At 38.1% G+C, this 144,179-nt stretch overlaps 9 protein-coding genes across 14 annotated transcripts in view; 6 read left to right on the forward strand and 3 right to left on the reverse strand.

Moving 5' to 3' along the window:
* The window catches only part of LOC134805226 (uncharacterized protein C1orf131), a 1,513-nt gene extending 1,333 nt beyond the window's left edge, over positions 1-180 (reverse strand). Inside the window, exon 1 of the mRNA XM_063778534.1 lies at positions 1-180. This exon is cut by the window's left edge and continues 153 nt beyond it. Within this exon, the coding sequence (XP_063634604.1) occupies positions 1-106 (106 nt within the window). The 5' untranslated portion in view covers positions 107-180.
* Positions 181-2,576: 2,396 nt separating this feature from the next.
* On the forward strand, positions 2,577-25,583 carry LOC134804280 (histone-lysine N-methyltransferase SMYD3). Its single transcript, XM_063777275.1, has 10 exons — positions 2,577-3,030; positions 4,838-4,922; positions 6,574-6,733; positions 11,580-11,707; positions 12,000-12,176; positions 12,517-12,616; positions 14,043-14,286; positions 14,806-14,915; positions 24,406-24,565; positions 25,267-25,583. Exons 1-10 carry the CDS (start codon positions 2,903-2,905, stop codon positions 25,481-25,483), a joined length of 1,509 nt encoding a protein of 502 aa, XP_063633345.1. The 5' UTR covers positions 2,577-2,902; the 3' UTR covers positions 25,484-25,583.
* On the reverse strand, positions 18,091-24,304 carry LOC134804282 (uncharacterized). Of its 6 annotated transcripts, none has more exons than XM_063777279.1 (4): positions 22,646-23,874; positions 22,383-22,478; positions 18,831-18,901; positions 18,091-18,392 (listed from the first exon to the last, which is right to left on the reverse strand). In XM_063777279.1, the coding sequence occupies exons 1-4, from the start codon at positions 22,682-22,684 to the stop codon at positions 18,200-18,202; spliced, it is 399 nt and encodes a 132-aa protein (XP_063633349.1). In that variant the 5' UTR covers positions 22,685-23,874; the 3' UTR covers positions 18,091-18,199. The 6 variants fall into 6 exon arrangements, 4 of the variants coding, with proteins under 4 accessions (XP_063633349.1, XP_063633348.1, XP_063633347.1 ...); XM_063777278.1 differs by having other exon boundaries at positions 22,359-22,478; positions 22,646-23,873; XR_010146101.1 differs by having other exon boundaries at positions 18,091-18,901; positions 20,580-22,478; positions 22,646-23,889.
* A 12,184-nt stretch (positions 25,584-37,767) lies between the features above and the next one.
* On the forward strand, positions 37,768-39,463 carry LOC134805031 (uncharacterized). The gene is made up of 3 exons (XM_063778321.1): positions 37,768-37,900; positions 38,532-38,684; positions 39,263-39,463. The coding sequence occupies exons 1-3, from the start codon at positions 37,808-37,810 to the stop codon at positions 39,461-39,463; spliced, it is 447 nt and encodes a 148-aa protein (XP_063634391.1). The 5' UTR covers positions 37,768-37,807.
* A 2,767-nt stretch (positions 39,464-42,230) lies between these two features.
* LOC134805032 (uncharacterized) lies at positions 42,231-47,740 on the forward strand. The gene is made up of 3 exons (XM_063778322.1): positions 42,231-42,305; positions 44,307-44,417; positions 45,742-47,740. The coding sequence occupies exon 3, from the start codon at positions 45,751-45,753 to the stop codon at positions 47,512-47,514; it is 1,764 nt and encodes a 587-aa protein (XP_063634392.1). The 5' UTR covers positions 42,231-42,305; positions 44,307-44,417; positions 45,742-45,750; the 3' UTR covers positions 47,515-47,740.
* A 3,875-nt stretch (positions 47,741-51,615) lies between these two features.
* On the reverse strand, positions 51,616-54,447 carry LOC134804402 (uncharacterized). The gene has a single exon (XM_063777433.1). The coding sequence runs from the start codon at positions 54,189-54,191 to the stop codon at positions 53,595-53,597; it is 597 nt and encodes a 198-aa protein (XP_063633503.1). The 5' UTR covers positions 54,192-54,447; the 3' UTR covers positions 51,616-53,594.
* Positions 54,448-84,041: 29,594 nt separating this feature from the next.
* Positions 84,042-103,693, forward strand: LOC134804275 (uncharacterized). Its single transcript, XM_063777264.1, has 16 exons — positions 84,042-84,304; positions 84,534-85,053; positions 87,498-87,657; positions 92,367-92,547; positions 93,069-93,122; positions 93,227-93,304; positions 93,515-93,941; positions 94,898-95,044; positions 95,262-95,305; positions 97,916-98,189; positions 98,676-98,847; positions 100,087-100,267; positions 101,280-101,354; positions 101,469-101,528; positions 102,165-102,224; positions 102,785-103,693. Exons 1-16 carry the CDS (start codon positions 84,271-84,273, stop codon positions 102,940-102,942), a joined length of 2,625 nt encoding a protein of 874 aa, XP_063633334.1. The 5' UTR covers positions 84,042-84,270; the 3' UTR covers positions 102,943-103,693.
* A 14,118-nt stretch (positions 103,694-117,811) lies between these two features.
* LOC134804300 (protein obstructor-E-like) lies at positions 117,812-128,731 on the forward strand. The gene is made up of 5 exons (XM_063777310.1): positions 117,812-117,964; positions 124,965-125,159; positions 127,271-127,474; positions 127,884-128,097; positions 128,605-128,731. The coding sequence occupies exons 1-5, from the start codon at positions 117,922-117,924 to the stop codon at positions 128,660-128,662; spliced, it is 714 nt and encodes a 237-aa protein (XP_063633380.1). The 5' UTR covers positions 117,812-117,921; the 3' UTR covers positions 128,663-128,731.
* A 14,151-nt stretch (positions 128,732-142,882) lies between these two features.
* LOC134804312 (protein obstructor-E-like) overlaps positions 142,883-144,179 on the forward strand; it is a 16,685-nt gene continuing 15,388 nt past the window's right edge. The window contains exon 1 of the mRNA XM_063777324.1: positions 142,883-143,001. Coding sequence (XP_063633394.1) covers positions 142,956-143,001 — 46 coding nt within the window. The 5' untranslated portion in view covers positions 142,883-142,955. The remainder of the gene's footprint in view (positions 143,002-144,179) is intronic.

Here is a 144,179-nt window from a genome sequence, read left to right on the forward strand (position 1 = left end):
CTTCTGCTTGCTTCTTTTTTGGTTTATGCGCTTCAAACTTGACAAATTGAAAATTGTTCTCTGCATTTTTGAGGGCTAAAGCTGCTTTCGTAAGTACAAGGGACATGATTATAGAAGTTCTACGATATTTATAAAACTTAACCAAAACCGAACAACAACGTGACAAGGGTGGCAGTGACAGTGACAGTTGAACCAATCCATAGACAAAACGTGTTTTTATTTTTTGTTTTACTTGTAGGTTTTAACATTGTTGAAAAAAGGCTGAAGCGACAATAAATTGGTCCTAAATAGCTTATATTTTTTTTACTACTTAAGCCTAAGACCATATTTTCAGTATGCCACAAAAAATCGATTGAAATTTACTTACTTCTTCTTCTTAAATCTTATAAACAAAAGATTACCAAAATTAAACAAATGATTCTTTGGATTTGTGTATTAAAACCTAAATAAAACAAAAATAATAAGTTCACGGACCTAGAGAGTAAACCGGATAGTGTACATTAGCCAAAAAGTGTGTCCACATGAGAAGTCAAGGTGGGCCGTTGCATCTCTTTCTAATTAGGGTGACCATAAGTCATATGTATGTGGGATATTAGGATAACATTGAATATATAGTTTGGCCAGGATCTTTTCTTATTCGTGCATAGTTGGATGCTGTTAAGCAATAATGTGTCAACCCACATTAATTTTTCAATAAGATGTCAACTCAAAAAATTGACGCTTATAGTTGACATTTTATTGCAAAATGGATGTGGGATGACTCATTTTTGCTAAACACCATCCAGTTATATTAGTTGTAAAAAATCATACTGTCTTTTCGCTGTACTAGTATTATGGCCTAAAAAGGGATGGATACAGTTTTTTTTTCTCTTCTGTACAACGCTTCACACAACCTTAGGTACTTAATTTAGTTGTTCTAAAAACTGTTATTAATAGGCGTAGATGCTAGACCACGAACATGGTCGATCCTCAGGAAGGTGGTCCGCCGTAACGTCTGTCAAGAATACAGGTATGAGTGAGAGAGATAGAGAGACAGATATGCTGACAGAACCAGAGGGTCTACCGCAAACCGCGTTCGACGTGTCGCCCCTCGGTCACACTTACGTACGAAAGCGCTACAAAGAGGCAACACGTCGAAAGCGGCTCGGGGTAGGCTCTCAGGACACCCCCACTGTCCTGAGAGCTTTTTACAGTCTTTGCCGCGTTAGGTCCCAGGCCCTTCATAGCAAGCACTAGCCGCCCCTTTCTCAGCACCCATCATATAGACTGCCGCTTAAAATATCTGGCCACCCTAGGCCCGGGCCTACTCGGCCTTAGGGCAAATCCGCCACTGCCACAGGGTCGCGTGGGACCGCTACGCCCGTTTGCTATAGTTTTTATCTAGGACGACGCTTGTCACTGGAGCATAGACACCGAAGTTTGCATCGTTTGACGAGCATCTTTCTCTGTCTCTGTAATTACTCCTTTATAGGAGTAAAAGAGAAAGATGCCCGCAATTTGCGAACCTCGGTGTTCACGGTGGTAGGCCATCTGCGCGAAAAGAGAAGAGTCGTGAAATGTAAAGAAACTAGTGATGTGCCGTTCCCAGTAAATTTTCCAAAGAGGGTAAATTCCCAGTAACGTTTCTGGTAACGTCCCAAAAGTCAGTAAATTACCATAAAGTTCTATTTTTCTTTTATTATCAATGTGTTTTTTATTATTATAACAATGTATAAATGTGTCTGTAATGTTTAAGGACTTTGGATTTCAATTTTGGCAATTATTTATCCTGTATTAGCTCTCATTTCACCAATTTAAACATGCCGAAATAAAAACATACCTATTCATATAAACTTACTTTTAAGTACGTAATAAGAATTGTGTAACACTGATTCTCATCGTGCCGACATCATGGTCACCCTAATGAGTTTGACAATGTTGACTTGTATTTTTATCGCAAAATGTAATAATTGTGGCTTCCTTGTGAAACACTATTCCACAATTAGAAATTCTTTCACTCCTACAACCTTTAACGCAACATTTATTCACCATTTTTAAGAAATTTTTCATTCACGTGTTTTGATAACATGTCATCACACGTTAGGGATACCAATTAATATTCAAAGTTACTACAATGTCTACCATATCAAAATTAATGTTTTTTTTTTGTTGTGCACATGCTTGGTTAAATCAGTTAATAATATTGACATCATAATTATTTACAAATTTCTTAAAAGATATCAGAACCTTACTCTAAATATAGCACTTAAATAATATAAGAAGGTATTTCATTTTAGTAGTATATTGATAGAAATACTACCACAATGGTATATTTTTAACATTGGCAACATGTGCGAGTGAGACACCGCGACCCACCTTTGCTATCTCAAGTGGACCGTTTTCTTTAGTCTGGTAAGAACGTCTTTCTGACTCGGTGATAAGGTTAAATTTAGTATGGCAAAAAAAGTGACAGTTCACTCCATCTTATAACTTCATGAATAAGTTTTACTACTCGAAGTATCGATTACTCGTTTTATAATCGATAGCGACAGATCAAAATAGTGACCAATGTTTGACATATGTCACTGTCAATAAGACCATGCCCGTGATGCCCGAACTGAAATAAATATCGCTGAATATACGTGCGAGATAATTGTGTATATGTAATCTATTAATAGGACGGTTTTTGTTTGTTTTTCGCTTTGATGTTTCTCGCGCCGGCAGCGGTCGTATCCACACTAAAAATAATGTAACCGATGTACGAATGAACTATATTTGTGAAGCAGGTAGTCGCCAGCTAATATTTTCGGCTTTAGTACGGTGCGCTGAAATATAACGTAACATTCCTTCAACATTCACTTTCGTCGGCTTACGCTGTCGTCTAGCAAGTTTAAATATTAAGCAAATCTAATAAGTTGACAATATGAAGAATAAATTTAGGAATACAGACTCTAACATTAAGGCGGGTGATCTTCTTTTAACGGAACAGCCGTTCGCGTTCGTTTTGATGTCTAAAGAAAAGGGTATTCGCTGTGATAACTGCTTGGAAAAGTAAGTACATTCATTAATATGTACCTATTTAATAATTAGATTTATTTGTTTAACATTGGAACTTGACTTACAAGTAAATAAATTGGCTTTTGCAGTTGACCTAGCAAAAATTACAGTACAGTTAAGTGTAGCATAGGTTGTATTGAACTTCAGTGCACAAAAAATCCTTGTTTTTTTAACATCAATAATTTATTTGCTATATGTGGATCATTATCAACATAGATATTGAAATAATTAGAACAGATTGTCATGATATTCAAGTATAAATTTTAATTTGGGGGTACTTTAATTCTGAAGCATGTACCAAGTTTTTTCTTTTTCTTAATGTTTTTTTTTTGTATTTGTGATACACTATGAATAAAGCGTCTCTAAATTTTTCATTTAAAGATGATTTTACACACAATCTCAGAAGTACACCTGTTTCATTACATACTAGGTTAATCAAGTAGACACATGCTTTGGTCACTGAATGTCATGTATGGAGGTAGTTAGAAATGTTCATGTGAAGGCCTCCAAAGTAGGGTAATACTTTCTGTTATGTTACATGTGATGATCCCAGAAGTTGATGACAGCAAAAATATAATTGGTGCGTAAAAAGTTTCCAATTTGCATTGCAATTGTGTTCTGCAATTTTCTATAACTTAACTTTAACTTGTAACAATTATGATTATAATACTTTCTCTCTTAAAATGGTTGACATCAATTTTCTTATTGATTATAATATACCTAACCACTTGTACTTGTACATCTATTTATTATTTCCTTGTTGATTTATGGAAGGAAGTTAAAATATCATCACCATTAACTACATCTTTACTAAATAGAATTAAGCTATAGTTTCAATAATCATAAACTCAAAATCAGGAATACGGCGTGAACTATTCACTAATCATAGTTTTATAAAAATTTAAATTTAATTTGTTGAATTACTATACATTCTTCATCCACTATCTATAGGATAATTGGTATTCAAAGAGTTAATATCTAACTTTCCTAATAATTTAAAAGCAATGCAATGAAACAGCAATTGTTGAGATGATATTCATTCTACAGTCATGTAATTTTTTTTTCTATATTAAGTGTCCACTGAATTATATTATTTTTTTTCTCTTCCAATCCTATGAGTTTGTCTTAACATTATTTTACAAGTTGTTTATATAGCTTTTTACCAGTTAGTTTTAAAGGTCATTTTCAACACACTGGACACATTTACATCACACACAAAGATGGCTTATTAAAGATGAATAAAATATCCTACACTCACAAGAGAATGTGTAACCATTCTCAAATCAAAAGATGTACAGTCAGCAGCAGAAGTTGCTAAGCGGGCGAGATGTTCAAAATTACCATGTCACACACATGACAAGATCATTTTAAACACCTGGTCCGCTTAGCAACTTCTGCTGCTGACTGTATGTAATTTTCCATTGAGGTACGAAAATTCCATACGTTTTCGTAATTCATAGAAAGATTTTAAGGACATATGGTGAAATCGCGCTTATATTCTACAGAATAAGAAACTAACTATTCACTAAATTTTATCTCTAACTATTCACAAAAACAACAAAATAGAAATCGGCTATTATAAAAATGCTAAGGAGCCGAATTTTTTCTTATGAATGTTATTACTTATTATGAAATCATGTCAGACCAAAAATCGACTTCCTAACATTTTCATATCTGTTGAAAGATTAGCATACTAAAATTACGCAACAGTATAGTAGGACGATCTTTAATCAATTGTCATTTCGTGTTTTGCGCCCCTGGCATTGACAAAACACGGTTGTGACAAAACGTCTCGTTTCAGGGGCAAGGTGCTCAAATGCTCGGGATGCCAGTTCGTGCACTACTGCGGCCGAGCGTGCCAGAGGGATGCGTGGAACGACCACAAGGTATGGCGGGAATCCGGCCGCGGTCGTGACATAGGCCTTTCTGTACTAACAGCTACCTAAGTAACCATTAGTGGGCCTTCTCGCGTTACACTAAGGCCTAATTAACTCTGGCAACTTTACACACACTTGATTAATGATCTCATCGCCTATATCTTCCTTAGATCTTGAGATCTAGACAAAATGTATTATATAGTACAGAATGACGGTAAACGGTCACGCCAGTCTATAATCGTTTGTGACCTAGTGTCAGACCGAAACCGGATTTTATGCCGAAACCGAAACCGGAGGTTTGGTTTTGCTCTAGTTTCCGCAAAAACGGAACCATCGGTCATAACATGATTTTTACGAAACCGAAGCTTCGGTGATTCGGTCCGACACTAATAACTACATCGACGTCACAAGCGCAATACCGACCCTTCAAAAATATGCAAGGAAAAAGCTCGTGAGTAGAAATAACAAAAATTTTGAAAAAAAAGTATAGTGTACACTGTACAACATGAAATAAAAATACCTAAGTTTTCGGTTTTTAGAATTTTACTACAGAACCCAAAGAACTTTGCTGCCCTGGTATCAGTCGGAAAATCGAGTTAACCAATACAAAACCAGATCAGTGCAACATAAAAATAGCCGGGGGCATGGAAATGGCACTGAGCCATGACTACCTGGTTGAGTAACAATCTGTCTACTCTATTCACTCCACATTTTGTCTGTAGTCCTAGTATAACTTGACACCATATCTCGAACAGAGTATACGCCACCAGGGTTCTAACTTATGATGGATTGGATACTTGTGGAGTAAGAGTAAGGTGTCGTCGACGGATGACGTACGGCGCGCGATACGACGTGATAATATTAAATGAATATCGTTTTTGAATGTTATGACTATGAGTTTACGTCATTGGACTATTATTATGCTGCCAAATTAAATTGTTTTTCTTTAGTATCGTATGTGTATCATAGTGTGCCTTCAGTACAGCTTAAACGAAGGCCAACGATAGAGAACTGAGCTCCAGATTTGACGTCAATATATTATTATGTTCAGCTAAAATTAATAGTTTCAGAGAAATCGAATTTACATTAATAAGTATATACACAAAAACAAATTTCAGTCAAATCTGGTTCATTATGTAATATAGCAGATTCTGGTTTCCAGACCGTTATTTTGTAAGGGCATTTTTCTTAATACTTTTTGTACATAATAATAAAGTTTAAAAAGTTATATATCCGGACGGTTCACCAAGAATCAGTATAGGTACCTATATCCTGATCCCTAGAAGTCCGGCCGTACCGATTTAAAAAATATTTTTTTGTTAGTTGGTCCCAGTGTCATCAGGTCAGGTTTCATGTTAAGATCCTGGAAAATTCGAGAAAAGGCTTCAACTATTGGGATGTGAATGCTATTTTGAATGAAACTTAACCTAAAAATAAATTCTTTGAAAGCGACATTTGGTGAAGTTCGTCCGCTGATGAAGACCATAAAATCGTGGCTGAATTGGCATGCCGATCTTTTTTGGTTAAAAGTTATTAGCAATCTGTTAAAAACGTAGCTTTTGTCACCTAAGCCCCAAAAAAGAAATCTATTCACACCTCATTTATCAAAATTGGCTCAGAAGATTCGTGTAATTTCTGATTTCGATTTGTATATTTCCAGTGGGAATGTGCGAATCTCAAGAGAGTGGCGCCTAAAGTGGTCCCCGATGCGGCCCGGATGCTGGCGAAGATCATCAACCGGCTCTCCAGGGGCGACGGCCATTCTTATAGGTCTTTCTATTCCGCCACTGGCTTCAGGATGTGGAAGGATCTCATGTCACGTAAGTTGCATATAAATCATTTAAAACAGTTTCGTTACTTAGATACTGACAACGCACAGCCTAAACCTAGCAGGAGATCTAAGGTCCCGTTTTCTAAGGGGACCTTGCATTTTGGAGACAAAGCAAACCGCTTGGAACAGGTGTTCCTGGGGGTGACCTGAGCTGATTAAGCCCGGTTGCCAAGAGGTTCCCCCCAGTAGGTGGGCAGGGGAGGGGGGGTAAAAGTTCCTCCGGCGCGCCTTACTCTAAGCTTTATATCTGCATACATCTCGCAACTATATCAAGTTTGGTGTCTTTTTCGTGTAATTCGAGGATGAAGAATTCAGTTCTGTGACTAAATTTTCACTCACCCATACAAAAAATTCGAAAAATTCAAATATCAAAAAAAATCTTTAGATTTTTTTTACGAAAATCCTCTACAAAATGTATACTATGAGGATTTGCTCTAGAAAAAAAATACCTGGGAATAGCCCAGTTCTCCTACTATACAGAATAGTAAACTTGTCAAACATTTTTTTTCATAACTCTGTTAAAAAAAATGTTTTGTGTCACGCGGCGTACTTGCATTGTAAGAGTGGTATGCAACGTTTAGGATTTTTAAGTATGTTTAGATGATTTCTGATAAGTTGTTATTCTTCTGGTGGTAGATTACATTAATAAATTACTTCTGGACGTGATATATATACAAATATAAATTAAATATATAAATAAATATGTTGGGAAAACTTTCGCTAATAGAGTTAAGTATTATAAATGTGATAAAATTAACATAGGAGATGTTTGACAAAAAATGCGGGTTAAAATAAGATATTATATTGTTCGTAATTGCCATTACATGCCCATGGGACTGTGCATTTTAGGTTTTTATTAACGCAGTTGCACCTTCCTGCGCATTTTGTTTTGCAGCGGCAACGAATAAGCTCTAAACAAGCAGCAGCCGCCGCAGGTAGGCTTGTCCATATGGGCTCCCAATAACCTTGTTGTTTGGACCAGCCCCAGTCAGCAGGGCATGGTGGCTGTTGCTGAGGGGCTATAATCTGTCCCCAAACATAGACCAAATCGCGCCGTGCGCCAAAAACCGCCGTGTCGCCGAAATAATTTTCAACCAGGTTGACAAGGTGCAGAAAACCCTAGAGGAAAAGCAAACCGCTCTATGTGCGTTCCTTGATGTTGAAGGTGCTTTCGACAATACGCCCACAGAGACCATACTCAATGGTATGAAATCAAAGGGAGTAGACGAAACCACCAGATGGGTACATAGCATGCTCTCAAACAGAGTAGCCACTCTGACCATCAATACTATATATAGAGCATGAATTTTATACCACTAAAGGGTGCCTACAAGGAGGCGTTTTATCCCCACTATTATGGACCCTAGCAGTGGACCAACTTCTTGCAATCATGTCAGGCCAAGACTTTGATACACAAGGATATGCCGACGACCTTGTAGTCATCGTCAAAGGCCCTTGCCTCAACACAATATCCAACCTAATGCAAGGAGCTCTAAACACAATATTCAAATGGTGTAGAGAAAATGACTTGTCCATTAATCCGAGCAAGACTGTAATAGCCATTTAACCATTCACAAGGAAACGGAAGCTCGATAAACTCACAAAACCAAGACTTAATGGACAAATAATACCGTTGTCGGCAGAGGTCAAGTATCTAGGGGTCACCTTTGACCAAAAGTTAACTTGGAACCCTCACCTGAGAAACATTATACAAAAAGTGAAAATGGCCATGTGGTCATGCTGTCGAATGGCAGGAGCAAGATGGGGCTTAAGATCCAAATTGCTATGTGGTTATACACAGCGGTAGTGAGGCCAATTGTCACCTACGCCTCCGCAGTCTGGTGTAACAAAACCAGCCAAAAGACAGCAATAGACACTCTAAACAGCCTGCAACGCACGGCTTGTTTAACAGTAACAGGCGCCTACTCCTCGACACCGGGAGCGGCCCTAGATGCACTGCTGGACATCATACCACTCCACTTGCAGGTGCAAAAGGAGGCCAAGCAGTGCGTCTACAGAATATGCACGCTAAATAGGCCAAAATGGCGCTCTCAGGCATTAACCAATCTAAAGGCCTGGGTTTTTGCGAATAGAGCCCTTAGCATGCCCACTGATGACGCTCACACCGAATGTCATCTCACCAAACTGTACACAGTAGAAATACCTCCTAGAGACAAATGGATCAACAACCAAATGTACGTCGAAGAGGGAAGCCACATCTGGTATACAGATGCTTCCAAGAAAGGCAATGATGTAGGATGTGGGATCTATGGTGAGAGATCTAAGCTCAGAGCTAGCGTCAGCATGGGCACATTGGCCTCAATTTTCCAGGCAGAAGTCTTCGCCGTCAACAAATGTGCGGAGATCAACCTGGATAGAAACCTAAGACACCAGCTTATCTACATCAACTCAGACAGCCAGGCTGCTCCGCTGGCACTAGAATCCCTTGAGTCAAACTCAAAACTAGTCCAGAACTGTAAAACAAACCTAAATGCACTGGTTTACTCCCAACAAAGTTACACTTAGATGGGTACCAGGGCACTCCGATATTAACGGAAACGAAGAAGCGGACGAACTTACTAGAAAGGGCGCAGACACACCCCTGGTCGGCCCAGAACCCTTCTGTGGAAGCACAAAACGAGATGCATATTCTCTGCTCAGCAACTTAGAAAAAACGAGAGCAATCGATTGGTGGAAGTTCGTTAAAGGACAAGAACACTCGAAAGCTCTGATCAAAGGGTTCAGCAGCAAAACTGCTAAGGAGCTTTTAAGACTCAAAAGGCACAAAACCTGCGCGGTGACCAGAATACTGACTGGACACTGCAAGTTGAACAAACATATATGTTTCAAATTGGCAAGAAACAAGATGCGACATGCAGGTTCTGTCAGGAGTCAGAGGAGACTGCAATGCAGATTATCTGTTCTTGTGGACTACTAATGTCAAAAAGAAGTACCTACCTAGGGCGACACGTAGTGCAACCCTATGAGGTACAAAACATTACGGCCCAAAGAATCTGGAACTTTCTGGATGCAACGGGCATTAGTAATGAACTTAAAGGGCCGTCACAATAGATCAATGCTGGTCAATGCGACACTCAAAGGCCCACAACACCACAATAATAATAATAATGTCCCGCGGGAGCAGCTTTTGGCGAGCTGACGGTGAGTGACGACACCGCGGACCCCTATTCCAGAGGGCCCTGTCATCTGGCCCTCGCCTCTGTGCTTGCCTTGATTGGCCGGCCAGAATGGAGTCACAAGAGCGGGACCTATGCTCCAGGTTGGAAGTGTAAAATGTCATAACGCCGGCGGCCTGCTTAACGGATTACCAGGATCTGGCTACCGCAGACTCACCTCTCGACAACCTCACAGCCACTCCAAAGCTGCCCTGTTGTCGCACTGTGCGTGCGGCCATTGCGGGGCCCACTCAATGAGTTGGCGAGTCACCACCTGTCATTTACAATTTTGAGACTGATTGTCACGGCAGGTGTCCGCTAGTCTTTCCCATAGCCCATTATCCAGTCCATCCAACTTTCAAATCTATAGCCCATGACCTTAGTTCCCATCGCAGCACAAAAGTGCTGCACTGTAATAGTCTTTGCACCTGGCGGGGACCATCTCCGGATGTATCACATTGTGCGTTCGGGGATAGTATCCACCACATGTATCCCTTGCTTTTAGATTAACGTGCCTTAAAGGGCATCTGCGCTGTTGGCTTCGTCCCCACGTACGCCTCCCAAAGGTCCAGGACCCCATAGTCCCGAGATATGGAAAAGACATGCAAATAATAATGTTAATTTTATCACATTTATAATACTTAACTCTGTTGGCGAAAGTTTTCCCAACATCTTTATTTATATATTTAATTTATATTTGTATATATATCACTTCGAGAAGTAATTTATTAATGTAATCTACAACCAGAAGAATAACAACTTATCAGAAATCATCTAAACATACTTAAAAATCCTAAACGCTGCATACCGCTCTTACAATGCAGGTACGCCGCGCGACACAAAACATTTTTTTTAACAGAGTTATGAAAAAAAATGTTTGACAAGTTTACTATTCTGTATAGTAGGATAACTGGGCTATTCACAGGTATTTTTTTTGTAGAGCAAATCCTCATAGTTTAAATTTTTTAGAGGATTTACGAAAAAAAAAATTTAAAGTTTTTTTTTGAATTTTGAATTTCTCGATTTTTTTGTATGGGTGAGTGAAAATTTAGTCACAGAACTGAATTCTTCATCCTCGAATTACACGAAAAAGACACCAAACTTGATATAGTTGCGAGATGTATGCAGATATAAAGCTTAGAGTAAGGCGCGCCGGAGGAACTTTTACCCCCCCTCCCCTGCCCACCTGCTGGGGGGAACCTCTTGGCAACCGGGCTTAATCAGCTCAGATCACCCCCAGGAACACCTGTTCCAAGCGGTTTGCTTTGTCTCCAAAATGCAAGGTGGTGGACCTTAGATCTCCTGCTAAACCGTATTAAAGCAGTCCTGGACGCGAAGATCGTCTACCGGGTCGCCAGGGGCGACGGCCATTCTTATTGTTCTATTCTTCCACTGGCTTCAGGATGTGGAAGGATCTTATGTCGCGTAAGTCTCATATAAAACAGTTTCCGTCACGTAGGTACTGACAACGCACAGCCTAAACCGTACTACCGTATGTACCTTATCACTGTGCAAAAAAAATCGTGTCCTAGAACAGAAAAGTGGCACTTTGATCCCTCCTAGCAGGGTAGAAATGTGGCACTTTGATCCCTCCTAGTAGCCCAAAAAGGCAAAACCCTATTTCGAATAGGTGATGTGAAAAAATATGTTCTGTTCCAGATTATTCCGACCTGAAAGCCGATAAGAAACGGATGGATCACTTTTCGTCACTATGCGTTGTGCTGTTCGAGTTTCTGAAGGACATATCCCTTCCTAACACCGTTGAACTTATGGGCATATACGGCAGAGTAAGTTACAGTGTCTATTTAATAACTTTTTCGAAATTAGAAGCTTTTCCTACTCCTATTTTGTCAAAAAAAATTAAATTTTGATGTCAAAATGATGTCATTTTGTTATCATTCGCCCGTGCGTCTCTCTCGCGGAGTAGAAGCGAAACGCACGCGCAAATTATATCATTTTGATATCAATATTGGCCGACAAGGCCTCTATCCAATTATCTTTGTTAATGTTACTGACTGTACATTTATTGAAAACTATGTGAGGTATGCTATAAAGAGTATTGTATGGTATTGTCCGCAGATGGTAATAAACAGCTTCACCATCCTGGACACCGACATGAACTCGATAGGCACGGGCGTGTATCTGGCGTCGTCTATAGTGGACCATAGTTGCAACCCTAACGCGGTGGCCACTTTCGACGGCAAAACTATTAACCTGCGAGCGCTCACCGACTTACCGTGTTTGGACTGGGACCAGGTAATACAGGATACCATTTTGTATAATATATGTCCTTGCTATACATATAATAGTTACATATTTGCTGTGACTTATTTTTAAAAGTGTTTTTCCATAAAAATACACGTTAAGATTGTTTACCCTTTTTCTAATGCTAAAAAATCAGAAAGTCTTGCCAAGGACGGCTTCAGCCGACAGCTTCGCCAATGCAATAGGGACTTACGCGGGACTCCGTAAAGTTCAATTTCGCTTAAATAATCGCGATCGCCCGGCATCCGGGGCACGGCATATTACTTCGCCGTCTGGCGTTCAAAAGTTTAATTTACTTTTGATAATTTTCAACCTAAGCTCTTATTTTCAGATCCGCATTTCGTACATCGACCTAATGTATACACCGTACGAGCGACAAACGGACCTACTGGAGAACTATTACTTCCTTTGCCAGTGTGAGAGGTGCTTGGGTAAATAGCTTTATATGTGCTGTGTTTTTTTTTTTTTTTTTTGAGATATGGCAGCCTCGTGATGTGCTATGTTACGCTGTATGACACTACTGTACTGTGACAATCAATATGAAAGTCGTTAGAGACCTCATACTATTGTCACTGTGACAAAGTACAAAATGCTTCGTTCATAAGCTCGCCAATTTTCTATGAAAAATACTTACCCCCCTATTTCATAAAACTTTACGGGCCTGATTTAGTTAAATTATGTTTTATCCCTTCCTTGCAAATACATTGGTTAAAGTGACAGATAAGGACAAACGATTATTAGCTAATTGACGTTTGAAGCGCGTTTATGAATAAGGGGGTTAGAATGCAGCATGTTATTGTTTGCTTGTTTTGTATTTCCTTACAAATACTTTTAATTTTATGTAAATTTAATTTATTTATTTTATATGAAGAACAGTTATTTTATATAAGTAGGTAGTTTATTTATTTATATGTAACCGATGGTTTCACTGAACAAGTTTTAACTTAGAATGCTAAATAATTAAAAAAAAACTGTCATTGTATGTACTTGTCCATGCTATTAGCCGACAATTCGTATAGGTACTAGGTACTTATTGCAAATATGCCTACAATTATAATCTAGTATATTATCTAGATTAAAAATCAGTTTAGAGGGTTGAACATATCATGTAAAACACCTTGTATATATGCCCTGTACTTGTAGCATAGCTTTCAACGTGACCTTGCCTTCAGGCTGCCTTTCCACTGAGGTGGAGCTGAGCGTAGATGAGAGACATCTCTTCTCCACTTCGCTGGATTAAACAAATGATATTGGTTCCCCGCACGTCTCCCTCATCTCCGCTCATCTCCGTCTCAGTTGAAAGTCAGCTTAAATAATGTGTAGAGGTAGAGGTAAACCATTTTTAAACTGCACGTCTTTATAACGGTCGCCTCACGGCCAAAAGTATGCACTTATGTTTGAGATGCCTCATAAGATCAGTACATAACTGATCTGTCTGTCTGTGGTCTGACTTAGGACGTATCAGTTGTGCAAGTTGCGAAAACTTTCCAAATAATAAGAGATAATCTGAGAAATTTCTGGAAAATTTTACTGCTAATAACGGATATTTCCATCATGCAAGTCGTAAATGACGTTTCCTGAATTAAAGTGTATTTAAATTTTTCAAAAAGTATTACCATGTGATTATTTTTGAGACTAAGTATAAATTTTCACTACAGATGTAGTGCGTAATTGTTTTCCATCGTATTTTTTCAGAAAGGTCATATTTGTCATATCAGTCAAACTCAGTACCTTTTGCGCTTAGACTTACTGAAATAGCAAGACACGTTCGTGCGTTTCCGTGAAACTACAAAGGAAAACAATTATGTACTACATCTGTACATTACATACATACTACAATTATAATTTTCCTTCCAGACGAAACCCAAGTGCGTACGGTGCACGCGGCTAAATGCCTAAACACAGAGTGCAAGAACACAGTGAACATTCCGTGGAAGGACTGCCCTTTAGTGAGGAAGGCTGACAGTAAACACGTGAACGGGGACAGTGTGAACGGGGACAGTGTGAACGGAGACAGTGACGGGGATACTGTGAACGGAGACAGTAACGGGGATACTGTGAACGGTGAAAATAGGGTGGAAGAGTTGCCTGATGTTATAAGGTAAGTTGAAGTGTTATTTATAGAGATGCAACGGATAGTGTTTGGCCGGATACCGGATGTTCGGCCTGACCATCGGCCGAATATTCGGTATCCGGCCGCCTAATATTCGGCCGGCGGAACTATACCTACTTTTCGGTTCTTCAGGTGCGCATTGTGTAGATTTTGACCTGTTTCGTTGTGAACGTTCGCGCGGACTTATTTCTAGGTACGAAAGGTGGAAGTGAGTGGAATGTACCTCTAAATTGTTTTAACATAATAAACGAGTAGGTACTATTATGATCGTGACTGTTTCTTAAATCCAATTTGTTTACTCTTCCAAAGTTACTATCCGGTATCCGGCCGGATAGTAGGTCACTATCCGGTATCCGACCGGATGTTAAAATAACGGTCGGATAGGCCGGATACCGGATAGTAAACGAATATCCGGTGCATCTCTAGTTATTTATTTGTTTCATATGCCGACAAAAAAAATCTACGGAAGTAATTTACAGTAAAAATTACCTTAATTTTTTTTTCAAGGTGTGACGAATGTGGGACCAAATACACGGATAAGCACGTGGAGGACTTCCAACGGGCTATGGACATAACTGAAGAACATCTGAAGGTCATGAAGGACGCTTCAGTGGCTTGTATCCTTTGCGAAAATCTTATTTTATATACTTTAGCTTCTGCCTGCGTCTTCATCAGCGTTGGATGATGATGGTGATTCACAAAGGCTATCCTATGTCTTTACTCGGGCCTCACTATCTCCGTACCAAATGTTATCTCAATCAGCTGCGGTCTAAGCGTTAAGAGCCTTAGGGGTTTCCTCCCATAAGTCGACGCGGAATCGGCAAAATCCGACAGGAAAATCCTTTATATCTGCGCAATAAGAGCGAAAACGTCGACGTTCGGCTCGGCTCGCATCGGCCGGCGCCTGCCCAACTAACAATTTGAGGCAAAATTTAGGTTTATCCCAACTCACAATTTGAGGCAAAATTTAGGTTTATACGACCAAATTTTATGGTCGTATAAACGTCGTAAGTATATACGTTTATACGACGCGATTTGGGCGCAGCTTATTCGACTTAAAGTCGTAAAAATGTTGAGTATTGGTCGTGATAATACCTATTTAGTTGCATAGTCGTCGTATATGCGTCGCCGATTCGACACTTCGTCGTATAAATAGTAACTACTACGACGCTTATTCGACTTAAGGAAGAGTAGTGGTGATAAATACGATATTTATACGACTTTAAGTTGAGTTATCGTCGCTCAAAGGTCGTATAAATAGCTTATTTCTCAACGCAAGTTCCGCGTCGCCTTGTGTCAAAAATGACACCATATTAACAGCAAGTGGTATGAATTTGTATCTTTGAAAGAAGGTATATATAAGTAGTCATTTTTTTTAAGTTGGTGGTTTATGAAATAGGAGACAAAAGTGTATATAATATCTGTAAACTACTGCGCAGTTAAATTTACTGATGATTGCTATATAAGTTTATAACTAATTGTTGATGCGCTTTTAAAATTCTTACTTATTTAATTATTTTGATTAACAAATTATTAAGCAGATGCCTTATGCGACAGTTATACAACTTGAGGTTCTATAATCTATACATTTGAATTGGAATGGTCGCCATAGCTTTTAAAAAGTTGTATAAAAGTTTATGTTACCACATCTATTCGACTGTTGGTTAAATAGCGGTAGTATAATAGCACTTTTGCTACTTAAATACGGATAGCGGTCGCCAAAATAACAGTTAGTCGACTGTCCTATAAAGAACACTTTTACGACATGTAAGAAACTAATAGTAGTTTAAAAGTCGCATAATGGACCACAAAATTGTCGTGACTACGACATTATTACGACCATAATAATGAGGACCTCTATGCGACCAACTGTCGTGTAAGAAAGTTTTATAGGACTCGTCGTGATACCTACTATACGACTGTCGTATAAAATGGTAGAATAAACGTTTATTCGACCTTGCTATACGACAATAAGTTTACCGACTATTAGTTGTATAAAATGGTAGAATAAACGTTTATTCGACCTTGCTATACGACTATAAGTTTCACCGACTATTTAGTTGTATAAAATGGTAGAATAAACATTTATTCGACCTTGGTACACGACAATAAGTTTATCCGACTATTTAGTTGCATAATGCACCATTAGTCAAAATGACGACTGTTATGCTACCTTTATAGTACTTCGAGTCGTATAGCTACTTGTTATACGACTAAATTGTTTGTTGGGTGTGGACGCGTCGACGACTTATTCGTTCTTATTGCGCGGACATAAAACTCTTTCCTATCGGATTTTGCCGAATGCGCGTCGATATATCTGGGGAGACCCTTAAGAGGTAACATACAGACAGAGTTACTTTCGCATGTATAACATTAGTAGGGATCTTATTGTTATCGGGGGCTCTTGCGGATGGATACACTTACACCATAGGGATACATTAGTAGAGATTGTAAGTTGTACGACAAACATCTTTATTAGCCAACTTTCTAAAATTATACGAGTATTTGCTATTCAAACTTCAAACTTCAACATTTATTCAGCAAATAGGCCACAAGGGCACTTTTACACGTCAACATTGAATTTACATACAAGCAAAAATAATAACAATACATCAACAATTTTATAAAATACAACTGCAACTACCAATTCAAACTAACGTATTACAATGACTTAGAGATGTATATGGTCTCTTAATGTCGAATTACATAAAAAACTATAATAATAATAAAATAAAATAAAAAATAATACAGATACAAAAACACAAAAAAAAATCTATAATATTTAGAGGTGTAAATGTCTCTAGGTGTCAGAACTATAAGATTATATAGTTTATCAAATTATCCTTAGAGATGTATAGGGTCTCCAAGAGTCAAAATCCTGTATAATTAACACATTCATCAGAGAAAAGAAACATGCGAGAGCAGAGCCTCTACCATCAGTTTTAACATTGACATAACGCTCACGTCTACGTAATTTACTTTCTGTACATCTCGCTTCCACTATTGCTCGCATATGCGAGTACGAGCGAGATGCATAGAAAGTAAGTTACGTAAACGTGAGCGTTATGTCAATGTCAAAACTGGTGGTAGCCGTTGTCCAGCGTGGAGGTAATGGCGGCCAAATAAAAGCAGGGAATATACTACATTAGGTTTAATGTTAAGCAGAAGGCTGATTGGAAAAAGTGATTTTATATAAATCTAAGTCGGTCCTTATATAGCTACGTACAGCGCCACACTACTGATTAGTTATGAACTATTACATCTACTGACATACCTAAACTAAGTTGTTGAGTAATTATGCTAGTACATAAGAGTTTCGGTAGATGTCACCTTATTTACATATTATGGAACTGTGGTGCTGTCTACTGGTGATTTATGTCTAATATCTAAGAAGTTTGAGAGCCCTAACCTAGATGGCGTAGGCAAGTAGGTATTATATTGGCTAATGCCTATTTATCTATTCCCTGTTAAGATAGGTCTTAACATTTTGCCACCCCTTGAAATAGTTAATGTTTTATGAGTAACATTAGGTATTTCAAGAATAGGCCTTATATATATATATATATTTACCTATTAGTAAGGATGGGCAGAGTTTTTTGTTATGAGCTATAGTTAGGTAATTACTTATATTTAAATTAGAGCTGTGCCCATTCTTATAAATGAAACAACGTTAGGACATGTTTTTTATTTTAAATAGGGAGTAGGTATTCTTATTATGTAATTATATACTAGGTAAGTAAGGTATAGGTACTTAATCATACTTATTACTTAATTATAATTATTTAAACAATAACATTAGGTTCGTAGGTATTAACTACTTATATAACTTGGCCCGAAGTAGGTAAAGGACAAATGTTATTGAATGCGCGTTGGATGTCTCCTCTGGCGGTTCGGATGATGGCTACCCTGGTGATGCCATCCCGGCCCGGCTGCGTCGCGACGATCTTGCCCAGCCTCCACCGGCAGGGTGGCAGGCGCTCTTCTCGCACCAGGACGACGGTGCCGACTGCGAGGCTTGGGCCGCGCGCGCTCCTCCACTTCGTGCGCTCCTGCAGCGTTCCGATGTAGTCACGTGACCAGCGCCGCCAGAAGTCCTGGGTGATTTGTTGCAAAAGTTGATAGTGAGTTAATCGGTTTTTTGGTACATTGTTATAATCTTCATCAGGAAGTGAATTTGGTGCTTTTCCAATTAAAAAGTGAGCTGGCGTGAGGACAGGATAGTCAGGATTTGAAGTAGGTAAGGGACACAATGGCCTAGAATTGACTATCGATTCTACCTGATTTAGGATAGTTACAAATTGTTCATAAGTTAACAGAGATAACCCTAACACTCTTTTTAAATGATATTTGGTAAGTTTTATACTAGATTCCCATAGTGACCCCATATGAGGTGTATAGACAGGAATAAAACTCCATTTTATGCCCTCGTCTGCGCAATGAGATGCTAGTTCGCTCGAGCTGTCCTGTAGATATTTTTGCAAATCTTTCAGTTCGTTACTAGCCCCATGAAAAGTTGTTGAATTGTCACTCACCAACTCCTTCGGTTTACCTCTCCTGGCGATGAACCGTCGCAGTGCCGCCAGGAAGTTGGCTGACTCGAGCCCTGTAATTAATTCGAGATGAATTGCCTTTGTTGCAAAACAAATAAATACTGCAATATAGCACTTATAGACCTTGTAACCACGTCCTGTCCTATCTCTAATGTTATAAGGTCCTCCATAATCGATACCCGTGATAGCAAAGGGGGGGGATGGGTTAACCCTCGAGGGGGGTAAGTCTCCCATTATAGGGTTAGTAGTCTTTGGATTTGCTCTAAAACACGGAACGCATTTATTTACAATTTTTGAAGCTAACATTCTACCTTTAGTTGGCCAGATGCGCTCGCGAATAGTTGATAGTAATAACTGAGGGCCAGCGTGCAGAGTACGTATGTGTGCGTTTTCCATCAGTATTTTGGTAAACGTGTGTTCGTGACTTAGTATTAAAGGGTGCTTTTTTTCATATGCATAATGCGAAAGACCGATTCGTCCGCCTACGCGAATGAGTCCGTCCTTCATGAATGGGTGTAAAGATAATATTTTGGATTTGTTAAGAACCGGTTTGTTATTTTGCAACAATTTATATTCGTGTGGAAATGATTCCATTTGTGAATGTCTGATTAATGTGTGATCCGATTTTTTTAATTCTTCTACGGACAATGGTCCTGATAGTTTTTTATTTGGATTAATTGTTCGTGTTTTATTTTTTGTGTTATATATAAATCGAAGTATGTATGCTAATACATGAATAAGTGTTTTATCACTAGACCACCTGTGAAAAAGGTATTGTATCGTGTCGTTAGATTCTGTGTTAATAGCCAAGGTGAGTGTTATGTCTACGTCGCTCTCGGCCTCGGGTATGTGATCCAGTGACTTAGAATCGTGGGTTGGCCATGTGTCAGAACTCTGGCTTAACCACACGGGCCCGGACCACCATAACTGGTTGGTTTCCAGCTTGCCTGGTGCTACCCCTCGGGACAAAAGGTCGGCGGGGTTCTCCTCCGAGCGGACCCAGGACCAGTCTTGCTTGTTTGTAAGTGATAATATTTTTGTGACTCTGTTACTAACAAAACAAGTTAATTTAATGTTACTATTTTTAATCCAACACAAAGTTATTTTTGAATCTGACCACAGGTTGATTCCGGAAAGGTCACATTTTAATGCTCGTTTTACTTTGTCTACATGTGTTGCGAGAAGTAAACTGGAACAAAGTTCCAAATTTGGAACAGTTTGGGATTTAATTGGTGTGATTTTTGATTTTGAATAAAGTAGGTGAACTTGGACGTTTCCTACCCTATCGCTCGATCGTATATAAATGGCAGCGCCATAGGCTTTAATACTGCTGTCACAAAATCCATGAATTTGTATCGTTACATAATTAGGTATGACTGTACATCTCGAAATTTTTAATTGGTTTAATAAAAACAAGTCTCGATAGAATGTGTTCCATTCTTGGATCAAGTCTTGTGTTAATTCGGTATCCCAATCTAATTGAGCCTTAAATAATTTTTGGATAAATATTTTGGCTACTACAATGACTGGTCCTGTCAGGCCTAGGGGGTCAAAAATGGACGAAATTACCCCTAGTACCTTTCTTTTGGTGATTGGGTGTGAAATTTGGTTTTCTTTAATGGTATACATAAGCTCATCTGAGTCACTAGACCACGCTAAACCCAGGACCTTATGTGTTTTATCTCCAAATTCGGTGGTAGATGTGTTTTGGTGTGTATGTGTTTCGCTCACCCGTTTTATGATGGCTTCGGAGTTGGACTTCCATTTCCGCAGCGTGAAGTTGGCTCCTCGCAGGATCTCGTTCACCTGTGATGCAGTTTCGGCTACCTGATTCTCGTCGTCACCGCCGGCGATAAAATCGTCCATGTAGAACTGGTTCGCTATGGCCTCTGCAGCTGCTGGAAATGTGTGTTGGTTCTCGTTTGACAATTGTAACAAACATCTGGTTGCAATATGTGGTGCTGACTTTAAGCCGAAACTTAATGTAGTCAGCATATAAATTTGGAGTCGTTGGTGAGTATTTTCACGCCAAAATATGCATTGTAGGTATTGTTGATTTGGTTTTAAATAAATACATCTGTACATTTTTTGTATGTCAGCGTTAATAACATATTGGTACTTTCGGAACCGTAGAAGTATATTTATAAGTTCGTCCTGTATTATTGAGCCTTTGTATTGGATATCATTCAATGAAACGCCGTTATCGGTCCTGCATGAGCAGTCAAAAACAATACGAATCGGGGTAGAGGGGGAGTCGCGAAAAATAGCCTGGTGGGGTAGAAAATTACATGGGCCATCATAATTATCTCGTAATTTAATCATATGGCCAGCTTGTTCGAACTCGCGCATGAAATTCACATATTTATCTTTAAATTCGGGGTTCCGCTCGAACTTAGTCTCTAACGTTTTGAACCTCCGGTATGCTATGTGCCTAGATTGACCTAGCTTGGTAGGTGGCTGCTTTAATGGAAGTTCAATTTCAAAATTACCTTCAGAGTTGTGAGTGTGGGTTTTCATAAATATATCCTCACATTGTTTTTCATCATAAGGTAAATTTGGTGCGGAACCCTCCTCTATTTCCCAAAACTTTTTTAATTGGGTTTCAACTGTAATTTTACATTGAATAGCAGAATCGGATTTTTTATGTACGGGACCCGTAACTAACCACCCCAGGCGTGAGCGTCTCAGAACCGGTAATCCAGGCCCGAGCGAGTATTTGCCGGTGAGAAGTAAATCGAAAAATATTTCGCCACCGATCAGCAAATCTACAGCTTGAGCTAAGTTAAATTCGTCATCTGCTAATTTATAACGCGGCGGAATGTGCCAACGTTGCACGTTTGGTATTTCAATATTGGTTGTACAAACAGTAGGCGAAATAAAACAGGACAAATTAGTCGTAAAGGTTCCGTCTAAGGAATGCAATGTTATGTCACACGATTCTAGGACAGTAGACACTTTTTCATTGAAACCTATGACATTTAAGGCATGTTGTTGTTTAGGTAATTGTAACTTTTTTACCGCGTTTTGGGTAATAAAGTTTTCTTGCGAGCCATTGTCTAAAAATGCCTTCATTTTATGCACATTGTTATGCTTATCCCTAACAAGCACTTGGGCTGTTGTGAGGAAAACTGACCTATTTCGAGTATTGTTTGCTTGTTTTCCGATCAGGGTGTTATTAGACAAGGCGGTCTCGATTTGACTAGAACTCGGTTGTTCGTCGGTTAATGTTGAGATTGGTAATCGCGTTGGTGCGGGGTTACTACCTATATGAGTGTTGGTATTTGGTTTGTGTAGTAACGTATGATGCTTGCCCTTGCATACTCGACATGTACTGGCCCTGCAGTTTGTTAAGACATGCGTCGCGGACAAACAATTAAAGCATAATCGTAATTTATTCACGGCTCGGATTCGCGCGATCACGTTTAATGCACTAAACTTTGGACACTGGTTAATGTAATGCGTACTCGAACAATATGGACACTGGTTAGGTTTAAATTGTTTGGAGGTTACCTTAATAGGTTCGGACGTGGTTACCATGGCCTTCTTGGAAGTGCTGGGTGCGTCCGATGGTACTGCTGGGCTGGTCGCTTCCAGCCGGTCAGCTCGGTTCTTTAGGAAGGTTTTGAAGTCCTGCAACGAAGGCAATTTTCTCAAATCAACACTATTTTCCCACTTAGATTGCAGTCGACTGTCTAACTTTTTAACTAGTAAGTGAATAATTGCGAGATCCCAATTTTCGGTAGGTACATTTAATGAACGCAAGGATCTCAAATGTTTGGAAATATTATCGCACAGACCTCTAAGACCTGAAGGAGTTGACGGTACGGGTTCCACATCGAACAAGGCTCGCATGTGGTTGGAAACTAAACGTTTAGGATTATTATAACGTTCACAAAGCATCTGCCACGCGAGCGTGTACCCTTCCTCGGAGAAATCGAGCGAACTAATTACCTCAAGTGCGCCGTCTCGTAAACAACTGCGTAGGTATTTATATTTTACAATAGGTGCCAGGCTAGCTTGATTGACTAGGGCATCAAATGTGTCTCGGAACTGCAGCCACTGTGTTAGGTCTCCATCGAAGCTAGGGAGGCTAATTTCGGGATACTTTATCGACTCACCGAGGGGCTGTTGCTGTGGAGCTTGCGGACTATGGTCATTTGGTATTGATTCGTTATCTATTTTCGCCAGCAGCTTGCCCTTAGCGCTGAGTCGGTAAAATGTGTTCTCGAAAGACTCACGTTCGGCCTCTTGGGCCTCAATGTCGCCTTCCTCGCTGCACAGTGTCTCGATCCGGTCCTGTATCTCAGAGAAATCATTGTATAACTTTGGTAATTGATCTATTCTTAAACTTATGTCTACAATTATTTCGGCCGTCAATGCACTTGAGTCGATTTTTTCTATAAATTTCTTAAATACAGTTAGTTTTCGCTTATAGACACCTCGTTTATTTTTTAACTGCCTAATTTCTAACTCTTCTAGGGTTCTTTTGGAAATTTCTGTTTCGTTAGCCATGATTAAGAACGATTACAATTTACAATTGGTAGGGTGATTAAACGATTACAGTTGAATTTGGTAGGGAAATTTGGTAAATAGGTTAGGAATTGCCAGCTCACTTGCCTTCTCGGTTGAAGCTCGTGCGCGTGGTGATTGCCCTCGCTTGGGCACTCCTTCTGCCTCTGGTGTGGTACCACCCACGTGGTCCCTTTGGTAGTTGCGGTCGTCGTTCCCTGCGCGGGCTGCGGTGCCACGCACGTGGTCCCGCTTTGGTGGCTCGGTCGGCGCCTTCGCTCAGGCTGCTCGATCGAGAGGTGTGGTCGCCTCCTAGTCACCTCTCCAGCTTCTTCAGGTCGGCGGAGCCCCACGCGGTTGCAACCTACGTGGTAACGTTGCTCTCCCGGCCTAAATCAGGATACGCGGCGATTCCTCGATGTACTGGGTTGCAAATGCTACTAAATTTACCAGCGATTCGCTGTATAGTACTTGAATTAACCGCGATTTAAACTAGGGGTCACCATTATGTCCAGCGTGGAGGTAATGGCGGCCAAATAAAAGCAGGGAATATACTACATTAGGTTTAATGTTAAGCAGAAGGCTGATTGGAAAAAGTGATTTTATATAAATCTAAGTCGGTCCTTATATAGCTACGTACAGCGCCACACTACTGATTAGTTATGAACTATTACATCTACTGACATACCTAAACTAAGTTGTTGAGTAATTATGCTAGTACATAAGAGTTTCGGTAGATGTCACCTTATTTACATATTATGGAACTGTGGTGCTGTCTACTGGTGATTTATGTCTAATATCTAAGAAGTTTGAGAGCCCTAACCTAGATGGCGTAGGCAAGTAGGTATTATATTGGCTAATGCCTATTTATCTATTCCCTGTTAAGATAGGTCTTAACAGCCGTACAGAATGAGGCGTCTCACTGTAATTAAACTCAAAAATAAAGTTACTAGGTATAATAGCTCGTGTTAGCTTAAACAGACCAGTCTCCACAAACAGCACCCGTTCACGAGTATGACGCGTATTCGTTCCCATAACTCTTATCCAGACGTGGACATATGCCAGTACTGCCTGTCGCGGCAAGGCGCGCTGCACCCGCTGAACGTGCTGCGCGCGCAGACGCTCGACCACGCGTTCGACGCGCTCGTGCTCGTGCGCCTGTGGGAGCGCGCGCAGGACATCGCCGAGCTGCTGCTGCCGTGCTTCCGGTATGTGTATAGTCAGGGCCGTCTTAAACTACACTGGGGCCCTTGGCCACATAAGAATTTTGGGGTCCCTTTCGCAAAGTAAAGAAAGCGAATTAAACTAACATTTTTCTACTATGACCTTCTATTTATTATGTGTAATCAAATATACTGTTACTGTCTGTCCTTCGGGGCCCCCTGAGGATGGGGGCCCTGGGCAAGGGCCCCGTGTGCCCTTATAGTAAAGACGGTACTGTGTATAGTCTATTTTACTTGTGGTGAGTCATGTAATTTCTGTAGTATAATTACTGCTACATTCGCTTTCATACAAAAGCGCCGACATACATTAGGATTTCTGCAGGAAAAATTATGCAGCTCACCACCAGGCGTGGCCCACTCCGCGATTTCGTCGCGTCGCGTCGCTACAAGTAGGTGCCTACATGCGGCCCACGCCAAATTTGGTGTCTAGCAGTAGTAGTTGCCGCGCACCACTACGGAATGGACGCCTGCTCGCGCTTGCTCCACCTAGCGATCATATCTGTCGTAATAAACGCGTTTTGTTAGAAAGTGAACCTTCTGTACCTACCTATTACTATTATTTATTCTGTATCACAACTCACAAAATTACGCTCGTCTGGCTTCAACCTAAAAGTAGTTACATAAATATAATACTCGTCACAACTTTTTAAACTACATTAAATCAGTCATCTCACATTTCCTTACAGATTTTACTACGGCGAACGACACCCCCTCCTAGGAATCCTTCACCTCAAGTACGGTAAGATTCTCCTATACAAGATGTGGATACCAAAAGCGTTAGAACACTTCAAGAACGCTGAGAAAATACTAAAGATAACCCACGGCGATAAGCACCCGCTGTATAGAGAACAACTGATGCCTATTATGAGACAGGCCATGGTGGAATCGAGCTACGGAAATTAAATTAATTAATAATGGTGTTTCATTTGAGTTTCATACAGTATTTTTTGATATGATCACAAACCACGACGTAGGTATTAGTGCTATAAAACGATTCTGAAAGATTGTTTAAATTAGTCTTGCAATATTTAGGCCTAAATGGGTACAAACTTTTGCAATGTAAATAACGCAACAATTTTTGTCCTAATGTAATATTGAGGCGAATCAGGAGGTATTCTGAGCAATTGACAATAAAATTACACAAACGTACATAGTTCAATTAGATCTTTTCGAATTTTGAAAAACTAACGCAGTAGAATCACCCATCACAATTAATGAATCGGTTATGTAGCTTAATTTCTAAAATCAAATTTCCTAAGTACGAAATTCCTAAAGACAGAACATCGAAAATCAAAATGTTTAGTGTACGAAATTCCTAAAGATGCATGTCCTAATACACTTTTGATCGAACGATCTCATTTATATAATCAGTATTCCTTTGTACAAAATGCCTAAGGACAATACTTTGAAAGTCAATATGTCTAGTGCTCAAAATAGCTACGTTCAAAAAGCCTAATGACAATATATTGAAAATCAAAATTTCCGAGAACATTTCCTTCTTACCCTGAGTTGACGGAGCCCCGCTACGCGGGGCTGTTATTTCTGGGCGGTTTGCCTTTCGGGCATCTGAAGCTACCTAACGGACCTAACCTACCTACCTATTGATTTAGTTTAGTGTGACGTCCGTGAAAACAGTACACTTTGGGGGGAAAAGCGTAGGTAGGTTAGGTTCGTTACGTAGCTTCAGATGCCCGAAGGGCAAACCGCCCAGAAATAGGGGCTCCGTCTAGTTAAGTTGTAAAGGAAATGTTTTTTTTAAAGAAAGTTTCGTACGTTACGCTCTTTAAGCTAGGTCAGCTAAACGTAGGACAAATGTCGTTAGAAATTTCGCAATTTATACATTTTAAACTTTGGTCAACTGGACGTAGGAAAAAAGGTCGTTAGTATTTTCGTGCACTAGCAGTATTGTACTTTAGACATTTGAAAAATAGGTTGATTAACCGTACAGTAGGGCATGCGTCATTAGGAATTTCGTAGGTACATTAGACATTTTGATTTTCGATGTTCTAAGCTGTCTTTAGGAATTTCGTACTTAGGAAATTTGATTTTAGAAATTATGCTACATATATAACCAATGAATCACATGTTAAAAGTGATGTAACTCATGTGGGGTCCCTTTGCTTGACATAAAGTATTAAGTCATGAATTCATGATGTATATTATCATATTATGTCATATTATCGTTAGTCCTAAAACTGAAACCGTTAACTTTTCAGGATTTTCGTAAGGATATTTATATCCTATAGATAGGTTAGGTTAGGTTTGTTTTATGGCAATCCTGAAAAGTTACGCGTTTCTGAACTAAACAAATTATGATTAACGAAAATGCGGACAAACAATACATTATGACTTAAAAATTTTTGGGAAACTCAACTCATGTACAGTCAGCAGCAGAAGTTGCTAAGCGGGCCAGGTGTTCAAAATGATCTTGACGCGACTTTATTGTTAAGAGAATAAGAGCGTGTCAAGGTAATTTTGAACACCTCGCCCGCTTAGCAACTTTTGCTGCTGACTGTACCTACATCAATTATAATGTATTTTAGTGATAATGTCGATATTAAATAGACGAGATAACCTATCATTATAAAGTGAGGACGTTAAGCACAAATAATTCCGTGCATAGACGGGGGGTCAATGCACGGAATTCTTGTTGCTATCTCTATCCCACGCGCATAAATTATATTGCTGTCCCGTTCGCACAGTGGCATTGACCGTGGGCGGGACAGCAATACATATATTTACGCGCGTGCGATAGTGATGGAACAGGTGAGTCAATGTACAATGCTTTGCGTCCTTACTTAGGTTGTAAAATAGGGGCCTATTTGAAATATCGGAAGTCACCATGGCTCTTCATTATCGTTTCTATTTAATAAACCATGAGTTTTACGCGGCCTTAAACGCTAACGACTGCGTCAACTCAAACGCAGTGAGTGCATCTCGCTTGCACCAATGTCAGTATGAGGGTGATGCATTGTTAGTTAGTTTACGTAGCGAATATGTCAGTATCAAACTCGTGGTAAGGTTAAAGGCAGAAGTTGAAGATAGCTGCTAGATATTGTAAACATTTTTAATGTATAGTCTGGCTAACAATTGATGTCTAGAAAAAGGCGTACAACTCATAATTACATTAATTACTATACTTTCCGCGCCTGCATTTCCGAATCTGCCATTTTTCGTGACACTGTTTGCTGGCCAAACTATATTGATTCTAATGTCAGCATCAAATAGAAAGTGGCGGCCAAAGTGACCAAATATATCGAAACACACCTTTAACATAGAAATAATAAAAATATGTTCCTATATTTGATGCTGACTGTACCTTATACAGGTAGTTTCACGAAAGCTGGCGCGAATGGAATGAACGAAACTTTGAAGCGTCATATTTATACACATAGATATTTTCATTCTCTCATTCGTTCCATTCGTGCCAGTTCTTGTAAATAGACCTGTACATAATGTTAGAGTGGGACCAAGAAAAGTATGCAGCGATTTTGATAGCCCACGCAGTGCAAGTGTTATTTTAAACGTCAAATTTCTACGAAATTCTGACGTATAAACAACACTTGCACTGCGTGGGCTTTCAAAATCGCTGCAGACTTTTCTTGGTCTAACTTTAACACCATATGATTTAAAGATAAGATGAATCAAGTGAAATGGTGATGTGATGATGATGATGATCATAATATCAAGTGACGAAAAAAATTTATTAGGTTTAGGTGTAACAATTTTGTGATATCGTTCCTATGGAATTATATTTCTGTGAGTTGCAATTTCAAATCGAGACTCTGAAATTTATACACTTACCTTATGTTGTCATATGAAAGAATAAAGCGGGCCACTCACACACCTGCCGCAGGGGCAATACCGGTCGCACGGCGGTCGGAGCAATTTTAGGCTGTTTTCGACACACTAGCCTGCCACTCAGTGTGTAAGTGATAGTCCCGCTGAACGCACGTCGACGAGAATGGCTCCTGTGTTATCAAAGCACCAAAGGATTGGTATCGCCTTGGCACTATCTGTGCTACCGAAAAAAAAAAGAGAAGATATTGGGTGAAGAACTGGTTGCAGAAAAGAGGCAAATTGTGCCACATGAACATAGTGAAAGAATTGGAAGTAGAGTTAGTAGAGGATCTAACAAACTTTTTACGATTTTTTTTTGTCCCACATGTGGGGCCGGCCTTTATATACATCTATTATCCGTGTCCAAATTTCACGTTCTTTATTCATTGTGACAAGTGACCTCCGTTTGGTTCGGTAGTCGCCACTGAACTGACTGGAATTGCCCCAATCGTACTACACATGTAACAACCTAGCAGGGCGGTAGATACAATCGGGCGGGAGCTAGGAAGGTCTTGCGCCCCTGCCGCCCTGCTGCAGGCCCAATCTAAAAATTGCCCCTGCTTCTCTACACACATCACAATTAAGGGTCCAATTCCAATATTGCCCCTGCGGCAGGTGTGTGAGTGGCCCGCTTAAGGAAAATAAAGTAAGTTTACATTTTTGGTTTGTGAACGCCATTACAAAAAGTTGTGAACTAAAATAAATCAATCTAATATTCTAAACTAAACCTTCACGGGACCTTCATATAATAAAATGTTTGTTGTTGTTCTACACTTCTACAATATGGGCATTTCTATTTAAACTTGTACCAATTTTTTTTGTGTTATAATTGGGAAATTTTATATTATTATATTTCTACTCAGAATCACGAGCTTTTTCCATTTTTACTGAGAAAAAACGTGTCCCCAAAATGTTTGGTCCGTTTGGTTACGGTTTTCAACACAACCTTCTATGACTGTAACAAAACAGCAATAAAAATTTGTATGAAATTTTGGGGACACTTTTTCTTGGATCGAAAAAGCTGCAAATTCTGAGTGGAAATAATCTAAAAATTCAAAAATCTAAAATGCAAGTTAGGGGTACAACTTTAAATAGAAATGCCCCAATACATAAGCAATTTTGAAACTTGATCAATTAAAGTATATAATATAAGGTTATTGTTTAATTTGTTTTTCACCTCAGCAGCTCGAACAAGGGTACTTTGCTTCTTAAAAACAGTGAGCAAAATCGCATTTTGCTCACTGTTTTTAAGAAGCAAAGTACCCTCACTCCCTAAGTCATTTTGTCTCACTCAGTGAGCAAAATCGCATTTTGCTCACTGAGTGAGACAAGTTAATGAGTGAGCAAAATCGCATTTTGCTCACTGAGTGAGACAAAATGTCATTCAAGTTATCTTTATAGTCAAATGTCATTTCAACATGCGGGGTCTAATACAAGTTCGATATACTTGGGTTCTATTATCTCTGTCCCTCTAGGTATGTTCTCACTGCTTAGGGTGAAAAATTTTGTGTACTACACGAGATCAAAGTTATTTACATCTCGTGCGCTTTTGAATCCCTTACTACGCTCAAGATTCTAAATTAGATTAGAAATTATAGAATCTTTCGCTTGCACGGGACTCAAAATAAGCACTCGAAGAAATATCAAACTTTGATCTCTTGTTGTACAAATAACTATATAAGGTCATGAGGCTGTGTGCAAGGATAATTAAATTAATGAAATAACGGCGTTGTTTTCTTTCAAGCCTGATTAACCCCTATAATATCGTGGCGTGGCGTTAAATAACTGTTGGACAGAAAAATAAAGCACATCGATCTTTATCCAATGTGTATTGCGTCTCACATTTTGCTTAATGAAAGAGTGAGACGCAATGACATTAGACAAAGAAATTGGCCTTCCAAGAGTATATACACTCGGTCCATCCCACTTTGTCAGTAACACGCGAAATTCAAATTTTAATTCGAAGGGTAAAAACGGGACATTACTAAGACTTCACTGTCCGTCTCTCCGTCGGTCACCAGGCTGTATCTCATGAACCGTGATAACTAGACAGTTGAAATTTTCACAGATGATGTATTTCTGTTGCCGCAATAGCAACAAATACTAAAAAAGCACGGAACCCTCGGTGGGTGAGTCCGACTCGCACTTGTCCGGTTTTTATTTAAATTTGCCGCCTTTTTCTACTGACGGAATTGGCTTGCCAAACTTTAAAATCTTTTTTTAATAAAAAAAATATGCGCTGTAAGAGATAACCCGTCGCGCCTACTTTTTTTTAAATTTGTCGCTTTTGGCGGATTAATCGAATATATTTATTATTAATAATCGATAGAAACCATAAATATAGATGGTCGAGCAAATCTTTTTTTTTTTTTTTTCTCTTTATTTTTAGAGCTTGTCACCGAGGTGAACATGTCGCTCCATAAAAAAACCACAAATTAACACATTCTTACATCTAACTTATTCTACATACTAAAGCCTTTCGTACAAGCTGCAATAGCGCCATGGCGGAGTCCGACAGAGGAGCAGCCAGAACGCTATTGCAGCCCCCGACATCAAACATAGTATTATGGCTTGAAAAAGCAAGTTGTATCCGAGCAGCTTCATTCCGGACACATTCCATTATAACGTGGTACACGTCTTCTAATATATCACATTCATCACAATTAGGAGAAGGAACTTTCTTCATTAAATAACCGAATTGATTCAATGGGATATGTCCAGAACGTAGTCTCATCATCAATACAATGTCACTTCTATTAAGAAAACAATCAATCCACGGTGTCATTAGAGGATGAGGTTGGATCGTCTTGTACCAAATACCTTTTTCTGTTGATCTCTTATCAAAGTATTCTTTCCATAAAGTATAGGTTCTCTGTTTGGCTAAAATAATACAATCCGTATAAAAAGGTAAGGTATTACATTCTACTCCACCATGACAAGCCAGCCTGGCTATGGAATCCACTACTTCATTACCGGCTATACCTACATGAGATGGAATCCATTGCAGAATTATGGTCTTATCTTGCGATTGTAATTTATCAATGATATTTAAAATGGAATAGGCAACCGGGAGACATCGAGTTTTCGTGGTACACCGAGCAATATGCTGCAGAGCACTTTTAGAATCTGACAGAATGACTATGTGATTGCAATCTAGGGATTGGATGTAGGATAAGGCCTCAGCAATGGCAACCAACTCGGCGTGCATAATAGACATATCATATTTTATATGTAATTTAACCGATACGTTCGATTGAGGGTCATAAATCGCAGCACCTAAGGATTTTTTTTCCTTAGAACCGTCGGTATATATGCAATAAAATCCAGAGTAATTGGTACGTAAAAATGTGTTACAAGAAGTTCTTAGGGAAACTTTGTCATACTCGCGCTTAGATTTGTTAATAGAAGTAATGTTTAACTTAATAGATTTAGAAATATCTATATGATTTACCCATTGGTCCAAAGTAAACATTTCCAATACTTTACTGGAATACATAGTTATTAACTTATACATATTATGAATGGTAAGAAGAAGAGGTTTTTTATTTCGCAAAGTGTCTCGAACTTGTAAATTATTATTTAATCCATCTAAGAGTTTGATAGTTGTGTTATCTTCAAAAGATCTAGATTTTAGCCAAAACTTGGATGCCAAATAGATGCGACGAATGTGCAACGGTTGTACACACAATTCACATTCCATTACGTGTATAGGAGTAGACTTAATAAAACCGCCGATATTCCTCAATGACTGATTTTGAATTTTATCGAGTTTGTACAAATGAGAATCGCAACTATCATCGTAAAGAAAAGACGCGTAATCTATTCGACTACGAATTACAGCAAAGTATAATCTTCGGAGATGTTTTGGATGGACACCCCATCCCGGTCCAACTAGAATTTTTATAACATTGGAATATTTCTGAATCTTTTGAGCCAATTCGTTAATATGTTTTTCCCACCTAAGAGATCGATCCAACCACATTCCTAGATACTTAACACACTCGACTAACTCTATTTTTTTATCATTAATTTTGATGCTTACAGGTTTTCTATTAATACCTTTTTTAAACACACATAGCTTAGTTTTAGATGTAGATATTTCAAGACCGAGATTATTCAAACATTTGTTAAAAACATTAAGGGACTTTTGTAATACATCCTCGGCCTCCTCTATAGATTTCTTTGTAACATATAAAATATAATCATCTGCATATTGTGAAAAGTAAACATCTGTAATTGATTTTTGAATATGCATAGTATAAACATTAAAAAGCAATGGCGAAGTAGGATCTCCCTGAGCCAACCCGCGACCAGTTGATCTTCGTAACATAGATGCATCAGTTTGTATTGTGAGGTATCTTTCCTTTAAGAAATTCCATAGATATCGACAAATATGATGTCCAACTCGTAGCCTGTCAAGTATTTCAATTAAAATGGGAACATTTACATTATTATATGCATTCTCAATATCTATGAAACTCCCCAAAGTGATCATATTTTTTGAAAATCCGGTCTGAATCCGACTAACTAAGCTACTTAAATTATCCAAAGATGATCGACACTTTCTAAAACCAACAGTTTCTTCGGCAAACATACATCTTTTTTCTATGAACCATTCCACCCTCCTATTTATCATAGAATGAAATATTTTACACACACATGAAATTAAAGAGATTGGTCGAAGAGCAGAATCAGAGGAGGGGTCTCTTCCGGGTTTAGGTATCGGGACTACACTAATTTCTCTCCACTGAGTAGGGACAAAACCTATGGAGTAGAAATTATTATACAATGATAGTAATAAGAGTTTTCCTTTCTCAGGTAGATTTTTAATCATAGAAAATGCTATTCCATCATGACCCGGAGCAGTATCTTTTGGTTTAATGCAAGAATCTAATTCATGTAATGTAAAAGGTACGTCTATAACCGTGCCACCCGACTCAATCACTGGCGTCGGCGGAGATACATAATCTGGCGTGAGAGAACAAAGAAGATTATGAGCTTTTTCTACACTAACATGAGGCCGAGAAGACCTATAGCCCTTTACCCATTTCATCCGAGACCAAACTTCAGAGGCTGATGAGGACTCGCTTATGGAGTTGCAAAATTGTTGCCAATTTTCATTTTTACGAGTTCTAATAAGTATCTGAGTGTCTCTTATCTTAGCCTGAAGTTCCTCAAGATTTTGTGGTGTAGGATTTCGTCTGAACAATGAGAGAGCTAAACGTCTTGCGGCAACGGCTTTGGATAAAGTCTGGTTCCAGTACGGTTTTGGTTGGAATTTTTTTGCTGGCTTATTGTTAGTTTTAATATATGGTATGAAAAGATCAGCAGCTTCATTTATAGTAAGTTAAAAAACAATTATATGATTCTTGAGGAGCTTCAGGAAAAGACAAATCAGCAAACTTATTTTCTAAATACATTCTGTACTCATTCCATTGAGCCTCTTTATAGTTTCTCTTTGGTACAGAGTTAACACAAGAATTTAAATATGTAGAAATCTTTATAATAAGGTGATCGCTTCCTAGTGATTCTTTCATAACGTTCCAATTAAATGCAAAATAAATATCAGAAGATACTATAGAAATATCTGGAGACGACTCCTGTAACATTCCATTGACTAGGCGCACTCTTGTGTGAGTTGTGTGGCTGTGATCATTAAGAGAAACTAGATTACAGTCTACAAGAGAATCATATATTTGAGTGCCGCGAGTATCCGTTTTATATGACCAGTTGGTGTGATGGCCATTAAAGTCGCCCATGATAATCACGTTATGTTGCACGATTGAAAAAATAAAATCCCAATCACTCTGCTGAGTCACTACAGAAGACGGACAGTAAACTGAAATCACGTTTTTAATTTGATCACAATTAAACACTTTAACGTAAACAACTTCTACACCAGGATTAGGGTGTTGAACACGACAATGCTCAGACTTGATCGATTTATGCGTAAGGATTGCAACACCACCATATCCATCCGATCTGTCCGCCCTATATATATTATAATTACTAATGCGAAAATAACAGTCGGAATCTAACCATGTTTCACTAAGTGCCGCTATATGGATCTTCTCCTGAATAAGTAGATTTTCAAACGATGGTAACTTTGGTCTAATACTCTGTGCGTTCCATTGCAACATGTTAAGTCTGCACTGTTTTAAGTTACTAGCCATCTGTGGCGTTAAAAAAGGATTTTAAGCAGGACATGTCAAGTATATTCTTCATAACAAAAGATAAAAGCCATTCTAATCCAGTTTGAACCCCTAATTTTAATTTTTCAACAATCGTCAAGTTTTTTATGAATATGATATCTTTTAACTTATCAATTAGTGAACTAAATTTAAGTTTATTTTCACTTACTTCCTTGGGTTTAGTCGTTATTTCTGGTAGAACGTCACTATCATCAGTTTCCATACTTGATAAGTTATTATCAGATATACTGTCATCTTTTTCTCTCACTTCCTGCTTCCTGCGTTTAGGTTTAGTACGGCTTGCCTTTTTAGATGGAGTAAACGAGACATTATTTTTACCTGGGGCATCACTATGAACTACAGCTTGGGTCGTCACTACTTTTGCATATGCTGGTTCGATTACCGCAGGCTCCACTGTTGATGTTTCAGCCACTGAAGACGTCTCAGTTGTCCTAAGCGTCGGGGGAAAGTTTTCCTGATACATTGATGCCGCCGGGGCTGGCGGGCTGCTAGAACCTGGTTCATATTTATTCAACGCCTTTTTATATGTACAATTAAATTCAGCCATAATCTTCCTTATGTTTCTTTCTTTTTGGTAGAGCGGACAAATTTTGTCTAAAGCCATGTGATTCCCTGAGCAATTACGACATGTGAATACAGTTGTTTCGCAATTTGAATGTTGGCCTCCACACTTAGGACAAGTACATTTTTTGGAACACGTTTTCTTTGTATGACCATACCGCCAGCAATTGGCACATTGTGATACAGGAAATAAGTATGGTTCAACCTTAACTCGCATTTCATGTATATAAACGTAAGGTGGTAATATAGGGCCTTTGAAACATACACGTACGGTCTCACTGTCCTTCCATCCTGATTCATCTGAACTTTTTCTGCTTAATCTTTTTACTGAAACTATTTCTACTCCACACATCATACTCTCTATCATATCTTTTTCACTTAAATCTAAATCCACATCTTTAATAATGCCATAAGAAACACCAACCTCGTATGTTTTTTGGCACCGCCAGCCCAACTCCTCATGCATAGCAACCTTGGACATAAGCCGCTCAGCGCTGGTTTCATTATCAAATTGGACAAGCACTTTATATGAATTAACGTACCTGACTCTAATGATACCTAAAATATCATGACTTTTTAATAGCTTCGCTAGCGCAAATTGTTTCGGCAGCTTATCTTTGCAAGTAATGCTTATTTCTGTGCCCACGGATAAGTCTGGGTTAAACACATAACGGCGTTTTGGATTTTTGGTAACTAATGTCCATTCATCGTCCTTCCTCTTGGTTGCATAGGAATGATCTGTCGTAATAATTGTCTCAGTACTAACCTTAGGAAACTGTCTTGCCTTAAGCTTACCCTTGACTTTAGGTGACCTTAGGTCAACTGATGGGTTCGGTTCACCATTATCAGTCGTCATTTCCTCTAACTCGCAGTCCATATCACGTTGTGTTAAGTCTATGGAATCATTTTGTAGGATTGTCTCGGAGCTATTTACGTGATTTGTAGCTTCATTTGCGCCATCATCTCCATTGTGGGACATTGGTTTCGGATCCCGACTGTATCAGTCGGGACCGCTTCAAATTTATGAAAAACCAGAAGATTAATAATTTATGAGTATTTTAAAACACAAATAACTGAAAGACACGCGTTAATTGAATATAAAATTAATAATTTTACACAAGAGTTTTCAAAACACGTCTTGCCGCCATAAAAGTATTTTTTTTTTCGAGCAAATCTTGTCAGTAGAAAAAGGCGCGAAATTCAAATTTTCTATGAGACGATATCCCTTCGCGCCTACATTTTTCAAATTTGCCGCCTTTTTCTACTGACAAGATCTGCTTGACCAAGTATATGTCTGTTTATGTCATGAATCTATATAGTATTTAACTGGATCAGGCATGAGGGGTAGGGGGAAATGACCGAACAGGATAGTCTTATGTATCTTTCAGTAAGACTAGCAGAGAAAGCGCTATTATAGTTTGTTCTTGTCAGTCTCACATTTTTTTATTCCCACCGTAAATTTAGTATGGATTATGGTGGCCAATAAATAAATTCGACCTGTGGCATTGCGTATGTTTTGTCCAAGGCCCCAACGTTGTCAGTTCTCTTTGACGGCGCAGCAACTAGTATCATTTCTCTCTCCTCGCTCTTTTAAAAATGCCGTTTGTCAAAAAAGGACAACCATACTGTTGACAAGATGGACTACAAATCAAGGTGTTATCGTTTTAGGTGGAACCAGTGGCCTATTTTATAAAGCTACAAGTTACAATTTACAAGCGGAAGTCTCGTTCTAACACATAGGGTTAGAAAGAGGCTTCCGCTTGTAAATTGTAACTTGTAGCTTTATAAAATAGGCCACAGGTTGTGTATGTGTGCGTAAAAGCGTATATGTGTGCTCTTTTAGGGATGTGAAAAGTCGATTTTAATCATGTCATATATCGATAAACGCTACACTGCGGAACGAAATAGCGATTAATTGAAGCTTCAATATCTTCGTTAAACATAAACATAATTGAAATGCTAATGGATAATGAATATATTATAATAATATAATAAAATAATTCAATTATTGCGGAACACATATTTTAGTAGGTATTTATGTATTTTAATTAAATATCTGAACTTTTCCTTGGTTCCCTGCTGGGGCGTGACGATAAAATTGTGATCTGATAACCACAAACCACAATAAAGAATAAAAGCGTTTTTGTTCATTTTAGGGATCGTTAAACCTTTGAAGTAAAATTAAAATTGCAAGAAATGTCGATAGTTTATCCATATGACTTTATCGACATGGCTACAGCAAGGAGGGCCACATTGTTAATCGTACACTAAACAAAAGTGGTAACAGTGACAGCTTGCTTAGACGTAATCTTTAAGTATATTATATCTATGGTTTTGTCCCTCACGGACGCACGCGTGTCGTCTATAGGATCCTACGGTCTATGGTTTATGTTATCTGTTTAGTTTACCTTATCTGGGTTTCTGTCGTATCTGTGCTACGTCGTCCCGCACTAAAATAAGATTTTATTTATTTACAAATTTGCTCAAATAGTAAATAAGATACTTCGTACATCCAATAGTCTATTTTTTAAATGTAGTCGTGCTTTAGTTAGTAAATCCGGCATCAACCTTTGGGTTGCCGCTCCTCAAACAAATCATTTTTGTTGGCCAAACCATGGCTCGAACGAAAATAACACGGCGCACATACAAATTGAAACAGCAGCAAACAGAAAATACCCCGAGAACAGCAGAGAGCTCGCTGGCAGAGGTATAATATAAATTTTCTAAAAAATATATGCCTAGTTACTGTGTTTTTAGTATGTACATGTAAGTAGGTACATAAACTTCCCTCGCTATCTTTATTTTTTTGTATCGTTTAGCAACATAATCATTCTTTATCGTATTTATATATACGTTCATACCTAAATAAATAACATTTTTATTTATTTATTTTATTTTTATATTGCTACTATCAGATTGTTAGGAATTTTTGAATTATTCAAGGTATAAATTTATGCCACCATGTTCTTTGTTTCAGGTAAATATAAGATTTTGTTATTTCACTTATTGTATTGCATGTGGTGTTTGTTTATTTACCTACCCATTTGAAATATTCAGGGATGCAAATCAGGGCATCATGGATTTCAATTTTAATGTTTACTTGCAACCAAAGACATTGTAAGTAGCAGTACATGTTTTTGCTGTTGACAAGTCAAGCATGGACTCGCGCGCGAGTCCATGCTTGAAGTCGCGCGCCAGAACGCAATGCATGCTAGACCGTCAGGGGTTACCAAACTAAATCTACATAACATCTTTCATTGGTATAGAAAATGAAAAGAGGTGTAGAACTGTATCTGCTAAAGGTCTGCCATTGTAAATATTGATTTTTATGCTTGCAGGAGCCACCGCAAGAGTCGTCAACCAGTGAACCACAATATTGCCCCCTGATCCAGGCTAAAACACCAGAGGTGCCACCAGCACTGGCTGCCCCAACTGAAATATTGCCAACAACAGAAGTGCTGGAACCGGAGAAGGAAATTCTTTCCAAATTTGTATGCCTGGTAAGTTTTACCCTTATTCATAAAACTTTGCAATCTCTTACAAACCACTCTAGAATTTTATCTCTTTCTAACAAATGGAAATATCAAAATGATGGATAGAGACAAGTATTTTGATATGCCTGTGACACTAGGTCAGCAATAATGAGTGTATAAATGAAATTCTTATTTCCACCATTACACAGAGGCTGGCAGTCAGGCGTCTAAACCTGGTGGCGGGTTTCAATCCCAGCTTCTGCTATGCTATATCGATTAATGATTTAGGATGAAATTTTAGACGGCACTCAGTCTTGTACAAATTTGTGTCTGTGTCAATTGTTGAATGAATGAATGAGATTACTTTAATCCAGAAAATATTTCCATATGAGATTAAAACTAATTACATAATAAAATATATGATTAAATTAAATTAAGACATATACAAACACAATAATTAAATATAAATTAAAAACATGTCAAATAAGGACCTGCATCTCGGTTCACCCAGACACCGATACAACAGGCAATACAATGTTGAAATAGTTAGGATCACCAATGTTAGATTTTTTTAACTTACCTATTTTTTTTTTCAGAATACATCAACTATCGAGTGCCAGGAAGATGCTTCTACTATAAAAGTGCAAGAGAGTGTCGCAGTTGTTGAAGCATCCTCTGCAATAACTACCAAACCACAAGAAAATTCCTTGGACAAGAATGACGACAGCTTAGAATTGGTAAGTGTTAAATTAGCCGAGTTTTACCAATCTGTACTCAACGAACTACGAGTAGAATAACTACCTATAGAAAGCTGACTAGAGCTCAGAAATGACTCCAAGGGCTTTGTGCCGAAAGCGCTCCAACTGTACCATCCATCACCCACATTGTTAACTGTACATCGGTGGACCTTATGCCTTTTGTAGTAAAGTGCACCGATGTACAGCTAGGAGTGTTGCTGTTTGTACAGGGCATGGTTCGACAACGACAAATATTGTAATGCCATGCCAGGTTTGATTTTATTGTAACCAGTGAAAACTTTTATTGACCAATCATAATTTTTTTTTTAATTGCTGTATATTGTGAGTAGCCCAGTCCACACATTTCCTCGCGCACAAAACTGCCAGTGTAGACGTGCCTCGCCCGTGGCAATGCGGCCGAGGCACGTCTGACACTGGTTGTTTTGTTTGGTCGTTCTGACACTGGTAGCCATAAGTGGCTATCTCCAATCGCGAGAGATGCAAAATATTTAAAATGAACCATTTTTATTGACTATTTAATTTAACAGATTGTACGCCCTAAACATAACGCCACTATCTTTGTAAAAGTTTATGAAGCAGATAGTTTTATTATGTAATTTTATTTATGGTCTAAGATCCCACATATATGGTCTACCTTCACCAATACGTCTGACGGATGAAACTTATATTTTATGAAAGAAAATATGTTCCAGAACATAAATGAATAGGGTTGCCTAAAGAAAAATGGTCAAGGCTATTTTTAATAAATTTTTGAAAAAAAAAAATATATTTCGTCAAATTTCACCGATTTGTCTTACGAACGAAATAAGTTTCAATGGAAAGTATACAACTTGTACAACATAAATCAACTAGGTTGCCTATCTTTTTCCGGTCACTATTATGTGGTTGCCGTGGTTAAAGAGGTGATTTTATATCGATAATTGCACTCATCTGTCTGAGGCTTGAATTATACATCAAAATGATGGTAATTTTATTGCAAATACAACGGTATAGGGTTGCCAGGCTTTTAAATAAAATAAGAAGGGAAGACTTTTAGCGATAACTCATAAACGGCTTAACTGATGAAGTTTGTTTTAATTTTATTTGAATGAGTTTTTTTAGGCACTATTTGCGTGATTTTTTTCATATTTTTTGGACAGATGGTTCAAAAGTTAGAAGGAAAAACCTTATTTTTTTTTTTCTTTCTAAACGATTATTTCCGAAATGATTCACTTTATCAAAAAATGTTGTTTATAGACCCCTATTCATTTTGAATGGTCTATCCAACGACATTCCGCACTAGTGATCCAAAAGACTCGAGCCTTTGGAGCTCTATTTTTTAGGGCTCGCCTCATCTGTTGACGCCTAAAAGGCTAAAAGCCTATTTAGCTCTTTAGCCCCCGAGCCCAGTTCTATTTAAGAGCCTAGACTCTTGGGGCTAATAACCTTATTAAGCCCCTAAAAAAAAGCCTATAGCTCTTTAGCCCCAAGCCTTAATAAGGTTATTAGCCCCAAGAGTATAGGATCTTAAATAGAACTAGGCTCGGGGGCTAAATAGCTAAATAGGCTTTTAGCCTTTTAGGCGTCAAGAAATGAGGCGAGCCCTAAAAAAAGAGCTAAAAGGCTCGAGTCCTTTGGATCACTATTCCGCACACTATAAGGTTGAAACGGTAAAAAAATTGTCACGCATTTTGTTTCTTTCAAAGCGATTATTTCCGAAAATATTCACTTTTACCAAAAAATGTTCTTGTAAAACCCCTATTCATTTTGAAAGACCTATCCAACGACATCCCACACCATAGGGTTGAAACGAAAAAAAAAATTCTCACATACATTTTGTTTCTTTCGAAGCGATTTTTTTCTAAAATATTATAGTGTGGGGTGCGATGCGAACCGGTCAAGTGCGAGTCGGACTCGCGTTCCAAGGGTTCCGTACATAAGTCCGACTCACGCTTGACTGCACATTTCTAATAGGTTTTCCCGTCATCTATAGGTAAAGAACTATTTTGTGTATTTTTTTCGAAATTTTAGACCCAGTAGTTTTGGAGATAAAGGGGGGGGGGGGGGGGGGATGGTCGGACAGACAGACAGACGCACGAGTGATCCTATAAGGGTTCCGTTTTTTCCTGTTGAGGTACGGAACCCTAAAAATAAGGTTTTTCCATCTAACTTTTGAAAAAATATGAAAAAAATCATCAAAATAGTGCCTAAAAAACTCGTTCAAATAAAATTAAAACAAACTTGATCAGTTAAGCCGTTTATGAGTTATCGCTAAAAGTCTTCCCTTCTTATTTTATTTAAAAGCCTGGCAACCCTTATTTGTGACCGGGTTTTCGCAGGCAACCCTATACCATTGTATTTGCAATAAAATTACCATCATTTTGATGTATAATTCAAGCGTCAGACAGATGAGTGCAATTATCGATATAAAATCACCTCTTTAAACACGGCAACCACATAATAGTGACCGGAAAAAGATAGGCAACCTAGTTTATTTATGTTGTACAAGTTGTATACTTTCCATTGAAACTTATTTCGTTCGTCAGACAAATCGGTGAAATTTGACGAAAAAAAATTTATTTCAACAATTTTTTTTAAAATAGCCTTGACCATATTTCTTTAGGCAACCCTATTTATTTATGTTCTAGAACATATTTTCTTTCATATTTTCATAGTTTCATCCGTCAGACAGATTGGTGAAGGTCGACCATACATATATGTGGGATCTCCTACTATTAGTTATTAAATTTTGATTATTTTTACTGCTGTTTATTTACCGTTTAATCTTTTATTTACGTATTATTCGTATTTTTTTTTCATGCTTGTCCTTCAGAAGTCGCCAATACTTGGATGCAGGCAAAGAACGTCCACCAGTCGCGTGAAACTTAACAACAGTAACAATGTTAGTAATAATTCATGAAACATTAAAGCTTAACACTAAAGGCAAAAAAGATACATTGATTGAGTATGTGTAAAATCTAAGACAATTTCGTGCTTCGAATTTGACAACTAAACGAAATGGCGCTGTATAGCTGCTCTGCTCTATACATTTTGCGGTAACTCGGACTGTCAAAAGTGGACTTGACAATTCAGTGACCACAACACATATAGTGCAGTACAGCGCCATCTGTTTTGGATGTCAAACTAAGGGGCACGTTTTTTCTTAGACTTTACCTCTCTATTACAATCAATTCTTTGCTAAAGGTTAACATTAAAGCTTTTTCTAACACATAAAAGTGAAAATGGCATTTATATTAAACTTGTCAAAAGCATTACACGACACGACTGATGCCTTTCCCACCATATTCATAAAACTTACCAAACCTCTGTTAAATGTGGTATCTTTCTAACATACGCAAATGTCTAAATGAGAGATAGCGACACACGATTAGACAACGGCATTTTAGATTTGACAGACATCTATGAATAAGAGCGTTTTCACATTGTCCGATCCGATATCGGACGTTGGAAGAAGTAAAATGTAATGGCTCATCTACACGATGGCCCAACCTATTGGTCCAATATGTTGGGCCAACTTCCAGAGGGGGTAGTGGTGTCGGTTGGCTTATGGCGCGCGGGATGGCGATGAGTTGGCCGCGGTGTCGGTTTTTCGGCCGTACATCAAAGGGATTGGGCAAGCGATGGCGGTACGCATCTACACGTGGCCCAATCCACAGTGCGTGCTCGAACGCGGTCGGGTGCGGACGTTTGTGCTCAGTATCAATTTTCGTATTTTTTTTAAATTAAAATGACGAGTACGTGGCCTCGTTATGGAAGTAATGAAGGAATAGGAAATTTACGCAGACAGTACATTTACAATTTAAATAAATAAATATAACAATACATACTTATAGTTAAATAAATGAATATTAGATACATATCTAACTATATATAGTAAGTACCTAAATTGCACAATTTGCACAGCTATGTTGGTAAGCTAGTAACAAAATGAAATAAAAATTATAATATGCTCTAAAATAATTTAAGCAAATTATAAGGTAACATGAAATTAAGAAAGATATTTAATTAATTTAATTCTTTAAAAAAATCTATCATTTATTTATTTTCGGGAAGTAGGTATCATCAAAAAACTTTTGCAGCTTCTACGACATTTTTTTAAATTACTTGATGATATTTAATGGTACGTGGCGTATCTTAGATAAATTGCTGCAACGGCTAATGCTTCCACGTCCATCTTGGAAACCGGTTAGATCACAACTGAATGTCGCCATCGTGTACTGTGGATGCGTTCCAACCACCACAAGGTCATCTCGCTGGCGCAGCGCTGGGCCATCGTGTAATTCGTGTAGAGGAGCCATAAGAAATAAGTGTTTCTCTGTAAATAAGTGTACGATAGATAACGCAAAAAGGCGGACTTAATGCCAATCACACTCTCCTGCAGCTGTTTTTGTCATAGGCACCTTCCGACATCCGATATCGGAAAGGCGCTTCCGATAAATTCAGCCATTTCGGAGCCCCCCGTCAGTTGTCGGACCAATAATATTTGTTTGTGTGCGTATGTGTAGGCATAATGCTTGTTGTAGTGTGCGTGACCGCTAAAGACGGCGGCCTGACTGACGCGAATGTAGGATCCTACATCCGATATCGGATCGGTCGGACAATGTGAAAACATCTAACACCGCTATAGTATTATACCTACTAACTTTACTCTTTGGCTATAGTAGTCGCAGTACCAAGTGGCTACTGAAGTTATAATGAAAGAGATAGCAATATGATTATATGACTTGAGTCAATTGGTATTGCAGGCATTGCAGCTAGTATTCAGTGTCCACATTAAATTTACTTTCACATTTGGTCTTTATTTCATGGTTAGTAGGTTAGTAAGACACTTGATACTCACTGGAAAACGAATCTTATTGACATTGCCCCTGAAAATGTTCAGGACTGGTCAATATCGGGCACCCAAGGCGCAGCCGGCGGAGCGCAACCCGGCAGTAACTTAGTGGACGACTCTCACAGCATATCGCGGGACTCACCACTAAACCTGGCATGGGTAAGATATGATACAGTTTTAACCTTTCATATCGGTTGTGCTGACTGACAAAGTGGATGACTAAAAATTCGGCCATAACGAGCAGCTTCAACAGGAGCACTTGTTGGTGGACTGACGCAGCCATGTCGAGCAATTTTATTGTCAAGCGGACCCTGGGCTCCCATGAGCCGTAGCAAAATGCCAGGATAACGCGAGGAAGACGATAGTTGGTGCCACTTTATACGTAAAAGTACTACACGCAATACTACCGTAGTATCGTTTAACACTTTCATTGCCAGGCCAAAATCAAGTCCATCGTTGAATGCCGGCGTAAATACAAACATCTATATAAGACTCCCCCGTGGAGTCCAAACGCGCACTCGATCAATAAACAACGCTACACGCCAAGAACTCCGCTGTGGAGTTCATTTATTTCTATGCCGTATGCCGGCGACTCCTCTAGGGAGTCCAGGGCTGTCACAAAGGACAAAATTGCCAACGTCATGCATTGTTAGTTTGCAAAGTGACCATAAATACATATTACGCAGGTATGTCGGATACCTACCTACTCTAAACATTTTTTTTTTAAGATTAAAAAAATAACGGTCGATTTTGCCGTTCCATCAATTATTTCAGTAATCTCTAAAAAATATTAAAATAACATTTCAGAGAATAAAATTTAATATTCCATTGTTAACGTTACGGTGAAGAATATGAGGCAAATATGCCAGCTTTTAAGCTTTTAAATTGTTTTCCTAAAAATCGCACGATTTTTCTAATCCTAAAAAACGAGGTATAGTGACGACCCTGAAAAATCGTAAGTTTCGTAAGAACTCGCTAGGGGAGTCGGATGGCATGGCCTTTAGTCATCTATAAATGTATAGTACGAACTCCCCTCGGGAGTCGTGTGGCATGTGAACAAAGTTTTTGAGAACTCCCTAGTGGAGTTCTTGGCAGTGAAAGTGTTAATTTATATATACAGTCAGCGGTGTTCAAAATGGTCACAGGTTGTCATTATCTCATGGACACTGCTCCATGTATCGCGCTCCACGTAGGTAGGTTAAAAGTTTTATTTGTTAAATTTTATTTATGTTGTTTTGCACTAACACTAAATTTATTTAGTAGTATAAACTTGTTACTAACATAATATGGGACTAGTCCTGAAATAAATATTATTCATTCATTCATTCATTATCTTATATTACTTACATACCTTTTTCAACGTGTTGCCACCTTAAGTACTTTTGCCACTGACAGTTAAATTTGACGGCAAAAATGTTAGCGAAGAAGAAATCGAATATGGGTTCTTTAGTTAGAGCTGAATTAAATAAACATATCTTTTCAGGATTCGTCTATGAAAGAAAACTGTCAACAGCAAGCAAACGCTCCCAACTTCCGGCCGATTACTCCCGACAACCTGCTCATTCCTGTGGACGAGATTTTATCTCCCGCAACACAGAAACAAATCAGGACCACCATACGGGCCCTTTTCCCCAACGGCCCGCCGCCTCCGCCGCCCGTCCGGCCCATGAGGAGGCCCAAGAAAGGTGACCTGCCCTACATTGTGAACTGCAATAAGAGGACGCGAGTCCCTTCGCCTAAGGGTCTCAATGTCTTCACAGGCGACAAATATGGCATCACCAGCAGCACCAACTGTGACGAAGACGAACAGTGTACCCTAGCGAAAAAAGCTCGCCGAGGCCCCTACCGCAGCGCCAGCATCTCCAAATCCACATTTAATCGGCAAACCAATGAGATCGTTGATCGACTAAAATTATACGAAAAAATTGATAGACTAGTCGGCAGAACTCCCATGGAACAACCCGTCGGATACATGAAGCGCTCGTTCAGCCCCCTGCCCAGCACCTCCACTGACAATGAGACGATTATGAAAAATGATAAACACTTTAGTGAATGCTTGAACTGTGATAATTTTGATATTGATGAAGACGAGGAATTACCTGAGGTTATATGGGACACAGATAATGTTAAAAAGGAGAAAGATCGAAAAGGTTTATCCTCACCATTAGATAATAAATATATAGACAAAGAAAATAATAATTATACTGATAGTTTCATGATAGAAATAAATGAAGATATGAATGAAGATATGGATAACAATAATAATGATGTGATTGCCATAGATGACGACTTCTGTGAAATCCAATTTGATAAATTCATGCCAAAGGAAAAAATACTCGATTACTCGGACTACGAACCCAAAAAAGAACCATTGGAAAAAAAGTTGGCATATTCTCCGCCAACTTTTTTTCCAATATTCCAGCATTCAAAACCTTCGAACAACCTTCGGGCAACGTCTTCCACTGACGTTATTTGTGTCGGTGATACGCGCACCACTAATTCCACCATCTCCACGCAAGCATCTGCTAATTCAGTCAGTGTGCTTCGTGCGAGTAATAAAAATGAAACCGCTACTGATACGAAACATTCTGATCTAGTCATTGAAGTACCAGACGTTCTAGAACCCATAAACATGTCACGACACGACCCCGCTAGACCCCCGGCGTGGAACGAGGAAGTCCAGTTTGTCTGTGAAGAGAGGATAGAGAGACCAAATAAGTTGACTGTAGAAAACATGCCCGACGTACAGATCGTCTCTCACGCTCCCGCCAGCCCACAAAACGGCTCAAAAGCTATATTAACAACAGCAATAAACGAGCTGCAGCAGTTCCTCACTTGCCTCAACGAGACTTATAGCCGGCGGAAAACGAAAAAGAAAAACAATAGGGCAAAATCGAAAGAAAACTTGGCCGTTCCTTGTAATACCGAAAATGCTTTAGCTATCAATGATGAGAACACGGCACCTATTATTGAAAACGCATCAAATGTTAACAATGAAAACGCAGCACCTTCAGTGAACCAAGCGCAGTCTGACACTGGTAGTTTGAATGGCACAGCCGACTCGCCACCAGGGAAGCGGCTCGGTGAATGCCCAATTTGCCTGGACAACTTACAGAGGGGCTCGATAGCTTCCACTAACTGTGGTCACGTCTTCTGCCTGGAGTGCATTAAGCAGTCGTTGAAGTCCAGTGGCAAGCGGTGTCCGACATGCCGGAAACAACTCAAAGGTGTTGGTTACCACCAAGTGTTTCTGTAATTTTAATGTTTTAGCTTTGTCGCAAGCATTCCATGTGATTTCATACAGTTTACATGTTGTACCTAATTAAGAACATATCTGTACTGTACCTAAGACTGACTCAAGCTACTTCTTTTAAATTTATGCTGCTACCTACATAATTACTAGATGTTTAGGTTTTTTCCTGAAACGCAATTCTCTATTCAGTAAGACCTCTTGTCCAGTAGCCTCAAGGCTAGGATCATTTAAATTTCATACTTTATAGTCAGATATGAGATATGAGAATTTTCTATTTTTCATCACTAACGTTTTGAAAAATGTGTTCTTTTCTCATTTCGTCAACGCAATAAAAACAAGAAATTGTCATGGTTGAATACAAGTATGGTGTCTATTCACCCACTGTATGGTTGTTAAACTAAGAACTTGGAATTAAGTTGTTCAAGGATAGAGTGCAATGGCCATTGATAGACTTTATGGTTTCAAAATGGTCATCCTACTACGTTGACAATCGTACCGCACGTAATCCTATATGTGTAATTATGTAGTGCAGTGTTTTTCAAACTTTTTCATAACGCGACCCCCTTAGTACGAACTAAATCATTCACTTATTTGCTGATTTAAGGCTGGCAGAGACTTTGCGACCTCCCAGGGGTCCCGACCCACAGTTTGAAAAACACTGATGTTAGTGCATAGGAATAATTTACGTAGCCTTGGGTCACAGTCTAACTAAAGCATGAATAATTATTATTAGATATGTTTTCCATTGATGTACGTAAGTTCATAATTCATAATAGTTGAATATTTGTACTTATCTAAACAGGAGATAAACGCTACAAATCGCAGCATTTTACTAAAAGTTGATGTTAGATTGCCTCTTTCTGTGTGTTTTGAACGGCAATGGTCGTTGAGTACTGATTAGTTAGTAATAATTAATAAAGAATGGTCTGAAGTGAGATTGTTTCTACAATGTAGAGGAATGGTGTTTGGGAGGTTGGTGTGGATGGGAGGATTCAAATGGTTTAGCTAATTAATCTATGGTACTATAAACTTGCTCAACATTGCTTACCGTGCCTAACATTGCCTAAAGGGTAATTATATATTCAAATGTTATAGTACCTAGTTTAACACACTATATTGATAACATACTAAATTACCTATCAAATACGAACCATGCATTTTTTCCAAGACTACAATAGTGGAAAAAAAGGCGATCATTATTAAGAAATAGATATACATAGCCATAGCCATTTGCCAGAAAATCACTGTTTTTAAGCCAACTAAATTCTTATGGAAATTCTGGTCAGTTATAATTTTAATAAGTCCACAATAATTATCTCTTACAAAGCTCAGCTTGATACCTATAGTTATGGCAATGTATTATCTTTAGTTGAGAGAGTATGCTGGCCCAATATTACAGGGTTCTATGTCTCACTTTTATCGACCTGAAATTTGAACATTGTCATAGTGACATTAATTCGAATTTCAACTATCTTGAAAATGTAACATAGAACTTTGTAATATTGAGCCAGCGATTTGGCATGGTAGGCAACATTGAGGAAGTTTACGGAACTCGGGTCTCTTATTAAATGTGTCATTAAATATTGTCGTAATCGATATGTGATTTAATCTATGAATGGTGTAATTTATCATGTAAATATGTTCACTAATACATGTGTTACGCATGTTTGTCAGGCTGTATATGGCTTTCCTATATAAATAGGAAATATTTGTACGTGTAGTGTATAACATTACAGTATTATTAGCAAATATTCAATTTCCAATAACTAGAAGCATAAAGCATTACTGTCTCCCTTGCTCCATGCTCTTGTCCACTATTATAAGAGTCCGTCTAAGCTAACTCTGCACGTACAGTCACCAGCAATAGTTGCTAAGCGGGCCAGGTGTTCAAAATGATCTTGACGCGACTTTATTGTTAAGAGAATAAGAGCGCGTCAAGGTAATCTTGAACACCTCGCCCGCTTAGCAACTTCTGTTGCTGTCTGTATTTGACACAATGTTTAAATCGCTAGTAAGATTTGAGACATACTAGAATTTTGGCGTGGTCATCCAGCCTTAATAGGTTTTTGAACTGAAGGCGTGCATTATGACTATTATAAGGGCAATGTTGAGGAAAACGTTACCCTTGTGTTTCTAGTTATATAAGAAATTATTTATTACGTTTTAAAATAACTTCCATTATGCCATACTGTATTAAAAATATATGCAGAGGGCACTTATTCGTTTATAATTATTTTAGTTAATATTTTCATTTTGTATGTAATGTCGGCTGTATACCCTCGTCGAGAGCATCTCAGCGCCGCTTCGATCCAATCGGAGCGAGACTAGAAGGGAGCAGAATGTACACATTCGTTCTCGGCCTGTCTCGGGGTCTCTCGACGAGTGTGTACAGCCCACATCAGAAATTACGAATTTAGACATTTTGAATATCATTAGACAACTGTCCGATTGAAGGCAGGGAGTCTCACGGAAGACTTGAGGAGACTTATTTTCAAAAGGACTTATTTCTCTATGAACTCCATACAAAAATAAGCCCTTTAGAAAAGACACTCCTCACTTGTCCCCATTTCCCCATTAAAAAACTTGCTCACCCGCTTATCGTCGCCGTCGGACAGCTGTCTTTTGTATTATTTTAGGTTTTAATTTAATGTGGATAATTCCAGTATTATTTTTTTATTTAAACTAATTTTATAACTAACACGGGACTTAATCGCGTAAAACTTACGTTTATGTATGGCCTGACGTTTCGAACGTGACGTTACGTTCGTGGTCACAGGCAGACAGCAGGCAGACAGGCAGGGAGTCTGTCTGTGACCACGAACGTAAAGTCACGTTCGAAACGTCAGGCCATAAAATATAAACGAAAGTTTTACGCGATTTAGTCCCGTGTTAGTTATAAAAGTATTATTTTTGGAATTGATAAAAGATTAAGCACAAAGACTCGCGAATACGATTGTATAATCATTTATGAATAATAGTTCCCAAGTGGATGATTCTAATTAGCACCAGTATTTTAACCTTTTCGCCGCCCGTCAACGAAGTAGGTACTTATAGTTGTTTTTTTTTTAGCATTAGAAATAAGGTAAACAAACTTGATGTGTCTTTTAATTGAAAAACAGGTTTTAAAAATAAGTTACGGCAAATATGTAACAATTATGAATCTAATACGATCATTTATATTCTTCTGCTTTCATAAGTAATAGTTACTGATTTTTAAAACGCGTTTTTCGATTAAAAGACATGTCAAGATCGCTTACCTTCATTCTAATGCAAAAAAAAACGAACTATCAAAGTGTCATTAACGCATTGTCAAAAATTGCACGTGAACAAACCTGAACAAAACCACGACATGATATTAAGTATTGTATTTTCTCGGAAACGTTCGTATTTGTCATGCTACTTCAGTCAACCTCAGTACTTTTTGTACCGAGACTGACTGAAATAGGAATACACGTTCGTACGTTTCCGTGAAAATACGATGGAAAATAATGATTATGCTCTACATCTGTAAATGATTTAAATCCACTATCTCCTTTATGCTTGATCTTTGTATCAATCTTTATTTAAGTTTCTTATTTTTTATTTTTTTTGGTAAATAATTCAAATGAGACCAAATATTTAATTATTGAGTAATATATTTATTACATGTTGTTATTGTTTAATTTGAATTAAGTAAGACTCACACAACAAACGCAATGAAGGTATTGCACACTTTCAGTGCCAAGCGCTCCATTTCCAATACAAAATGAACACACATACATGTTCTTGGCAGTGAATGTGTTAAAACTGCTAAACTAAATTTTATCAGGTATTCCGCAACTTGCTAATCTGTATTTATAATTACTTGACCACTATTCGACCAATCTAATTGTCTGTCACTGAAAGCCTTAGTTATTTTAACTTAGTTGTGAGCCCAGTACAGAGGGTGATGTAACTAATAAAAATCTACTGTTGGGGTTCAGTTATGTACAACACAAATAATATAAAGGCCTGTCTCCATATTGCGCGGCAAACTATCGAATATTGGCTCGCGAGCCAACGCGATCTGATCGATTTGGCTCGCGAGCCAACGCGATCTGTTCGATTTGGCTCGCGAGCTAACCCGGTATCCATTGCGCGCGCGGCTGCCTCGCGAGCCAATGTTCGATAGTTTGCCGCGCAATATGGAGACAGGCCTTAATGTATTCTAGAAGCAAAATACTTAATTTCCACTGGCACAGTCAGCATTACATATATTTATAAGAATTTAACTGTTCCAAAATTATAGAAGTCTTTACCTCTTCTACAGTCTAAGCAAGCAGTGACATTTTTGTTGACATCATGTTTATGACGCTGACTGTACTTAAAACTAATAAATACTCGATTTTTGGAAGATTCTAGATTTAATTAACAATATGATTAGTTGATTACAATTCAAATTATAGCATATTCAATAACATGGCAAAATACCGTAACTATATTTTAGAACGTTTTTGACCCCACCATTATTAATATTATTATACTATGATTATCTAGCTTTAATTTAAATATTTTAAAATGTACAAGAACAAGATTTTAGAAAATCCACCAGTACCTAAGAAACCTAAGATGTGTTTTATTTATGTTATAATTATTGATTACAATGATTACAGAACAAAAATATTACAATGATTACATAAATACATAATAAATAAATGGGATTAAAATATAATATACTTTTCAATTATAGCCTAATAAGGTAATAAGGGCCACTTGCATCATTCACTAACCCGGTGTTAACTGGTTAAACCTGGAGTTACCATGGTTACCAGAACATTTTGACACTGGGTTAACGGTTTAACCGGTTAACCCCGGGTTAGTGGGATGGTACAAGTGGCGCTAAGTAAAAACCTCATTTAAACAACATAAGTCATTGATCATTTTAGCATAGGTACCTACAGTCAAAGAATTTAATTTCCTACCCATTTTGTACTCTGTCACAGTGACAATAGTATGAGGTCTCTAACGACTTTCATATTGATTGTCACTGTGACAAAGTACAAAGGGTCGGAAATTAAATTCTTTGACTGTACGAAATAACTTTTGAAAATTACTCAGACAAAACGGATAAAAAGTTTTTTGGATAATAAATACCGGTATTTTACCATTAACAAAAGAAGTATTCACTGTATCTTTTAGTTTGATCTAAATCACCCCAATGAACAAATTAACAGCAGTCAGTAATAAGAAATGTTCCTGTTGAATCTGAGTAGGTAGACTTTACAACCCCATTCAGGTATAGAATAGGGATTATACAAGAGATGAAATAGAAACCCCTCTCTAAACATGAGAAGATCGGAATGAAAGAGATTTTACCTACTTAATATAATATTGTCGATTAAAGATACAAATTCTTATTATTTATGGCTGCTATCGTCCTAATTTGCTCAACTAGCTAACTCTAAAAGCTATTTCAATAGTCTTGGTGATTACAATATAAAATCATAAATGACAGTATAACCATTTAACCACCATAGAATTTTTCATTGAGGGTGCGCGTGTCACCGGCAGTACGAAGTTTCATCTTATTTATCAGAATGCGGCGAAATCAGGCTGATTTTCTATGTCTTATATATCAGTCTACGGTAGTTAAAAGGTAAAAAGACACTGAAGTTAACACGCTTTGTAGATGGCCCTTAATGGAAGGACTTATAACTGTCACAAAAAGTGTATTTGTGACATTCTCAACTAAAAGGTACCACATTGTTGGTTGTCGATAAAGTTGATTTCAAATTGAATGCCTTATAATCAGGCTTTAAAGAGTGACCCAGGATAACATAACCCATGGCAATGAGTGACAAGAAAAAGTTGATTCACCCATATGTCAGTGACATGCTGCATCAAACATCATATAATTTATTGATTACATTTACACTATAGATAGGTAAACCTTTTTCCTTGACCCCTGTTGAGGGTGATGTTAAATTCCCCACTTAAAATTTAAAAATATTTACTAAGACTGCATTACTTTTTGCACCATCCCTTTACTCATGATCAGAGATGTATTTCTTAACAAAAAAGTAGACGTGAATCTACTTATTTTGCAATGTAGGACTACAATTTATCTACTTATTGCTGCTAGTTGCACTAAAATTACCATCTGAATGCAAGTGCTCAATGGATGCTGAAAGCTGTTCTAAACTTTGGACCAACTGGGTCATCTTAAATCTGGAGGTAGATTTGTCAAAACTGTCCTCTGTTGGCTTCTCCACGTCGGCGCAGAGGCGGAAGTGCAGCCGCGCCAAGTGCTCCTGCTGGTCTCTGATATTGATCATCTGTTCCATGCTGCAGCCAGCACTGAATGCGCTCAGTTTTCCAGAGTGAAAATCATCTAGCAAACCAAGAAGTGCTTTCTCCATATGTTTTACATCTGGCGCTTCTTTGGGTATGTGTTTCGGCCTGTTACTGTAGTTGGAGCGCATCAGGTCCCGATGGAGTCGCCTCTCGTTCACAATCGATACCTTTGTTGAATCATTGATACTGTTCCCTGTGCTCGCGAACGCCTGCCCCGGGGTCCGCGAGGTGAGGCTGGCGGCGCCGCTTGACATCTTGTTGCTGGTCACGGGCGACGTGGCGGACTGCGTGATCTTCGCCTCATCTTCCTCGCCCTCATTCTGCATCAGTTGTTGTGTTTCGTTAGCTTCCTCGACATCAACACTCATGTAGACTACAGGATATAGTAGGTTTCGGCACTTGAATAACTGTAAACCACTCTTAATTTAATAAGCTTTAAGATAAATGACATATTATAAAACTATACATTTTTGACACTAAATACATTTTCTTTATGCTCATCATTATTGTAGAACAAAATCAAGGTGAAAGACCCTTTTTTTTTGTGAGATAGGCTTTTGCTGCCAGGGCACTTTGCCAACGTCAAGTTTTTTGAGGTTAAACTAAGGGCGCACCTACAATTTAGCCCACAATTTAGGATTTAGAAAATGATATATTTAACATAGCATAAATAATATTTAATTAAAGCCTGACAACAGTTTATTTAACCCTGAGATAGTGTCGCAAAGAGAATATAATCACTACGTTTTAAGAGACGGGACTTCCATACTAGCGACTTGATTGGTCTGTGTATATGTTTGGTTATCCAATCATTACCAACATGTACGACAAAGAACTGTCAACGAACAATAGTACCAACATAACATACTTAAATAGTGTAGTATGCTACACGCTTGCGAATTTTATCGATAAATTGGGGAGGGTTGAAACATGGGCCCCTGTCAACAAATTTCGTACTCGAAATCAGGTTAGAATCGAGTCCACATTTAAGTCGTATGTTATATATAGTGTTCTTTGAGTGGACTAATACGTGGTTGGACTTAAATGTGAACACGACTTTTATTTGTTAAAATAAAAATATGTAAAATGATTTTTTTTTATAATTTAATACAATTAATTTAAAATACATCCTGACGGTTCACAGGTAACCATAAAGTAATAAGTAAAGAAAGAGAAGTAACTCCATAGTCACACTCACATGTTTGTAAGGTTCTATATAAAAATCCAAAGAATCATTTTAAATGTATGTTTGTTTTAACAGATTAAAATTCATATTAACTTAACTAATTTCGTTGTGGATATATGACAGTTTGATTTGGACCTAAAATTAATAATTGTCATTGATCTGACGTTTATGTAGCTGTCAAGTTGATGGGTTATTGGGCGGTATGGTTGGTGAGAGAGGAATTGTCTGATTATTGATATTGACTAGTGTTATATTTCAGTAAGTGGGATTTGTTTTGAACGTAATGCCGCCTTTTCGTTCACGCTCACCATCCTCGTCAAAGAAAGTGAAACGTAAACATAAAAGCAAACGGAGCCACCGCCGTACAAGCAAGAATGGAACACGTGCGGTACGAGAAGGTGCTGACAATTGCAAACGATCTCCTACGAAGAGGCTAGCTACGCCAAAGAGACGTGACCACTCTCGTAGTCGATCAAAGCACGGCAATCGAAAACACAGAGAAAGTAGGCACAGTCTTTCACAATCACCGGTTCGAACATATGAAGCGAGAAATAAACGTCCGCAAGCGTCGCTTAGTAGCGAGGGCACCCCGAAACTCCACCGCGCGCGTAGTAGAGAGTCACGGCGAGATAATGAATGCCAACGGCGGCGCATGAGGCAGTTACGACGAGATGACAGCTCCGAGCGAAGGCGGAGTCGTAGCAGGGAAACTCGTCAAGATGTTAGCTTAAACAACCAAAAGCGGCACAGCAGGGACTCGCGCCGCAATAGTAGTCCAGTGTATGAGAGGCGGCGTAGCAGAGAGCCGCAACGAGATGACAGTCTAGAGCAGGAGCAACGGCGCAGTAGGGAGAGACATCGAGGTGGTAAAACTAATTATAGGCAACGCAGCCCGGAGCCACAGAGAGCGACAAGTTCTCCGCAGCCGGAGCTGTTGCCAGGACAATCAGCTGTTACAAGGTCATGTGAAACTTTTATTAGTAGTAAAGAATTGCATGGAATTATTAAGACTATTGGGTCATCTAAAAAGCCAACTTTTCAAAACAATGTTGTACCAACTTTTGATCCGTCACTACCAGGTCATCGTATTGATCTGTGGATAAATAAAGTAAATCAGTGTGCATCTATCTATGGATGGGACAATTTGCAAACAATTCACTTTTCTCTACAAAAGTTAGCGGGCAATGCGAAAACCTGGTATGACAGCCTTCCAGCAATGTTGTCAACATGGAGTGAATGGCAGGAAAAACTACTTTCAGCTTTTCCTTTTGAGCAAAATTATGGTAAATTATTAGATGACATGTTAAGGCGGAAATATAGGCTAGGTGAATCAGTTGAAAACTACTTTTATGAAAAAGTTTCTCTTCTCAATCAATGTCAGATATCTGGTAAAAATGCGGTTGACTGCATTATATATGGCTTAACAGATAGAACTTTAAGAACTGCAGCCCAGTCTTTACGCTGCAAAGACCCAGATCAGCTATTTGAATTTTTAGCAAGTAGTAAAGACTTTTATGCCAACCCAGTAAAAACAAATGATTTAAAGACAAAACCAAATAGTGACACTTTAACAAAAACATCTCAAATATGTTTTAACTGCCGTGAAAGGGGCCATGTTTCTTCTAACTGTCCCAAACCTATCATAAAATGTACAAAGTGTAACAGGGTGGGGCACAAAACAGAAAACTGTTATACTAAGGTTGCACAGGAAAAACCTAATTCTGTAAATGTAATATGTAACAACGGGGGTAGTGATAAAAAGTATTATAAAGAAATCAAGATTAATAATAAAAAATACAATGCTTTTGTTGATCTTGGAACTGCTGTTACCATAATTAGGTTGAGTGATGCAATTTTATTAGGGAATCCAGTGCCAACCCCTATTAAAGCGATCAATGCTTATGGAAACTCAACAGTTCCCGTTGCGGGTGGACTGGTTGTGGAAATTTTAATTGATGATGTTGTGGGCAGTGTCGAAGCATTAGTTGTTGAAGATAAGTACACAAATGCGCCGATATTGGTTGGGCAGGATTTTACTGAGCAGTCTCATATAATTATTGTGAAAAAAATAAACAGCTAAATTTTTATTCAATTAATAATGTATTACCTGCTATAAGTAGTGAAAACACTGACTATAATATACGGTTAAAGGCAAGCGAAGATAAAAAGATAATTGGACAATGCTTACTTGAGGTGTTTACCGAACCGAAATATGTGGGTAACCTATACATTTCATCTGCGGCTATTGGCATTATAGGTAGTGAAATTATTATACAAGAGGGCATTTACTCATTCGACAATGAGGGCCAGAGTTGTTTACCAGTGCTGCAGGGAGGTAGTATTCCAGCTTATTTAGAACGGGGTACCGTGGTAGCTCGAGCAAAACAATATGTAGAGGCGCCAAGTTGCATGCGAGTTACACGAAGTAATTCAGTAATCCCTCTGAATATTAATGATATTAAAATTGAAACTACCTTAGATGAAGAACATAAGAGTCGTCTAGTAACGCTCCTCAATACATATAGGGATTGTTTTTCTATGAACTTGCTTGAACTGGGTTGTGTCAAGGATACAGAGATGAAAATTGAACTAAGCGATAAAAGACCAGTAGTTTATGCTCCATATCGACTATCACACACCGAAAGGCAAGTGGTAAGAGATATGGTTGGTGAGTTGATTGACGCAGGCATTGTTCAAGAATCTGTATCCGACTATGCAAGCCCAGTTCTATTAGTAAAAAAGAAGAACGGAAAATATAGATTATGTGTGGATTATAGGGCTTTGAATAACAAGACCATTAAGGAGCGCTATCCGATGCCAATCACAGAGGATCAAATTAGTAGGCTTGCAGATAAGAAATATTTTACAGCGTTGGATCTTGCGAGCGGGTATTATCAGATCCCAATATCACTAGATTGTCGTCACCTTAGTGCATTTGTCACCCCGGACGGCCAGTATGAATTTACTCGCATGCCGTTCGGGCTGGCAAATGCTCCCGCGGTGTTCCAGCGAATGATTAATCGTGTGTTGGGACCTGTCAGGTTTAGTGATGCCATCACATACATGGACGACGTACTCATTGCATCAACTACCATCGATGAAGGCCTTGACAAACTGAGCAACATACTAGAGATATTTAAGAATGCAGGGTTAACCCTCAACTTAGAGAAGTGTCTATTCTTATCCGATAAAATAGATTATCTTGGGTATGAGATCTCATCCCATGGAGTACGTCCAGGCCAAAAGAAGATTCAATCGGTAATAGATTTTCCCCAGCCGAAGAACCAGCATCAAGTTCGGCAATTTTATGGACTTGTAAGTTATTTCCGTAAATTTATAAAGAACTTCGCAAGCATAGCCCACCCTCTTGCATTATTGCTAAAGAAAAACACCCCATTTGCTTGGACAGAAAAACAAGCAGAAGCTTTTACTATTTTAAAGGACAGATTAAGTGACAGACCAATATTAACAATTTATGACCCTAATGCAAAATTCACAGAAGTGCACACTGATGCGAGTAAGCATGGCCTTGCAGGAATTCTTCTGCAGAAAAAAGACGATTCAGAACCGTTGCGTGTAGTCGCCTATTACAGCCGCCAGACTGCACCTGAAGAAAAAAATTTCCATGCATACGAGTTAGAAACTTTAGCAGTAGTAGAGTCTCTAAAAAAATTTCGTGTGTATGTCCTCGGAACTCCTTTCAAAATTGTTACGGACTGCCGGGCTTTAAGAACAACGCTCGTTAAACGCGATCTTATTCCGAGAATTGCCCGGTGGTGGTTACAGCTCCAGGAGTTTCAATATGAGATCGAGTACCGACCTGGTACCCAGATGAACCACGTAGATGCTCTCAGTCGCAATATAGGCGCTCCTTTGCCAGTGGAAGATAGTGCGTCACGTAATGAGTTCTTTCCAAACGTAATGCACATAGAAGTAGATAACTGGTTACTGACGTTACAGCTGGGTGACGAAGAGTTGTGTCGCATTAGAAGGATTTTAAATACGAAAGACAGCGAAGAAGAAATAAAGTCCATTAAAAGTAGTTACGTTATTAGAAATAATCAGCTCTATAGGTATGTTGATGACCATCAGAAGGAATTGCGCTGGGTAGTACCTAAGGGCGCAAGGTGGCAGATATGCAAACTGAACCATGATGACATAGGGCATTTCGCTTTTGAGAAAACATTCGATCGTATTAAGAAAACTTACTGGTTCCCACACATGAGGCATTTCATAAAAAAATATGTTAAAGCTTGCTTGAACTGTGCATACCATAATGACAATGCCCATGCTAAGGAGGGATATTTAAATCCAATAGAGAAGGTCACAAAGCCCTTCCACACTTTGCATATCGACCACCTTGGTCCATTCGTAAGAAGCAAAAGTGGCAATGCGTATCTTTTGGTCATTGTCGACGCATTTACTAAATATGCGTTCGTAAAACCGGTTAGAGATACAAAAACCCGAAATGTAATTAAGATCCTCGATGACATATTTTATACATTTCGGATCCCAAATCGAATAATATGCGATAGAGGCAGTAGTTTTACATCGAACGGTTTCAAAGAATTTTGCCAAAGCAAACAAATAAAGGTCGTCTATAATGCAGTAGCCTGTCCGAGGTCCAACGGACAGGTGGAGCGCTATAACAGAACGGTTCTCAAGGCGTTAAGTACTCAAAACCACGGATTAGACGAAAGGACCTGGGATTCCTCGGTGGGAATAATTCAATGGGGTATGAATAATACCTTGCAGAAATCAATTGGCAAGACTCCAGCTGAAGTTATGTTTGGAACTACGATGAATTGTGAGATAAGCAGTCAATTCGACTCTATTTTAGAAGTGACTCAATCGAATGATAACGTTGACGAGATTCGCAAAAAAGCTGCTGAAAATATTGAAAACAGTCAATTACGACAAAAGAAATATTATGATAGTAGTCGAAAACCGGCAACTTCTTACAATGAAGGCGACCTAATAAAGATAACTAAAGTTAGTTATGACAACGATGGTAAGAGTAAAAAGTTGGTAGAAAAGTACATAGGACCATTTAAAGTTATAAAAGTGTTAGGAAATGATCGTTACCAGGTATCTGACATAGAGGGTTTTAAAAGAAAGAATAAAAGAAAATATAAAACTACTATTTCCGCTGATAGAATGCAGCCATGGATACATCTGGCAGCATTAGACTTGCATAAGGAGTCATAATAATATTGAAGAATATTGAATATTGTTTAAGAAGAATATTGTTGATAGTTGAGAAACTTTTAGTTTGAATAATAAGGAGGAGGAATATAATTTGTTATATTATAAATTACTTGTTACTTGATTGCACAAAAAAAAAATGTGACATGTTAATCTTGTGATACTAGCATGTCCTTATATGTTATAAGATAAGTTGATAATATGCCTGAGATAATAAGACTGAAAGAGTCCTTCCCTGAGGACCTCTTTGCATAATATATGAGACTGATCTTTTAAAGTTGAATAACATTTGAAAGTAAAATAATAACTATTGTAAAAAAAATAAATCAAAGCAAAACATTGTGATAATTTAAAATAAAATAAATAAATTTATTTAATTGTTTGCTTTTTTTATATTCACTGAATAGGTATATTTCTCTCTGCACCAATTGTAGATGTCTGTTTGGCCCTATGGTTGACTGGTAGAGAATGCCATTTGGCATTAAGTCCGCCATTTGTACATTTTTGTATATACTTTGTGCAATAAAGTATAAATAAATAAATAAATAATTGGTTTAAAATAATAGTTAATAATAATAATAAGTAGAAGTCAACAGATGGTATAAATAGGCTAAACGTTTATGCTACGGATACTGTGGCATGTTTAAGCTGCGGATACTGCAGCGTATGTATATTTAGGCTGCGGATACTGCGGCATGATAGAGTTATAAACACTGTGAAACAGTTCAAGCTGCGGATCCTGCGGCATGTTAGCGCTGCGGAAACTGCGGCATGCTAACGCTGCGGACACTGCGGCATGTTAGTTGCGCGGATACTGCGGTATAATAGCGCGGCGGATACTGCGGCATAGATTTAAAAACTGTTGAAAAGGAAAACAGTAACCTGATTTTTGTTCTTGTACCTTTAGCCAAGTGTAAGGTGGCGTGTGTGAGGACATCACACGCGTCAGGATGGACGAGTGTAAGGTTCTATATAAAAATCCAAAGAATCATTTTAAATGTATGTTTGTTTTAACAGATTAAAATTCATATTAACTTAACTAATTTCGTTGTGGATATATGACAGTTTGATTTGGACCTAAAATTAATAATTGTCATTGATCTGACGTTTATGTAGCTGTCAAGTTGATGGGTTTTTGGGCGGTATGGTTGGTGAGAGAGGAATTGTCTGATTATTGATATTGACTAGTGTTATATGTTTGACTAATCAAAGCATAGATGGCATTACTAGACACTCATGAAAAATAATATTGATGAATTCGCCACATTGTTTCACTTAAATAACCCAATTCTTAATATTTATAAATTTGAAACTTAATCGTACAAAATTATCACTTTATAACACCTAAAATTGGAAAACAATTTAAGGCAATTTTTACCAGTCGGCTACTTGAATCAGCTTGAATTGATGGAACCTTTTTTGTAAGTTAAATGACTAAATAACGAACGTCGTATTCCGGTAGATGGCGCGTGCGCAAGGTGCACACCAGTGCGTGCCAGTGGATGCTAAACAAAGTTGCCATATTGACGAAAAAAAAGAGAAACCTAAAATTTATATACAGGCATGGATTCCGATTAAAAATAAATATTGCTAAAAAAACTACATTTTTATACTTCAAACTTCTTTTTTACAGTTCCAAAACATACAACATACAATAAATGACTTGACACCGTTCATCTACGCTTGAAAATCACAACGGCGACAATTAATTTTATGTGGATGGAAGTGTTTAAATTTCTCAGCTTATGTTGCCTACATTACAAATTTCAAATCTGGAAAGTCTATTTGAACATTTCATTAGGTACTAGAGCCTGTGTGGAAGGAGAAGAGTCGTAGGGTTTTCGCATAGACTCTGCATAATTGAAGAATTTTAGCTATATAAATCAACCATTACAGTATTTTGAACAAATTATTTAGCTCTACTCATTAATTATACAAAACTAGACTAGAACATGAACTAGACTAAAGGAATATTTTTATTTATTATTTGTTTCATTGAAATGGCAACCTGACACTACACTAACTCGAATAATGAGTAGGTACACAATGCAACGACAGGACAGGATGCGACGTTGTCTAGTCAGTGGTTTGGCGGTCATTGCGATTTGGCAACGCCGCGTGGTTCAGAATTTCAGATACACACAAATTTATTATCAAGATTGTGTTCGCATGTTCGCATAACGTTCCGTTTCAAATTCTTATTATGACCACGGTAAAATAAATTAAGTATATCTTAGCTAATATAAATAACAACAACGTATTAATGTATTTCTAATAAAATGTTCTACAAAAAATATACTTAGTTTTTAGGCTGTTGCTAGAATGGACGCATGTATTTAAATTACAAATTATGTTCACTAGGGAGCCAACTGCGTAAATAGAAACTGAGGGGCTACCGCGAAAACCGGTATTCGCAAATTGCGGGGATCTTTCTCTTTATCTCCAATGAAGGCGTAATAAGAGTGACAGAGAAAAATGCCCGCAATTTGCGAACTTCGATTTTCGCGGTTACAGCCCTGAGGGGCTACCGCGAAAACCGAAATTCGCAAATTGCGGGGATCTTACTCTTTTACTCCAATGAAGGCGTAATTAGAGTGACAGAGAAAAATGCCCGCAATTGACGATTTTCGGTATTGGCGGTAGCCCTACTGTACCAAGTACGGGTTGTAATTCTATTAAAACAGTACCCCTACTTCGGGGTGTTGTTATAATGCTGCTTCTTAAAAAACGACTGGAAATTTTAGGCATGTATTTTAAAACTCAAACATTATAGTAGATTTATATTTAAAAAGTATTTTTGGACATTATTTTTTTATTTGATCCATTAACATGTGCAATTAAGAAGCAGAAACATTAATGACATGACAGATATATTTAGGGAGACTAAAAAAATCAATGGCAGCACTAAAAATAAACTGTCAGAGGGCCTACCGCGAACCACGTTCGACGTGTTGCCTCTCTGTCGCTGTAAATTCGTACTTAAGTGTGACAGGGAGGCAACATGACGTACGTGGGTCGCGATAGGCCCTCGGGACCATGGCGTCGACGGCCGCCTACCGCGTAGCGTCTGTTTATGTTTATAACATCATTATGAACTTTTTTAATTTCATGTGTTAAATTTAGTTCGGTTCGGTATTTGATATTATTCGAAATGTAGTTCACAATAGGTACTGAATTCCTGTGGATTCCTGAAGTACCATCAGAATTAAACTAAAGCAGGTCAAATAAACCTGAGGAGAGGGTGTTTGCCAATCAATGATGAATATTGCCTGCAATGGATTAATAATATGCATCAGGTAAGTTTATTAAAGGTTATTTAATGTAAACTACTGAAACATTTTAACATATTCAACGCTCTTCTATACATATAACTTTTTATTTTAACCTCTTGTCAATCCCGAACTAACGACCGTGAACACGGTAAGGTATATAAACTTGAGTGGTGCTTTGACATTATTTACTGTCGAAAATAATGAAGCAAATCACTCATGGCTGGTTTTACTTTAGTGAACGGAATTTATTGGTTATGTAATCTATTGGTTGCTCAGTTATTGGTAATAAAAGTATAATTATTCTGTAACTATAAGTTTTCCAGTTCTTAATTTCAAACCATGTAAGATAATCCTCAGTAACATTTTACTGAATCTATGTAAGTTGTTAATATAATCTAGTTTTACCAACAGAAAGGTCTTAATGTAAGGTTGTTTTAATTTTTTTGAAAAGTAACAATTTTTAGGAAATACAGATGTAGTTCTAAACACTCAAGTTACGGACTTTATTTTGAAAACATAATGATTTTTATGATGAATGCTTGCTTTCCTTGCAAAAATGTAGTAAAAATTAGGGACCATTACCGGTATCCGGTATAACTAATAATAAAATATCACATAGCATTCACTGTATTTTATTTTTATTTTAGAATAGTATTTAGGTAAGGATACTGATTGATAAGATAGCTAAATTAAATGCAAAAATATAGTGAATAGAATCAGGAATCAAAAATATACATAAACAACCGTGATACCGAAATTGAATACCCGTTCATTTGTATGAAAAATATACTGGTATTCGGTCCCTGGTCAGAATAAAATATTTTTGTATGCAACAAAAATAAACAAACAAATTTTTTTTGATTTCAGGTGCTCCCATTCTAGCTCCTATCACCCGAAAAGCGAACAATTGGAAATATTTTTTAAATTTAGAAGGGGACACATGTCGTTAAACATCGTACGCCTGCTAACCAATGGATAGAGTTACTACTGGTCAATGTACTATATCTGACTGAGCTGGAACGAGGCCAAGATGGATGCTCAAGACAGAAAAGCGTGGAAGGATGTTGTGGAGGCCCTACACACCTCCGGGTTGCCGTTGAACAATCAACAACAACAATGTATTATATCTGAAAAAATTAAGTGACAAAATATAATTTATATGGAATAAGAGGAGAAACATGAAATTGTCAATTCCTGCTTCAATGGATGCAGATCGATGCAATGAACAATTTTTAATTAGTTATTAATACCCATTAATAAATTTTATCCTTATTTCAATCCATGCTTTATTTTTGTCTACCCACCTTCATTATATTTGCTGAATTGCCACAACTGTGTTCTGTGTTCAGTGATAGTTGACAACAGGATCCTATTTGCTGTAACTATAATTTGTAATATGTGGCTTTCCAGCACAAAAGGGTCCTTATGGTTAAAGTACAATAAGGTCCTTTCCATCTGAAATTCCATATGAAATTCTGATAAAAAGGTCCTTATTGTACAAATGTACATGAACCATAAGGACCCTTCTCTGATGGAAAGCCTCATTTATACTCTGGTACACCAACATTGTCAATAGAAAAAGGCAGCAAATTTAAAAAATGTATGCGTTTATTTACTGACAAGGGGGTTGTGTTTGTAGTTTAAAAAGTATTCTTTGTAATTTAAAATTTTAATTTCTTGTAAGTGTGTTGGCGTAGGCTGTAAAAATATGAAATAAACAGAATAAGCCTAAATAAAGTTTTACATGAAAAGCCATAGCGTTACGAGTATGTATTCTAGTTTCTGACGTTAGCACCAAGAGGGGAGTTTAAATTTTAAGTCAACGCATTCAAAACATAAGTTTGGTTGTGTCAAATATTTCATACAAAACCCAACTAAAGTAAGGGAGTTTTTTTCGAAACTAAAGTGAAGGAAAATGAGGTTGGTGTCCAGGGGACAACTGCAATTTTAAGTTTGTATCTCAACATATCTCAATGATAGATAAATATCTAGATTCTATTTGTAATAAGTATTATTCGTTGCATCACTAAGAAAAATCTATAAATCAGGAACAACTAATATTAACTATTTGAGAGAAACATATTACATACCTATCGGTAAGTATATCCTAGGTCCAAGGACTTCTTGTTTTAATATGATATATGAGCACAAATTAACATAAGATTATTATTGCTTTCATTTCGGTAAAACATACTTTTGAGTATTATCGTAGGTATGTCTTTTGTATCTCATTGAGATACAAAATGTAATGTATAGTGGCAGATACCATGGTATCTCCCACTATACATTACACTGTAGAACAAACGCTCTCACATTATAAATACATGGCGTTAAATACAATTTTTTTTATTAATTATGTTTTTTTACATATACTTATAGGATGTTTTTGATTTTTTTATAATTTTTAATATGTAGGGGTCTCTTCAGAGACATTTATGGATGTAACAATGTTTACTTCATGAATTGTATGATACATTAAAAAAAAATTTATATGTAAAAATATATTTATTTTATTTTACATTATACGGATAATGTAAAATAAAATAAAAAAAGTGCCACCGGAGCTGGGTCTCGAACCCGAGTACTCAGAATTGCAAGTCAAATACTCAAACCTCTCGACCAAAACTGAAGTGGCGCAGACGTCAAAATATTAAATCAATTCTTAGATATGGTTACTTGACGGTGTAATTCATTGCTACCTCACTAGATGTCACTATTATTTATTGATAACAACGCGATCTAAAAATAACGCGAAGACATTCGAGGTACCGGCGAAGATAACGCGATTTACGTAAGCCATGTAGCAATGTACTGAGTTACTTTTCTTCGTTACTTCTTTATTCTATGCAGGTAACAGAGGAAAATGTGTGTTCACCTGCTTAAATGATTATTTTGATATATTATATTCTTGAATAATAAAATTAAGTCTTCCATTACAACTTATTTGCGCCACTGCCTGCATCTGAAAACATTTAATAATTAAAACAGACACACATACATTTTCTTATATTTTAGGTTAAAATCTTAAATAATAGGGAATATTACGCAAAACTTTGCGTAGGTAGCGCCACTACCACTATCTGTCACAATCTGGGGGTCTACCGCGAAACAAGAAAATCGACATTCCGTTCTCTAACCTCTCTATCACTCTTGCATATTCGAGCGATAAAGAGGCAGACAACCAAATCTCGATCCTCGCGCCCACCGGTAGGCCCTTGTTAACAAACCGCCTTGTTGCATCAGTGTCATAATTTATAGTCTGTGAGAACTTGTCAAAAAACAGTTTAAGGCAGAGTATGTATAAGTTAGTCTATGAATTTTCTAGAGTCGGTAGTGCTGCACTCTGGCGGCAGAACATTGCAGTAATATCCCCTATTACTAGATTCCAAAAATACATAATATAATGTCCATTCCATTAATATACAGATGATAGATAATTTTCCACTAAAAATATTCGGATAAATAATTATAGTCATGTTGTATGCAAGTTACCAGGAAATTCACTCATTTTATTTTATTTACTATTTACATTGATAAAAAATTAGGCTGCAGTCGATATCGATACTTCCTATCGATACTTGTAGTACATCCCTAGTTCACAATGAAAGTGGATATGAAATATCAAATTTTCGATGTGTTTATAGCCTGCTACACCAAAATAAGGCTAAAAGTATCTAAAGCAATACTTACCGGTCTTCATCTAATGGATATTTCGCCATAAACTTCCTTTTTTTACGATTTTCGCGAGTGTATCAATTTCCACATATTTCGCACTGAAACAACTTAGTTTTCGGTGGCATTTAAACAAAATCTATAGACTCACTGTATGTTCTTATCACGTTTGACTGTTTTGGAAAATAACGAAGGCTTTTAAAAAAGAAATTGCAAGAAATACGAAAGTAAAACCTACGAACCGCCATGACAAGCAACAAAGCAATGTGGCTGACAGTTGACATGACAGATGAATAGCACTGACGTTTTATTTTGTTTTTTTGGCTATGGCTAGGTCACTATAGTCCATACAAAACCTTTTTTTGTTCCTAGTTGCGTCAGCCTGTAGTGTCGCTGCAAACAGCTTACGTATGGCAATAATGTGCGTACGTCATGTATAGTCGGGGTAGTGGGCATTGGCTTCATGTTGATACTCGTATAATGTCAGAAACATTGCTTACAGTAAATTCGGTTCATTCAATTTACCTATTCGTCAAAATGTGATTCTAAATATTCAATATTAATATATTCTTCGTTTTCTGACTCTGACGAAGTCTGATTTTCATCAGATGTTGTGTCGCTTTCAACCACCAACCTCGATTATAAAACGTTCAGTTTCCAATTCGATTATAGGATTTTTATCGTCGATCTACATAAACCTTAAATGAAATATTAAAGTTTAAACCAAACAACTAACCAGTTCAATAAAACCGCACTATAAAATGTCAATACCGGTCATGTCATCCAGGCGGTTTTGTATTTGGTTGGTTAACCAATAAATGTACTATCTATCCGAAAATTTACGAATTCAAAAAAAAATTAAAAAAAAAAAACAGTGAAGTACACATGGTCTAATAAAACATGGTCTTCCATTCCCAGAGTGACACGGGCCTACGTCACAATAACATTGCCACTTTATTTCGGCTACAAATATAATGACCACCAAAAAATACTTTGGTACCCTAAATAAAAAAATCATGCTTACCAAAAAAAATTACTGAACACCAAAAAAATAAGGCCTTAAAATACAAAAGTACCACCACTTTAATTACGACTGCACTTCAAATTGTATTCAAATACCAAATATATTGAATGATCACCAAAAATCATTAATGATCACCAAATCTTGAAGACCAAATTAATGCGATATTTTCACCTAAATAAACCACTATGATTACCAAAAAATGTATACATATTACCAAATAAAGTAAACTGATGCCAAAATGACTAGCCCCTCCCGCTCAACCCCCCGTAGCCCGCACCGCATACCTACCTAACCTAATCTACTTTTCTAGTAGCATTTAGTTATGCTACTAGAAAAGTAAGTTAAACTGCTATCAGTTACGTGGGTTAGGTTAGGTTAGCACTGCGACCCTTACAGAAACGAAATGGTACTAGAAAAGTAGGTTAGGTTAAGTTTCAACTGCTACCCATACAGATACGAAACGCTACTAGAAAAGTGAGTTAGGTTAGGTTTGAACTGCGACCCTTACAGAAAAGAAATGCTACTAGAAAAGTGGGTTAGGTTAGGTTTGAACTGCGACCCATACAGAAACGAAATGCTACTAGAAAAGTGGGTTAGGTTAGGTTTGAACTGCGACCCTTGCAGAAAAGAAATGCTACTAGAAAAGTGGGTTAGGTTAGGTTTGAACTGCGACCCTTACAGAAACAAAATGCTACTAGAAAAGTGGGTTAGGTTAGGTTAGAACTGCGACTGTTATAGAAATAAAATGCTACTAGAAAAAGATGACGAAGTGGATTAATTAATTTAATAGGATAACGATATATTAAATGTTTGCACATTTTTAATTAAAATGTGGTTACAATTTTTGTGATCATTTACTATTTTTGCGTTTACAATAATTATTTTGGAGCCATTTGCTTTAATAGGATAGCAAGAATTAAAAATTTGGTTATCATTTTACATTAAAATGGAGTTCTAATTTTGGTGGTCATTTACTATTTTTGGGTTTACAATGATTATTTTGGTGTCATTTTCTTTAATAGGATAGCAAGATGTAAACATTTGGTTATCATTTCACATTAAAATGGGGTTTGAAATTTGGTAATCATTGACTATTTTTGGGTTAATAATGATTAGTTTGGTGTCATTTCCTTTAAAAGGATAGTAAAATGTAATAAAATTGGTAATCATTTCACATTAAAATGGTGTTATAATTTTGGTGATCATTCATGATTTTAGGGTGGTAAAATAGATTTTTTTGGTATTAAATTTTACTAAATCTGGTGATCAGTTAAATAGCAGCCCTTTATTTCAACATAACATGTTACATGGGTACATTATACCTATGGTTAATAAGTTAAAATATTTCTTTATAATCTTAAGGGCCCAACGTTTTCTGTTCTCTTTCACGGCGCAGCAACTAGTATCATTTCTCTCTCCTCGCTCTTTTAAAAATGCCGTTTGTCAAAAAAGGACAACCATACTGTTGACAAGATGGACTTCAAATCAAGTGTTGCCTTTTTTGATGCGCCCAGGCTGTGTATGTGTGGGTAAAAGCGTATATGTGTGCTCTTTTAGGGATGTGAAAAGTCGATTTTAATCATATTATATAGCGATAAACGCTACACAGCGGAACGAAATAGCGATTAATTGAAGCTTCAATATCTTCGTTAAACATAAACATAATTGAAATGCTAATGGATAATTAATATATTATAATGTAATAAAATAATTCAATTATTGCGGAACACATATTTTAGTAGGTATTTATGTATTTTAATGAAATATCTGAACTTTCCCTTGGTTTCCTGCTGGGGCGTGACGATAAAATTGTGATCTGATAACCACAATAAAGAATAAAAGCGTTTTTGTTAATTTTAGGTATCGTTAAACCTTTGAAGTAAAATTAAAATTGCAAGAAATGTCGATAGTTTATCGATATGACTTTATCGACATGGCTACAGCAAGGTGGGCCTCATTGTTAATCGTACACTAAACAAAAGTGGCAACAGTGACAGCTCGCTGAGACGGGATCTCTATATATTAAATCTATGATGTCAACAACCAACTTCAAAACATTGTTTATTGGAATCAGCGAAATGCTATACATGGAAGTATTCTGTCCGCTCAATTATGACTCAACGCAAACTACCCCGCGATAGGCGGTACTTACAAACTGCTCGATTGGCAATCTCAGTACCACCGAGATGACAGTCAGTGACAAATGGCTAAATTGATTTATAAAAACAACGTTTTTTTGTTATTAAAAATATATTCATGTGTCGTGAAGTGGTGCAGAAGTTATTTTAGTTCATATCAAGGACAGTGGAATCACTTTTCACTTGTAGTAAACAGATAACTTCAGTAGAATTTGGAAAAAACATGACGATTTGTTTTCAATACTACCGTGCTAAGCTAAAACGTAACAACTGCATACGACTTTCATAACAACATACGACTTTTTAAATTGCGAGGATAATAGGGATGGTGTTATGCTAAATGAAGTAGACTATTTTATTAACTTGTGTTTGGTTTAGGTATTTTCTATATAATTATAAATGTAGTAATAAATTCCTTCTTACAGATTTGTATTTTCCTTTTTTATTTCATGAGATGTAGCTATAAAAAAACTACCTAGTTATTTCAAATTAATAATCAAATTTGGTATTGTCATTTTACATTACTTTCCATTCAGATTCCCACAAGATGCTATTCGCAGAGAACTATGGAAAAAAGCTGTCCAATTAGAGAGACATGAAATTGAGTGGATGCCTGGCAAGATATCTAGAATATGTTCTATTCATGAGATATAACCCGTGAGATAATCATACCCGGTCTCCTATATGTAGATACATTTTTCCTATCATGCTTTCACTGAATTAGTTTAACAAATACACACATTATCTAAAAATGTTGATCATTTGAATCCACCCTCTACTGTCACATATATGTAGGTTCTCTCTCAAGCCATTTCCGTCAGTAGAAAAGAGCGGCAAACATATTAACTCACATTATAGACGGGTCTAACGCGAATTATATTCAATTACCTTGATTTACCGACGTAAATCAGTTTCGTTTCGTATAATGTGAGTTAATATGTGTTCAAAACGCGAAAGTTTAAAATATTATAAGAGCGGCAAATGGCAAATTTAGAAAATGTAAGCGCGCGAACGGCTGTGGTCCTATACAAAATTTTAATTTTGCACCTTTTTCTACTGCCAAACTTGCTTGACTGGCTATATACATATAAAATATTCTGAACTGAAAGTGGGGATTTATTGTGACTCCGCCTGTTCAAATATTTTTGACCCGATTCGTGTACCCATGTAAATTTTGCAGACTGTATAGCCAGTCCGATTTCTAAGATCAAGTTCGCCATACATTTACTATGGCGTACTTGATCTTAGAAAAACGGACAGACTATACCTGAACGTGACTTCGCACTGCCATGCAGATTGATAATAAAATATACAAAATACTTATTATAGCGGAATACATTTATACAACAATGATATATTTACTTATGTTGAGTTAGTCTGTCATGTCATAACAACATTTTAACTAGTTATCTTTTAATCTGCATTAAATTATTATACGTGAATTATTTGACTGGTTCTTCACTGTATGGCATAAACCTATCCCTGTCCAAGTCATATTCTAATCAAATATGACCCGCGAACTCTCAGCGGCCAGTACGTACAGCAAGAAGGTTATTAGCGGATTAATGTCGCTGATTGGTAGTTATTGACATTATATGCATTTCATCTACACTTAGCTATGTACCATTAGTGTAATAAAGATGACTCTTATTTTGTTTACCAGCTTTGATTACAGGCTCTGTAAACGCGTCGTCTTACTTGAATGTAGGCGTAATTGTGTATGTGTGCTAATTTGGCCCGAGAATTTGAACGGTAATGTTCCTAAAGGCGGTATCCATGGTTATACAGGGTGCAATCTTTTACGTGATACAAAAATAGTGTATCTAGTTCCGCTCATGCTGGAGAATATAATGCATTTATTCAATTGTTTAAATTAGTCTTATTTAAAACTTCATATTTTTCTAACAAATAATTTAATCACAAACTCAAAGTATGGACACCCTACATTCTATGACAATGACACTTCACGAGTTTTATCAATTATCTTATCACTGTTATTGATGATTGATAAGTTCCGTACCTAATTACCGATTCGAAGAAAGCCTTATCAATTTGAATAATTTTCTCTTAAGAAATCTTGGAGGGACTAGCGTTACCCAGTTTCCGCTGGGGACAGCGACATCTAGCGTTTAACAAACAAATCTGTCACCTAAATGGATTCACGTAGAGAAAGACATTTTTTTACGTAAATCAGTTTTTCAGCGTCAAAATTTCACATCATGGGACCATCGGTCGTTCTCGATTACACACAAAAGTTACCGATAATGCCTGATTGCATTACACGGCCAAGTTATCAACATTTGCGAGTGGCTCTACATTACCGTGTTGTGATTGTACTTCTACATAAAGACTGTTAATAATAAACGAAGTAAGTAGACAAAATTTATTTACCAAATGAAAACTAGTTTACTTCAAACGTATTTTAATAACTGTTCAAAATGTCCACCACCTTCCTGCTGGCATAACTCCGCACGCCGTCTTAAATTGTCTCTAAGTTTGCGAAGTACATACTCCTTGGCTCTCACAACATCAAACGCCTGTATAATTTTTTGGCGAAGCTCTGCGACAGTATGCGATTCTCGCTCGTAAACTTGCCTTTTAATCTCACCCCATAAAAAGAAGTCTAGTGGGGTGAGATCAGGGCTACGAGGTGGCCAAGCGATGGGGCCCTTGCGTCCAATCCATCGGTCGGGGAACTCCTGATTTAAGTAGTTTCGAACCCGTAGTGAAAAGTGTGCAGGAGCTCCGTCTTGCTGAAAGTGTAAGTTTTCTAGATTTTCATCAGGAACTCCCATCAATAATCTTGGTAAAACGTTTCTTAGCAGATCCTCGTATTTAGTTGTGGGTTCACAATCAAACCACTGTGTATGGTTCATAAACTGTATTTAAATTAATATCTTTACAACTTCTGAGATATAACTAATAAGATAAACGTAAATAATTTGCATTGAACAAAAGTGAATTTTCTAACAGTTAAAACTGACATGTCGACATTAAGTATAATATTCTATGGCAAAGAAACGGCCAGTGCGGGTTGGAACCTCTGTGGTTCCTACAATACTCCCCCCCTAGACCGTGGCTACGGTCGATAATATTCTTGCAGGTGAGCAGGAAATCGAACATGCCGTCCACTCCGTGTCCTTTGCGCTAGGTCCTGGCCTGATGACGTTTGATCATCTGCACCATGATTTGAATCAGAGCTATCTGAAGCTGTTTCGTCGCCTGTACGCGCAGGTGATGAGAAAGGTGCGCAATCATCTCTAGCTAAATACGCTGGTTTCAATCGGTCGATTGTAACCTTAATTGTTTTTCCGTTAACTTCAATATCGAAGGTTTTAACTCCGTGGCGCAATACCTTGAACGGTCCTTGGTATGGTCACAGTACACTAAGAACAGTAGTGAATCTAAGGCCGCTCGGCAAGTTATTTGCCTACTCTTGCGTTGGCGCTTAGGGTTGTCACTTTTATTTTTAGTTAAATATTATTTGCACATTATGAGTAGCACTACGTTTCTATTTATTATAATATAATGAAATGTTCTATCAATTCATAAATGAAGTATAAATAAAACGCTTTTTAAATATTAATATTAGGAAATGGCAGTTATTAAAAAAATTATAAATTCGATACAGAAAAAAATCCTCCGGTTTCTGCATGTTCGGAACGCTTTATTGTTACCGGTTAAAGTAAAGTAAATTCTCATCCTTACGTATAAATTTAGTAAAAAGGTTTTAGGGAAGCATGGGCAAGTAGGTATTATGAAGAATGACAAGTCCGGGTTTGAGGAGTCGTTATTGAGACACTATATTTTTTTTCTACTGTACGACTGTAATTTTTGAATTAAGACTTCTTATACCAAACTGCAAATGGGTATTTTTAATGTACGGGCTCCCAACTCAACTATAATATTCATTTCGATACAGTTTAGTCAACTATAATGAAAATGACCAATTACAGCTCGCCGCGGTCAAGAGGGCGAAACAAAACCATAGCTCAAATTAATTATTAATTTTAGGTTGTATAGTAGAAACAATTGGGTAATAAATCAGAAACGCGCATGTGACACCCTTAATATAGCAACATCCATAGACTACGAAAACCACTTAGTGTTGCTTGTTAGTCTCCATAGGCTACGGTGGCCAAAATCGGGAAAACAACTGTCTAAAAATTAAATTTAGCGCGGAGCAAGTACCAGGGCCTCATGAGTTACGAGAAGGTGTCATTGACCAACCAACGCGGCGGCCGGGGCGCGTACCAGTATTATGAAGGTATCGCGGCTGCTCCCGTATCTTAGCTGTATACAGTGTATACTTTTGGTTTGGTTCGTTTGTATGATTCTACTAGTTTAAAGTATTATTTTTGTTGATTCGTAGAAAAAGTATTGTATACAATAGTGATATAATCAAGCTTTTCAATGTAGTACCTTACTTATACTATTGCCTCTGTTCATAGTCATGATCAAGAAAATTAAGGCGTACCGTCAGAGCAGACAAATGCGAGCGGGCGGGTAGCGTACTCGAATGCGCGCGATCACAGTCGCGGTACGGCCTAGAGATGGGTAACTCAGGAGTGATAGATAAAAAAGATATATATCTTTCTCGTTTCATGAATCACTCTTCTTGTCTTTACGAATCCGAATGTATCAGTATATCCGTACCGCTCACTCCCTCGGCAACGATTTACTAAAGTGAAAGCGATGACTCGGTCGCGCGTCAACCGAAGTAACACGAACGAGCGACAGCGGTCGTTCAGGCGGATTCGGACGCGTCATTCGCTATTCCGCGGGAACGAAAAGTAGATAGTATAGTATTTCTCGCTCGCGCAGGATGCAATGCAAATTGCAATGATGAGTTATTAATTCGGTTAATGAGTTAAATTGCATTGCATTTAATAAAATGTAAACAAAAAGCAATAAGGTATTTTATTAGGCAAATATATTCTTGCGCATGACAATACGAACCAAATAAAGCTTCCTTGTGAATGTACTAATCTATATCCATCATGATACAAAATGAAAATGAAAATGTCGCCACGTTATAATAACAATTCTGTCTCTCTCTCGTTCATAATATGACGCAAAGTCAGTAAGTGTCGATACAGTTACGAGCGGGACAACTGATACACACGGATATAAAGATATAAAAGAGTGATACATATCCCAGTGGTAAAAAGATATATATCAATCTTTTCCCTTTACTGACACATTTCGCCCATCTCTAGTACGGCCCACACTGCCGCCACCGTATTCCCCCGTATATTATGCTAATGTGTGCGTGGCAGCGCGTGCGTACACGGCGCCCGGCGCGCACGCACACATTCAAGCCGGCAGCGGCACATTTCTATGAAGATTCACTACTGTTCTTATACTGTGGTATGGTGCTTCCAGAGATCGTCGTTCCGGACCTTGACGCAGAAATACATATGCAGAATCCTTCAAGTCTTTCGGAATGTAAAAGGGACGGTTGGAGCTCGTGTGCCATGATGTTGGCTGCGGAGAAAGTTGGCTCATGTGCTTTCGAAGGCGACTGGCAAAATCGGAGATGTCTACTACTGGCTCTGGAGAAGATGAAGAGAAGAACTGACCTGGTAATGTAAGTGGTTCGCCATATAGCAGTTCAGCAGGAGAGCTACTCAGATCTTCTTTTCATGCGCTTCTAATGCCCAGTAGCACTAAGGGAAGCGCTTCTGTCCACTGAGTTGTAGCGTGACACATAATGGCGGCCTTAAGTTGTCTATGGAGCCTTTCCACGAGACCGTTAGCAGCCGGATGGTAAGCTGTGGTGGTTAAATGGGTCGAACCCATGAGTGCTGAGATTTTTTTGAACAGTTGTGACTCAAATTGACGTCCGCGGTCTGTAGTTATTCGTTCTGGACAGCCGAATCGTGCAATCCAGCCTCCAACGAAGGCCGCGGCGCAGGTGTCTGCTGTGATGTCTTGTAATGGGTAAGCTTCAGGCCAACGAGTGAAGCGGTCAACGATTGTTAGACAATACCTGAAACCTGATGACAGTGGTAAAGGGCCCACAATGTCGATATGTACGTGGCGAAAGCGTGCTGACGGAAGGCTAAATTCTGCCAAGGGTGCATTAGTGTGTCTTGTGACCTTGCTACGCTGACATTGTTGGCATTCTTTTGCCCACTGCATACAATCTTTTTTAATGCCAGGCCACACAAACCTTTGGGTCAGTAAGCGACTAGTTGCCTTTGCTCCAGGATGGCTAAGGTTATGAAGTGAATCGAAGATTTGTCGGCGGAATGCTAATGTAACAAATGGTCTTGGTTTCGATGTAGAAACATCACAGTAAATTTGTGCACCTGAGACTGGGGCTGTAATCTTTTGTAGCTGGAGTGAAGATCCACCTTGTAGAAGCTCCGACAGTTCAGTGTCGCTAGTCTGGGCTTCCGCGAGGGCTTGATAATCTAAGAATTTTGTAACCTCCTCGATTCTCGAGAGAGCGTCAGCCACTATGTTATCCTTCCCAGACACAAATCGGATATCTGTCGAAAATTGGGATATAAAATCGAAATACCTGAATTGTCTCGGTGAGCACTTATCGCGGTTTGTCATGAAGGCAAACGTTAGTGGTTTGTGATCAGTTAGGATTGTGAATGAGCGAGCTTCTACCATATATCGGAAATACTTGATGGCTTCATATATCGCGAGTAACTCTCGATCGTATGGGCTATATTTTTGTTGAGCCGAATTTAGCTTCTTGGAGAAGAAAGCCAACGGTTCCCAGGATCCGTTTTTGCGTTGTTGAAGTACAGCTCCAATGGCGACATCTGATGCATCCGTTTGTAAAGCCAGTTCTGCGTCAGAGTCTGGGTGGGCCAATAAAGTAGCCTTTGACAGATGTGACTTACTCAGTTGGAATGTCTCACGCAGTGCTGGGGTCCAAACAATAGGTGTTGATGCTTTCGGATCTCCAGCGAGCAAGGCAGTAAGTGGTGCCAATATTTTAGCTGCTCCTGGAACAAACCGCCTATAGAAATTAAGCATACCCAAATACCTTCGTAATTCCTTAACGGTTTGCGGCGCTGGGAAGTCGTTAATAGCTTGCACCTTCGACTCCAATGGACTTATGCCCTGTGCTGAGACGCGATATCCTAGAAAGGTTACTTCAGATTGACCAAAGACACACTTCGAAGTGTTGATCAAAACACCGTAGTCTTGAAGTCGTCTGAAGAGCTGACTCAGATGTTCTTTGTGCTCGATTTCTGAGGATGAGGAGATCAAAATGTCGTCTAGGTAACCGTAGGCAAAGTCGAATCCGCGAAGGAGTTCATCCATGAACCTTTGGAATGTTTGGGCTGCGTTACGTAATCCAAAAGTCATAAAGGGAAATTCGAACATTCCGAAAGGTGTCGTTATCGATGTTTTGGGAATATCCGGTCCATATACGCGTATTTGATTGTAGGCCTTGATTAGGTCTATGGTGGAAAATATGTTTTTGCCTGCTAGCATATAAGCGAAATCTTGTATGTGACGAACAGGGTACTGGTCGGGTATAGTTCGAGCATTAAGCGCCCTATAGTCTCCACAAGGTCTCCACCCATTGTTTTTCTTGCGCACCAGGTGTAAAGGTGACGACCATGGACTCTCTGATCTGCGAGCTGTGCCGTTCTGCAGCATGTCATCGAATTCTTTTTTAGCAATCTTTAAGCGCTCAGGATCCAGACGTCGAGGGCGGCTGGAGACCGGGGGTCCAGGTGTTGTCCTTATATGATGCACTGTATCGTGCTTAGGGGCACCTAGTTTACCGGCGGGGCGAGTGATATCCGGGAAGTCACGTAGAAGTAGCGTATACGTGGAGTCGTTAGTCAAGGTCGTGCGAATCGACGATATAGTTTCAGCCGCGCTGACTTGCTGTGCGTCAGTAAAGAGAGAAGTAGTTTTGTCAATAAGCTTTTGATTGCGGCAGTCGACGAGCAAATTGTAAAAGATCAAAAAATCAACGCCAATAATAGGCTTCGAGACATCGGCTACTGTAAATCGCCATTCAAAAATTCGTCGCAGGCCGAAATCGAGGTGTAAAGTAATATAACCATACGTTGCGATTACTGTACTGTTGGCGGCGTATAATTCATAATCAGTCTTCTTTCGACGTTCGTTGACAAGTAAACGCGGAAATACGCACAGGTCTGAACCCGTGTCGATTAGATATTGGGTCTTTGTTGCACGATCTGTCATGAATAGACGGCCTGACGAAATGGGGCAGACGTTTTCGGCCACTATTGCCTGCCCTGGATGTTTCCCGACTTGAATGTACATGGCTCCACGCAGTTTGTTGCCTTAGAACCAAAATGATAGTGGTACCAGCAAACAGTGAATCCTTCAGGAACGTCACGGCGAGTATATGCAGAGCGTTGGCGAGATTTCGATCGAGACGCGTTTCGGTTCTGAGATTGGTAGAGTCGAGTCTGTTGTCTACCTCGGCGTTGCGTATTGTCCTCGCTGAGTAAAGCTTCCACTTGCTGTGCTAGCTGGTCAACGCGTCGACCTAATTCTGATACGGCACCCGTCGGTTCCGCTGATGTGCTGGCTACGTGCCTCGAACTTGGTGCCAGTTCTTGGATTCGGTCGGCTAACTCTGCTATATCATCGAGTGGAAGTCTTGGTTGCGACGCCACAATAGTTTGTACATTATTGGGTAAACGGCCAGACCAAACTTGACGTAAGAAGTCATCAGGAACTGATGGTCCAGCTAAACTTCGTAAATGCCTCAGGAATTGTGTGGGCTTGCGATCGCCGAGTTCTTCATGTAGCATCAGTTGTCTAATTTTTTGCTCCTGAGAGACTGACAATCGTCTAATTAATTCAGTCTTCAGTTTATCATACTTATTTGATTCGGGTGGTGATAAGATTATATCCTTAACTTCAATCGCAAACTGGGGGTTGAGATTTCCAATTACATGATAGAATTTAGTTGTATCGCTGGTGATTCCGGATATAGTAAACTGACTTTCGAGTTGTGCGAACCATACCGCCGGCTCTTCGGGCCAAAACGGAGGAACACGTATGCCGACTCGGAAAACGCCGGTCGTTGGAAATGCACTGGTTGATGGTGGATTCTCTGCTAGCACTGCCGGAGGTACCGTCTCATCACTATTGTTGTCGTTATCGTTCGACATCGTTCTTGTGTTTTTAGTCGCGGTCACCAATGTGGGTTCACAATCAAACCACTGTGTATGGTTCATAAACTGTATTTAAATTAATATCTTTACAACTTCTGAGATATAACTAATAAGATAAACGTAAATAATTTGCATTGAACAAAAGTGAATTTTCTAACAGTTAAAACTGACATGTCGACATTAAGTATAATATTCTATGGCAAAGAAACGGCCAGTGCGGGTTGGAACCTCTGTGGTTCCTACATAGTGTACCTTCAATAAAATGCGGCCCTATTACGCAGTTATTTAGAATGCCTGCCCACACATTAAGCGAAAAGCGAGTTTGGAATGCATCTCTGCGTGTGACATGTGGGTTTACATCACTCCACCAGTGTTCATTGTGGACGTTGAACAATCCTATTCTTGTAAAGGTCGCTTCATCTGACCACAAGATGTTGAGATGTAAGTGACCTAGTAGCCATTGGCAAAACTGTGACCTTTTGCCGTAATCCGCGAGAACAATATCCTGTACACGCTGAAAGTGGAAGGGATAAAAAAATGGGATGTTCCAAATCGAGCCGCGGCTTGCCTTGTGCTGGCTTGTGGGTGGCGGTGAAAGTACTCCAGTACTCGAGTACGGAACGGTTCCGCGTACCGTGCTCGTCGTCCTCTGCCTCGGGCATGTTCTGGGACCGTAAACTGGCCATAAGTCCTTAAATTATGGACAGTACTGTTTATAAGACGACGTGTCGGGATTGGAAGTTCCGGATATTTTTCATCAACATCAACATCAACATCAACATTTATTAAGCAAATAGGCCACAAGGGCACTTTTACACGTCATCATTGAATTTACATAATTACAAGCAAAAATAATAACATCAACAATTTTATAAAATAAAACTAACAATTCAATCTAACGTATTACAATTACTAAGAGATGTATATGGTCTCTTAATGTCTAATTACATAAAAAATACAGATACAAAACACAAAAAAAAAATCTATAATATTTAGAGGTGTAAATGTCTCTAGGTGTCAGAACTATAAGATTATATAGTTTATCAAGTTATCCTTAGAGATGTATAGGGTCTCCAAGAGTCAATATCCTGTATAATTAATACATTCATTAAGAGAAAAGAAACATACGAGAGCAGAATGAGGCGTCTCACTGTAATTAATTAATAAAAATAAAGTTACTAAGTATAATAGCTTGTGTTAGCTTAAACAGACCAGTCTCCACAAACAGCACCCGTTCACGAGTATGACGCGTATCTCAGCCATCGCCTCCCTCAACCTTCATTCGGGAAAGTGGCGACCCGATCAACGACGCCACCGTAAGCAAAGACTTTTAAGCGAGCATGACATGTTCAAGCTACCGGCCTATAATAATATTAAAATAGTAATAACATGTAGCTGTAAGACACGGCATTTTGTGCTCGTATGTTACATAAAAAGACAGTATAGCTTCACATAATTACTAGCCTAAGTTGCCTTAGAGATGTAAAGGTCTCTAAGTGTCAGAAACATTAAAAATATAGGTATGTACAATCAAAAATAAAAATAAAATATATAAATAAATACTTAGAGATGTATAAGGTCTCCAAGTGTCCAAAACTAAAATTAAATTAAACAATTTAATCAAGCGAGAACATCATTGTCTCATGTGTCAATTCTACTGGACACTAGCATATTTAATTCACAATGTAAAAAAAAAAAAAACAATATTTATTTAGCTCTTATTATACTAATGAAATCAAGCTACCTGCTTAAAGGCATCTCTATCGTTTATAAAATCATTTACAGTGTAGTACGCCTTACTTAACATCATGGAACAATATCTGAGTTTGCACCGTACTATGGGTCGTAAAATAAAACGACACCATATCCGAACGCTCAATATGCGTAAAAGGATAGGGAGGAGGCATTTTTAAAACTTGGTAAATTTTTTGAGTTAGATGATTATTTTGACAAGTCATGTCACGTCGACAGTTGTCGAAATTACTTGTTTTAAATTATTATGGTACCTATCACTCTAGAGTATTTACTGTAGAACTAATACTAAACTTTTTGTTCATTTGTAAAGAAGTAGGATGACCATTCATATGGAAAAAAAGAGGATATCTTGCAACTGAAATTAAAACTGAATAAAGCAAGTTAGCAATCGAGACCTTTGTAAGACCTCTTAGTTGTGGGAAGAAGTATATGAAACACTAATTTTGTATCACGTAAAAGATTGCACCCTGTATATGATCGCAGTTAAAATGTAACTGTGAGATCCTCGTATTTCAACCCGTACAAGATTAGAACCTTTTTCATGTAATGTCATTGAGTTTTTCTTTATTGATTTAAATGCCATCTAAATGAGTGGCCATCTAAACCTTACGGTCACGTGATCGCCTACGCTGTCTCGAGTTTATCATTTTTTCTCCACCTCAAAAAGTGCCCACCGCCGCTAAAGAAGTTTTCACTTCAAAAATTAAACTAATAAAAACGATTATCGTTCCAAAAACTTCTTTTTGAACTGTACAGTAAATAAAATTATTAAAATAAAAATTTGGTTACTGATGAAGTTAAAGTGACGTCACAAAGTTTGTGACTCCCCTCTCCCCCTTGTCACAACATGTCACATTTTCTTGACCCCCTCCCCCCCCCCCCCCCCCCCCTAAACGTGTGATGAAATTAATGGATGACCCCTTACCTATTAAACTTACTAGAATAATCTTTGATTTAATTTACGTTCTGAACTAAAAACTTCGCGGGACCCCGTGACATGACAAAAAACGCTGGCTGATTTCGCCTATTTTGACATTGACAAGCATTCAGAAAAAGAACATTCCACTTCATTCAAATCAGTCTGGCTTGTCATTTATTTCATTATCCTGCTGTTGAAATGCAGATTGATTTTATTTTATAAATTGTATACAAAATTATGAGTAGCAATTGTAATGTGCGAAGCTTGATGGGCTTCCAAACGACGGAGGCCGAGCCGTCCGCCTCCGCAAACGCGGACATAGCCAGTGACATAGAAACCTTGTGCATACCTACTGGGAAGGCGTTGACCACATTCCTACGGCGGAAGCGGAATGGGGCTAGACTTGTGGATATATTGTCGCATCTGAGGAAGAAGATCTGTGATACGCATACGGAGCAATTGGACCACAATGTTGCTACGTGTTTGGATGCGGGGACCGCTTATGGATTTTTGGAGAGGAAGGGTTCGTCGTTTTGTATGACTCGGGCTATGGACCAGGGTAGAGACGCACCTAGAGGGGACCCGAATGACCCCAGGGAAATGCAATCGGAGCCGTCTGATAGGTGCCGGCGCCGCCGCCGCCGCAGACGTCGTTCGTGTTGCTGTCGCAGGCGCCGATATCGACGCCGCCGCCGACGTTAAAATAACGTTTGTTTTGTTTTTGTTGTGATGTTTTTGTGTTGTGCTGTTTTTGTATTGTGATGTTTTTGTTTTGTTATGTTTTTATATTGTAATGTTTTTGTTGTAATAAAATCTATCTTAAATTTGTTTTTATAGCCTTGGGAAGCTAGGTAGCCTACCGTCTATGCGTGCTATAGGCTTAGTTCCCAATTCGCCGCATTCTTATTTCGTCGGATTGTGACGTACTTATTTACTTAAGTAAATCCGGCGAAACAAGAATCCGGCTAATCGGAAACTAACCGTCCGTACCTCAAAAATTGTTAATGAGTTTGACAATGTTGTCTTGTATTTTTATCGCAAAATCTAATAGTTGTGGCTTCCTTGTGAAACAATATTCCACAATAGGGAATATTAGGCAAAGCTCTACGTAGGTGGCGTAACTAGTACACATACAGTAAACAAATATAAGAAGGTATTTAATTTCAGTAGTATATTGATTATTATACTCATATTATACTACTCTTTAGTAGCTAACACACTATCGCACCGCACCAAGGTCATTGTGGGACGCACCCATAAGTAAGAGGGAGACAGCGATATCTCTTTCTCCCTCTTACTTATGGGTGCGTCCCACAACGACCTTGGTGCGGTGCGATAGTGTGTTAGCTACTTTTGGTTCCACCTTACGGCCCCAGTACACAATGAGCCATTGCCGGCCACTCCAAGGGACGCAGCCATGCGGTAGAATGAGATAGCAATATCACTTGCTCCCTCTAACGCATAAATGCGTCCCTTGGAATGGCCGGCGATGGCCCATTGTGTACTGGGTGGGGCCTTTATATTTTATAATAAGTTCATGGAAAAACTTCATTCATTTTCAATTTGGAGCGAGCCTTTGATTTGATTCGGCCCAACTCAGCTCCGTTGCAAGCAATTATTAGGGTTGGCACCACTTGACTTCCTTTTGCGTGCACGACCACAGATAAGATAATCACTTGAATTTTGACAACCCTAAATAGCCGAAAGGGATAGTGCCATATATTAGAAAGGGATAGCATGATTCGACCCTGAACCGCTGTCAAACTTCGGTTTTGTAGGAAGTTTCCTTTCTGTACGAATTGTACGAAAGTACTATTATTTATTCTGTGATATCGTTATCGTTTTCATTCGTTTCAATATGGTTTCATTTCAACACAACACAATCGGAAACTATATTTTTTTCATTGTATATGTTTAAAACAATATTAAGTCTGCATTAAAACTAGAATTTATCAATAACTATATTATTGTGATAGATATGCGCTATCTTGTTCAGTATAATTTTCATTTGTTAGGTCACAATCAAAGAACACTCATGACGTTGTGATTAATTTAGTTATTTACTTCGTTTTGGTACGTTGTAAATGAGTAACGAGCAAAAAAGCAGTCATAGTTTAATTTGAATGCAAGTGTTCTCAAAATATGGAATATCACACCAAGAGAACGTCTCAAAACGGTAAGGAAACATTCACAAACAAATGGTATACTAAGGTCAGGTATCAGACCTATAATAGACTAGCCATGAGTACATTTATGACTAAATTTCTAATTGATATTGAATTTGTCATGGTCCTGTGTAATGATAGTTGATTTTCTTAGTTGATTTTGGTCAAATAGGGTTTGTCACATGCTTGCATTTCTTGTAATTTATCAACAAATGAAAAAACTTTTATTTATGTTTACAGTGCCAAAAGTGATAAAGGTTGTTAATTTGAAGCGATTCTTGCCAGACACACCACTAGAGGTAACACCTAAATTAAGAAGAACTTGGCATAAGCCGGTTTTACATACATCATCAAATGCTGATGCAAGTAAGGACAAGGTTCATGTCCAAAACTGTGCAGTTGATATAGACAAAGTCCCAGAAAATCAGGGTGCAATAGACAATACAAGTTACACACAAAATTACTTAGACTTTAATGAAAAACAAGTGCTAAGCAATGGTAGCAAAATCAAGTTTAGAAATTGCTCGCATACCCATGAAGAATTATCCCGGCTTCATGAACATACTGATGAGACATTAGTGAAAGTTGGCGATGTGTTTGATTCTCGGGAATCCTTTAAGCAATATTTAAATGACAATGCCAAGAGATGGCGCTACTACTATGTATGCCGGAATAGCAAGAAAACATTTATTGAGTACAACTGCATTTGTATGGCATATAGTGTTAAGGAGAGAGAAGTGGTGATAAGAAAACAGAAGAAGTAAGTATTATATGTTTAAGAATATTGAAATTGGGTCACTATAGAAATTTCCATAAAAAATCTGTTTTCATGTATATTTATTGGTGTAGATCTAGCCATATGTTAATAAATAAATAATACTTAAATAGTAAAATTGGTTGCTAACTGGGTCATTCTAAGTTAAGAGGTAATCACTTATATGAAAAAGTGGCACAATATAAATTTAAAAATTTTGATCTAATTATACTATATTTTTATTGAAACAACTCTTTTATGTATATTTGTAAGCTAATCAGTAATTTTTTACATTATTTACCATTTTAGAAGGCACCAGGGGAGAGACCATACTTTTTCTATGTAATAAAGAGAGAAGGGTCTCTCCCCTGATCTCTTTAAAAACATAAACAGAATCGAAATTCTGACCAGCCGCCTTACAAATTCGAGCAAATTAAAGTGTAATGATTCATTTAAACAAGAATTCATACCTCCACTGTACATTTTGTAAAATTATGCACCAGGGGAAAGACGCCAGGGGAGTGACTTTTTCATGTCAAATCAGATATAATTGTGAAAATATTTATTGTAAATAATTAAAATAAAGTATTTATATAAACTATAGTAAATATACAAATACAATTAAGTATTTATATCAATAATTTTGAAATAAAACTGACCAGGGGAGATACCACTTTCATAAAACAACATTGTCAAGTAAAGAGGTCAATGATCAAAATGACTGACAATCAGAACCAAAAGATGACTGTCGCAGGGTTGGTCGTTAGTATTGAATGAAATGCATTGCTATTGGGATTAAAATGGCAATAATTAAAATTATAAACCCAATATTTTTACATTTACATAATGGCCAGGGTAGGAGACATAGAATTTGGGGGACAAAATTTAACATAAATATTTTTTATGAAAAAGAAAAGTTTAAAGGATTTTATTAATAACATTACAATCAATATTTGTTTTAATTTATGAAGTATACTAAATTTAACGGATTTATGGGAATTACATCTGTATAAAATTACTGATTAATTGAAAAACCTGCAAAGGGACAGGCCAGGGGAGGGACATTTTGCATGTTTGAGGTGCAATTGTGACAAAACTGAATTAATTAATAAATTGAAATTGACTGTCTATAGAGGAAATGCAATCTTTTAAGGGAAATTACCATAATTTATTTAAATTGTTTAAGAAAAGTATGGATATGTATCATGGACACCGTTAATACCTCTTAACTTAGAATGACCCAACTATAAGGTTACATTGTACAGGGTTGTTAACCTTTTGTACGCCACAGACGGCAATTGACGTCAACGCAAAATCGTGACAACGACGCCAAAGACGGCATTTGACGTCGATCGTTTTTTGATGAAAATCTACTGAAAAACATCCCACTTTAAGGTTGGCATTATTTATTCACAAAACTAAATTTTACCAAGATATGTAAGAGTGAATGTTTCAAAATGGGGTTCTGACTTGTTTAAAAGAGCATTCTACAGGCTAACAAAAGCTCTTTGCATATTTTGCATTGCAAAAAAATACACAAGCGTTGAAGCACTGGTGGCCTAGCAGTAAGAGTGTGTGACTCTCAATCTGGAGGTCGCGGGTTCAAACCCCGGCTCGTACCAATGAGTTTTTCGGACCTTATGTACGAAATATCATTTGATATTTGTCAGTCGCTTTTCGGTGAAGGAAAACATCGTGAGGAAACCGGACTAATCCCAATAAGGCCTAGTTTCCCCTCTGGGTTTGAAGGCCAGATGGCAGTCGCTTTCGTAAAAACTAGTGCCTACGTCAAATCATGAAATTAGTTGTCAAGCGGACCCCAGGCTCTCATGAGCCGTGGCAAAATGCCGGGATAACGTCAATAAGGAAATGGTAATGAAAAAGGTTAGGGCAACTAAGTCGATTCATACATTTAAAGGGGTGTTAACTCATTGAAGGACACATCTATTTAATTTTACAGCACATTGGTGCTATCTGCAATGCTGTAAAATTATCCCTGAATAAATATCAAATCTATTATATTATGTAGTCAGCAGCAAAACTTGCTAAGTGGGCGAGGGGTGCAAAATTACCTTGACACGCTCTTTTTCTCTTAATAATAAAGTCACGTCAAGATAATTTTGGACACCTGGCCCTCTTCTGCTGCTGCTGACTGTACAATGCACCATAGCTTTTCATATAGGAGTTATAGGACATATTAATTAGTGTCCGACCGAAACCAGACTTTTTTTTTGCTGAAACCGAGTGTCCAGTTTTGCTCTAGTTGCGTCCGAAGCCAAACATTCGGTCGGACACTAACGAAAATACGGTTTCGGCGAGGGCAAAAGGTTCAGCAGTTTTTTGGTCGAAACTAACCTTAGGCCGAAATATGATTTTTATGCCTAAACCAACTTAGGATGAACAGTAATATTAATACAAAGTTGAATATCAAATGGCATTCAACATTACAGGCGAACAACCGCCTGCCCTTGCAAAGTGCGGCTGGCGATCAACCAAGCAAACAAAGCGATTGTGTACTACGTGTGCAACCACCACGACCACCCCACGACCGACAGCGAGTTCCACCACTACCCCCATGCTAAATACCTGCCTCAACATGTTAAAGAGGAGGTGCGTATAGCAATATGAACTTTATTAGGTAAATATTAGGTATCGGAAATCTTCTCGGATTCTTATAAGAAAACGCAAACAAAATATAGGGTTTAAAAAGTTTTTTTTATTTTTTATTATAATTTATTTATTCATGAACAATGTAACAATAACATGTCTTCAAGTCACAGAATATGAGAATAAATACATAATTAAAATAATACATAAACTAAGAATAAAACTAATTAAAAACTAAACTTAAATATAAATATAAACTAAATAAGTATAAGAAAAATTGCCTACTGAAGCCCGTCCCGGGCTGCCCCCGACGCAAAGGTGCCCATCACGCTTGCTGCGTTGCCGCGTTGGACTGCGATGGACAAGCAGGCGACGACCCAGCTCCCGGAGGAAGGACATACCCTCAGCGCACCAGCAGCCTGAGGTCTCGACAGCGAGGGGGACGAATAAGTACCCGCTTAGCGCCGAGTATTTAGCTTTTTTAAGGGACGCCGCGTGCTCAGCAGCCGCTCCTGCCGACCGCATTGTGCGGCTAAGATGCGAGGCGGCGAAAGTACTGATGCACGTGGCGTCCCATAATAAGCACTTACCTCTTTCCCACGGCACCAGGGTCAAGCCGTCAGGCCTTTTGCCGTCCGATCGGCTGAGACCTGGCGGCTCAAGCATGCATGGGACATTAGCTGACACTATAGGTTATAGGTTATAGGTTTTCGCGGGCTTGGTTTCCGCAACTCGACGTCATAATATCGCGCCTATTTTGCGTATTGGGTTGGCGGCACTATTCCTGCCAACCCAACTGCCTGCAAGAAGCCTAGCAGACCCTTGACGTTGCCGACGACTTCTGGGAGAGACCCCGGTGAGCCGAGGTGTTGTGCCCGGTATTTTGCCACCCCTGGGCATTCGAGAATGACGTGGGCGGCTGTCTCCTCTGCCTCCATGCACGCTCTGCAGAGGGGGCTATCTGTAACACGTAGGGTTAGTAGGTGCTTGTTAAATGAGGCGTGTCCAGTTATTGCCCCGGCTATAAGCCGGAGCTGTGGTCTCTTCAGCTGTCGAAGTCTCCGCGACAGATTGGGATTGAGTGTCGGGAGGGCTTCCTTTGCCTGCCTGCAGGTGCCTAGGTTAGACCAGTATTGTTGGTGTTTTACCTTGGTGTTGTGTCGCAGCGTGTTCCGGAGCCAGGCATATGGCAGGGGTAGGATTGGCTCAGGTCCTGCCACCTTCAGTTCCGAGCCACCTCTCGCCAGGATGTCGGCTGCATCGTTACCTCGTGAGTTGCTGTGTCCTTTGATCCACTGCAGAGTTACGCCATTGGTGGTACATACCTCTGACAGAGCTTTGTGACATTCGTAAATTAGCCCTGAAGTGAGAGTATAACTTTGTAGAGCTTGTAGTACTGATCGACTATCAGAGAGTATGCGGATGGGGTAGTCCATTACTTCCCTTGAGACGATTGCGTGTGCTGCCATTATAATGCCCATACATTCCGCCTGGAAGACTGTGATAACACATTGGCATCACTTGGTGCCCATAAGGGCACCAAGTGGTGTCGAGATGTGTATGTTTAGGTCCTCTGAGAAAACCCCAGCGCCAGTGCCTGACCTTGTTTTTGATCCGTCCGTGAAAATTCTCAGCTCCCTTGGGTTGAGTCCTTCATGGGGTTCTTCGTGTAATTGTATTTTGTATTTCTTGTCGAAGACGAACTGCTTGGGTATCCTGTCAGTCACCGCTTCTATAAGCGGTTCCTTACCTATGGCCTCGTAGAGGATTTCGGTGTGTGGCACCCTAGGCGGTCTCCAGAGATTAGATTTTTTTAGACGTACCGCCGCAGCCAGCGCTTCTTGTTGTATAAAGAGGTGCAGCGGCGGGAGGCCCAGTAAGGCTTCCAGGGCCGCGGTTGGTGTTGTCCTCATGCAGCCCGTTGTCGCCATACAGGCCAACCTCTGGAGTCGTTGTAGTCTAGCCTCCACAATGGATAGTTTGCTGCGTGGCCACCATACTATCGCACCGTAGCTTATTATTGGTCTTATCACTGCCTGGTAAAGCCATAGAGTTAGCCTGGGAGTTAATCCCCAGGTTCTACCCACCATCCTACGACATTGCCAGAACGCGACTGTAGCCTTATCAATTTTGCCATTTAGGTGATTACTCCAATTCAATTTGTTGTCAAGTATTACCCCTAGATACTTTACCTCTGAAGATAGTTGGAGTTCTGTATTGAACAGTTTGGGAAGGTGGTAGTTTCCCAAATTGCGTTTGTTGGTGAACATTACCAGCTCCGTCTTTCGGGGATTGACTGTGAGTTCGTTGTTAACGCACCAGCGCTCCACGATGGCTAGTGCAGAGCGGGTGACATCGCATACCGTACCTGAGTGGTTGCCGCTCGTTAGTATCACTATGTCGTCAGCATAGCCGATTGTGTAGTAGTGATTGTTGTTTAATGTTGTTATGAGGTCGTTCACCACTAGGTTCCATAAGAGTGGCGATAGAACTCCCCCTTGGGGGCATCCCTTCGCCACTAATGCCTGCTGTGTCTCGCCTGTCCCAAGTTTTATGACCCTCTGGCTCAACATGTTGTTTATCCATTTGGTCATAACTGCATTCGCACCGTGTCTTACCAGTGCTGCTGCAATGCTGCTGAACCTAGTCCTGTCGAAGGCTCCTTCTATGTCTATAAAGGTTCCTAAGCACATGGACCTGTTTTTAATCGCTACCTCAATTTTGCTTACCACTGCATGTAGCGCCGATTCTGTAGACTTGCCAGGGCTGTAGGCATGTTGGTTGGGATGCAGGGGCACGTTACTCAGCACCCTCTCCCTCAGTTGCCTATCGCACAACCTCTCCAAGGTTTTAAGCATGAAGGAGGTCAGGCTGATGGGCCTGAAGGATTTGGGATCCGAGTAATCGCTTTTACCTGGTTTCGGTATGAAGATGACTTTGACCTCTCTCCACCGCTTCGGCACGTACCTGTGAGCCAGACAGGCGCGCAGAACGGTGGTCAGCTTCAAAGTGAGATGCCTCCCGCCCCATTTGAGTAGCGCAGGGAAGATCCCGTCCATTCCTGGAGATTTGAAGGAGTCAAAACTGTTTATGGCCCACTGCGTGCGCTGCGGGCTGATTACCTCATGTGTCTGCTGCCACTCGTCCTCCGACGGAGTGGTCTCCTCCTCCTCCCAACTTACTGGGTGCGATATCACGCAGTCCGGGAAGTGTGTTTGCACTAGGACCCGTTCCGCCTCCTCCGGTGAGTTGGTGAGAGAGTTGTCAGGCTTACGTAAGGATCCTAAGGTTATGGTTGAGTTGTTGGAGAGAACCTTCCTTACCCTGTTAGCCTGCATGGTGGTCTCAATGTCTGTACAGAATTTGCGCCAGGAGTTTGTGCTTCTGTACCTGAGACGTTTCTTGTACTTGGCCTTGGTGGACTTGTAGCTATCCCAGTCCTCGTCAGTGCCAGTGTTCATAGCTCTGTTTAGTTGTCTCCTCATCCTGTCCAGTTGTTCTTCCTTCCACTTCTAGTTGATGGGGTAGTTAAGGGACATGCCTGATGGTAGCAGTCCAGGATGGTGTCTGTAAGGGTGCTTACCTGTTCTTCTATCTCAGCTATGCCTTCTATCCTCTGGGGACCCTCCTGCTGTTCCAGTATTGTGTTTAACCGCAGGGTGTAGAGGTCGCGATTAGTCCTACGTGGGTCCCTTCTAGGCACTGCTGTGAGTGTTTTTACCTGAATGTCGAATCGAATCCATCTGTGGTCTGAGCACGACATTTCCTCCGATACATGCCAGCCTGAGATGTGTTTCGATGCTGACACTAAGGCTCTTCTAATGATTGCATTAAGAGCATGGTGCCGTGGGAACCTCCCAGCGCAACGGCAGCAGCTCAAGGCATGGTGACCGTTGCTCTCTACAGTGGAACCGCAGATGCATTGGTGTGGTTGGCATACGTCACAACCTAAGCGGAGAGCAACGGCCACACGCATCGAGTCGCTGTCTAGTAAGGTGCCTAAGTTAGGGGCCAGGCTCCAGAATCAGGCCTGGAGGCAGCGATTAGCCTAGCTCTGTCAGAGCCAGCAGCGGTATGATTAAGACTGTCGGGTAGTCTCTTTACCAAGACGTCATCCCATAAACGCTGGCGGTAAGGTTTGTGTGGTACTGGCGCATCAGAGTTAAGAGTCTTCCAATCCGACAAAGCTTCGGCGGCATAGGGTATTGTGGCCTTGGCACCATCTAAAGGTAAAATTTTAGTGACAAGGTCCACAACCCTAGCCGCCGACGCAAGGAAGGCCGGAAGGCTTACATCTCGTGAGCGTCGTATACCCAGTCCGCCATTGCGAATAGGTAAAGGACAGGTTTAAAAGTATTTTGTACAAAAATATGTTAATTACCTAAATAGGTTTGTTAAATATTTGTATTATAGTCTGTCAACTATTAACGCCTACTTTTAAAAAAATTTTTATTGACATTGACACCGCCCTTTTCTATTGACAAATTGACCCTTCCCTAATTTCACCGTAGTTTTCATTGGAATAACTATTAACAATGTAAACGCCGACATGATTGGCCTTAGAGGAGATGGCGGGACGACTTGGACGCATTTCTCAGCAACTGGACGGATGCTGCAGTTAATTGGAAGTCTAGGGGGGAGGCCTTTGCCCAGCAGTGAAACAGCAGTATATAGGCTCTTGAAAAAAAAAAACTATTAACCGACTTTTTCAGTTCCTGGATTTGACGTACCTCGGTTTGGACGTGGACCTGATACAGAAGTATATCCACTCCGTTGTCGGCCTCACCATCAAGAAGAAGGACATCTGGTCCTACGCTTACAGGTTTAAAAGGAAAATATTCAATAGAAATATAAGTGCAGAACGGCAGAAATACATGGAAGGTTTAATTGCAAGTAAGTTATAAACTTTTAACCGTATTTTCACCCCCTAGGAGGTCATTTCGAAAATTCTTTCTTAAAAACTTTTCAAGAATATGTTTTTTGAAATATAAACAGATTCCTTGAACAGATTATATTGAACTATACTTTGGCTGTTTCTAAGTAACGGAATTCTTTAGGTACCTATATTCACAAATGTTTGAATTTTTAGGTTTTCTTCCACCACCTCAGAGTACTTTAGTACTGGCTATACTTATTCGCAAATTCCCAAGAGATACCGCTAAGCTGTTATGGTTGTCGATGGAACTTGGCACGAGTTACACAGCCACCAAAAATGAGATGCTAATAAAGCGGAATTTCCTGGGAATTTGTGAATACCTAGGTATGGCCGAGGGAATGAGATTTTTGTAGAATGACCCTTTACCTATAAGAATCTCAAAAATACGGACACGGAGCTCGAACTTATTCACTTAATTATAATAAAAATTTTAAGAGAAGGAATAAATAAATGAGTTACGTGTTTATTTTTCTTTCAGAAATTCGAGAAACGTACGATCCGCCATTAGAAACTAAGCAACATGAATTTCCAAGTAAGCATGTTGTTTATTAATAGGTTTATGTGCAGAAAGCGCCTTATGATATTAAGTTCGCTCTTTTTACTTTAAGATTTTCAACAATTCCATTATTATTTTAGACGAACATACCGAAGTCGTCCTTTCCATCAAAGAAGTTGATTTGAGACAGGGAAAGACACTTGAAATTGGGAAAAAAGGTAAGGGCTTTTCAAACCTTCATATACTTATGAAACTATTAGAGTTCCGATTTTGCCATTTTGGCTAATAAGCCTATGTAAAACGCTTTCTAACGGTAGATAGGTAATATTTGTTCCTATTATTACAGTATCACATAACCAGCAACCATCATATCATATATTATTACTAGTTTTGCTATGCCTGCTATTCTTGACTACATTTTGTTTCAGCTAATCGCGCGCTAGAGACGTTGACCGACGATCTAACCCTAAACTATAGTACAGACCTCAACCAAGTTCTCGGAGATACCACAGACAACACGGAAGTTATAGTCCAGTACATTAACGAAGAAGGCATATTATGCGACGAAAACGGTACACCAGTTACCAACAGTTCTGCCATAATGCAATTTATTAACAATTACGCGTATGTACCTGTTCAAGACTTGCAGCAAACTCTGTTCAGTGAAATCAGTCATGTAAAGGAACCTTTTGATTATGTGCGAGATGATAATACGGTGATTTACAAAGGTGAACCGTATGTCGAAGAGACGGGAGGTGCAGTTTTGAATGACGTCACTGAATTATTAGATGGCAATATTAGTTTGGAGAGCTCAAAGCAAGACAAGGCTGTGATATGCGATAGTTATCAAAAGAGGTAATAATAAGAATGGGATACATTTTTTTATAATATGTTTATGTGTATTTTATATTGTTATGTATTTGTATGTTTTACTTTCATATTCATATTATAAATGACCTAGCCTAAGAAGGAAAATAAATAAAAGATTATAATGGCCTATACATTCAGCTCCTTAGAGGATATAACCAAACGGAGACGCCATGTCTATAATTTTCGGTACAAAATACACTGCCGTTTTTTGCGGGGGAGGGGCACATCAAATGTATACGTAACGTAAACATAGCCATGTCAGATAAACGTCAGTCCATACATCTGGTTGACCATTGGCCGCCTATTTTCGATAGAGGGGAACGCCTGTTAATGACCACTCCGTTTGGTTGTATTCTCTAAGTTCAGCTCTATAGAATAAGGATAAGTGCAAGAAATTCAAACTGAATTGACAAAAAAATCTATATAATAATCGAATGCTCACATAATTTCACTAGGATCGGTAGAGAAATGCGGCATGTAGACGATAACATCCGTATATATATATACGTAAGCATTTTTACCCAAGCTGAAACGGAGACAATCGCTTTTGCCCGGCCAGAGAAAGACCGAACGTATCTTGTATAGATGTCGCGACGAACAAAAAGTCTAATGCTCAACAATTTTCAGCTACTATTATAATATCACCGGATTACCCAGAACTCTACTTTCAACTTCTTTTAGTTGTAAATTGTTGAGTAATACGCTTTTCGTCAGTCGCGACACTCGTAACATCTAGTGTCAAGTAGTGGTACTGATAAATCCGCTAATGGCCACTAGATGTCGACTACGAAAATAATAAGCGTTTTGGTAACAAAACTGATGTATGAAGTGAGCACTCTATGTTTACTTATGTATTTCTCTATGCTTACACTTAACCACTACATATAACAGGGAGCTTTGGCTAAGTATTTTTACTTGTTTATATTAGTACTTGTTTCCAGGTTGTCGCCTACTCCCGACACTCCCGCTGTGTACGCAGAAATGGATAATTTTAAGAAGTATTATTACGTTGATCATCGGTATTATATTCCATATGACGAGCAGAAAAGAAAAGAAAAGAGTGTTCAGCATAAACCACATTCTTATGGGTATAAAATAACTTATCAATTTGTCATTACAACTTGTGTTGTACTCTTTTCTCCATAAATTATATAGAGTCTGTGCGGAAAGAGAAGAGTCGTGAAATGTAAGGGAGCTCATACATTCTACGACTCCTCTTTCTGCACAGATCCTAAACAGTATATTTTTAGTTCTAGAAATGAGAAGCACTACAATAAGTAATTTATTTCTTATTTGTTTTACCAGTGGCACCAAGCCGTCCGGCATGTCTCGCGAGGAATTCATAAAAGGTAATCCGTTTTTATTCTTTCACAAGTGTAAAGGAATATTATGACCGCCATTTTTATGCGTGAAGAGGTAACAGACAGATAGTCAGATAGAAAGTGCAAAGAGTATAATAATATATGTAAAGTAAAAGAGAGCCAATTCGCGAGTAAATGTCAAAAAACGTCGACACTAACGCTCCTAGCGGATTTCTGTTACAAACCTTTACGTATGTGTGCGTGGCACACATGCATAGTAATAAAGACTATGGCGCCTTTTTCCTTGACCGTTTACAGTGAACTACAATGAGGGTTCAATTCTTTCACCTTCTTGCAAAGCAATCACGTGAAAAATTAATACACCTCATTGTAGTGCACTGTACACGGTCAAGGAAAAAGGCGCCAATATATTATGTACTATAATACCTATTCATTCAGTGACGATTTACTACCTAGACCAGTATTTTATAAATGTTCATACCAAAGAATATTTTAGTCGCAAAAGTAAAAACACGATGTGCAAAAATATCATTTATTTTTCATTACTTACATGCGTAACAAACCAAAAAAATATTTCCTAAGGGTTCCACTTATTATAATAAATTAGTTCGAAATAATACAAATCCACTATTAAAACTTGGACTTAAATTTGACTAGCTAGCACGAGCCACGAAGCATTGATGCGTTTTGGAGTCATGTTGTTTTAATTCGCACAGCCGAAAAGGCAATAACGTTTCTTTCTCCCAGGCGCACTCATTTTCATCAATTTATAGTGATTATACTTTAAATTATTAATTAAAATTACAAAAAATTAGAATCTTCTGTTTGACTTTTATAGTTTGACGGTTACTATGTTTTTTGTTTTAACGTTTCCTTTCACGTAAGGCACTTGGCGAAACTATTTAGTTAAATGTTCTTAATAAAAACGATTATATTATTTTAATATAAATACAATTATATTAAGACGATTAAAAAATGTGAGGTACCTAAATTACTGAAAATTTTAAACGTTTCATACCTACTTGAAACGGAATTTGTGATAATAATGCAAAGACAAAGTTTTTTTCTTTTTAACAATTATGGCCTGGATGCGTGTTTTTTAAGACACCACAAACAAAGCGGTGATACCATCTAGTTGATTTACATGGAAGCATCAGGTGAGGAAATGTTGCTGTAAACATAATGCTGTCTGCGCTAGTTTCCATGTATAAGGTACCCCTTTTTGAAGTTTCGTCCCCCTGAGAAAGTGTTACTTTCGCATGTATAACGGTTCATTTTGAACTAAAAACTTCGTGGGACCCCGTGACATGACTAAATACGCTGGCTGATTTCGCCTATTTTGAAATTAACAAGCATTCAGAAAAAGAACATTCCACTTCATTCAAATCAGTATGGCTTGTCATTTATTTCATAATCTCGCTGTTGAAATGCAGTTTGATTTTATTTTATAAATTGTATACAAAATTATGAGTACCAGCAATTGTGATGTGCGAAGCTTGATGGGCTCCCAAACGACGGAGGACGAGCCGTCCGCCTCCGCAAACGCGAACATATCCAGTGACATAGAAACCCTGTGCGTACCTACTGGGAAGGCGTTGACCACATTCCTACGGGGGAAGCGGAATGGGGCTAGACTTGTGGATATATTGTCGCATCTGAGGAAGAAGATCAGTGATACTCATACGGACCAATTGAGCCAAAATGTTGCTTCGTGTTTGGACGCGGGGACCGCTTATGGGTTTTTGGAGAGGAAGGGTTCGTCGTTTTATGTGACTCGTGCTGAAAACTCGGTTAGAGACCCACTTAGAGCGGACCCGAATGACCTTAGGGACATGCAATCGGAGCCGACTGATCGGTGCTGTCGGCGCCGCCGCCGCAGACGTCGCCGTCCGTGTCGCTGTCGCAGGCGTCGTCGACGTCGTCGTTGCTAAAATAACATGTTTGTTTTGTTTTTGTATTGTGATGTTTTTGTTGTGATGTTTTTGTGTTGTGATGTTTTTGTTGTGTTATGTTTTTGTTGTAATAAAATCTCTGTTTTTATAGCCTTGGGAAGTACCTCCTATTCGTACTATACGTGTAGGATTTGTTCCCAATTCGCCGGATTCTTATTTCGTCGGATTGTGACGTACTTAAGTAAATTCGGCGAAACACCGATCCGGCAAATCGGGAACTAACCGTCCGTAGGTACCTCAAAAAGGAGAAAAAACGGAAACCTTATAGGATCACTCGTCTGTCTGTCCGGCTGTCACAGCCTACACAGCAGACCGGGATATGGACCGTGATTACCACAATAATTAATTAATTACGGTCCATATCCCGGCCGAAACAAGTCTTCAAATAAGGTTTAAACATTACACCCATAGTGATCTGAAGATCTCTAGTGTTGCAAGATGGTTAAGAATAAACTTGTATTATATTTTGAGGTAATTTTCACTAAACTGAGGTTATTTATGGAACTGGAAGTAAAAAATTACAATTAAATTATACAACAAATCCATTTTAAACCGAGTTTTCATTGCTTATTGTAAACATTTAGGAAAGTAAATCTCCCTAGCCCTAGGATCGAAACGTATCACATGATATCACTTTCAACCACCACTTTTAGAGCATGAAAAATTAAAACACTGCTATTTCCAGCTCCCGATTTTGTCTACCACCCGACGCCAATCCGCCACTGCTCCGGGCACGAGCACCTGACCCTCCTCACCGACGCTGACGCCATCTTGCCCGGAGCACGGTTCCTCTCTCACGACGTTTTCCTCACATACATTAACGAGCGGGCCAACCGCTGGTTCTTCTATTACTCGCTAATGGAGAGCGGCAAGGCCCCGGAGCATTATGTGTATAAATGTGTGTACGGGAAGACTAGAGTGTCAAAGAACGCTTATCGCGCCAAGGGATTGAGGAAAAGGTAATTATAGTTATAAGCGAGCGGGCCCCTGCTAGTTATATTACTCGCTTTCTCACCAATGGAGAGCGGTAAGGCCCCGAAGCATTAGGTACGTGTAAATTCGTATATACCTACATATATCCAGCAGTGGACGTCCTCTGGCTGATATGATGATGATGATGATGCAATTCGTATACGGGAAGACTACTAAGAGTGTCAAAGAACGCTTATGGCGCTAAAGGACTGAGAACAACATAAAGAAAATTTAAAATACATGATTGTAATTCAGGTCTTAAACTTTTGTTGTCATTGTTTGTTACTAATTTCACTCCAAAACGGTTTCATACTACATATATACCTACCTAGTCAGACCAAGCTAACTCAGTATAGAAAATGTGTCACCAGAAACGTTAAATTTGCACCGTGGAGAATAAGCCGAGCTTGCCCTACTAGTCGAGCAATACGCGCATGTTGAAATAGATAATCTGACAAAGCGGAATATTTCAGAAACAAGCTGACCACGCAGTGCCCCTGCCAGATCCGTCTTAGGCGGTTAGAAGCTGACCCGACGTACCTCACCGTATTATACTCGTGCAATCATCACGACCACGAGTTGGACTCGACACAGTTCACCGCGCAACCGCACAGCCGCAGGCTCCCGTCTGTCATTAAGGAGGAGGTAACGTAGCCTGATAGAATTGATATAAGGGGTTGGTGAGTTGTGTTGTATAGCAACCATCACGACCACGAGTTGGACTCGACACAGTTCACCGCGCAACCGCACAGCCGCAGGCTCCCGTCTGTCATTAAGGAGGAGGTAACGTAGCCTTATATAACAGATACATATGTAGGTATAAGGGGTTGGTGCATTGTGTTGTATTGTATAGCAACCATCACAACCACGAGTTGGACTCTACACATTCACTGCACTGCCGCTTATCATCAGAAAAATAAGGCGTAACTTTTTATTTTCTAAAGAGTACCTTACTGGAGAAGCTTTCAGCATTCGCGGTTGTGGGATAGACTTAACAATAGTACATTATTGTCGAGGCTCGGAAGTAGCTACTTGCAGGCTGAGGATTCGTTTTAAACGGACGACCTTGGGAGTCCGTTTAATTGAATCCGAAGCCAGCAAGTAGCCTTCCAGCCGAGTCATATATAGTGCTTTTCTCAAAAATGGTGCAAGAAATATAAATATCATAGAAATATTTTACAAAAGCAACTTTCTTACGTATATATTTTCACAGAAAAAAGTAGAAACAATTGAAAAAATTAGCTTTGCCGCCTTTTTATTTTTTTAATAAAAAAATAGAAGTGTATTTTTCTGCCGAAAATACGCCAACCTATTTGAGACAGCTAAATAGTCGCGGTACTAATCATCTGTTTGGCTGTTTAATGGGCCTGTGCCTTCATTTGATATGGCCATTTCAACTTTTAAAAAGTTTGGAACTCGACAAATAATGGAATTTGTATGCAACATTGCAGTCCCAAAATCGAGACTGCAATGTTTTTAACTTTTTAATTTTTGACTGACCATAAACTACGCGCTTCGCAACCTATTTTTTAAACGGCAAAGTCGACTTTGCCGTCCATTTTTGAGAAAAATTCATATAATGCTGTCTATGCTTTTGTTATTGCCTATGTTCGTCAGTTGCCTTGTTTATAATATTTTTTAAACTCTAAGGGTAGGATGACCTCTGTCATCTCCATATAATTTATAACCTACAAACGCCAAATCTCGCAAAATTGTATTGAAATGACAGGTGTCATCCTACTCTTCGAGTTTGAAAAATATTATAGTTTCGTCTTGCTTGCGTTTATGGTTTATGGCCATGTCCATGTTAAAGACTTTAATGAATTTTTTTGTTCTAATATAAAATAATCTCCTTACTGAAAAATCTTTCTATTTGTGTACCAGGTGAAGGATCTGTTAACCCTCGGCGTGGGCGCGGACGTGCTCCGCAAATACGTGTTCGCCGAGACCGGAGTACGGGTGTACGGAAAGTATTTCCACAACGTGCGGACCGGGATGAGGGCGCGCGGCGAGCAGAGACATTATAGCGAGGAGCGAATCGAAGCGCTCACTAAGAAGATCAGAGGTTAGTCTGCTGTATCTCTTTTTAGGGTTCCGTACCCAAAGGGTAAAACGGGACCCTGTTACTAAGACTCCGCTGTCCGTCCGTCCGTCCGTCCGTCCGTTCGTCCGTCCGTCCGTCCGTCTGTCACCAGGCTGTATCTCGTGATCTGTGATAGCTAGACAGCTGAAATTTTCACAGATGATGTATTTCTGTTGCCGCTATAACAACAAATACTAAAAACAGAAAAAAATAAGATTTAAGTGGGGCTCCCATACAACAAACGTGATTTTTGACCGAAGTTAAGCAACGTCGGGCGGGGTCAGTACCTACTTGGATGGGTGACCGTTTTTATAGATGTACGGAACCCTTCGTGTGCGGCGCCGACTCGCACTTGGCCGGTTTTTTTTTCATCTTACTCTGGGCTACAAAACGCACGACATCCCGACAACTTTCACGATGACGGACCGCACACGATAGGCGTGTCGTACTAAGGGTTAAGACGAAAGTGGAGGACCCGCGCAAAATCACCTTTTCATACAAACGTAGCCCTCATTTTCCTCTTTGGATATTGACATTATTGAAAATATTTTGACACAAATAGTTGTATAACAACAGCTATGAGTATGACACGAATGTTTAATTATTATAGGAGTTAGAAGCATTTAAAAAATTGTATGAAATCAGTTTTTCGCTCCTAATTTTTTACCATAATCAATAAACTGAAAAAAGTTTTAACGTAGAGGCATAGCTATGGTTAATATACATACAATTATGTAAAAATAATTTCCATAATGTCAATATCCAGGAGAGGGAAATGGGGAGTTTGTATAGAGAAACGGCCGTCCCCTTTCCTCTTAAGGCAACAGGCGAGACAGATGAGGAGTGTCTTTTCAAAGCGGCTTTTTGTAAGGCTTTCATAGAGAAATAAACCCGTTTTGAAAAGATACGCCTCAGATAAGGTCAGTTTTACTGTTATACAACACGATCGAACCTTTTAATCAACTTTGGTGTATAATGGTGCTTGTATTTACAGATTTGGAAGCGATATATGGAAATGCAGCTAAAGAAAACCCACAAGCACAACAGAGGAAACTGCCTAACATACTAAGTTAGTATAACTATTAACAAATAGAAAATATATAAATAAGGGCGATATGGCAAAATTGTTATTTCTCGACACCAAAATTTAGGTTTTACAACTATTTAATATTTTTATTACCAGGTCAAAAGAAAGAATGCATCACGCAGGGGGGCCAGGATGAAACTGTAACGCAAACTCAAGGTAACCAATAAAAGACGCAATGATTCGAAAATCGCGGACTTGCAAACTTCTACATTAGCGACGGCTAGATATTAATATTATAGAAAATAATTTAACATAATTTATTTTAATGTAGGTAGGTACCTAGGTACTTATTAACCACGGCGAATGCCCTTTCGTAAAACTGTTTTCAATTGATAAGAGTTGGGAGCAAGAGTCGGGATGTTTGTACGGAGAGGCGGTCGTCCACTTTCCTCCATATTATATAAAATATCTGGGAGACCGAGCTTTGCTCGGAAAACATATAAAAACTCAAAAATGCGCGTTTTCCCAGAGTTAAGACCTAGCTAGATCAATTTATGGCCCAGAAAACCCCCATCAAATTTCATCGAAATCGTTAGAGCCGTTTCCGAGATCCCCGAAATATATATATAAATAAACATATAAGATATGTTATGAGGTAATATAAATCTTCCTTTATTTTAATTACTTTATTTACGTTATGAGCGTACGTAATAACACCTATAAGCTTTCTTGGCGTTGTGCGCGCGAAAACTCACGATAACTTGAGGTGTGCTTAACGTTCAACGTACCGTAGTTTTGAAGTGGCATCAGCTGTGTGTTGCCATGTATATTAAGTTATAAATTTATTTTCAGAATATTGTGAGCTTTCGGACAGAGATGATTTTGCTGAGGAAGTCTACATCATGCAAACTGGTAGGTTTTTATTTATTGTGCACACTATTTCCTTTTAATTTTAACCTATAAAGGAAAATTGAGAACACATGCGTCAAGGCGTGTTTATCAGCCCCCAAATAAGCCTTTGTTTTTAATAAAGAGTAAATCGAACCTAATGGTTGAATCAACTTTTTATGGCATTTAGATTATTAACCAAATGTGCAATTTTCTGGAAGACTTTTCCACAATGGGCCATCTAAAACAGAAGCACGATAATACATATAAACTGGTCCAAGATTTCTTCTAACAAACTATGCTACTGTTGACGAGACAGAATAATAATAATAAATAGTTTATTCACCCTAATACAAACTTACAATGCCTTACAGAAACAAATACTTGGTAAAATACCACAAAAAATGCGCCAAAAATTTGTGTACACGATCGCCTAGACATTAAGGTACTGTATAATTATATATGTTATCGATATTTTAGACCTCGTCGGTACATTGTGTGTGGCGTCATACGCATAACTTATCATCTGCTCATCCTACAACTTTTAATGAGTTTTCAGTGCACTCTATCTCTTTGTTTACCAGATACTCTACCTCTGGAAGACACAGCGAAGCAGAGTAGACTTGAGACGCGACTGCAGAGCCTGTCGTACCAGCACATCGTCAACACGGTGATGCAATTGCAGGACTCGGTGCGGTGTGATGGTGTACGGAGCGACGCGCATGTTATGGATATAGTTTGAATAATCTCAGGTGAATTTTTCGGGCTCGGACCCTAATCTGTTAAACAAAAGATATTGTTTCCTTTATGCAGTGGTTACAATGCTTACTGCTAATAGCCCCGACGTAAGTAATGGGAACAAACCCATTTAAAAAGCAAATTTACCATTCTAATTATATGGTTCAAATTCGTGAATCAGCTCATTCGGAGATAACACGTTTTTGCTATCTCTATAAACAAGATCACCCTAATTGTTCTCTGAACAAGCTGTCATATGAATTTGAACCTTAATACTATCACGATAATTGCTTTTTAAACGACATGGTTGCTTTGGCACGTGGCTGTAGACCGCTCTTAAAAGAAACAAAGGCTTTTGTTTAACGGATTAGCACCCGAACTCGAAAAATTCACCTGCGATTATTCAAACTATACCAGTGATTTGGATAATATTGGATAGCGACAAGTCAGATTTAGAATAAATCGGGCAATTTTTATTTTGCTGTCCATTTGTTACCGTCAGATTTTGGTAAGATTTGGTTTAGATACAATTTGGTGGATTGATAATTCTGTCCATAACAAGCGTAATTTCACAGTAATATGTCCTATCAAATCTTCAGTGGAGTTACGAAAATACCATAAGTTTTTGTAACTCAGTGAAGGTTTTTTATTGATGTGAATTGGACGACGTGTACCTATTATTATGCAACGAGGTCAGGATTTATATAGATTATATTGATCCCAGTAAATTATGAAATAAATTGTATTTTATTACAGCGCTGTTTTTTTTTTCTCTTAACGCCTCCAATTTCAATGAGTGGCGTAAATTTCGTCTCAGTTTTTGACACATTTACTACTTTAACAATAACGTATTGTAAAAGATATAATCTCTATAGTTCGTTTTTTTTAGCATTAGAAAGAACTTGCAAGAAGGTAAGCGATCTTGACATGTCTTTTAATTGAAAAACGCTTTTTAAAAATCAAAAACGATTACTTATGAAAGCAGAATAATATAAATGATCGCATTAGATTCATAATTGTTACATATTTGCCGTAACTTATTTTTAAAATGTGTTTTTAATTAAAATACATATCAAGATTGTTTACCTTATTTCTAATACTAAAAAACGAACTATAGGTACATAATACACCAATTACATACATTACACATATACATACTTTGATACTTAGGTATGTTTATCACATATTTTTTACTTCTTTTGATTTGGTTCTTAAATATTCTGCACATTAAAAGTTCAATTGTTTGAAAGTTAGCCAAGCTGGTGGGAATCTAGTTTATTGAACGCCCCGCCACTGCTAAAAACTGACAGTGAGATGTCTTCAGGTAGGTATGGTAAGTCTCATTTAATTCAGGCAAAGTAAATGTGCGGTAGTTTCCTAATAGAATGCAGTTTAGTTTACAGACTAAACTTAACCGCCAAAGACGTCAACTGACGCACGTTGCTACAGCCTTAATCAACCTTGCATTCCGTGGCGTTCAAAGGGTTAATTACTTAATTTACTATTTTAACATGTACCCATCTACAAATCCGGCCGCATGCAGCCAAGCCTTCAACCAGACCTACCAATCGCCTGAGTTAAGTTGTAATCATGTAGCCGATATTTTAAATCAACGAAAACATCTCATCCGCAAATTGCTATTCCATACATCACACGGAACAAAAAACGCACGCAAAAACCGAAGTGATACGTCAATCTCAAAGTGAAAGTGACTTATCAGGCAGCATTGTCTGCGGTCCTTTCAAATATGAAGCCAGTTTCGCTTATGTTAATGTAGCTGTGATGAAATTATTGAACCGTGTAATGAAAACACTGTGACGAATACTTTCAGCTCGCTTTAATATTTTAGTCTGAAGGATCGATGGATTATGCTCGAGTTTTAAAGGTGGCTACTGATAAGTAATGTATGCTTGTAACCAGTAGTTGTACCTAACGTTTCCCTTGTTACAGTACCTACCTAACTAATATTACCTACTACCTACCTATGCGCCAAACACTTGAGGCAAGATGCCTCAAAAGCCACTTTTCTTGACGATTAACTGCTCCGAACAGTGCAAACGACGTGGCATACACTCCTGAGAAGTGTTTTAAAAGTTTTAAACTATGTTCTTACGAGGAAGCCTGGGCGTGCGCGACATCGCCGATAAAATGCAGGAGAGCAGGCTGCGATGGTATGGTCACGTAAAAAGGCCTTCGGACTACGTAGAAAATTTGGCACTACAACTTTCTATCCCAGGTCGAAGATGCAGGGGCAGACCCAGAACAAGATGGAAGGATATAGTGCTAAAGGACATGAGTGAGTGCAAGTTATCCGAGGACGATGTCGTGGACAGGGCAAAGTGGAGAAGGTTAAGCAGGAAAGCTGACCCCACCACCATGTTGGATAAATAGCTAGCAGGGGAGAGAGAGAGAAATAGTCCTTACAATGGTAGCTAGTCCTTACCAAAAAATATTTAGTAGACAATCAATGGCTCTGATATTTGGCAACCTAATCTCACGAATTACCTATCGCAGTATGTAATTGTTAAGCTTTTCCTAATGCAGCCGGTCTCTTCCCAGAAGAGATACAAGGCCTTATTGGGATTACTTAGTCTAGTTTTCTTTGATCGAAGAGCGTCAGGAGCCCTGATGTGAACCCGTATTGCGTTTGATCTATAGGTATGCCTCACGCTTGACTACGAGGCCAATAGCATCCAGCTACTTATACACGGTGGCTAAAAATAACTGTATTCTTGTTGCCAGGGAGGTTTTGGGATTATACTGAGCAACTTTTACTATGGGACCGACCCCGAAATCGCGAAAAAAAAAAAACAACCGGTTGCACTCCGGGAGTGCCGGCAGAAGTAAAAACTCAATGACATTGCATATAACAGTTTTCCGATCAGGTCACGTGTCCGTCTTACGAAGCGTCTTACGCTGTCGCGAGTTTAACATTTTTTCCCCATCACAAAAAGTGCACAGTGCCGCTAAAGAAGTTTTCACTTTAAAAATGTTACCCTCCCATAGAAAATGGACCAGCCAAAATGTATGAAACAGCCAAATTTTGTCACCTTGGCTATGCATCCTGTACCTACTTCAAGCACGGCTGAACCACCATTGCAGTAACGAGCTATACGCGATATAAACGAAAATTAACGATTGTTACACAGCTAGGTTATGTAATAGTTTTATTTGATGTTAGGTAAATATACGCACCTTTTCATTTTACAGTTCCGGTTGCATGTATTGCAAAGGTCAACGGTTTTGCAATTTTAGCTAAGGATCTCATATTAAAATGTGCTCGTTCTTGCGACTCTAACCGCCAAGAACTTAGATCAGTCATGGAAAATAACCAACCCCTCGTCTCCTACCAATTAGATATCGCCTTTCTTTACGTCCTTTGCGATTTTTAAAATGCAACGCCATCACCTGCCTTAACCTCACTACGCCATCTACGTGGTGATCTTTATCGAAATGGTTCTTTCTAGGCTATAACCGCCAAAATCGAAGTTCGCAAATTGCGTGCATCTTTCTCTGTCACTCTAATTAAGCCTTCATTGGAGTAAAAGAGAAAGATCCCCGCAATTTGTGAATTTCGGGTTTCGCGGTAGCCCTTCTTTTCTGATAGTTGTTTCAAAGCGTTGAAACTTTCATCAATTGAGTTTATACGTGAAAAGTTTATCTTCCTTATTTTTACTCTTTACGTAACTTATAAACAGGTAATATGTACGCAAAGTTCGAGTAGCTATGGTATTTACCTCAGGACCTCGCTACATACCAAAGCGATAATAGTTATTTGTTTTACAAGGGGGCAAAGTTGTTGTTTAACCGCTCGTGCTTAATATTGATACCCGAGCAAGCGAAAGATTCCAAAATTTAACCACGAGCGTAACTAGTGGTTCGAAAAACGGAATCTTGAGCGTTGTGAGGGTTTGAAAGCACGAGGGTTAAACAAAATTTGCCCCCGAGTGAAACACATTTTTTTTTATCACACCAACCCGAAGTAGGGAATGCAATCTCGATCTCGCAATTTCGAGATCTCGCGAGATCTCGCACGAATTTTCGAGATTTAATCTCGCTGACAGGGAATCTCGATTTATTCAATCTCGGTCGAGATCTCGATTAATATTTTCGAGATTTCGAACGAGATTCAAAGATTGATCCGTGTGAATTACTTTGTTTTGAGTTATCTTTTTGACCTTTATCTTTTAAACCTTCATGTTGTGCGGCCGGCTTTCGCTGACGATAAAAGCACTGGCGCGCTCTGTGCGGAATAATAGCGCAAACTTAGCATACCCACAATTATTAATAATATGAATTTTGCTATCTTACCATAATTTTTTTTGTAAGTTGCTCAGTACTTGTGCTTGAGCTCAAAAACATATAGAGTTAGACCAATAAAAGTCTGCAGAGATTTTGATAGCCCACGCAGTGCAAGTGTTATTTTAAACGTCAAACTTCTATGAAATTATGACGTATAAATAACACTTGCACTGCGTGGGCTATCAAAATCGCTGCAGACTTTTCTTGGTCTAACTCTACGTATAATATTTCCTGTTTTTTTTAATAAAAGTAAATTTTTTGTTAAATACAAAATACAAATATTAATGATTTATTGTTACGAAGTGAGTGATAGAATAGGTAGTTATTTACGATACAAGTGCGGAAAAGAGGAAATTCGAAACGAGTGGCGATAAATTAAAACACGACCGAAGGGAGTGTTTTAAATCGACACGAGTTGCGAATTACCTATTCGCACGTGTATCATACAACGTTTTACAGTACATATGGCCCTTCAAACTTTTGACATACGCACGAAAAGTGCTATTTTACGCACTAGTGCGGGAAAATAGGACCATATGTACTGTAAATTATGTTTGTTACATAAAGTGCGTACAATCACGCCAAATACTGGCGTACAATATGTTCTTTCTCAATGTTGATTTGTTGTTTTTTTTTTCAAAATTTAACATGACGTACCATAAGTAATATAATATATACGGAATATTAAAAGATTTTTGATCAAAATAAAACATTTTGAATTACTTTGTCAAATCTCGATCTCGAAAGTCTGACAGTCGAGATCTTAAACACCCAATCTCGATTCAGATTTTTCGTGCGAGATCTCGAATCACCAATCTTGGTGCGAGATTGCATTCCCTAGTCCCGAAGCAAATATTAAATGTAAAATATCAAACAAAATCAAACCAAATCAAATCTAAATGAATGTTCTTAAATAGTTATCATCCAAAATCATCATTTAAAAGTCAATTCTACCAGCAAACAAGAAAACAACTCAAAATTTGCATTTGATTACTTTGCCTCACATGTGAATAAAATGCAACTTTGCTATCAGTGTTTGAAGAGCAAAGTAAGCCTTTCCGAGCTGGTGTGGTGAAAAAACACTAACTTACTCGTAATTATATAGGTAGTGGATCAAACTACTCTTAAACCTACATGTTGGTATAGACAAATATACCTACTTAATTATGAATACAGAAAACGTAGGTGGAAAATTAGAAGGAGATTGACTATTTAGGAGTTAGCTAAACGTTAATACCGACTTGAACAAACTTGCTTCTTTGAACAACTTTGTACGCTTGCACTAGATTACCCCCTTATTCCACCCCCTTTCAGCTAGTTACTAATAACCACAATAGTTATAAATAAATAACTAAATATTAGGTAGGACAATTTTACACAGAGCGACCTAATCCCACAGTAAGCTCAATAAGGCTTGTGTTGTGGGTACTAGACGACGTTATATAGGTACCTATAAGATATAATCGAACGAGCGAGCGAAGCGAACGAAGTTCTTACATTCGACTTGGGACACGCGGCTGGCTAGGGGCACGTCCCGGCATTTCGATGTTTTTAAGCTGAACTATCAGGGGATAGTTTGATACTCAAGAACTTAAGTAAATTTGTTCTAATTTAAATTAAATTGGGAAAACGTGTAGTTGAGGGCATTATATTTTAGTCATTAAATTATGAGCAGGCTCGATCAAGGGATTATTGAGCTAGAAGAGCTTAGAAGGCTAAAAAAAAACCGGCACTAACACGAAACGAGTCGACCAACAAAAACAATAGCACACTGAAAAGAAAAAAATAATTATTTTGTCTTCAATAACGCAAGTGAATACCTATGAACTATGTATATACGTACTTCTGAAATCAATCACACAAATCTGCGTATTTATATATTTACAATCTGTTATTTTTGGAGTCGGTGCAGGTGCTTCACTAAGGTGCCCAAGTTTGTTTGAGGCTGGCACCGACTCCAAAAATAACAGATTGTAAATATATAAATACGCAGATTTGTGTGATTGATTTCAGAAGTACGTATATACATAGTTCATAGGTATTCACTTGCGTTATTGAAGACAAAATAATTATTTTTTTCTTTTCAGTGTGCTATTGTTTTTGTTGGTCGACTCGTTTCGTGTTAGTGCCGGTTTTTTTATTTCCTTTTAGTTTTTTTTCGGCGGTTATTTTTTTTGTTAAAAAGATTTTATTTTATAATTTTCTGTGGCTATAATTTATACAAATTATTACATGCTTAATTTTTGATTACTTTTAAAATAGCTACCTACCTTGCTTTAGCTATTAACTGCTATATTAATAATCCTACTTTAACTATTATTTTGTTCTGTAATATAAATAAATTACCCCTATTTTCCCACCATTAGGGTAGGATTTTTTTCCAAATTTTTATTATTATTACGACTACTCTGTAAAAGGTTATGCGTGGTCATACGTTACAATCGGTGAGTGAAAAAATCAATCATCCCCTATTTTCCTACCCTTAAGGTTGGATTTTTTTTTCCAAATTTATATGGGACCAACTTCGGGGTATACCCTTTCCAATAAAAAAATAATTATCAAAATCGAACATCTCTGTAAAAAGTTATGCGTGGTCATACATAAAAAAAAAAAAATATACGCGTCGACTTGAGAACCTCCTCCGTTTTTTCGTCGGTTGAAAAGCTATTTGTGAGGGGTCTGGCTATTCTGGTCATCTTTTTGCAAGAAAGTATGGTCGAGTTTGGTATCAAATGAAAGTGCTCGGCTTGCACTTTTATAATATCGTTTTTAAATTTACCATTTTGAAATAATTAGCATGATAAAAATAAACATAATATAGTTATTTGACATTTGGCAGGAAATATTTCGGCTTACCACAGATACAGTAGCAGTTAAGGGCTCCACAGACCTTGTAATACATCCACGCGATTTTTAATCCATTGCCGCCTATAGTGGGACATAAAATAGTAGAAATTTTAATTTTACCATTTTGAAATAATTAGCAAGATAAAAATAAACATAATATAGTTATTTGACATTTGACAGGAAATATTTCGGCTTACCACAGATACAGTATCAGTTAAGGGCTCCACAGACCTTGTAATACATCCACGCGATTTTTAATCCATTGCCGCCTATAGTGGGACATAAAATAGTAGAAATGAAATAAAATGGAACTCTAAAATTTCCATACTATAATTGGTCAAACAAGTTTGTCAGTAGAAAAGGGCGCGATATTCAAATTTTCTATGGGAATTTTCTACTTTTTTTAGCCGCTTATTTCTACTGTCGGAAATGGCTTCACAGATTATAAATTGTTGCCGTGTGTAAGCATTTTACGTCAAAAGCTACGTAGAAAGTGGCGCCGTCATTTATTAACCGACATCCAAATCTCAAAAGGAGGAGATTCGATTGTGATCTTTTTTTATGTTTTTTCCTCCATATCTCCGTCATTACTGGACCGATTTTGAAAATTATTGTTTTGATTGTATGTATATGCATGCAGATTGGTCCCGTTTTTGTCAAAATCCAGTTCTGACGATGGGATCCATGAGGAATCGAGGAAACTCCTCAAATCTTAAAGGCATACATGTAGTGGTTTATATGTTTTATCAACAAATCAAGCATATACATTCAAAAAAGGACAATTGATGAAGTGGAACTGCTGATGATGATCAGAACGGAACTCTTCAACGAAGCATAGTTCACGTTTGGCGATTTGTCCTCTTCGTTATGTTTATTAAGCAAGTTAAGTTTTTAAACCACATTTTTGTCAAGCTCGAGTTCTGATGATGGGATCCACGAGGAATCGAGGGAACTCCTCAAATCTTAAAGGCATGCGTATAGAGCTTTGTGTATTTTCGTCAGTAAATCAAGAATTTACATTAAAATAGTCGCATTTGATGAAGTGGAACTGCTGATGATGATCAGAACAGAACTCTTCAATGACTACACGTTTGGCGATTTTGAATTTCGATTTTGACGGAGCTGGCCCTGGAGCCAGACCTGACCCGGATCCGGGCTCTTATCTGGACCTGAACCCGGACTTGGACTCGGACTTGGACCTGGGCCTGGACCTGGACCAAGACCTAGACCTGGACCTCGACCTGGACCCGGACCCGGACTCGGACCCGGACTCGGACCTTGACCCGGAAAACCACTGATACCAAAGCTAAATAAACCACTATGATAGGTACCTATCATGAAATGTAGGTATAAAGTATAATGATGCCAAACTTACTAGCGGTTAGGTTTGAACTGCGATGCTCACAGAACCGAAAAAAAGTGGGTTAGGTTAGGTTAGAACTGCGAGCCTTACAGAAACGATATGCTACTAGAAAAGTGGTTTTGGTTAGGTTCGAACTGCAATCCTCTCAGAACCGAACTGCTATCAGAGAAGTGGGTTCGTGAGGCTAAAACTGCGACCCTTACAGAAACGAAATGCTACCTAGGTACTAGAAAAGTGGGTGGTTTTACCTCCTTTTTTACATAGTGCACCATCTATGTACAATAATCTTTCACCGGCCCCCATAGAAGTCGGTTTTTTTTCTAGACATTTATTTTTTACTATTTTATGTCGAACTATACGAGTAAGTAGGTGCAACAAAGTCAATCGCTCTATATAATTTTTGGCGAACCGCGAGTTCTCAGTTCGGGGCGAACTACTAGTATATATAAATACTTATATACATGCATAGAAAACTCTATAACTCAGGAACAAGTATATACTTGTGATAAACACACAAATAAATGCCCTTATCTACCAGTATTCGAATCCTCTTGCCTCGTAGGCTACTGCTAGGGTTGCCAGATGGTCGGGATTTGGCGGGATTCTCCCGATTTTTAGCATGTGTTCCCGATTCCGGACAAAGTGAAAATTGTCCCGAAAAACAGCTTCACGTTATAAAACAATAATTACAAGTTCCGAACTGTCGTCCAGAGAGCGAGCGACCCGCGTTGATAATATAGGTAGATAATGAGAAGACATTTTTTTGTTTGTTCAAGATCTCAAAGAATTTATACTATTTTTATATAAAAACGTCTATGGGCAGAGCAGCTGACGTAGTGCCAATAATGTAAAATATCGTTGTTTTTAATACAATTACTTTAACTTTAATGTTTTTTTTTCCCCGACTTAAGTTCCAAAATCCCGAAATATTGATATTTTTTCCCGATAATAGCGCCTTTCGATCTGGCAACCCTAGCTACTGCCCTGCATGCCGACTAGGCTACTCGTAATAGGAGGCCGCAAAACATATACTTACGAATAAATATGTGTTCATATTCAGGAAATATAATATCTTACCTTTGAAGGATTTAAACTGATGACCTTCAAAGTATAAGTATGATTGAAGCGAAATTTCATAGGTATATTCTTTCTACTTTACTCACATAAATACCGTTAAAACAAAAATTGGTCAACTTAAAAAGAAACTGGTTTTAAAACCAAAGCATTCTGCGTGACGTTTTAACTGTAGACTTGGAATAAATCGATTGGAATGGATTTCAGTTCTGAGACGACCTTCAGGCTGTTCCTTATTCACATACCACACTGACGACCTTTCATTCCTTCTTTCTAGTCGTTTCACCTATACGTAATAAAATCTGAGGGCCTACCGCGAAACTCGTTCGACGTCTTGCCTCTCTGTCGCACTTGTAAATTCGTACGTAAGTGTGACAGGGAGGCAACACGTCGAACGTGATTCGCCGTAGGTCCTCTAGTAGATGCTGTATAGATTGATGGTTTCGATCTTTTATTATGCGACCGCAATGAGAATAGGATTCGAAACCGTAAACGTGACGTTTCTTATAATTATCCATGATGTTTTCATTATATTATACATCCATTAGTCAATGAATTATATCTGAGCCTCTACCATCAGTTTTAACATTGACATAACGCTCACGTCTACGTAATTTACTTTCTGTACATCTCGCTTCCACTATTGCTCGCATATGCGAGTACGAGCGAGATGCATAGAAAGTAAGTTACTTAAACGTGAGCGTTATGTCAATGTCAAAACTGGTGGTAGCCGTACTGGTCAAACGTGTTATTTATTTATACACTTAATTAATTAAGACCCGAATAAGTGGTATTTAGTGGTTGATTTTTGATTACGAGTGCATGATATTCATACCTACACAAAATTTCATCCTATTTGACTCTAAGGTACTTATTTAAAATAAATTATTTTACACCATGCATGAAAATGAACAGAGAAACGTAGACAGCAGTTATTTATAGACACAATTTCTATTTTAAACCCCATTTAAATATAAGGGCCATTTTATTTAAAGTTGTCCCCTACACTTTTTTTTTCAAAATTGGGATTTTTTATGTTACTTATCTCTACTCAGAATCACGAGCTCTTTTGATCCTTATAGGAGAAAAAAAGTGTCCCAAGATTTCCATACATTTTTCGATCTTTCCATTCCGAAACCGCCATACGAAGTTTATGAAAAAATGGTAACGGAATGGGGAAAAACCCCTTGGGACACTTTTTTTCTCCTATATATATTAGGATAGAAAAAGCTCGTGATTCTGAGTAGAGATAACATAAAAAATTCCAATTTTGAGAAAAAAAGTGTAGGGGACAACTTTAAATAAAATGGCCCATAAAACTATAGACAGTAGGTAATTTGATTCTGACGTCACATGCTAGTCTTTCATATAAATTCCATAGTAGCAAAACCGTTTTGACAGTTCGAAAAAAGAAACTGGGGGCCGATTTTTGAATTTCGACCGCTCGATTTCGTGTATTTCGTTTAATAATATCTCCACTATTAGGCATTTAAATTCTACTAATAGAATTGAAAACGGGTGGTCAATACCACTCGATTCCCAATTTCTATCGCTCGTATTTCAAAAGTTTTCCACCGATTTTCGAGTGACGAAATCGAGTGCTCGAAATTCAAAAATCGGCCCCCTGGTTTGACTAGTCGTCAAATACCCTATTTGAGGACGTCCCAAATAATTTTCATAGTTAAGTATCTATTTCCTCGAAAATTCGAAATCCATCGATATGTAAACTCTTAGTTTACATTTTGTGCCGCCCTTTTCGAACACAATTGTTATTCTTAGACCGCTACATTACCAACATTAACAGGTCACACGTTTTAGGCATACGTATGTTATTCCGTTATGTTACTAAGTCTTCGTAGAGGGACATTCATTGTTCGAGTACCATTTCTGAGAAATAACTTATGCTCGGTTTTTAAATTTCCTATATTAAAATAAGAGTAGGTACCGGGCCGATATTTTAATTTCGAGCGCTCGATTTCGTCACTCGAAAATCGGTGGTAATCGTAGGAGGTAAAAGTTAATTTTCACCACACCAGCTCGGAAAGGCTTACTTTGCACTTCAAAAACTGATAGCAAAGTTGCATTTTATTCACATGTGAGGCAAAGTAATCAAATACATATTTTGAGTTGTTTTCTCATGTTGCTGGGAGAATTGACTTTTAAATGATGATTTTGGATGATAAATATTTAATAACATTCATTTGGATTTGATTTAGTTTGATATTTTACATTTAATATTTGCTGTCAGTGGTAACGACTCACCTCGGTCCGTACCTATTCGTAGCAGAGGGATATGCGGCGAACCCCGAAGTTCGCAAATTGCGGGCATTTCTATTACATACCTACTTATTTTCATATAGTGGGGTCCTGTCATAGTAAATTTTGTAGTCACAGTAAATTTACTGCCATCTATCGACACACGACTAAAACTCAAAAGGAAAACGTATAAAATTATCAAACAAATGTATATATATGGAATAATGATTTTATATTTTTATATCATTTTGTCCCATGTTCATTCACTGATATCTATGTGTTAAAGTTAAATATGAAACGGTGTCGTCACGCCATCTAGCCGAGCATAGGCTAAAGGTGTGTGCGCCATCTATCCGAGAATGACTTTTTCTTGATTTCCGAGGCACGTTTTTTCCTTAGACTTTATTCATCTTATACGAAGTTACATATGTCTTTGTTTTCATGTAAGACTAGTACATGACTAGTACACTATATTTGTAAGTCGAATACTCAATGCGCTGTTTAAACGTGCGACAGCTAACATTTATACTGCACTCTTATGTTACCTTCTTGGCTGTTACTCCAAATTGAAGCTTCTGCTTTATTCAATAAAGTCAATTTTACTAATGATGTAGTTACGAGGTTGACTGAGTCCTTGCATGGGCTTTAGGGCAATGAACTTTGGCGTATCTAAACCACCATAATAGAACTTTGTCACGAATGTAATTGTTATGACGGAGTTGGAGTCATAGGTAGAATAATATATGGGTACCTTTTCCGTAAAAGGTTTTGATGCCCTACATTAATAGAGGTATTGTAAATTGAAATTCTAAGAGCTCGCAAGGTTTTACAAAATTCTACTTACCTTTGGGGGTCTGTATATGAAGCAAGGGGTTTAAACCCCGATAAGATACTTGTATCGTCGTTAAGTCAAACCAGCCTTATTGAGCTTTCAGTGGGACTGCGAATACTCCGAATATACAGAGCGTCCCAAAAAATTACAATACGTAATACAAAATGGCTGATGAAGCGGTTCATAAAATATAAGAATCACCCTTTTAAATTTTATTCCATTTTTAGTAGTAGGTATAGGAGATTTTACTCTTTTTAGGCCTTTTAGTATGCTTTCATTTCAGTACTCTACATAAAACTTTGTTCACGGAGCACTTGGGTACATATGGTAATCACTTCGTTCTTGGAAATCGGTTAAATTCGTTTTTCTCTGAGACTGTTTGACGTAGATACCTAAAATTTGGAACAGTTATAGCAGCTGATACTGTAAATAATCAGTCAAATTACTTTAAAAATTTAGGGGCTTGAGAGGGGTAAGCTCAATTTATTTTTTATTTTGGAAGAATCGTGTGGAGGTACCAAATGGTACCATTAGAAAACCTACGAAAATTTAGTCGATGGACTGATTTTAGGTTAAATTTTCGTGCAGTAGTTTCGATAAAAAATGCATGTAAAGATGGTAGCTTGGATACAAAGCCAAGTTCTTTTTCTTATGTAGGTATATTGTTGACAATTTTTTGTTCTCCACAGCAACTGGTAAAGGCTCCGTTGATTGTTCAAAAACCGATAGCAAAGTTGCATTTTATTTACATGTGAGGCAAAGTAATAAAATGCAAATTTTGAGTTGTTTTCTTATGTTTGCTGTTTGAATTGACTTTTAAATGATAAATATTAATAACATTCATATGGATTTGATTTGGTTGGTTTTTGTTTGATATCTTACAGTTAATATTTTCTTCGGGTTGGTGTGGTGAAAATTTTTGTGTTTCACTCGGGGGCAAATTTTGTTTAACCCTCGTGCTTTGAAACCCTCGCAATGCTCAAGATTCAATTTTTCGAACCACTCGCTACGCTCGTGGTTCCATAAAATACACGTAAAACAAATTACTATTCTTATGTCCGTGTTGCAAAGAGCCTTCCTCCTTCAGCGGAAGAACGTTATGTTGGGTCGTTCCTGGGGGCATAGCCAAATGCCTACAGTATATCGAGAGCTCGTACAGTACATTGAGAAACGTCAAGCAAAAAGTAAAAACCGGGCAAGTGCGAGTCGGACTCGCGCACGAAGGGTTCCGTACCATAATGCAAAAAAAAAAAAACAAAAAAAAAAAGCAAAAAAAACAACGGTCACCCATCCAAATACTGACCACTCCCGACGTTGCTTAACTTTGGTCAAAAATCACGTTTGTTGTATGGGAGCCCCATTTAAATCTTTATTTTATTCTGTTTTTAGTATTTGTTGTTATAGCGGCAACAGAAATACATCATCTGTGAAAATTTCAACTGTCTAGCTATCACGGTTCGTGAGATACAGCCTGGTGACAGACGGACGGACGGACGGACGGACAGCGAAGTCTTAGTAATAGGGTCCCGTTTTAACCTTTGGGTACGGAACCCTAAAAATGTATCCGGATGACAGATGCTTCGAAACGTCACGTGACAATTTCCAGGCATTATTGAAGTTTCGATCGGCGTTTTCTATCAAAGATGGCTAGGCCCTCTAACCTTCGACCCTGTGCGGAGCTCCGACTTTGCCTCTACGCAGCTGGGCCTTCAACCTTCACACGCCTTGTTGCTCACTCTGATTAAAGTAGAGGGTTGGGTATGTGTATAATAATTTAAAGCAATTGAAGCTAGTGTCAATGTTAATTCCGGAAAACAAAGAAACACATAAAAAACCCAAAGTAGAAATTTTTAATATTACCAAACAATAAATACGCTAAATTCCTAAATTGCATCTTGTTTGCAACAATACTCCATTAGCCACAAATCTTTAACATTATCAATTACAATGTCCGGTGATAAAAGGGCGGATTAGTTCCAAAAGTGGCTTCACATACACCATTTCTGTTACGTCTGCCGCATGATGCAAATATTTAGTTAACGACCTCATCAACTGATTAACACCGCAAATATTTTAAACTGTTTCGGCTTGTACTCTGACCGAGCACGACCTAAAAATATGCTTTATGGAGTAGGGAATACGGTGTAGGGGCCTGCATTTGTGGGATGCAAGAACTATACCGGTTTGCCGCGAAGGAAGAAAAGGCGCGCGCTGCTGCGTCGTCCGTCAGTTGCGCCAGCGCCGGCACACCCGTCGGTTAGGAATCTAGTCAATTTTTTTAAAATATATTTTTAATTACAAAGGCCACCATGAAAGTGTTCATCGTTATGACGGCCGTCGCCGCTCTAGCCAGTAAGTTTATTTTTTTATTATTGCATCGCGGGATCGTAAAGCTATTGTGCGTAAAAGTCGCAATATTTAGCTTTATTGGTCCGTAATGAGCTTATTTATTATGACTTTGGCGAATTATTTTATCTTTCATGCACTTTTTAATGATTTTGAACATGCAGTTTTCATAGCAGGAAAAAGACATCAACGCGCTTTGAACCTTAATTGTGATATTTTAACATTTTTTTAATTTGAGATACCTACTTTAGCTATTATTTATAATATTAGCAGGAGTGAGAGTAAGTGATTCTTAAAAGTGAGCGGCTGACTTTTAAGAATGCATTGAAATTATCAGTAACTCTAAACAAACACATTTCTCTACTTTTATGTCTAATACTTAGATTACAACATAACAAAATTAAATAAATAATTATATTGTGTTCCCCATAGTAACATAAACTAGTTCTGTGACCTTTAAATCGGACGACAAAATATTGCGAAAAGATTATATAACCTGACCCCAATGGGCGGCAACTATATGATTACATAAATACGTGGAATTGGCCCGATCCGGCACCATAACCAATAAAATCTGCATATAAAAATACAAAAATTAAATAATTTACTAGGTCATTTTGTGATACAACAACGATTATAAATACTTGGATTTAAATATATTATCGGTAAAAGCTACTTACATTGTTGAAAATTAATCTTAGGCCTAGATACTTATATAACAATTTTTTTATTGAATTGTTGGCAATTATTAAGTGATGCCTGTGTTTGAATGTTGAAAAAACCGACCTATGAAATTTTGTATTAATATTTTGACCATTTCAATTTAAACAGATTTTCCGGATTAATGCAAAGGAAAATTTGAGAATAAGTCAAGTTAGAGCTTATAATTAAATTCTGTCAATTTCAACTTTTGCCATAAAATTATTTGCCTATAAGTTTTTTTATAAATTGAGTTGTTATTTACAATGGATGCCACGTTATACACATCCACTGAAACCGTTAAACTTACGATCAAAATACAATTGTCTCCAGTTCTATTATACAGCATTTGTATTCCGTTTGATATCAAGATTTTGAAACCAATAACTATGAAACTGTGCCATGCAGTTGTTAGGACCTTCAACGATCACATGCACCAGGCCACGTAGTGCAATGTAACATATTATTAAAGTTCATTGAACTCCAAAAAGTACTTGATGGTTGGGCGCCGACTAGTAATGAATTAGGTGCATTGGGATTACTTAGGAAACCCGTTAACAGTTATCTACTTAAGGAGCCCACTGATTAACAGTCCGCCGGACGGTATCGGCCTGTCAGTTGTTCGAAACTGTCAAAATTTTGTTCTAACTGACAGGCCGATGCCGTCCGGCGGACTGTTAATCAGTGAGCCCCTTTAGACAAGTAGATTTAAATTTTGGCTACCTGTTGTACCTACGCTTTTACAACAACGCTTAATACGAGTAGGTACATATTTAAGTATTGAACTATGTATACTGACAGGCCACACACATCGTGATGTTTTTGAGGTCACACAACACGGGTCGTGTCACACGAAACTGTCAGGTCCATTTTATTTAAATCTAGAATGCGTATCTCTACCTACCAGGACAACTTAAATAATGTATGGAAATTGTCACGTGACTTTTCCTAGCATCTGTTATCCTGAGACATTTTTGCGTTTCCAATGTACCATTGTTATCTAGGCTAGACTCCCTGGTATACCTACGCATTCCTGTATTTATAAGTGTAAGATTCCATTCACTCATTGGTCGTTACATTAGACTCTTTCTAAATTGCAAGACCTACCAAGAGTTTAGCAAGCTTAACTTTCTACATCACCAGCCTATGCTGATACACGTCCCACTGCTGGGCACTGCCCTCCTCTCATTGTTTATGAGGGAGAGAGCCCTACAGATGTTTGATATCTATCTAACTGGCTAAAGAATAAAACACATACAATTCAGAAGATTCGAATTATTCTGAAGTTACCCCAATGCATGTATATTCAAGTTTTCTAATGTATGATGTGGCATTTAATAGAAAGCTATGAGTATATTCTAGAAGAGTAGTTGATTCTAGAATAGGAAGTGAGTAGCTTACGTTTTTAATTGATGAGTCGATGCAAAACCACATTTTGGGTTATTACCAAACTATTAAATTATAGATGGTCTAATGTTATTTGCACTAGCGGCATAATACAGGGTTTGGAAATGCAAATTGCATTTCAATCATGTACTTTTTGTAAGAATTTAGAAACTGACTAGAAAGTTTTATAAAAGAAAACATACAAACTGGCTGAATGAACGGAATTTAAAAATACAGTAAAACCTCCGAATTCACCGTCGGTGCATTTGTAGCACATGAAACATCTAATTATGAACCTAAATACAAGGCCTTAAAGCGCATTATCGTTGTGGTAACTAAAGGAAATTGTCTAGTTCGACATTGACATTCACTTGTTTCTTGCAATAAATTTCTATAGGTTACCACGAGTCGGTTGGTAGCCAATGTCAATAGTTTTTGTAGTTTATTTTTGAGCTTTATTTGAAATATAGTTCGTCGACTCCGTTCTTGCGTGCTTTAGTGTACAATGGAGTTGCGGTAAAAGTTGGTGTCGACACCCGTATTTAAATTTACGCAAATATTATAAGTTTTGCAATTCAAATTGTTGTTTTCCGAGCTCTAATGGGCCTTTGCATTAAACTTATGGCATTAGTAATCACAACATAATAAAGACTATTAAAAATTTTAAACGTGTATTAATTAATTATCAAATTGAAGTATAGGTACATTTTATACTAATCCGTAATGATGCAACAGTTTGGAAATAATAATAGATATTCAATAAAATTTATTGCACATCAGTAAAGGTTAGGTACTAACGTTAAAATAATTATATACCTGAGCTAAGTATACCTTTTATACATTATCCTGTTTTCTATTTATGTGTTAATCTATTTTTTATTTAGCATTAGGTAATGTTACGTTCTCACCTTAGATGATATCGATGCTTTTAAAACTTATAGGTAACTAACTCTATTTGCGTTTATCACTAACCGGAAAACACGTGACAATAATAAATTATTGAAATGATATGAATTTGAATCAAATGAGTGTGGATATTTGCATAATTAATCAATATTAATATAAAAGGATCCAATCTTTTATTGATTTGCAGTGGTCTTTATACTTCTTCTAGAATACCAAATGTCTTACGTACTCTTAATTAAAAATACTTTGTGATTGTCATTACATGGTCATTACCACTTAAACTCAAATTACTGAGTCGTTTTCATCATAAACGAATTATAACATCTGTAGTACCTAGAAAGAAATTCTTCGTCTCTGGCTGATTGTTATATGTCTAAGGCCAATCCCGAATTTAAAAAGTTAGAATAAGGAGCGATCAGCCAAGGGTCACTCCGGAGGCGCCTGGCTGCAACGCTGCATGTTGTAACTGCTCACTTTCACTTTGTTGCGTCACGCGTTGCGATAGAGTCGATATAATCGTGTGTTAACAATGCATCTGCGTGCTATTAGGAAACTCGGGGGATCGTTCCGGAGATCGCCTGAACGAATCGTGAGGCTGTCAGTGTTTGACGCAGTGACGTACGTGATACGGTTACAGGAATGTTATAGAACCAGGGTACTCGTACAGATACGAGTACATAGTATACATGTCGATTATATATGAATAAAGTATCCATGTCTGGGGTTTCATATAATTACCATATCAATTAAATACCTACCTTTAACCGATTTTTATGTAGGGTCGTGCAATTAGACCGCCTCATACGTATCTTCTAAGAAATACAACCAACACGGATATCATGGTCGCATTTTTATCACCTGTCATGTCATGCGTCACTTTCGTACTTTTATACTTGTTAGAACGTGACAGGCATGGTGATAGATGATAAAAAGGCGACCATATTAGTTCAGCAGGTAATTTTTAAAGAGTAATACTATCTGTGTAATGGTTTAATCAAATCCTGCTTTGTTGGTAGGGATAAGTGCCCATTAGCAACAGATTGGTAAGCGGTTAGGTGTTCGTTCAAATATTACATGTAGGCACTGAACAGTACGATGCCTCGATGATATAATAGCGTTGTGCAATTGGCTCTTAACGTGGTAAATAATAGCTACCGGTCACGATATTCCCATTTTATCAATCTGCTTATAAATTACTCAGTAATACACAATTAAAAATAAGCGCGTCCAAAATCGAACAGCTTACGACAAAAATGGAGTTTATTTACTAAGTTTGAAAGTTAAGAAGGTTAAGAAGTATAGTTTTGATAACAATAGTTCTCTCCAATCTCTTTTTTCCAAATATTTCATTAAGAGATGATGGACCGCTACGCTAAAAATAGACGTAAATTATTATAATTTTCGTCTACGTAAATTATTATAATTTTCGTCTACCTTTACATTGTAAAAATATACAGATCAAAGTATAAATTAATATCCTTCGAGGATATTAATTTAAGAATGACTCACGTTAGGCCGGGCCGTGTCCGACCCGGAGCTTCCGGCGCATCGTTTTCTATGGCAACGCATATTTCTATGGCAGGCATCGTGATCGCCTGTCATGTCATAGAGAAGTAAGCTCCGGAAGCTCCGGCCCGGGACACTGCCCGGTCTAACGTGAGTCGTCCTTTATATGTACTTAAGTCGGAATGGTCAGATACACAGATTACATGAATTCTGAAAAACATTAATGACCAAATTGGGCCAACTTTCACCTATGGCTCGACTTGTTTTTTTTTTCTTCAACGTGTTCTGGGTTCTTGCGAAACGCCCACTTGAGATGATTATACACGCGTCTACGTAAGGAGCAAGCTGAATACATATCGACCGGTTCTCGTTGCAATGTTTCGACTACGGAACCTTTAAGCTACAGAAAGTTTAAGCACATGTAAATTAAGTCATTCATGTCTTTCCGAAGATGGCAAATGTCCTACGTTGTAATCTACATATGCAAAGAGAGTAATCTAGAGAGGGTTTAGGATTAGTGACGGTCGCATTTTGTTTTATTCGTCGCTGTGAATAAGTCACTGGCTTAATAAATACGACATACCTACTTATTCTGTTACATACCTGATGAAATAAGTTTAAATTAACAAATTTAATATTAATTTACAATGCTCATAGTATTGTATATATAACCGAATAAATACATTTTGTGGTATGGTATAATTGTAAACAATTTACACGTAAATATGTACCTATTGTATCTACATAATGCAATGCAGATTAGAAATTGCAATTTGGGTCTTAAGTAGTTCTACATTGCAAAATCTCACAGTGATGAGAAAGTAACTAACGAATCACTCCCTGTACTGTGTCTGGCATAATTTATCTTAGTCATCTAGGAAATCTGACACCCACACGGATTAAATTCTCTGGTTTCTATTGTTACGAAATCGTCTGGAGCCTACACAATTTCTAAAGACACGCAGGCGTCGAAATCGACGCCTGCGTGTACAGCCACATAAGTATTAGATTAGGCTTACACTTACAGCAATACTTACTTATATATATACCAAAGTGTAGACAGATTATACTGAGCGATTTGGGTGATTCTTAAATTGTGACCAAAAAAAATTTTTTTTCATAAACGGTTTTATTTTACACATATTATTAAATATATCAAAAGTACATACAAAAAGATTTTTTTTGATTCATATGGTCAAGCTTAATACCCTCAGGAAAGGTAAATAAAATGAGTACATAAACACGGTTGTGACAAAGTGTCCCTCAGTCGTGACATTTAGGCATTTTAGTGACCAACTCGGCTATTGTGATTTATATAGTTATTTTAACATAGCCTAAGTCACTCCTATGACTACGACAAACCTAATGACAGCTCAGACGTTGAAATCCGTCAAACTATAAAGGCTGTAGAGCGTGACAAAGAATTCGATATACATCTTACATGCATACAAGCGAAAAATATTTTTTTTGCTTTGGCAGTCGGGCAATAATAGCAAATGATCTGTAGCTAATAAAAATGCATTCTGAAAAGTGCATGTGCCTCGAAATTAATCAAACGAATTAAGAATGACACGACCACGTGTCTATATGTCACGAACGTGGACTCAAAAGTCCGTGGCGGTGACAGATTTTTGAGGCCACGGTCGTGATAATTTGGAACATGTTCGATATTACATAAACATTTCCTTTGATTTTGCAAATGTTAAATAATTAGCTTAATCTGCAATGTATGAGGTATATCTTACGTTACAAACAATAACGTGAAACTGCAACTTACTTTTAAAACTCTAACACGGCGGTGAGGCGTTAAGGTTGACCGTTTTTTCAAATGACCACAAATAAATAATTATCGACAAAACTTCTCCCTTCAGCCATTTGTAAACCTGACAACAACACAGTGTTGCTGTTCTAAAAAAACTTTAATAAGGCTGCCAGTAGTAAAGATAATTTTCTACCGAGTACCGCATGTTTATATTACCACGCGCGGTGGTGACGCCAAAACTAATCGCAAAATGTATGTTGTTTAAAATTATATAAAATCGTTATAAATCCATACAATTTTTAAAAAGAGTTGTAGAACAAGGATTAGTGTTTTATATTTGATATAAATTATTTCAAATGCACTTCATATTAAAAAAAAAAAAAACAAATATCACAAAATTTGGGGAAGTCACACTACACGGTCCGTGACATTTCGCACTTGTAATTATTTTTTTATATGTTTCTAATACTCTTAGGACAATACATTTAGGTTGACCTAAAACTAGAGGTAAATTGCTAAGTATATTGATATAGAGTTTACTTATTTTCACAAAAATACATGCTATTCTTACCTGTTACACAAAAAATGCATAAGAATAAGAATTACCCATTTATTCAATATCTAGTTAGTCATGAAATGATATCTATAGAATCTGTAGCTGTCATGTAATTCGCGGGAATATTTAGATCAGCCCAAAACGGGTACATTTGATTGAAAAACTAATCCTCATTTTTTTTCTTTTTCTAGACGCTCAATTCAAATGCCCGGCGAAAGATGGCCAGTATGACGACGATCGGCAATGCGACAAATTCTACGAGTGCGTCGACGGCGTGGCGACCACCAAGCTGTGCCCTGACGGCCTCGTGTTCGACCCCACCATTAGGAAGATCAACAAGTGCGACCAGCCCTTCAACGTAGATTGCGGCGACAGGACCGAGCTCCGTAAGTATCTTTACCCGCTTTAGTTGTTAACAGCCACTTTATCTTAAAAGAAGTACAGCATCAATAAATAGTGTATGAATCAACGCACCAAGAGTATTTGTCACCCTAAAATACTAATCCAAATCGAGATTAAATCTCTACAGTTAACGTTCAAAAATATATGTCACAATCTATGTAGCTGTTCAACATGTTAGAGACATAATATTTTTTAGTCAAGCTAATTGAGTAGGAACTTTTGACGCATAGTCTGATCCGTTACTAGGTGACAGCCTGACTAGCTTTTTCAAGCTTGTTTAAATTCATGTGGGGCTGGGGAAAAAACACGAGGAGATGAAAATCAGGGGGACATTTTCATGACAGGATTTCCTAGTAGATGACGTGATTGTTTGAAAGGACAAAGACATGAGAAAAACTCACGTTGACGAACGGAAAGTTTAACGTACAATCGACCGCATTTCCGCCTTTTTAATGAGATACTGGCAACTAAGGTCATTCAGTATCTATAGTTTTCTATAAAAATATAAAAACATGTTTCTGAAGGTAGATGCAACTATTTGAGTGACGCATCCCTACTTTCGAACCGAGACATTCGGAGTCTAATCAAACACAAACGTAATTAGTAACAGGGTCACTGCTATGTTAGTTAAATCATTAGCATACGTATAAACTTTATGGACACTTGAGACTATGTTCGCTTCTAGTCGGCCTAGAAAGGCAGCGGCGCGCGGCGACCTCTTGTCAAAGGTAGACAGGACGCCTTCTCTTTACAAGCATTGTATAGCCTTATATTGCTCCCTGCTTATGTATATTAGAATCGTATGTATAAAGAATTACATAAAGTTAAGGCTGGCGAGCACATGTACTCTTTTGAAATAGAGGAAGAACGTTTTGTAATTTAAATTGTAATCGGTCTGTCCTGTGTATTTTTAGATTTTATGTACTCAAGATTTGAGTGTAAAGATTTACTTTGTTAAGTCAAATGCAACGTTCAGCTTGCATATATTTACTTTATTGACCAAAATGCTTAAAACATTTTGTCACCTCGAACATCCAAAGATCGTAAATGTCAACGCATAATTTATTTGCAATGTCGCATCAGGGTTTGCAATCTGCCCGTGCGATTCCGTGAATTGAATATTTATGTATTGCATCCAAATGCTAACTATGTTTGCGTTTAGGAATGTTTTTCTTAGTTTTATTTTACATTTCGACATTTGGCTTGAGTAAATTTATTAAGAGAAGTTAAACCTTTGATAACAAAATTGTGAAAGTTCAACTCCATGTAGGGTGATACATTTTTGTTTCCAAAATTATATAAAAAATATATTCGAATAACGAACATTCGTTGTCAATTTGCATCTACTCCGGACACAAATACTCAAGGTATACAGATTTACCCAAAACCAGGCCTTGGAAAACAATTGACTGTATGTTTTTCTTTTTATTTTCAACGATTGACGAAATTTCCTGCCCAGCGTTTTTGCGTAAAACTATTTTAATTCGACCTTGCAAGCTTACTATTCTATTTACTATTTGTTTGCTTAAAATACTTGGCAAAAGTACCAAGAAAGCGTTCGAGTTCGGAGCTGACGTAATAAGTATGCTGATTTCAATACGTAATCCAGTTTTTAAAAGTCACCCATTTGCCTTGATCGTTTTAAAGTTTTAAATTAATAAATGTTTGTTAATGATTTCGGTGAAAAAATGTTTCGAGGCTGTTTCCTGTTGAAAACAGGATATTTCTTCTTTTTGATTACTCGCTTGCCAACCTTCCATTAATTATGGCGACCGGCAACACGAAAGTGTGAATTCATATGACTTTAGTAAGGTCATTGTCTGGTTTAAATGGTACAACCCAAGCGGAAAATTTTGTTGAGAGCCATTTAGATTCTAAACTAAAACAAATGAGAACATGATTAACTGCTTTTCTGATGGCTTCCATAATTATAAAAGATTTTGCTGATACATTTTTTATGGCGCCCCTCTCATACTGACCCCAGTATATTTTGCACACTTGGCCTATAGCGTTCCATTTATAGTACCTTCCATTGAATTCCCTTCGAGATGTTGCAATTTGTAACCAATGGGCTAACACTCACATGTCTCCACAGAGCCCCCCAAGCCGAACAGCCAGTGTCCGCGCCGCAACGGCTTCTTCGCCCACCCCGACCCGGCCGTGTGCAACGTGTTCTACAACTGCATCGAGGGCGAGGCCACCGAGGTCAAGTGCACCGCGGGCCTGCACTTCGACGAGTACTCCGGGACGTGCGTGTGGCCTGATGCGGCCGGCAGGCAGGGCTGCAACGCGCAGGATAGTAAGTCAATTATTTATAAGGTTCAACTCTAATGCTCGTGTGTTTTAGTCGATCTCGACATTCCGGATTGTAAAAATCACGCTTTCTGACATAATATATATATGCGTCGGATATTAGTATTACCTGCATAACTTAGGCATTATTAAGTCAAGTACCTATATATCCATTTCTTTTTCGACCAGTTAAGAATAAATCAGTCAAGTTATGCGTGTTTGAATGGTTTGAATATATCGATATTATCGGTTTAGTTAAAGTAACTGAATGTTGTACCTACATCAACGCTTAAAGCTTTAAAAAGCAAACTATACGCAAACGCTTTTCCCGTCGTTCATTACGTACCTCTCCGTTTAGCGTCTCAATAAAATGCTAATAAGCAGGCAGTTATAATAAATCTATTTCAAACTTCCAGAGAAGCTTAAGGACGGTTTCGAGTGCCCCAAGGAGACGCCTGTGGACCCCCAGGGCCAACCCGTGGCCCACCCCAAGTTCGCGCACCCCAGCGACTGCCAGCGCTTCTACGTGTGCCTGAACGGTGTCGAGCCCAGAGACCTGGGCTGCCAGGTTGGAGAGGTCTACAACGAGGAGACGCAGAAGTGTGACGCTCCTGAGAACGTGCGCGGGTGGTCAGTATCTAATAAGGCCTAAAAAATATTCCTACATTCCAACTGTAGGCTAGACATATTATTGCACGAGTTTAAAATAGGTACCAACAGGTTTGGTGTCGAGGCGTACCTGGAGATATTATGCCCTTCTGGTGTATTATATTCTTATTATCTTCTATCGTGCTTGTTAACAGTAAAAACTTTAAGAGAGTTCGGCTATTAGAAGAATATAATAGATTGGTCCTTCAAGCCATCTTATCTTATTACACTTATATTCCTTAATTATAATTTTCCTTTAATGCAGCGGTCGGCAACCTTTTAGCAGCCAAGGGCCAAATAGTAGTTACCGAAGTTGATGCGGGCCGCACTTTGTTAATATTTATGACTTTATCAGACATTGTAGTTTGTCAATATTACATACAAAATAGCCAGGGAAGCTCGGGGCCGCTTGTTGCCGACCGCTGCTTTAATGGATGCCTTCGTAAAAATAAGAATTGTTATTTACTTATTGTTTTTTTTTGTTTACAGTGAGGACTGGTACAAGGACTCCGAGGAGGCGGCGCCTGGTCCTAAGGCGAGAAACTAAACACTCATAGTGATATGCATAATATAGTTTCAATTTAAGACTTAATAAATGTTAAGTAAAATAAAAAATGTGTCTTTCATTTTCTAAAAACATTTGTGTCTTCAACTTTTTCTGTTGTAGGTCATACTGCCTGAACTACGTATTAATGAGGCCAAAATCACAAAAAAAAAGGATAATAGACTTGTGACTATATAGAAAGAACGCGAAAACAGACAAGTTTCTCTGAGGTTAATCTTGAGGTTAATCGTACCTAATAGTTGTTGTTGTTGTAGTTCTATTGCAGTCACCTCGCAGTTTGAGCATAGCTACACTTTCAAATAATAATATTGAGGCTATTAAAAAAAAACAAAAATATTTATTTCAAGAAATACAAATATTGTACATATTAACTGTAATGTTTAGAGATTAAGAAAACCTACCTATTTAAGGACACAATTATAGATGGTCAAGCAAATCTTGTCAGTAGAAAAAGGCGCGAAATTAAAATTTTCTATGAGACGATATCCCTTCGCGGCTACATTTTTAAAATTTGCCGCCTTTTTCTACTGACAAGATCTGCTTGACCAACTTTATATCGTGCGTTGTTCGTTAAAACAAATGCCCGCGTGTTAGATCCGTAAAAAACCTCAAGTGGAATACCAGTAAGTACCTATGACAGCATGACCATTTTGGTCGCGGTTTTTTCGTCTCGAATCGTGGTCACTATAAATGGTATGTGAGTGAGAGAGTGACCCATGACACGATGGATGATAAAAATGCAACCATCATAACCGTACAGGTAGCACAGGATGCAACGTATGAAGGATATCAACGCAGACCGACGATCTCGCAACCGATCACCCTGCCTGGGGGAAAGTTATGAGTATGACCAACTATGGACGCCTTTCGGTTGCTGTAATGATGATACACGTCTTCATACAATACATGTAGAAATGTCACGGCCACGCTAATTACATAAGTAACCTACAAGCATGCAGAAAACCTTACGTGAAAGCACAAAAATCACTTTTATGGCGCACCGTACACGAGCTGTATATTCCGTACCTAAAAATAGATTTTTTCCATACAAAAATAAGGCGCCATAGGCAATACATATCTGTATATCTGAATTTATTCTGTGACCCTATTATGGCCACATCATGGTCATGGAATAGTGAATCTCTATAGATTCAAGTGCTGATTTTCTGAAAATTAGTTCGTGTGTGGTAGGTACAGTCTGACAAAATAGAGTAGAAATTAAAAGGTGGCAATACTGTATATAGTGTCGTCCCTTTCATATCAATCTAAGAAAACAGGACGACACTACAGTATTGCCACTCTTAAATACTCTTTTTTGTCAAGTATTTTTTGTCAGTGCCTCTTAGATGCAAAACGTATGATTTCATCTCCATAAAAAAAATAGTTTCTTAAAATAACAAGCGCGTGTCCGTTTACGTAGAGTTGGTCACCACCGATATAGCTCGTTAATTTTCATGTGTAGGTACGCCTTTTATTTGTGTGTGTGTGGCCTTTCTTGCGGGTGCAATACCTATTAAGTATGACCTACAAACAAATTCAGATCTAGTTTCAGAAAAGTACGTAATGTGCCGTACCCTACTTTACTTTTTACTTATACAAATTTTATAACTCAATGGTTGTGTAATGTTTTTATTGAAACATTAACTTTTTATAGAAGAAACGCACGACAAAAATAATTGTGCGAAATGCGTTGCTTTACAGTAGCTACCTAATTGGTCTAAATACCCATTTAGGAAATTAGATATGTTGCGAAATGCGAAATGTTATTAATATCATATAATATTAGTTAGTAGGCAGGTAATAATTATTTAAGGGATTTTAGGAAAGACATCAAAGAAAAAGAACAATAAAAACCTAATTATTTCTGAAAGTATACTCCTGAGAGAGTTGCGTCCTTATAAAATACATAATCAGGAGACTTTCACCTACATCATACTAGAATTTCTTGATATTTGACTGAAACCACTTTTTTCCTATGTTTGCTGCGGGGTCCTTTGGAATTACGCAGTAACAAATCGAAAATTGATAAATTGTAGTGATGTACCGACTATTGATTTGGCTGACTAGCCGACTAATCGGCGCTCGAATGGCCGATTAGTCGGCCGACTAGTTGGCTAGTCGGCCAGATCATTAGTTTCGTATAAGTTCAGGTGAAAAACAATAGTTTTGCTCCTTTGGTTGCGCTATTCATCATAATTCAGCTTGGCTAAAAGTTGTTCTCTACAGGTTCAAAGATCTATCACAAGAATCCTCGTTCAATTTCTGTCTTTGGTTCTTTTATTTTGCGATCCTGAGCAGACCGTCAGTACAGCTTGCAGGAGGTCTAGGTCTAGGCTCTATTTCCCGTACGTAGTCGCCAGTTAAGAACCTATCCCCTGTGGTCAGCGTCTTTACGAGCAACGTGCCCTGACTAAGTCTCTAAATTTTGCAATAACATTAATAGGCTCCACCATAAAAAAAAAAAACTGAATAATAATAATAAAAAATAACTATCGAACTTGCACATGAAATTACAAGAGAATCAGTTGAGATCGACCTGTAGACACCCTGTAGAGGAAAACACCAGCCCATCAACGTATGATAACGATCAAACGGTCAATTATATGGACAAAAGTTTTCGTAATATGCACCCTGAATAGGTATTATAGTAAAATAAACATAAAACATATGGTAAATATTGACTGATGATTTCATTTTTTTTCTGTTTTTCTTTCACTAATAAAGTGCCGACTAATCGGTCATTTTTGCCGACTAGTCGCCGACTAATCGCCGACTACAAATGTGGCCGGATAGTCGGCGACTAGTCGGTACATCCCTAATAAATTGTTAGTGCTAGCTATACACTTAAGTAAATGCCTTTCATTCACGAATCTTTATATGTCATCACCTTCTAAACGCAATAAAGGTTATAGGGGGCAAGAGATTGTAGATTTGAATATTTAATGAATACGATTTAATTAATTTACCCAATCATTCAACCAGAATGATTAGAGCGGCATTTTAACGTTTTTTAAAAATCTGTTTTTCTTCTCGTCGACCATCATAATGGTTGAATTGAATTAAGCCTTCGTATACCAGACTGTAGTCACTATGGGCTCCCGACTCAACTATAAAGACTTCTTACGAAACCCATTAGTCATCTGTAAAGAGTTCAACCAATCACGTGTTACCACTAGAGATGCACCGGATATTCGGTTACTATCCAGTATCCGGCCTATCCGGCCATTAATTTACTATCCGGCCGGATACCGGATAGTGACCTACTATCCGGCCGGATACCGGATAGTAACATTGCTTGATTTTGGAGTAAACAAATTGGATTTAAGAAACAGACACGGTCATAGTCGTACTTATTTATTATTTTTAAACAATTTAAACATTCCACTTGCACGCGCACTCATTTCGAACCTAGAAATGTGTCCGCGCGAACGTTCACTAGGAAACAGGTCAAACCTGCAGAATGCGCACCTGAAAAACCGAAATGTAGGTATAGTTCCGCTGGCCGAATATTCGGCGGCCGGCTGCCGGATATTCGGCCAATGGTCAGGCCGAATATCCGGTATCCGGTATCCGGCCAAACAACTATCCGTTGCATCTCTAGTTACCACGGTCAAAACAAAATAGTACATTACGATACAAAGTGCGAAAAGTAGGAAATTCGCAACGTGTGGCGATAAATTGAAACACAACAGAAGGGAGTGTTTTAAATCGACACGAGTTGCGAATTACCTTTTCGCACGTGTATTGTACAATGTTTTACCCATTTAAATTGTTGACATAGAGCGGTAAAGTAGCACCATCACCATATGTACATTATGTACTGTAAATACACCAACGCGCTATTAAATATTTAATAAATAAGAAGTGTGTTCATGTCTTTAGTACTATATTTTTTTCTACTGAGATACTTACCTAATTTTGATTAATTATATAAGTTTTTTAGTAAAAAAGGTATTGTAATACAATAGTGATATAATCAATCTTTACAATCTCGTACCTAACTTAAGCCACTTCGGCAAGCTTCGTGGCCTAAACACGGTACTCGACTGAATAGCTCACTACTATATCACGATTGTATAAAATATGATACGATATTCATATGTTATTGCTGGCATCGCAAGCATCTCGCTTGAAAGATCATAAATTTGATATGGAGTCACGGAAATTATAGACCACAGACATATTTTCCGAACATGGGCGTAAAAAATGTCACCTTCTGACCCAGTTACACTGACATTTAATTTTCGATCATTCACGCTGCATATAGACATCTCATTGCAATGCAACGGTGTCAAAGACAATGCACTTTCAAAAACACTGCCAACGATTATATGCCGCATATCAATATGACGTATCTCGATACGCCGGTGGGAGGATAGACACCCTAAGGGCCCGATTCGGATTTTGAAATAGACATCTATTAGACATCACCAAGATACGATAACGATATGTTTAAGATCTAACCTGTCAAATTTGACATTTGCGCGATTCTGGAGATACTGTTGAACGATTTCCACAGGATATGACTTAGAGATCCAATTCACATCTAATAGATATCTTACTCTATCTAACGTAAAAGTGACATTAGCTGCCCGAATTGCGCTGCAAAAGAGAACTAGTTGATATCTAAACTATAACGTATCTAAAATGGATCTAGTACGTGTCGTCTCTTGTGAATATCTTGAAGTTCGAATACGGCAGTAAGTCTGTGTCGTATTGGCGCTTCATTGGACTATTGTTTCGAAAGGCCTTCAGTTTCACAACCCAAGTCAAAAGCTGCTGACACTTTCATTCATGTATTTACGTATTGAAGGCGATTCACGAAAAAGTGTCACGTTGTGAACAGATCTCCATAGTAACGTTGTGGACAGATCTCCATGGTAACGTTACGGCAATTTTTCATTAATGTTTTCTTATGAAGTTATCACGCAAAATTATCGTCCGTAAACCGACTTTGCAGACAACCATATTTTTTTTAATGATGCACGAGGCAAATTAGCATTCGCCCATGGACATCCGCAACATTGCCGGTATTTAGGATGGGAGTACGCTTTTCTAGAAAGTTTCAAGGCTATATCGGTCAGGAAATACCGCGGGACAGAGTTCACATCACCCAGAAATATTATATCTACAATACACGAGACGAAATTATATTCGGAATCGAAACGAAATTCACTATGAATAAGAATAGTCTTCCGCTTAAAAGGAGATTCTGAGAAGTTTTCTAACTACATTGATTGGTAGGTATTAAGCTTAAAATTTCAATAATGAAAAATTTGTATTGAGCTTAATTATATAAAATCGAATACTACTTACAAATACTTACCTACTTAAAAACCTGCGATAAAGACTGCCATTTATAAAATGTAAATAAAAAAAATAGTACAGTCACCTGCAATAATATATTACTCTTCGAAGGCCGCAAAAATATGTGACACGCTCTTATGGCTTTACAAATAAAATCGTGTCAGATATTTTTGCGGCCTTCGTTGTGTAACAAATTATTGCTGGTGACTGTACCTACTTTATGAAGGCCCAAACTTAAAATTCCTTTTATTTCTTTTACCTACGATGGGCTCCGCTGTAGCTAAATTAAAGCCAAATACGATATCAGTACGAGTATAAATGTGTTACGACAAATAAACGTTTGAACACCAAGCCTCCGGTGAAACAATACGAGTAATCGTTATGTAAGAGATTTCTTTTTCTACTTAATGTAAAGACAATTAATTTGTGATTTAGTTTCACTCCTGTTCATGATTGTTACAGTCTATGATTGATTGAAAGCGCTGCGGCGCGATTCCACATTATTTTGTTACAACTAGTGACGTCGTAAACTGCAATGTTACCATGTATAATTGGAACATTTGGAACTGTTGAAATTGGATATGATGTATAATATGGATGGACTATTTCCTGCCAACTTAAGGCTGCCCTAAAAGTTGATAAGTATTTTGTTGCGTGTATTTTGGTGAGTTGTGATATAGGTACACATATATCTTTTAGTCGCTCACAATCTTTTAACACTTTAACTGTCCCTCGCCTTCACTACTGACATGGACCGATACGTCCGTGCATTACAGGTAATGCACAAATGTATAGAGCCATCCATTTCTGATGTCACCTGGACGTGACAGAACTAGTTAGACGGTGTATGTCATGTAATGCATGGACAGTAAAAGTGTTAAAATATTCGCGACACAATTAACTATCTTCATGACCATGAGTCTGTATGATCCTAGTCGAATCAGTCCCCTGTCAAACAAAATACACGACTGAGAATTGATTAGACGTTATTGTTGTCTAGTTATAACAATGATATCCTAGGGGTAAAAAGTTGAAAGTGGAGGCTTGAAGTGATAAATGATCTAGCTAAGATTAAGAGGAAAGGGACGAAATCACGTGACAGCCTCTCCATACATTTTCATTTTGCTCTCTGAATTTTAACTTTATAGAAAATATTGTTACTCTTACGCAATTACTGGCAAATAGGTGTATGTTACGATTAGATGTAAGTTTAGTTAGTCAATTTGATGTAGGTATTATTATTATTAAGTTAGGTTGATTTATTCCACTTTTTTATTTATTATAGGTAATTATAAGAGTTAGGAGCTTTTAAAACTAAGAATTTTGTTTTACTTTCCTTACTCTTTCGTATCCACACAAAACGTATTATTGTGTTCTTGGCCTTTCTTTACGGTGCGATACCTATCTATGAAGTTATTGGCGAACGGGAAAGCATAATAACGACCTCCGTGGGTCGACGGACTTGCGCCTATCAATTTAACGCTATTTACTCCTATAATAAGCATTAAATAACGCAATTAGCTGTTTTTAATCTCAAAACACCGTTCACAACCATTGAAAGGTCGTCGACCTCTATCAAGAGCAAGAAATTAATCTTTTTAATTTTGCCGACCTCCATACGGGGTGTTATAAAAACGACTAGCGACTCATAGAACAGGCTCACACAAACCACTATAAGTAGGTAATACGATTCGCATAGACGAAGCCAGGCCATTGGCTTTACTAGCCGCTAAAGGAGTTGGAGCACCTATACAACATTAGAAAATAACTATATTCAAGATGAGAAAGACAGATTTACACCCAATAGGTCGCGAGTGGCTGTGCTCGGTTGTCGTTACGTGATAAGTCATCATGTCAGGTACATAACGACAACACATTTGTCGATTTTTGCGCTTCTGAAATAAGAGATCAAAACTCGAATTGAATTTGTACTTGTACAAGTACGACGGGATTAACGAGGTTACACTGGTAGCCTGAGAACACGATTAGCCTGCGCTCACGACAACCAACGGAATATCTCGCCTGTAGACTGGAAGACCTTATACGGCTAGCTAGTTTTTTTTGTCACGTTTTTTTATCGAACGTGTATCTTAATGTTATGAGAACAAGGTATACATTAGAATGGTTTTTAAATGCACATAAGGTGGATATGCAGATTTACTGTGAAGAGAAAGGATTGAACAATGCTTGTATAGCGGCAATCAATGCAACGTCGTAAGGTCAGAGGTTAATTTTTTTTTTTCATATTGCTTTTTCATCCCACGCACAGTCCCCTAATAGTAGGGGAGCCCAAAAGGGGATTTTTGTAGTTACCCGAGTGCGTCAGATTAAGATATGAGTGATATCTTGCTACCCCGTGTAGTCTACGTTTACCCCTTTTAGAAATTTGTAGACGCTTTCCTGCTCGCTGGAAAAAAAACTTTATATAACTTTTTTTTCTTCTTATCATCTAATATTTCGATTCCAATAGGTCTGTATGACGCTCGAGTAACTACACATTTATTATCGTCGGCTCCCCAACTACAATAAAAAATACGCGGGCAGATAGAAAAGTCACGTTGCATAATATATTATGAACATGACAATGAAATGTAACGAAGAAAATCCAAGTTTGCCTTAAAATTCAAACTTAATTAAAACATGAGACATACTATATAGCGTCTCTGAAAAGACCTCCACTTAGCTTAATGTCAAGATACTTACCTCCCAAGGATCTCGATTCCATATTCATTACCCGCTATCATTTAAATAAGGAGTTGTTTCGAGTTGGAATATTGAATTGGGGAAGTAACCAACAGAAACTAGAGTTATGTGTGAAAACAAGAAAAACGTTAAAGGAAAACGGCTTTAGAATCTACTTATAAACTAATATACTTATGGTTGTTTCTCAAAAAAGTTACACCGCCTCCTGTCAATGAGATCGTGACCGCCACCCCGCCACCTTGTCAGTATAACGTTTGTTTTTTTCACAAAAACGAGACAATATGGAATTTTTGGTATTGTAATTCAAAGAAATGCTTCTACGATTATCACTAAAAAATTAATGAATCAGAAAAGTAACGGGAGTGTTGCACTTGGGTATATCACAGTCAGGACTAACTAGGATTTGCGACAAATCATGTCAATCAAATGCGGGCGTATGATGGACGTGGTTATCGTGTGATAAAGTTTTGGTTTCGTAGCGAGTGGTGTCAAAAATAAAATGAATACCTACGATCGCAGATACCTATACGTCTACCACCAGTTTTGACATTGACATAACGCTCACGTCTACGTAATTTACTTTCTGTACACCTCGCTTGCACTAATATGCGAGTACGAGCGAGATGCATAGAAAGTAAGTTACGTAGACGTGAGCGTATATGTCATTGTTAAAACTGATGGTAGACGTACTAGTATTCACTTACTTTCTAAAATGATACTCATTAAACATAAGTCTGTGATAAAAATCATAATCTTACCGCACTGAAATGCATTCAATCCAGTCTAAGAGAGAGTCAAGATAGATATCGCGTTTAAAAGGCTATTTATTTCTCTAACAATGTTCTCGTTTAATTACATATAGTATGTTGTTTTATTGTTCAGTTTTAATTCGCCAAACCACGAGATAGTGGCCGCACAGAGAAAGGAAATGCGTCCAACTGAGTGCTCCATGATGGAGGGTTCCGTGCCTTTTATTACAAGCTTTTATTTAACTTGGCCATCATGGCCACAGAATAAATAATAGTACTACCGTACAGAAAGGAAACTTCCTACATCTAATCATGGCATCCCTTTCGGCTATTTAGCGTCGTCAAAATTCAAGTCATTATCGTATCTGTGGTCGTGCACGCAAAGGGACGTCAAGTGCCAACCCTAATAATTGCTCGGACCAATGCTGAGCGGAACGGAGCCGAGTTTGCCCGAAGCGAGTAGTTTCGCACCCCTGTCATGGTCCGCCTCGATGTTGCGGCGCGTCTGTCTACTTGGTAATGCAAATGCATTAGTAATGTTAATTTATTTCGAATACCAGTAGAATTATTGCTAAATATAGAAAACTCGAAATAATTATGTTTTAATGACATCTCATCGTAATGTTACTAATGTATTCGTACAGGGTGTTTTTTCAATGTCTGAGATACATAGGTATGATATACTATTTTAATTTTTTATTATGTGATAATATCTAGAAGTAAGAAATACTAACGTATATATTACGAGGGTGGCAAATAAGCTCATCGTTATCCTGAAAGTAAGCCAACCCTAAATTTCCAGAATAATTTCAGCAGTGTTATATTCCACCACCAAATTATTAAAGGAACTTTCAGGAACACAACTGTAATAGTAACACAGTTGCATGTAGCGGTCGTCGGTTACCCAATACCGGTTACCTAGCATGAACTAATCACGAGTGTAACAGGCGGGTCGAGCGTGAGGCCACACGAGGACTCGGCGGTTTAGCATGTACGTATGCTAGGGATTCTTTCTAAGAACCGTGGTTACAATACTTTTTTTTATTGCACACCTAACGCAGTTACATATGTAATTCCGCGGACCAGAATTGAATTATCTACCTTGACTTTTTTGCATAGGTATTATTTTGACTCCGAAAGGTCTAATGTGGTCTTTTGATTCTGTTAACTTGTGTGATGTCTACAGGAAAGACGTGAACGAGTTAAGCATACTGTAAAATGTGTGTAATCCTTATCAGCCTTTGTCTCACCTCTTAAGCTAAGTTTCACTTCTTTTTATACTTATCACAGTTTTGTAGACATACGGATACATCATGCTAGCGCACCTAAGCCTGACTCACAACTAGTTCTACATTGTCTGTCACACTCTTGGATTGTGATTGTGATAAGGAGAAAATATGTCGACCTCTATGTGACAGCTACATTGTAGTTGACACCCGTGTCCCGGATATAGATCACTTAGTGATATAACTGATATACATAGAAATATCATTGTCACTTGTGAGGTCGTGAGATACCATCATGCATCATACCCCGGCCTGATAAGAGCTACTTATTTTGGTTGATTTGACGGCAGTGCGAGGGTAAATATTTAAAACTTGGTATAGTTATTTATTTATATATTTATTCTTTGAGGAGATAACCCAGAAAACATACATGAAAAAACTCATTTACGTCGATGTCGGTAAAATTTTGACGTATCACACCAATACCACCAATCACCATTATCTAATTCTAATAATATTATACTTGTTTTTAAAATAACATTAACAGAAATAAATGTAATTTAAAAGTTTTGTTAGGGTGTCAGATGGGGAGTATTTATAGTTGAAACAAGAATAAATCAAAAAGGTTTGCACGTAAACAGGTAATGAAAGAGCTAACACTCTTAATTAATAACGTATCTTAGTTCAAGGAGTCACATTTGTATTATGATTTAGATATTGCTTCATATCGTTAATTAATATAGTTAATTAATCACTAAATTGCTTCGTCGATACTTAATTAATTACTAGTATAAGTATTATACTGGTGTATTTTTGCCCCCATCAAACCGGGGTATGGTTACCATGGTATCAATTATTTAATATCTATTTGTAAAGAGCGTACTCCCATCTTAAATTCCGGTATCGCACTTACATCCTCTGGTGTTGCGGTTGGCCATGGGCGACGGTAATCGCTTACCGTCAGGCGATTGGTCTGATCGGTTGCCTCCTATGTCCTTAAAAAAAGCAAACGGTGCAAAAATGTACCTATGATATATATGTAGTCGTAATAGCAATGAATAATTAAATACCTAGAATCCTAGATAGACGTTGACATTATTGTTAATTACCTAAATTAGATCATTAGAGTAGACAGTCATTATCGATCTGTGATGATGCTTATTTTAATAAGTATTAATGAGTGCTAGTGGCCTAGAGGCGAGGCATGCTGCTTCCAACTTGGCTTTGGCAAATTGGCAGCCCCAGCTCGTAGCATTTCATTACGAAATTTTATTTTAATAATTTGTGGTGTGGTGGTACCTAGAGGTAATTCGGTTACCGCAATAACTAGTTTCCTCTCTGGGTTTGAAGCAGGGATGTAACGGATGTGGTTTTATCGGAACCGAAAACGGAAACGGATATTTTCAATTTAGTTTAACGGAACCGTAAACGGAAACGGAACCGAAAACGGAAACGGAACTGAAAACGGAACCGCAACCAGAATCGGAGCCTAACTTTTTAACGATGTAGTCGTTTTCCCCTTTCTAGAATAAACCTTCAGACAAAGTTTACACTTAGCCGTGTCCCCACTAACTTCATCAAAATAGTTCCAAAACGAACTTGATTTCGGCTTCATTGTGCGTTTTTTTACACACTAACATTCACCACACACACTACACACAGTCAGTAGTCAGTACACAACAGAACACATACAACTTTAATAACACGAATAAAACAAAGTATACAAACAAACAACAAATTAGCGTAGCACCGGTAGCACGTGGCAAGCGGGGCGATGAGCGAATGGCTGGTATGAACCTGTTTGTTTTTGATGTACGCCGCCGCCGCGCGAAGCATTGACATCCGTTATAACTTCCGTTTCAAACATAACGGAACCGGAACAGAAACGGATGTGTAATACCAAACGGAAGTTCCGCCTTAACGGAAACGGAACCGGAGCTCCGTAACATCCCTGGTTTGAAGGTCAGACAAAACCAGTGACTATACCTATTTTTGGGAAATGAGACCTACATTTAGGATGCAACCAGCAAAACGCTGAGATAAGAAGGATTTACAGTTCCTTCTTACTTGCGTAATGACATTTACTACGACGGCCCCTATTTCACCACGGTGACAATTGTTAACGAGTTTCATGACAATGACCGCCACATATTGCGGGCTCTACAAGTAAATATTGTCGCTAGGTACCCTCCTTATTTAGCAACCCAGAAATGGACAGAAAATTATCAAAAAGTCAGGTGTCAATATACAAGGATAAGTGGTACTACTAAAATTAAGGTGTCAATTATCAGTGAGGTGAAACTTGGTGGTGGTATTTCTAGTAAAGATTCGAATAAAATAAAATATGTATTACCTATGTGTACATACATGTAGACGTTTAGTTTTTATTTATTTATGCGGTAGTCGAGTGAGAAATAGTCGAGATTGAGGTTGAAATTAGCTAAAACCCGTTTACAATTCGCCATTGTACCACGCTCATAGGTACCTACTGCAACACTATCACAATGCAGATATGACACGCCTGATAGAAGCCAATTAACCGACCTAAGCTGCGGTAAGTGGTTCATTGGTACAGTCAGCTGCGGAATTAAAGCCCCAATGCTAGAAGATTTTATGTACCTATAAATATTTAGATCAGGCAACAAGGCCCATATTACAAATACCTTATGTCTCACATACATGCAAATTTTATATAATTAATATAGAAGTCGGTTTTTATAACTAACTTTAATTAGGCAACATTTGAGTCGTCGTGTTTAATATAAGTTGTATTTATCAACGTCCCTCCATCCTCCTTCTCCATCGTCCTTTCAGACAACTGAGTTTTGTCGAGTGTACTAACGTAAGGTTAGCCTATTAATTAACTAATTAAAGTAGCCATAGAATGTTCATGAAACTCGGTGACGGACGATACACGATGATGACAAAACCCGTTTATTGACATCACACATCACGGCTGCATGCAACTGGTCGACTTTCAGCGCCGTGCTATTCGCTTGCGTACAAGGCCACAGGGTGCGTAGCCATCATGCCAATCGTTTACTCTCCGTAGCGAACGAAACGCAACTGTCACTGTCGCACTAATATGAGTAAAAGAGAGACACAAAGCGTTTCGTTATCGTAGCGCAAGCGATTGTCACCTTGGCAAGGCACCCTGGTCTTATTACGGATTGCCAAATGACATAGCTAATGCGATCCAGAAAACTGCGATCATACTTAAAAATCGTAACAGCTATTGGAAAATCAGTGGGAAACATTGAATTGTGTGAGTTTTCCAAAGGATTGTTACTCGTTGCCTGTGCGTTGTGGATTGTGAGGTAGGAAATACAACCCTTAGTTGTCATTAGTTTGTCACCCTCATAGAGCCTAGTGGGTAGTGACCCTGACTCCAAAGCAGGAGGTCCTGGGTTTGAATCTTGGTTTTTGTGTGTATCACAAATATTTGTCGGAGAACGTCGGATATAATGAAACTACATATAAGGGTTCCGTTTTTCACATTTTGGCTACGGAACCCTAAAAAAGAAAGTAGGTTTAGTATTTTTTGCACTGGGTACATGAAGTTATGTATATGTAAATCTATTTAGGTAAGTATAGTATACAGGGTGTTTGGTATATCGTTTGCCAAATTAAAACGGCAGATAGGTTGAGTCAATTGCTATCTTCCCAGGCCTAGAAATTTTTAATTTAGCGCACTTTTTTTTCAGCTCTATGCCAGTTTTTCGTAAATTTCATATTTTTACTTGCGCAGTAGTAAAAAAAAACATGGCCATTTTTTTTCTAACGATGTACCAAACACCCTGTATTTATGAAATTATGTCACTGAATATATGGCCGGGTTGACTGGTAGAAGTGGTAGAGAACTAGGCATTAACTCTGCCATTTTGCACTTTATTCTTATACATAATATGCAATTAAGTTAATCAAATAATTAATGTATTCGTGACGAAAACGTTTGCGGCGTAATTACTAGGCAGGATCAATAATTATTTATATAGAATTACATCCAGTTTTAAGGCTAATTTCTATTAGAAACTATTTACGTTTCATAATATCCATTAAGACTCCAGTTCCTTAATACTGTCGTTAACATAAAGGCTATTACACATTTACGGTAAAAGTGAAACAAGTGAATTTACGTTAACATGTATTGTAGCTTTATTTTTGGAATGCGGCGTAGGCGAAGGCAGCTGTCGAAGCCGGCGCAGGCGCTGGCAATGCACCGCGACCTCTGACAAGAGCCACACGTGCACTACAATAAAAAAAAATAACATTTTTAAATTTTCTGTCACAATGAAGAGTTTATTATTCATAGTGGCCAGTTTGGCGTGCGTATATGGTAAGTTCATTTTTCATTAAAACTGTGCTATTTATTTACTTTAATACTTCCGAATTGATTTTATGAAAAGCAAAGCAATGCGAATTTTATAATTAGCAATATCTTTTTCTGTGATTTAGTTATGATAGAAGTTAGGCGAGAAACGTTTTTTCTTTGCTTTTACCTCCCTATTATGAAAGCCGTAAATGTAATTAACCAGTGTGTTTTGTTATTAATATCAATCTGTTTCATTTTTGTAAACATGTTGATAAATTTTGTCGTACTGACGCTTTTGAATTTGGAGGAGTGAGAATCTGAGCTTGGATACCGGGTAATAGGTGACACTGGATATTTAAATTACCTAGGTACCAGGTAATTATCAAATAGAAATTTACAACCCCGTTTGGTGGACCAGATTGATCCGGATGGTCCTCTTAAATAGTATGATGATATCGAAATTTCTTATTCAATTATTCTTGAGTGTGGTGCGGCGATATGTTCATATAAGCGGTGTTATTACTCGTAATTTCAATTGAAACCGATTATAAATGAATAATTTTTCGACTAAAGCGTAGCGCTCGTTGCGTAATGTTCCGAGTTTATATAAAAAAAGGTTAACGCTGAAAGGGAATTTAGCGCAGTAGCGCCACCACATTTTTTACACAATAAAAGGTAAAAAAGCTAATTTTATTGAGCATGCCGGTTATTTGGTGTTGATAAAGGTAAAAAGTTTTTATTTTTACTTTACTGTATGTCGCGATTTTCTGTGGGAGACTGAACTTTCTTTAAATAGTACGATATTGAAATGGGTGGCTTAACCTGATGACAATTTATACTTACATAAATCTTCGTTATTAATATGACATGATTGCACTTATTCGCCTTTTCGCTTTTAATGAGATTTTAGGTCCTTTGTAAACATCATTATAGGTATCGCTTCAGAGGAAGAATTTTGTAGTAAAGGTCATTTGAAAATGCATGAAGTTTAAAGTCATACATACAGAATAATTTTACGATGTCTGTTCTAAAAAGATATCACTTAAGGGGACAAATCAAATTGCTTTATTAAATACCTATGTATTTTGAAGAGTGTGAGAGAGAGAGTTGTAAACCGTTTATAGGAGTTTATTAGTAATGGCAAAACTTAATTGCACAAGCTTATATTTCATATTCACTAATTACAACAAATTGCTTGAGTT

The sequence above is a fragment of the Cydia splendana genome, chromosome Z (assembly GCF_910591565.1).
Source record: "Cydia splendana chromosome Z, ilCydSple1.2, whole genome shotgun sequence".
Classification (NCBI taxonomy): domain Eukaryota; kingdom Metazoa; phylum Arthropoda; class Insecta; order Lepidoptera; family Tortricidae; genus Cydia; species Cydia splendana.

Bases quoted from the DNA above. Each gene is read 5' to 3' on its own strand.
- LOC134804280 (XM_063777275.1), top strand. From the start codon at position 2,903: ATGAAGAATAAATTTAGGAATACAGACTCTAACATTAAGGCGGGTGAT. The intron at 12,617-14,042 runs GTAAATAGCTTT...TTTTCCTTCCAG, and splicing joins CCAGTGTGAGAGGTGCTTGG to ACGAAACCCAAGTGCGTACG. The intron at 14,916-24,405 runs GTATCCTTTGCG...ACTCTTATCCAG, and splicing joins GAAGGACGCTTCAGTGGCTT to ACGTGGACATATGCCAGTAC.
- LOC134804300 (XM_063777310.1), top strand. From the start codon at position 117,922: ATGAAAGTGTTCATCGTTATGACGGCCGTCGCCGCTCTAGCCA. The intron at 125,160-127,270 runs GTAAGTATCTTT...ATGTCTCCACAG, and splicing joins CGGCGACAGGACCGAGCTCC to AGCCCCCCAAGCCGAACAGC. The intron at 127,475-127,883 runs GTAAGTCAATTA...TCAAACTTCCAG, and splicing joins GGGCTGCAACGCGCAGGATA to AGAAGCTTAAGGACGGTTTC.
- LOC134805031 (XM_063778321.1), top strand. From the start codon at position 37,808: ATGGCTCGAACGAAAATAACACGGCGCACATACAAATTGAAACAGCAG. The intron at 37,901-38,531 runs GTATAATATAAA...TTATGCTTGCAG, and splicing joins CAGAGAGCTCGCTGGCAGAG to GAGCCACCGCAAGAGTCGTC. The intron at 38,685-39,262 runs GTATGCCTGGTA...TTTTTTTTTCAG, and splicing joins AGGAAATTCTTTCCAAATTT to AATACATCAACTATCGAGTG.
- LOC134804275 (XM_063777264.1), top strand. From the start codon at position 84,271: ATGGAATATCACACCAAGAGAACGTCTCAAAACG. The intron at 101,529-102,164 runs GTAACCAATAAA...ATTTATTTTCAG, and splicing joins AACTGTAACGCAAACTCAAG to AATATTGTGAGCTTTCGGAC. The intron at 102,225-102,784 runs GTAGGTTTTTAT...TTTGTTTACCAG, and splicing joins AGTCTACATCATGCAAACTG to ATACTCTACCTCTGGAAGAC.
- LOC134804402 (XM_063777433.1), bottom strand. From the start codon at position 54,191: ATGAGTGTTGATGTCGAGGAAGCTAACGAAACACAACAACTGATGCAG.
- LOC134804282 (XM_063777276.1), bottom strand. From the start codon at position 23,360: ATGGCTAACGAAACAGAAATTTCCAAAAGAACCCTAGAAGAGTTAGAA. The intron at 18,902-22,645 runs GTCTGTGCGATA...AATTAATTACAG, and splicing joins AACTCCTTCAGGTCTTAGAG to GGCTCGAGTCAGCCAACTTC.
- LOC134805032 (XM_063778322.1), top strand. From the start codon at position 45,751: ATGAAAGAAAACTGTCAACAGCAAGCAAACGCTCCCAACTTCCGGCCG.